Source organism: Cupressus sempervirens, chromosome 5 (assembly GCF_028749045.1).
Source record: "Cupressus sempervirens isolate cs-2001-9-10 chromosome 5, ASM2874904v1, whole genome shotgun sequence".
Classification (NCBI taxonomy): domain Eukaryota; kingdom Viridiplantae; phylum Streptophyta; class Pinopsida; order Cupressales; family Cupressaceae; genus Cupressus; species Cupressus sempervirens.
In genome coordinates this window covers 232,771,698-232,915,876 of record NC_143122.1, presented here as the reverse complement: position 1 = coordinate 232,915,876, position 144,179 = coordinate 232,771,698, and the positions used below count along the sequence as shown (strand labels likewise).

Below are 144,179 nucleotides of genomic sequence, written 5' to 3'. Positions count from 1 at the left end.
ACAAATGCCCTAGTCTAAAGCGAGCCATGTTGACAAGAGCATCATTGACTCGTCTGTGTTTCAAACCTTTCTTCCCTCAAGAAAATTTTGATTACACAAGATTAGTCAGGAACAATTTTTAAAATGAAATTTCTTTTGTTCACATTCCATAGTTAGAAGACTACTAGGCAAATTTTCCTGATAAGTTTGAAGTAAGAAAAAGGCTATGGTCAAGATTAACAATTAAGCAAATTAATATGTTTAATGTTGATCTTGACACATGCAAGTTAAAAGAGGAAGATTCAGAAGAAGTGATTGACCCCATTTATATTGACCAAATTGAATGCATACCTATTCCTGAGATTGATTGGGGAAGAAGAGAAGAAGATGATTTGTTCTCTCACACTAAAATGTGCTGGCTAGGACTAAAAATTGGATAAAATCAAAAATTGTTATTACCCCTGATCTATCTAGAAAGTCTTCAAAATGAAAAGTAAAAAGGCCTCCCAAAAGCAAAAAGCTATCACTAACCTAGGTGTTCATGGTCCCATTGTAGGTTCAGTTGAAGTTGAAGTTGAAGCAATTCCATAATCACTTCAAGTTCAAGTTCAACCAAAAATTCCTAAGTCTAAAAGGGTGACCCATTCAAGCACAAAGAAATCATCCTCAAACAAAAGCAAGAATACAATGACAGTTGATCTTGAGACTACAAAAGAATCACCTATGGCAGACAGTGTACCAAAACCCCAGAAGTCACCAGTAAATACTGATAGCCAAGAGAGTAATCTAGCCTTAGCTTAGTTCTCCCCTATAGCCAATAAGGAACCAATTACTCCCAAATGGTTGGAGACTTATGTTGAAAAGAAGCAAAGCATGGTGCCTCTTTCAATGACAATTAATGATTTGGTTAGTAAATGTTTGGGTAAAACACTTAAGGTGAAGAAAGCCAATATAGGATCAAGAATCAAATTTGACAAAAACTCATGGCACTGGTCAGTTGAAATAGCCATACCACCAGATGGAAGCTTGTGGGAATCTTTAACCCCTCAGGATTACCAAATAACAAAGGTTGACTTGGGAAAAGGAAACTGTGAAGTGGATATGGATTTCTTCGAAGCCTCTAACAAGAAAATTTCACATAGTGTGTGGAAGGACGGATAGGATAAACAAGAGATGAAAGAGACAATAAAGAACATGGCATAGTATATCAATGTCATCCTTCACCTTGAAGCAAAGCCCATCAGTGAAATGTCAGCAATTGTCGATGTCTCCTCTGTAACCAACCAACAATCCCTTGATAATCTGCAAAAGTGCAAAGTAGTTGCAAAGACAGCAAGGGAGTGGGTGTAAGGTGTCCTAGATGACACTGTGAAACACATAAGTCTCTTGGATAAGACTTCGAAAGAGATCTCCACCATCACCAAAAAGGTAGAGTTGAGAAATGAAGGGTACGAGAAAGAAAGAAGAAATTGGGAAAAGGTGGTAATATGGTTGGAAGATATCCAAGAGTTTAGACTTCAGAAATTTCAAGCCCAGTATCCTGTAGCTGGTTTAGATGAGAAAGCCTTGTATTGAATCAAGGATTGTATTGAATGGAGGAATGAAGAATTCATACAAGGAAAAATTGAAACTAAAGAAACCCTACACGAACTCAAGGTTGTACACCAGACCATTCAAGGAGACCTCAAATGGTTTGGCAAACACTTCATAGGTAAAGAGGATGACTCCATTGCCCAAGTAGAGGAAGTGATTAAACAAGTCAAAAAGAAATTCTAGGAGCTCCAAGATAAGAAGATACCAACTAAGCAAGACTTTTCAAATGTAGCCCACATTGAAGCCATGTTGATAATCAATCTAAAACACTTGGAAATGCATGACGAGAAAATAGTGGAGTTGAAGAAGGAGAAAGAAATATGGAAAAAATGACTCACTTACATTGTTCTGCCTCATCAATCCGTTATCTCTACATTTTCAACCACCTATGAAGCATGGAAAGCAGTGAGGAATGCAGTTAGCATGGATGGTGCTACTTGATTAGAATACATAGTTATAGATAGTCGCTTAATTGTTCTTTCTAGTTTTTACTTTCTTGCATTTTGGTTAACACAGTTGTGTTAACTAAACAACTATTTTACTCCTGGAAAGGTAATTTTGGCAATTATTTTGCCCCATGCCTTATATAAATGTAATAATTAGTATGGCATAGGGTTAATCTCCAACAAACTGATAAACAAAACTATTTTTGTTTTAGGTTTAATCTTAAGTTTTCAAAGATAGCATTTTAGATTTTTAGCAAACATAAATAGAACTCTATAGTTTGATTTTGCTAAAGGCTTTTGGAGGTAGATATTAATGTCAACTTCTTTGAATATGTATTTTTGAAGATATTATTTATACAAAAAACTTTTGCTTAGTTTTTCATTCATTCTAAGATTGCTTATTCAAAATTTGAGAAGCTATGAGAAGTGAATTTCATTTGATCTGCCTGCTTGTTTACTTGACTTTCAATTATGTGGATAATATTGATAGTTAAGATCAAGTGGTTCTTTAGCATTAAAATCTACTTTATATTGATGAAATAGAATAAGTTGATTCAACACTTTCAGTAGATTATGTTTTGAAAATATCTTTCCTTTGGGGTAAAAGATTGAAAAACTATTCTTTTTCAATAAAGGTAGTTGTGCTTGTTTTACTAAAAAAAACTTTTAAGTAGAGAATTCCTTAACGTTCTATAGGAATTCAATTTGTTGGTATGCATTTTTCTCCATTTTGAATATAAAATCATTTGAGAAAAATTGTTTACTAATAGATCTAATGATTATTGTGTTTAATACAATAAGTTACTAATATTTTTTATGATATTGGAATGTAGGTACATCATGAAGAGTAGCCATGCATGAAGATAAAAAGCTAAATAAGGATCAGAATGAAGAAAAATCTATTCTATTTTTGACACTACAATTTTTGACAATACTTTTATTAACACTACAATTTTTGACACTACTATTTTTGACACTACAATTTTTGGTAGTTGTGTATTGATGCAATAATGATGAAACACTTGATATATTGTAAATTGAAACTTGATGATTTAATGTAAGAAACAAAGATGATTTTACTTAATGCAATTTCTGTGGTGGGACCTAAAAAATGATGATTTTAATACATATTAACACCAAACTTGCATGTGCTAAATGCCAAAAACTTGAGAGAGGTAAAAAATAATGTTTTTACTTTTAATACTAACCCTAGTGATACCCTTGTTCCAACCGCGGAGACCATCCATCGTCTGCAGCCACCCTATACCGATGAGTCTACAAGGTGCTCTGAGTGTGTTTTGAGGTCAATCTTTTGAGGGTCGTAACTCAGAGATCATGAGGGATATCGATGAAATGTCAAATTCTATAGGAAAATGATGTCAAGGCCTAAACAACCTATCTCATTTTTGAGAGATCACATTCTGTTTGGATTCAGCACTGCGATCTTGCTCGATGCCAAAACTCACAATGTGCCTTAGTTCATAAGTGCACCACAGCATAACTTTGAAACTATTGATCTTGGCATCAAATCACCAGATCCATTAGCTCCATATGGGTGGGTGAACCTTAGTGACACCCTTGTCCCTAGTGAAGATCTTACATGGTATTCTATAGGTTTCTAAGAAACCTTGGAATTAAGTCTTATACTCAAATCAAATTATTAATGTCACCCCAAAAATAAATCTATACAAGCTCTTTAAGGGATAGTTTCAACAACTTCTACAATATGCACAAACTTCCTTTAGCACTTTATCTTTCTTGTTGCATGCAAATGGTATTGACTTTATTAAATTTTTAAACAACAATATCCTTGAGATAACTTCCTTGCAATAATCTCCTTGATTTCCTCAGCTCCAAATACTATCTTAAACAAAAATATAACTCACATCATTCCTTACTCATGGCTCAGATAGTATGACAAATATTTCAAACACATAACAAGTAGATTACTACAAATTGGAGCACTAAAGAGCCAGCTGGCCCAACCATTCTATTTATAGGCAATTATATCATAAATATATAACCATAGTTAGATATAACATTTATAAAATGTATTTCCTATTTAAATTTTTGAGATGTTTTAGTTTTGGCAATCTCTTCATCCAATTAATTAACTGGCTTATTAGTAATTCTTCTTTTTTTGTTATTATTAATGGATCTTCCTCTAATTTTTCCAAACCTACAAGAGGGATAAGGAAAGGAGACCCAATTTCTACCATTATTTTTGGTTATTATGGAGGAGACACTTGGTTATTTTATGAATACTAGAGTTGAAACTAGGAAGAGAGTGGAGCTCAAACCATCTTTGTCTAATATGGTATGCTCTCATGAATAATTTTTAAATGATGATACATTGAAGATGGGTGAGTCATCTCTCAAGGAATCTAAAGCTTTCAAAGATATCCTCTAGATCTATACTGAGGCCTTTGATAAGTTGATCAATTGGGGAAAAAAATCTTTGATATTTATCCATACTTTGGTCCCTATACAAGTGAAGATTATGAATATCTTGGGGTGTAAGATTAATAATCTCCTAAAATTATCTCTCTAACAACGAAGGGAAAGTAATAGAACACTAAATTTAATGATGATGATACTTTGGCAAGTAAAAAGCCAAAGAAAAGGTATAGTTGCCTCACTTTGTGGGTGCTTAGTTTTCATTTTTGTATTATCATTCTTCCTCTGTTTCTGAGAATGTTGCGTTCAGAGTGAGTTTGAAGAGTTCTGTCTCTGAGTCTAGTATAATGGGAGGCAAACTAAAAATAAGGGAGTCATGGAATTATAAGAAATGGATAAAATAAAAAATGGTCTACTAGAAACTAAAAAATGGTAGTATTGTCTGATATTTGAATAGGATGAAAGACTCCAAGTCAAAGATAGCATAACAATTCATCAATGGTTGGGGTTTTGGAATGATCATGATGGTTGAAAGGAAATCATAGCTGAACATTGAGGTCATGTTGAACATTATGGGGATTGAATACCAAAGGTATGCATTTTTATCATAACAAAGAAATTTTGGATGTTTCTATTAGAATATTTCTAAAAGAGGATGTCAAGAACTAGTAAAGGAATAAAGGTAAGTTTATGTTGTTTCTTTTATTAAACTTGCATTGAAAAAGGTGTTAAAAGTTATTGTCGAGTATATAATGCTTGACAGGAACTATGATAGATCCCATACCTACCATTTCATTATGCCAAATCAATTTAGGTACAAGAGGAGGGTCAACTTTCACTTTAATGCTTGACAAGCACTATAATAGATCCCATACCTACCATATCATCATTTCAAACCAATTTAGGTATAAGATGAGGGTCAACTTTCACTTTTACTTGCTTTGTTCATTAACACAGAGTATCAAAGCTTTTACGGAGAAGCCCAACAAGCCTAACTTGTATAAAGGGCTTATGCATTTGAATTTTTAGTATATGTTAAAAAATAACAAGCAATATTTAGTTTCATCTATTATGGAAATTAAAGGAAACCCTTTGAGCCTTGGTAGTAGTAATGGTAAGGGGGAATAGATAATGGCAGATCTCTAGAAGATGTTTCTCTAGAGATGACCAAAAGAAAGAAGAAAATGCTTAACTATAAGGAGATGGAAATAGAATTGATGGGGGAAATTTTTGAAGAAGAGCTTAAGGACACTTTTGTTGATCAGGGTTTGAATATTATGGAGACAATTGAGGGTGTGTGCACCAAGATAGTGTACAATTTAGTAGACACCACAAAAAAACCAAAAATGTCAATAACCCAATCAAGTTATGAATAACCTAATCGGGTTATATAAAATTTCAAAATGCCTCTAGGCTTGATTACCAAGACTTGGAAAAATATATAAAAAACAATTCCTGATTGGGTTTCTAGGATGAAAAAGCTCTTCAAAACTTGATCGGGTTTTGAAGAAATAAAAATAGGCTTCACTCTAGAAGCCATAACTTTCACATCCGAACTTTGATTGACTCCGTTCAAAATACATTGGAAAGGTATTGAAGAGACATACAACATGATGAAACTAAAATAATAGCAGAAAATCAAGATTTTATTTGTCATCCATTAGAGTCAATAATAGTCTAAAATAGGTAGTCAATATTTTCCAAACATGGAGCGAATAGGTAGGTAAGAGTATTATCATAGCTTTTATATTTCTCTCACCTCTCTCCATCTCTCACTCCCTCTATCTCTTTCTCACACACAAACTCACTCACTAACTCCTAATCTCCTTCCTACTATCTTTTAACCTCTCTCATTCTCACACCAAATCCTAACCTCTCTCTATATAACTCATAATTCTCTCTCTCTCTCTCTCTCTCTCTCTCTCTCTCTCTCTCTCTCTCTCTCTCTCTCTCACACACACACACACACACACACACACACTTTTATTCACTCTTTAACTTCTAATATTTGTCTCTCTTACAAACTCTTATCCTTTATCTAACTCATAATTCTTAAACCTCTCTCTCCAACTAACCTCAACCCCCCCTCTCTCTTTAAAATACATACACACTCATCACTAACTAAATAACCCCTAAGATCTCTCTCTCTCTCTCTCTCTCTCTCTCTCTCTCTCTCTCTCTCTCTCTCTCTCTCTCTCTCTCTCTCTCCCCTTCTAACCCCTAATCCCTAACCCCCCTCTCTCTCTCTCCCTGGTCTCTAATCCTTGAAGTGGGAACTTCATGTAGAGAGAGAGAGAGAGGGTGGTTAGGAATTAGAGGTCATAGAGAGATGGGTAATGGGTTAGAGAGAGGGGGGGAGAGGGGAAATGAAAAGAGAGAGTGAGAGAGAGATGAAGTGATGGATAGAGAGGGACATATGAGAGACAAATTTGGGGATAGGATGAAGAGAGTAAGAAATATGGAGAGAATTGGATGTGTGTGTGTGTGTGTTTGAGAGAGAGAGAGAGAAGGGGGGGGAGGGAGGGAGTGCATGCACGCGCGTTTGTGTGTGAGAGAGAGAGACGGAGGCTTAGGGATTACTCATAGAGAGAGAGAGAGAGAGAGAGAGAGAGAGAGAGAGAGAGAGAGAGAGAGAGAGAGAGAGAGAGAGAGAGAGAGAGAGAGAGAGAGAGAGAAAACACTTAAGGATAACAAGTTAGAGAGAGGGAGGGATTATGAGTCAGGTAAATAATGTGAGAGGTTAGGAGTTAGTAAGAGAGATAATATATTAGGAGTTATTTAGTTAGTGATTGAGTGTGTGTATGTGTGTTTGAGAGAGAGAGAATTAAAAATATGTTATCATTTGTGTTTACCTATTGATTATGCATTTGGAAAATACTGACCACCTATTTTATATTATGCTTAATTAAAATTGATGGTAAATAAAAATTTTATGATATAGGATTTTTTTATCTACACCATGTTGTAGATCTCTTCAATAGCTTTTCAATACATTTTGAATGGAGTCAATCAGACTATGTATGTGAAAGTTATTCCCTTTGGAGTGAAGCCTACATTTAGTTCTTCAAAACCCAATTGGGTTTTCAATAACTTGATCAGGTTTTGAATAACCCGATTCAGTTTTGGATGCACTTTTTCAGTTTCATAACCCAATCGAGTTATCTGAATCCTAGAAACTTGATTGGGTTATGGCTTGGTGATAGCATAGGGAAATGACCCAAAGGCTTGGGAGACTATTTTCCCTCCAATTTTTTTCCTTTAGACATTTTTCATCTTCTAAAATGAATTCTTGTCTTTGGCTTCATCAAATTTTCTAATGGTGAAGTGGGTATCTCTAAAATTTCCACCATAATCTTACACGTCTTCTTAGCTTTCTAACAATATAAATTTTTCTATTTATAGACAACAGTAACATGGTAAACTTTAATTACTTTTTACCAATTCCTTGACATTCCTCATAGACATATGTCTACCATTTTTTTAATAACTTTTAATATACTTTAAAATATTAAAAATAAACTATATATTATTGGACTACACTTGATTCTATACACATTTACAAAAAAAAAAAAAGTTTCTATTTTTCAATTATTTTGGTGTATGTTATGCTCAGCACATGAATAGGTACCAAAATTTTAGGATCTAGTCAATTCAATAACTCATAATATTAAAAAAAATTACTCATCCAAAAATTATTAAAAAATATACAACTTCTAGATATGACTCTTAACTATCATCCTACCAAAGAGATCTACAAATAGTGAATATAACTATGTCTTTTTTGATGCACATGAAAATAGCTATGTTATATTTTCTATAAAAGAAAATAGGAACTATTTTTCATGTGCATAGATTTTGACCCACCTAATCTTATCCATTTTTTAAAAACTCTAGTATTTTAAAAAGTAGATTCAAAATACTACAATTTATATGTTTTACACGTCTTGTCATTTTGAGTGGATAACTCTCAAACGTCACATCCAAGTTCAAGTTTACTTGATTTCAAAAAAAAAAAAAAAAAAAGGTGTTCACTGATTCCCCCCTTTTTGTACACCATCTTGGTGTATTCCCCTTGAGGAAAGGAAGAGCGAGGATTTTTATGGGTCCATTGAAAGGCTTTACAAGCCCTCTAGTACTACTCAGTCACCCTATGTCTTCTTGGTTTCTATAGAAGGAATATCCCTCCTACTAAGAAGAATGATAGGAAGAAAGACAAATTTGTTGATGAGAATGAAGAGCATATTGAAAAAGAGGCCCTCCACATAGTGGATTATGGGGAATCTATTGAGCATGTGTCTAGATTTAACCTCAAGCCTTTGCAGAGAAATTAAATAAAAGAATAGAATAGATTGAAGGTGAGGAGGGTGATGGAGGTAAGAAATAGGACAACAATGAGAGAAACTATTTCATGCTCAAAATAGTGGACCAAGATGAGGTTAACATTAAATTGTTGGAGGATAATTTGAGGGATGTTAAAGTCAACAATCCCTTTGGGGTTTTACAAACACTGAAATATATTTCTCTTTGTACTTTTTGGTTGGAGAAATAGACTTTGAACTCCTTTAAGACACTAAACCTTAAGTATAGAGTTATTCAAGCTAAAATGGAAGAGATCCAAAGTATAGTGGTGGATGGGAGTGAGAAGGTTAAGGCTGGGGATAAGGGTAATAAAGATAAAGGATTTGAGGACCTAAAGGAAAGAATTAACAAAATGGAGAATTTGGTTAATTATGTTACCAATAGTAGTCAAGGGGTAATGGAGGTGACTATGGATTGCCTAAGTAAGCTGGTGGGGAAGGTGGATCAAAATTCTAGAAAGTTATTGGTTCATGATCTAGAGGCAACTAAAGCAAATGGGGATACAACAGGTCTAGGGACATGTATCAGAATGAGTACGAGAAAGAAGAAGTTGGTCGGCTAGCCCTATTCCTAATCAAGAATCTACATTAAAGAAGCCATCCACAGAACTAAAGAGCTCAAGGAGGAGCTATTCAAGGAATTGTCATGCCTTCAGGCACACTAGTAGTTCTTATCTTTTGGTTTCTTGTGTTTTTTTTAATTTTATTAACTTGTTTCGGTTGCCTGGATGTAGACTTTTTCTTGTTGGTTTTGTATTGGGTGTACTAGTTCTTTTAGGTACTATTTTATTTTTGGATTGAATTGTTGGATCTAAGGTTTTAACTCTTGGGGTTTCAAGTCCCTTATAAAAAAACCTATTTTAATTCTTAATCAACAACATTTATTAAATGCAATTAGATGTAGACGATAGTTGTTCGTTGTGGACAGATGGGAAAAACCACACATGTATTCCATAAGTTTCTAATATCTTCTTCTTGGTTTGTGTCAACCAATTGGTTGTAGTAATTATTTATTTTGATAATATATTCATCCCCATTCTAGAAATTAAATTTTTGGGTTGAAGTTAACAATAAATCTTTACTAATTACCCAGTGACAAACACATATAGGAACCAAATTCTTACATCGAGCTAAGATTGAATTAAATCAAGTGAGTTTGATATGAAATTTGAAACAAGTTGATGATAAAATATGATTTATGGTTTACTTGGAAGATTGTCCTATAGGCTAGTCTTAGCCTCGTGGAAGTTAAAAATCATCTATCAATGTATCATTCCATAGGGGAGATGAACTCTTCTCAAATGATGCAACAAGAAATCACTATCCAACAACCTTTCCCTATGTATAGGAAGCAAGAAAACATATTGAATGGAAGGTCGATACAGCATATGCCTACTCTAAGAAACTTGGCAAAGCTAAAACTCAGTAATATCATCTTACTCGATCTATCATGAGTCCAAACTGCTCATTGTACAAACTTTATAACCTAGAGAGTGTGTAAAGCAAAACTGGAATTATAAAAAAAAAATTTAAAATGTATATAAAATTTTAATTATTATATAATTTAGTATATTAGTAAAATTTATTTAAATTTTACTTTTGATTTATTATCCATGTATTCATTGGGTTTCTTATAGATGCATGTGCTAGTTAAATCAATAAATATCTAATTATTGGAAGAGACATTCTACAATCTAAAAAGATACTAATAAAAACAACAATTGACTATCAATCAGTTTTTAAAAATTAAAAATATATTTTCAAAATTTAGATGGCCATGAATGCCTTTGAACAAAATAATTTGAAAGACATACAAAGAATTATCTCTATCCACAACATAGCATTATAAACCTAAGAAATATAGAAAAAATATACAATACTTTTCATGAAACTTGAACTTTTTTATTATTCAAAATAAATTACAACACTTTCAGTTGCATTTCTCTTTTTTTATAACCTTTAGAAACATGAAAAATAAATTTGAAAGAAAATAAAAGTTTTAAAAATATAGAAACTCCTATCTATAAAAAAAAAAACATAATTAGTTTACAAATAAACTAAGAATGTCAAAAAGCATGAAAGTTGTCATCTATAAAAACATACTAAAATGTTAAAAATCTAATTCAAAATATCTTTCTTAAAAATTGCATTGGCCTCCCGCTCTGCATCATTATATCGAAAAATATGTTGACATATGACATTATTGATCCTTTCCAACTACTTAAAACTAAAATTCTAATCAATAAATTTGACATAATGGGACACCAAAAATTAAATACCTTATAATAATTCAAAAAAATGATTTGTTATCTTAAAGGTTGTTTCCCAAAATAGTAAGAAATAAGAAGAAAATTTTTATATAAAATAATAGATAAATAGACAAGACTAGAAAAGATGTAGGGAACACGCAGGGTTGTATTGGACCGTTTGAGTTTTATATACTAAGTATGCATTGAAATATATTAATTTCCATGCAAGGTTGGCGTATATGTATATTTTAGCATACATGTTCATTTCTAGAATGATATTAATGGTAGGTTACCTGCTATGGAATTTCTTTATCATTTTAGTAGTTCTAGCTTCACATACAAAGGTCAGAAGTTTCGAAAGGTTGTTACTAGTCGAAATGACATGTTTTATATTTTACACTAGTATATGGAAAGATTAAAAATACAATCAGAAGAAATCAAACATTTGCAGACAAGGTAAAAATAAAACCAGTTTCGTTATGCTTTTTACATTAAGCATGTTTTGTTATGCCATGATCCGAAATCAAGTCCAATGAATACATGTGCCATCATATATGTGTCTCATTGCAATTGTAAACGCAGAGAAGAAATACTAACATCAGAGAATCATTTTTCTACACACTTTTTTTCGAAGGTAGTATAAAATATTTTCCAAGTTCAGGCCACGCCGCCACAGAACAGTAGCTATAGGAGAATGCATCACATGCGGATAGAATGCATACACGGCCTCCTATTTAGCTCTGACGGATGATTTGAAGGAAGGATTTAAAAATTTGAGAAAATCTGTGTCGTCGGCCTCTGCTTTGTGATTTACTATAGACAAAGGTTTTTCTTGAATTGCGGGAATGGTAGCCTCTCCCTCCAACATCCTCAATGCTTCTGCCATGCTCGGCCTCAATGCCACATTCACATGAGCACACAAAATGCCCAGCTTCACAAATCTCTCCATTGTCTTCACCTCTTTCCTCTCTCGCATTCTCCAGTCTATCACTAGATCCACTTTATTCGCTCTGAAAAGCTTCCATACCCAGTCGGTAATATGGCAGTAGCAAGTTATATCCATAGCCTTTTTGCCACTCATGATTTCCAACAGTAGAACTCCAAAGCTGTAGACATCACAGCGATCTGTGAGCAGTCCAGTCAAGCAATACTCCAGTGCCAAATACCCATGCGTGCCTGCTACTTTTGACCCAATCAGAGACTACCCTTCCCTTATGGCCAGCCCAAAATTGGCAATGCAGGGATTCATGTCATCATCCAGCAGAATATTGTCGGCCTTGATGTCTCTATGATATATCGGTGGTCGAATGCCAGAATGCAGGTAACATAACCCCTTTGCGATGCCGATTATTATCTTTTTCCTCTAATCCCACATCAGTCCTCTCCCATTTCTAATTTTCCCTGCAAAGATGTGTTGATCAAGGCTGCCATTAGCGAGGTAGTCGTAAATGAGAAATTGCTCATGGCAGCCCTGTTTGTCATCACCGACAACGTCGAAACCACGGAGAGCCAACAAATTCCGGTGGCAAAAGCTGCTCATCGTCTCCACCTCATTCCAGAAATCATTGACAGAGCACTTTTTCAGTCTCTTCACAGCAATCATCTACTCCCCTGCCCGATTAAATCGGTGCTACTAAAATTGTTCGTTGCCTCCTCCATTCGCCGCGCGTTGATTAACCGCACCGGGTGCGGGTTTTCATGCAAAGAGCACTTCATTTTCTTCACAGCAACCATCTCATGATCTTCAGCAAGTCTTCCCTTACAAACCATTCCAAAACTCTTGGTTGCGTCCTTGATTGGCAATATATCCAACCGCAATAGGCCGATGTGGATCCTCAGAAGACTTCTATGAATTCTCAGAAAATGCCTAATTTTTGCGCTGACCCACCACCAGTAACTGATTCCTACGGCGTAGAGCAAGATGATAGCCATGGCGGCGCCCACACAGCCGTATAAAACCATCTCCAAACAAACTCTCCACTTGTTGGGATGAAAGGGAAGGCCCAGGATATAGCTTGCGCCTTTTTGGCTCATGGGTCCAAATTCATTGGCTACGCCAATAGCATACAGAAGTGCGAGAGAGTTGCATTGCAGATTAGTTTCAGCTGTGGCATTTTTAATTCTCCCCACCAATCTCTTCAATACCACCTGTCTACTGTTATGGCATACGCTGCAGGCTGTGGAAACAGAGAGATCTCCTCTGCAGGCTGCGTCCATTAATGGAATTGGCCCCAGCTTCTCCATCCAGTCCCTTTTGCTTTTTATGCCGCCGCAAAGATGAGGGCTTGATACAAACTCTGATATATGAAATAGAGAGAAACCAGATTTGATGGAAGACCCATAGAGCTCATCCATTTTTGAATTTGTGTGAGGCATGCAATGGTTGAGGCATTTTCGGGGAGATAAAAAATAGATTCATCCCGGAGCAGCTGAGCAAAACCAACTCCCAACAAACTTCTCAATGTGTCACTAAACATTTCAAGGTCTTTGGAGGTTTGAATTGAATGATAGGTTGATGGGTTCCATTGAATTCTAGTAATGTAGTCGAGATTCATTGGGCATTCTGGTTCAGCATTAACCGCCAGAACTGGAACCAGTAACAGCATCACCATGAACACCTCCATTTTCAGTGATACTTTCCACAGAGAAGGTTGTTACTTGATTACAGAAGAAATCACTATCCAGTTGCTATAACTCTTATAGAACCAGTGAATAATGGGCTCAATTTATAAGGAGGGGCCAAATTATAGGTATTAATTTACAAATACACAACTAAATTATAGAGAGGAGATAAATTATAGACTTCTGTTATCCAATCCATAATCAGCTTAATTATAGGCGTCGCAGATCTAAGGTCCGCGGTGTCTAAAGATGATCTAAAACTTGTTCGCCGTTGGATTTCGGCATGCCTGTTTCGCATTTCTCGGCAGGGTCTCATTTTAGAATGTGATGTTTCCATTCTCTATTATATTTTTCCCTAAACATGAGAGGCTGCAAATGGAATGACATGTTTGTATCAAACCATAGTAGCTCTAACCTCGCCGCTAAATTTGAAATAGACTCTATTCATTTCTTGCAGCATGTGTTCCAAAAATTTAGAATCTTTATTTCTATCCAATCACTATGTCTTTTCTATCTCTCCCTCCTTACCTCTCTGCTTGTATCTCTCTCTCTTTTTTAAGCTCCCTTTCATTTTTAAGGACCAGGTTAATTTCCAAACTGTACAAAAGACAAAACAAAGTTAAACTTTTTTTTTCCCACATTCAGGAAGTAGCCTTTTTTTGTCAAATTTTTTTTTGTTTTCGACTACAAATTAGGGGAGAGGACCTAGTAGTTGTGCGCATTCCAATAGTTGTGACAGTAGTTGTTAACTTAACACCATACTTGTTGATTTAATATCTAACATTTTTGACAAGATTGTACCAATGGATGTGACTTTAAAGTTATTTTTGTTAATGATGATTACCCATAAGTGAATGAGAAGAGTCCATTTTTCCAAAAAACAACCAATAGTGTGATGCCACGTCAGCTGCACAAGTATGGGGTCTCCAATGCACTATGATTGGTCTCACTTTTTTTTTGGGCTTTTGGACACTATGACAAAAAGCATGCTGATGTGGCATCATATTTGATGATGTGGCTCTGAAACCTTAGTTATAAGCAGGGGACTTGCCAAGTAAGCTACTATCAAAAAATTAGAGTGATTTGAAATTTCCACATAAGATTTTGAGAAGTGCAAAGTTAGGGTGCACAACTATTGCTTTCTATCCCCTATCAAGATCATGAAGATCAAATGTTTTTGATTTTTTCAAAATTGTTCAAGTGTTTGTCTAGAGGATAGTCACAGCAACTTAGCTTATTTTTGCTAGCAACAGCTGCTCATTGTTTTGTGGCACAATTTGTGGAGCTTGTGGCACCATAAATCAAAATATTTGTTGCATAATTTTAAGGATGTTCTAAAAATTATTTTTAAATCATTTTTTAATCATTTTTTTTGCAAATAATTCTAAAAAGTAAAATATAGGCAAATAAAAAGAGGATGAAAAAATTGTGGTGAAGACATGTGTCATTTTTTTCAATAAGTAGTCACTTCTTATTTCCAGCCCCCCTCTTTTCTCACAGTTTATTTTCATTTGCTAAAAAATAGTCACTCCACAAAACTAGGAAAAGATTCTAAATTTTCCTTTTCTACAATTTTTATTTTGCATGGGAACACATTACTACTTAAAATTAAGCTGAAAATTGATTTAAGCGGCAGAATGAGAACATGGTGTAATTGTATCTTTTTTTCCTCCCTCCATTTCCAAATGTGTCATGTTGTTTTTCTATTTCCATTAGCATAGAGGGAGTCATTTCCATTTCAAAAATACAAATAACATTTTAATTATTAATTAATTGAATATATATATATATATGAAATAATTTCCACTATAATTGATTTAGTTGTAGTTATTATTAAAATTAAGAGAATTTTCAATAGACAATTTATGAATGTAAATATTTTCAACATATTTTTAAACATTCTTTTAATTTCTATTATATTTATGCTATAACATTTTAATGGTATATTTATCTATTATATTCAATAGAACATTGGTTGAAGTAATCTCCAAAATAATACAAATAAATTTCTTGAGGCTAAAATCTAATATGAATTTGTTATTTGTGTGCCCATCTGTTTATTATATGTTAGAACAAGGCTTCAAAATAAATAAGCTTACCTTTAAAAAAAATGCAATTGATATTAAGCTAGTGTATATCTACTTTATAGCAATTATGTACTCCCTAGTTATCTAACAATATTCTTTCAACCACTACATTTTGCACATTCACAATTTTTTCCTTTTTATTTGTAAAAAATAAGATAAGATAATAAAAATCTAACAATATTCTTTCAACCACCATATTTTGCACATTTACAAAAAAAAATTCTTTCTATCTTTAAAATATATATCATAATAATTAAAATAAGATACTAATAGAAGAGTAAAATAAAAATCTATGTATCAATGTTTCTATTAATTCTAACTAATTTCTAGAAATGTTTTAAAAATATGATAAAATATAATTCTACAATAAAATAAAAATATTACAATTATTCTACAATTTTATAATTGAATATATTTATTTTTTTAACATTTTTTCCTCTCTACCAAACAAACTATAAATAATAATTTAAAAGTTAAGTATATCTAATAATTGATTTAGTAAATATTTAACTAAAAATTAAATTATTTTTTGATTTATTTCAATCCAAATTTTAGTCAAATATATTTTAAAAAATAGTAATTAATATTTAAGAATATTTAGTGTTAAAAAATTTATTGCCTTCCAAAAAAGTGATATGTAATTGTAATTAATATTTAAGAATATTTTGTATTAAAAATTTATTGCCTTCCAAAAAAAAGGTGATATTAATTACATAATAATGTAAATTATTTGATATTGTATAATTATATAATTAATTTATACTATCTATTAATATTATATAATTATATAATTAGTTTATATTATCTATTACATTTATGATAGAAATTATATAATTGAAGTTAAATTCAATGTTTATTATCATATAAATCTATACAATATTAAATCATATTATATTTAAATTTTCTAATCTTTATTTTATATAGTTTTTAATTTCACTCATATATTATATTTAATTAATTATAACATAATTAAATATTCTAAATTTAATTATATTAAAATAAAATTTATATTACTTACATTTATGAACCTTTACGACTAATGAAAGTAAATGCATATCAATAATTGATGAACTTTTATATGTGGCTTCTATCATATTTGATATCATGCATGTTTTTGTCCTATAGAAATATTTCAATAAGATTCTAGTGAAGCTTTGGACTGTGATACCCAAAAAATCATACTTTACATTGATGGCTTATGCATATGTTGACTGGATAGATGTATTGAAGAAAGGAGGAGAGCAAGTAGAGGTATATTTTTTCCTTAAACCTAGGTTGATTTCTTGGTCAAGTAAGAAATAGAATATTGTGTCTATGTGTACTATTAAAGTTTTAAAGAAAAATTATTTTTTTTTAAATTATTATTATTAATATAAAAATTGGTAAATGGCCAAGGCCCTAATTAATTTTATTAATTTAATAAATAAGATACAATAGCTTCACTCTGTTCAAATGGGCACTGGTAGGAAAGAATGAAGAAGAAAACCTCAAGTCTAGCCCGGGACAGACATCCTATATTATTACATTTTTAAAGGCACATACCCCATTCATATATTGTCAATCAATACAAATTTAAGTTCACAACATATACAGGGACATTCCCCTAATGATCACATAAGATTTGATTACATTTTACATCGCAAATATCTTTGTCCATCTGAATAAGAATTGGAAGCCAATTTAATGTTGGCATATTCCTGCCTCAAACAATCATGCCTCCTCCTAAGCTTAGTCAAACACAAGGTTAGAAAACATAATAAATGTGAACTTTAAAAAGGTAGCCATAAAGAGATTCCATGAAGTTTGATTTCTAGTCTTCATTAATATAGTGCTCAACCTCATAAAATTGAAAAAAAACTACTTTCAAATTAAATAACCAAGAAAGGCCACCCTTTACTTAACCTATAAAGTAGAAAAGAAAACATACTAAAATAGTCACATATACTACTAGGATCTAAAACACATAAACTACAACCCGAGCAATTGAACATTATGAATAAATATGTCCCATCACATATTACCATTATCAAACAATACCATTATAATAAGAAAGTCATATCACAACTCCAAAATGATATTAATATAGTAGATAGTTGTGAAATCTAAGCAAGGAGATAAAAGAAGAGAATTACAAAATCAACCCAGACAACCCCACCATAAGCCCTAATTTCTTTCTTTACTCAAAGTCATGACTCGGCCTTATATTTCAACCATTAATACATTTAGCCAAAAGGAACTACATATAATTAACTATTTGAAAGGATACTACATCAGCTCATTTATTGGCTAGCCAATCTACTTTCTAGTTTCCTTCTCGAAAAATATGGCAGATTTGAGTATCTTCGATACAATCAAAGAGCATAAGGACTTCCTTTAATTTGGAATTCATAACCCAATTAGGAGTTACTCACTTCCTGATTGCATTAAGGATAATCTAAGAGTCACCTTCAATGATGACCTTAGACAATCCTAGACTAATACATAACTACAATCCTTTATCTAGTGCTTCTAATTCTGCTAGATTATTAGAGGTAGGAGGAATGGGTGAAGCTATCTTAGCAACCCACTTACCAATGCCATCGTTAATTATGCAACTAATACCTGCCACCCCCGGATTACCTTTTGCAACTCCATCAAAATTGAGTTTAAACCATCCAAAAGGAGGTGGTTCCCATTTGCACCTAGCTGTCGCTTCCTTGCTTTTATTCAAATATACAAGAGGTGGATTACTAAGATTAGGCCAATTCTTTTTTATAAGACCATCCCAGATAGAGAAGGATCCCTCTTCTTTAGTGGATTTCCTAAGGTGAGAGTTCAACACCTCCACAATAGATGCTTCTATTTTTAAAAGTAATCCTTCCATACTCAATTCCAAATCTTAAAAGATGTGATGATTCTTTTACTTCCATATCTCCCATACTACAATCGAAAGACAAATACTCCAAAGCTTATTATAAACATTGTGAACCATGCTAGTAGGCCAAGTTAAAAGGAAATCTTGAGAAGATTTTGGCAAAGGTGAAGACCACATAAGATGGAATTTGAGCCAGTCCCAACAGGCCTGCACATACGAACAACTATACAAGAGATGATCCACATCTTCATTATTATGCTTACATTACACACACCAAGAAGGGCCTATAATACCAAGCCTGGCTAATCTATCAGCAGTCAGAATTCTATTTTGGAGGGCAAGCCACAAAAAGAATCCTACCTTAGGGAGACAAGCCACATCTCAACATAGTTTGAGAGGCATCTCCACTAGATTCCAACTTTAAGAATGGACCAAGGCTTTATAACCATTTTTCACATTATATTTACCGTCCTTAGAGCCAAACCAAATGAGGTCATCATACCTTTTGTATTGTTTAATCTTCCTATCCAAAAAAATCTTCTCATAAGCCTTAACTGAATCAGGATCTAACCCTAACCCATCCAACAGTCACCAAATCCATTGCTTGGACCCTTCCAAAAATGTCTTAATCTTATAGTCCTTGACTTTATCACCCCATAGATATATCAACCTATTTTTGAGATTAACAGGAATGGGGGAAGAAGAGATCAAGGGACAACCATCCCAGGAGTCCTCCCAAAATAAGGCTTTATCCCCCAACCCAACATCCCAAGTCAAGAACTTACAAATTAATTTCTGACATCTAGACATAAAATTACAGCACTCTGACCCTCTTGGCATGTTTTTCATCCTGAATAGAGAAAGTGGATCATCTGGATCAAGATATTTGTTATAAAATATCTTGGCCCATTTATGATCTCTTTCATTGTATAAATGCCAAATAAGTTTTGCTCCTAACACTTCATTTTGCCATTGCAGATTCTTTATCCCTAAACCCCTGTGATCCTTAGGTTTACATAAATCATCCCATTTAATGAGAGCTAATTTTTTGTCATTTTCACAATCTTTCCAAAGAAAGTTCCTAAGTTTTGATATAAACGTTGAAAGCATATTCTTAGAAAAGGGAAGGCAAGAGAGAGGAAAAATAGGAATGGTTGATAATACTGAGCTAACTTTGGTAGTTTTGTCAACCTTTGAGAGCCACTTGTCTTTCCAACTCTCTATCCTCGTATCTAGCTTTTCAAGTGAATCCAACCAAACTTTGCTAGAATTCAACCCTTCTCAAGAGAAATACCTAAATACTTACATGGAAATTTCCCCTTATTATAACCCATAATACTACAAATATGATTTTCTATTTCAGAAGGAGTATTCAAAAAATAAATCTTTGATTTGCTATCATTCACCTTCTAACCTGAGGTGCCCATATAGGACTTAATGATATCACTAAGACCCAAAGCCTCATAAATTGTACTCTTACCAAGCAGAATTGTGCCATTTGCATATTGTTGATGAGTGATATTGGGCATATTCCTAGTAACAGTGATGCTAGTAATTTTTTGTTTTTGGTAGGCATCTGAAACTGCTCTTCCAAATGCTTCTGCCATTATGATGAAGAGGGAAGGAGATAATGGATCTCCTTGTCTAATTCCTCTTGAAATTTCAAAAAAACCTTCTGGGCGTTCCATTAATAAGAATAGAAATCTTAGGGGTAGAAATAAATTTGAAAATAAGATTTATCCATTGATGAAAAAATCCAAATGCTTCAAGAAACTTACAAAGAAAATGTCAGTCAACCATGTCATAAGCCTTTTGTATATCTAATTTCATAAACATACACGCCTCCTTATTTTTTGATGTTGAGTGGATTGTTTCTTGAATAGTAAGGATACCATCCAGAATAGATCTACATAGGACAAAACCTTATTGCTCTTCAGAAATAAGATTAGGTAGGAAACCTTTAAGCCTATTTGCTTAGAATTTTAGAGAAGATTTTATAAACTATGTTGTATAAAGAAATAGGACGATAATCTCCTGGAGTTTTCGGCCTATTCTTCTTAGGAATCAGGGTGAGAAATGAGTAATTTATTTTACCCAACAAAGCTCCTCCATTTCTATATGCTTCAATGGCTTTCCATAGATCCTTCCCCACAATATCCCAACATTTTTGAAAGAAAAAGGCCTGAAAACTATTGGGTCCAGGAGATTTCTTTGGATTCATACTGAAAACAACATATCTTACTTCATCCAAAGTGATTGGTTTATTTAACTCCTTATTATCCTTAGATGAGATTCTTTTTGGAATAAATTTAAGCATTTTCAATTGAGCCAGTCTATTAGATCCTTCATAATTATTTAATATCCCCTAAAAATGTGATACAAACGTATCTGTAATTTCTTATGGTCTATCAGTATGAACACCCAACTGATTAATGATACTCATTATTTTTTTCTTAGATCTATTATAAATGGTGGAGTTATGGAAAAAAATTGTGTTCCAGTCACCCTCATCTAGCCATTTATCTCATGATTTCTGTCTCCAAAATATTTCTTCTTTGGAGAGGATATCTTCCTGCTTAGCGAGGAGTTCTTTTTCTAATGCATAAGTTTTGTTGTTCATACCATGCTTAATAATTTCTAAGTTGATCTTTTTTAATTTGTCTTCAATTTTCGTCTTTTCTTTGAAGATATTATTAAAATTCTCTCTATTCCATCTTAGGATCTTTTCTTTTAACTATTTTAGTTTAGAAACAAAGATGAACATTTTAGAACCTTCAAATCTAGCTTGTTTCCACCAATCTCTAATATTATCAATAAAATTGGGGTCTTGAAACCACATCTTTTTGCATTTAAAATGGTTCCTAACTGGTTTTGACGGTTCACTAAGCTCAAAACAAATAGGATAATGATCACAACTTGCTATTGGCAGGATGGAGGAATGAAAATTTAAATTATAATCTTCAAAATTACCTATTATAAAAAACCTATCTAATTTTTCAGCAATATACACAAGGTCCTTCCTTCTATTGTTCCATGTGAAGATACCATTATTTATTGAAACATCTATCGTGTTATGTTTTCCACTCCAAGTTTTAAAATCTAAAGACAAGTGAGAGAGATGCTATGAACCTCCTACCTTTTCTTCTAAGTTTAAAATAGTACTAAAATCACCACCTACCAAAATGGGACTGTCATTATAATTATAGAAAATAGAGCTTAATTCATCCCAAACAATTTTCTTCCCTAAATGACTAATTGGACCATAAATATTAATTTAAAAAAAAATTAGATCTATTTTAAGACTGTACTCTGGCGCTTATCCAATTATTACTTAATTCTAAGCACTATATGTCTACCCTCCTAGGATTCCAAATTAAACCTAGACCCCCTGATGCACCTACAAACTCTAGAAAGAAAGACTCCCAAAAACCTAACATCTTATTAAGTTTTAAACCTTCAATATTATTCAATTTGGTTTCCTAAATTAATATGATTTCAGAATTAAAAGATATAAGATTTTGTTTTAATAACCTTTTTTAACTAGGGGCATTTAAACCCCTAGTGTTCCATGTGGTGATCCTCATGATGCCTTGGGAAGGCACTTCCCCTTCCCAATATTTAGCAAGTCATCTATCTTCTATTGTTCTCTGCATAGTCCATCTACCTCTCTTAGTTCCTTCAGAGATTTCCTACCTCTTTTTCTTTTTGATTTACCAAATCTAGGTGAATTGAAACCTTCTTGATTCATATGGATCCCGAGAAGTTGTGAATTTACCAGACTATGATCAGGAAATATTTTGAAGTCATTTTGTTTATCCAATTCTTCATTTTTAATTTCATTGATGATTTGACTAACTATTCTCGGCTTCTCTACATCTGCACTCTTAATCTCTTCCAAGATAATTTTTCCAACTCGCTTAGCTTCTTGGTCTTTCTCTGATATGCTACCACAATTTTGAGTCTATCTTAATAGGTTATCTCCCATCTCTATCTTTAATAAATCCCTTCTGAGATCTTCAGCTGTATAATCTTTGCCTCCTACTTTGAGGATCCTTTGGATTAAAGCCTCCTTCTGGGAATCTGTGTTGAAGCTAATATTATCAATGTTGAATACCTTAATTAGCTCCTCAGCTAACTGATCCAAATCCTAATCTTCTAGATTTAAAATTTCTACCTCTAAGTTCATATCCACATCTTTGTTTAAAAAGTTATGTAGTTCTCTTTAAATGGGTCTGTCTTCCCTTTTTCTTTATCAATCTTATCTGACTAAGTATTCTCGGAAGTAAATGGAAAGCTTGTATATGTACTCGGAGTCTACCAAAACTTTGAAGAAATTTTGATACCTTTAGCGGTTGGAGTCACGGATTTAACCTCTATAGCTTGTGTCTGTTGCTGCACTATTTGCCTCTATAACTTCAATAGACTAATGCTTTTTTCTCTATCTATTTGTGGATCAAACAGTAAGGAGTTTTCCAACTTGACTATACCACCTTTCCCTAGGGCCCCTATTACCGTATTTTGTACTATGATTGGATCTTTTATGTTAGTTTATCCCCCTCTTGAAAGGCTTAGCATATTACATGACTCTCTCCTGCATGAATCATTATGAGTCATCTGGTCCAAAATGGATGGACAAATCGCTTTAACTCCTTTTACATTGCTTGCTGTCAGATTTTGATGCATATCCACCTTTACCTCTTTATTAGTCACATTCTCCTCCCCAATTGGATTTGACTATTATGTGAGACTCAAATATTATATTGTTGTTTCTTTATGTTAAATAAAAATATTAAGTTAAATATACTGTTGTTTCTTTATGTGAGACTCAAATATTATAGATAACAAACATTGAAGTAAATTCAAATATTGTTTGATGAAACTATTTCTCTTTTATGTGACAATACCAATGTTTTTTGTCAACGCTAAAATAGGTTTTTTATAATAGACCAGAAACCCCACTTATTTTACATAAAGATATAAAATTCAAGTCGCAAAATGAAACAAAAATCTAACCAATAGACACACTCACATCCACAGCTAGCAAAACCAAGCAACAACCAGAACCAAAACAAGCAATACTAAAAAATGGACAACTTAACTAAAGCGCAAAAACAATAAGGTGGAAAAAGCTAGGATAATTCTTCCACCTTATCTTTCAATTCTTGTTGCCTTATTTTTATCTTCTCTATAACCTCTTTGATGTATTTTTGGTTAGTTTGGGTCTCATTCTTTTGCTTCTTCTTTGTGTTGGAATGGGTGAATTTGCCAAGTCTAGCCTCAACATCTTCCTTCGCAGCATCCTCAAGGTCAAGCACAACCTTCACCTCCTTATCCTAATCTATGTGGTTGAGTACCATGTTTGTACACTCGATCATAGTATCCAACAAATCCTAGAATTTGTTTAGTATATCTTTTGTCACTTTTTCCATTTTTGTGATCTTCTTGCTTATCTCTTCTATTATCTCCATATTCCCCTTCCACTCACCCACCTTCTCTTTCTACCCTTGCTCATCCATTTTCTCTGCATCTCCTCAAATTTCCCTACTAATACTCTATACTTCAAATTTAGCATTTTGAGAGAGTGCAAGTCCATTTTTCTAATCTTAGCGAATAAAGATAAATAGCTTTAGCAATTTGTAGAACACCATGGGGAGGATCAATAACCAAGTTTTTGATGTCATCCTCATTTAAATTAACATTGATCTCCTCCTCGTCCATCACTTGAAACTTAGGAATTCTCACCTTCCTCTTCTCCTTTTCCTCCCAAAAGGCTTTATCCATTTTCTCAAACTGGTTCATGCTAGGAGATAGGCATTCATTCTCTTTCCCTTCAATATCTCTCAGAGAGATATACACACCATGATCAATTGATTCTTCATAATCAACAAGCCTAATTGCTTCTCTAGGTTCTTCATCATCCTCTTTATTCTGAAGGGACAAGTTTTCTTTAAATTTAGGAGTTGAATAGGGGTACTCGACTCATCTTGAGTAACCCAAATATCTTTATTTTTGTTAGAGGATACATTATCTCATTTTGAGTAGAACACAGAAAGGGAGGAGATCTTAGGACATTGCCACCTCCAAAAAATCTTTCCACAAACTCAAAATTTTCAACTTCTTCTGAGTTATCCATTTTCATCTCCTCTTTCCCATGTCCTTTAATATCTTCTTTCTCTACTTCATATTCACTATCTTCTTCATTTTCATAGACAAGTTCAACATAATTAACCTTAGTCTTCATGATTTTGTTGGAACTAGGGGATTCCAACCCTAATTCCCCTAAAATCCTTTTACCATTCCCAATTCTTCCCCTAGCCCTAGATTTTTACCACTATGTTCTTCAAAACTAGATCAAGGATAGATTTTTTTAAATCACTATAAATCAATCTCATCAAACCCTCATGTGTTATGGGTTTGTTGGGATCAAACCTCAAAGCACTACTACTATGAGAAAAAGAACACAATAAATAGAAATGAAAACACACCCTTTTTATACCTAAAGTGGTTTAAAAGTACAAAGTAGTAGTATGGACCCTATCATATCTCCCATCAAGAAAAATATACTCCATTACAACAATAAGAACATGCCTCCAAAGTATCTTAATAGATACAATAACATTAATACCACCCTCCCCTTTAATCAACTAACCATCTGTTTCTTTGGGGAATTTCTTAATGGTCACTTCATAATACTTAAGATCTTGGAAGAAAAGCTTACCTTTTTCACTGAGCCCTATAATTTCTACCATAATTGTAACATTTATTTGCAATTTTCTCCCTTCGAGGTTGACTTCACCATTATTCCAACCTCTTAAGAAAAAATCTATGACCTCTAGTTTCACCATTTTCATCTTGTCCATATAAGGAGTGAGACCCCCTTCTACAATTTCTCCCACATTTCCTTCTCTTTCATCCATTTCTTACAACTATTAGGTTCCATTTTCCTAATTTTCTGCCATGTTTAACAAGTTGCAGAGCCAAGTTCTCAGAATAATTTATAATCAATGAAGCCTCACCAAGAAGAAATGAAACTAAAACTATGCATAAAATGTGTGATAAAATTATTATCACACCATTCCAGCTCAAACACTTCCCAAAATTATTACAATAAGAGGTCTATTATAGAATAAGAGGTCTATATAGAATAGCCAAAAGTATTTGTTGATGTTAACAACAAGAACATGGTATGTAGACTACACAAAGTTTTATATGGTTTAAAGCAAGCCCCAAGAGCATGGTATGAAAGGCTTCATAATTATCTTGTGAAGATTGGATTTGAGAAGATCGATGATAACAACAATTTGTACTTGAAGATAGAAGGAGGTAAAGGTATTTTACTAGCTAAATTTTTTGTTGATGATATCATATTTGAAGGTCAAGATGTATTATGTAAGGCATTTGTAAATGAAATGAAGAAAGAATTTTAGATGTCTATGTTTGGAGAGATCAAGTTCTTTGTTGGTTTGCAAGTATATCAGATGAAATATGGTATTTACATCACTTGGTCTAAGTATGTGAAGTAAATATTGAAAACTTTTGGATTAGAAGATTCCAAACTAGTTAGCACACCTATGGTGATAGGACACAAGTTGTCAAAGAATGATGATTCAACTGATGTGAATTAAACATTGTAGAGGTCTATGATTCAAAAATTGCAATATTTAGTACATATAAGACCTAACATTGTATTATATGTTAGAGAAAAAGGTAAATTTTATTTCATTAATTAAATTACCTTTTCTCCCTTCTTAAGATTTTGCTTTATGCACCTTTTGCATTCTCTATTTAATAATTAATAAGTAACTATTAAATAGCTTTTACCTTTTAGGTTACCTTTTGTAGCTTTTTAGGTTACCCTTTCAGGTTTCGATCTTCTTTTATAAGGATTGATCTTTCATAATAATTTACATCTTTTCTTTATTTGATAATGCAATTGCATATTTTCCTAGCAAACTTTTGCCACTTCTTGTCTTTTTCTTCTCTGTGACAAGTTTTCTACATATAGGTATTCAAGGACTTTGTGGATTTGACTTGCATATTTTCTCAAATCCTTCATTGAATCAAAGCTAGATATGTTGTAGCTTGTTCAGTATTTGGAGAAAAAGGACAATGAGGGTTTGATAGATTAGATCTAGAATTTTTTTGAGTAGTTCTTGAGAAAATAGGGGGTCACTAATTTTTAGAGTAGAATGAAGCTAAATGGACTACACAGATGGATCTAGAAGGTGTCAAAACCCCTACTTCCATATAATTTTTTTTCCATTTTGGACAACATTGATTTGGGAGGCAAAAAGATTTATCCAAAAGGCCATACAGCCTCCTACATGCACTCTAAGGTAATTTTTTTTTAATTTAAAAAAGAGCTCGTAGGCCACTGTCAAAATCTTTTCCATCACCACCAAAAGTCTTTCCACCACTGTCGACCGAGACCTGCCATTGTCACCATTGCTTTGGTTGTTTTGCCCCTATGGCCACCGCTACTCCTCTACCAACAGCTCTGCCACCCTCTAGTCCCTCTGTCTCCTTTGCCCACATGGCATCACTAACACCTGCCACGTGTTAGGTGCCACATCATCTCTTTTTGGGCCCATTTCCATGTGGATGCCATGTGGCACTACCACATGGCACTCTTTTTTTGCTATGACGACCAACAGGCCATCAATTTTAAAGTAGAAAAATGATGATGTCAGCATTGCATCATCCCTTCTACTTGCCCTTCAAATCCTCTTTTGACATGCTGTTAGTTTTTTTATCATATCTTGAGCATACGGAGGTATTCTTTTGATCTAAAAGAAGCATTGAGAAGCTGGTTGTGAGATGGAGACAATGGCACATGAATTTTTGGGTTTTGATGCAGTTTGGTTGCCTATTTGGATAGTCAAAGCTATATGTTCTTTATTTCACTTTGGGGGTCATATATTGAGTATCCCATCTCTATTTTCAAAAATGTTATATTTTTGGAAAGCTAATTTAGTACTCTTTTTATAAATCCTAGTTTGTCTTCCAAATTCTACTCCAAGCTACTCAAATATATGAAATAAGAAATCATTGAACCTGTGATACTTTATTGTGATGATACAAATTCTATAAATATATGAAAGAACCCTGTGATGCCCACAAAGACTAAGCACATTTCAATCAAGTATCATTACTTGAGAGAGTTAGTTCAAGACAAAGAAGTGAAGATGGAATATGTGAATACAAAAGAACAGATAGTTGATATCTTCACAAAAGAATTACCTAAGGATGCTTATGAGTATCTAAGAGGTAAACTAGGGGTAATACCCCTATCCAAAGCTACTTAAGAAGCATGACTAGTGCCCTACATCAACAAAGTTGAATGTTGTATCTTACAACTTGATGAAGTGGATATTACTTTAGGAGCTTCCTAAAGTAATCAAAGAGCTCGAACAGAAGATCAGTCACAACTTAGGTGATAGGGGGAGAAACTAAAATTGTTAACATCTGCATGTTGAGATGAGAATTTTTTGGCATTATTGTCAAAGAGGGGGAAATAAAGAATACCAGAAAGAGGGAGAATTACTTTAGATGGAGAAAGAAATATGAAATACCTACTTTGAGGGAAATAGTGTGTTGGTTTAAAGAATAATTTTGACAGCTGAGTGTTAATACACTTAACCATTTTTCACTATACATGTCAAGCAAAGAGTAGGTGCCAAGTAATATCAAGTGCCGAGTAACATGAGGTGCTGAGTAATAACAAGTGTCGAGTAACATGAGGTGCCAAGTAATAACAAGTGCCGAGTAACATGAGGTGTCAAGTAATAACAAGTGCCGAGTAATGACAAGTGTCGAGCAACATAAGGTGTCGAGTGTTAATAAGTGCCGAGTAGCATAAAGTGTCGAGTGATACAATTTTTTTAAGGTGTCGAGCTATCCAGGAAATAGCATGTGCCGAGTATCAATAATGCTTCAGGAGCCGAGTAACTCAAGATATCAGCATAAGAGTTTGTGATTGCACAAACTATGATGTAAACTATTTTTGTAGCCAACATAAGATAAATATCGAAAGATATAGAGATAAGAATGAATCTTTTACATTTTCTATGCAATCTGCATGCAGCCAATTGGAAAATTGGAAAGGCATTCAACCAATCAGAAAAAGGCAAGTATTGAGCGAGAAATTAAGAATCAATGTGGATCGTAGATTCATATCAAACCCTAAGTCTTCAAAGTCTTTTTAAGGAAGACGAAATTTTCATTAAAAAAAAAAGAGAGAAGTAGAGCAGTGTTAAAGGAAAAACATAATGGAATTCAATGAAAGGAGACATAGAAAATAAGAGCAGCAATTCAATAATCAGTTGATCAGAACAAAGTAAAGAAGAAAACTAGAAATTAGATCTCAGAGGATCGAAATCAGAGAAAGAGCCTGAACAAGTACCTGCATTCACAAACAAGGATTGCAAATAATCAGGTTTATAATATCTAATACTCTCTTACCAGTGTATTAGAAAGGAAATCCTATGTAGATAGGTTGGCTTAACAGCTATCTGTAGATCCTTATCAAAAGGTGAATAAATCCTTTAACGGGGTGACACTTCATGTTGAGTGTTTCAAATCCTTTAACTAGGTCACTATTGACACAGTGTAAAGCCTTTAACAGGGTAGACCATCAGAAGTGGTTGAACAATATTGGTGCAGTAATTTTTGTGGGTATCATCCCCACCCCAGTTTTACCTTCTTATTCCTGGAGGGTTTCTGGGTTACCAAATCCCAGTGTTATGTGTTGTGTATGCATGTTTTAGTTTCATATTTTCTTGATATATTTACATGCATGCAATTTACTTTCAGTTAAAAGGTTTTATTGGTTAAAGTACAATACTTCTGATTCACCCCCCCCCCCCCCCCCCCCCTCCTCATAAGTATTCTTTCCATATTTGAATATTCCAACAATTGGTATCAGAGCCTAGTTAGGTTCTCACAAGAAAAAGTCTAACAGCTTGGAGGAAAAGATCTAGAAATGGAAGCTTTCAAACTTGGAAAGATCATTGAAAATCAGGTGATAGATGTGCAACTTACTCTGCATAGCTTGGAGGAATTTAGAAACAAGTTGAGAAACTCATTAAAAAAGAGGAAGGATCTAGCCATAGCCGAAAATGAGATAATCTACAACGAGATTGATACCACAAATATATTTTCCAATGGAGATACTAAAGAGTTTGATGCAGTAATTGCAGAATCGATGGAGAAAAACAAAGTTCAAGCAGATGAGATAAGATCTCTTAGAATGGAACATGAATCACAAGCTACAATGTTATGTGAAATCACTGAACAAAAGAAAAGAGCAGTTGAAGATAAAGTCGTGATGGAAAATGACAAAAGGAATCTTGCAAATAGGCTTGAAGAAAAATGTACTAAATTGACAAGGATCTCAAACATGTAGATGGATACACTTGCCCAAATGATGAACCTTCATCATGAACTTAATGTGAAAGACATTGAGATCTCTACACTGAAGATGCAGAATGACCTAAGAAGAGAGAAGGAAATTTCAAAAAAATTCAATAAATCCAATGAAGCCATCAAGTATTTTGAGAAATTACTGAAATCCCCAAGATCAACCCATGATACATCAAGACTTGGATACAACAGCACTGAAGTTGGAGAATCATAAAAGAGTGCAGAACAAAGAAGCGACAAAGGTAAAAATGTCAAACCTACATGTCATTTCTGTGGAAAGAAAGGTCATACATCTAATGTATGTAGAAGCAAGAATTCCCATCAGCATGATAAACCTAAAAGTATGAACCATTGTCATAAGTGCAAGAAGCAAGGTCATCAAGCATATGAATGCAGAACCAAGACTATTAAGACATCAAGATTTGAGGGTCACTGTCATAATTGCAAGAAATATGGACATAGAGCTTTTGAATGTAGATCAAAGCCTATTTGGACATAAAATCAAGTAGCAAGGACATCAAATCATGAATTTTGGGATTACAACACCAGTTACAGTTGTCACTATTGTCAAGAATATGGACATACACCCCAAAATTGTAGAAGAACCCATTTCAAGGGAAACTATAAAAGATGGTTGAGTCAAACTACATGTTTCAGTTGCTTAAAAATTGGTCATGTCAATAGAAATTGCCCAACAAGTTCAAAGGCACCAAGTTCTGAGTTCAGCAATAGAAAGGCAAAGACAAATGTTGAACACATCAGAAGTGAAATGAATAAGACATGGAAGAAGAAAGATGAAAGTAGCACATCAAGTGTAGAGATCACTTCACCTAATAGGTCAAGTGATCACACTTCATCAAATTAAGCAAGCATTGGTGTGTGGGATTGATAAACTAAGGTACATCAAACATCAGTCCCAAAAGATTGAATAACTGCAAAGAAGAAATCAGCATAAGCAGAGATGCCAAGTCAAAATTGAGAGTCTTGCAAAATTTGTCAAAATTGTCTTCAGATGTCGAGTTGCTAAGAGTGATCGAGTTGATAGATGATGTCAAGTTGTGAAAGGAGCCCAGCAAAGTGAAAATACAATAAGTGTCGAATTATGTCAAAATCTTTCAAGTGTCGAGTAGACAGTTGTCAACACACTAAGCATTAATTACTCTATTTTGAAAGGTACATAATTCAATTTTTTATCATTTCCCACCATTCAAATGCGAAGCAAAGCCGAGAAGAGCAAAAAAGATCAAGGTCAACTCAGAAGCCATTTTTGAAGATTTCAACAGCGATTCAACACAAGTTTCATCGATTTGAGGTATTTTACTTAAGTGCTAAGCTACGTAGAGTTTATAAACTTGTTTAAATTGTAAACCCTAGTTTGGAAAACAATGGCATATGGGTCAGGAACCACTAAGGGTAAAGAGAGTCATGAAATACAGCTGGTCAGTAATGAAGTAAAACAACTTGAATTCAAACTCATTCCAGAAGTAGCATACAAGAATGATCTCGCAGGTGCATTATCAATTATTCCTAATAAATTTTTTATGGTCCAAGATGTTCATAAATGTTATAACTACAAAATTGGAGCCATAGGAGATTTAGAGATTTACAATGCATATGACAAGCTATGTGAGAACAAGATATTGAAAGATGAGTTCTCAATAGTAGAAAGAAAAGGATTAACCAAAACCCTAGAATTTTTTATTATTTTCAAAATTGAATGGGTACGGATAGTTTTGAGCAGAATACATGATGGAGCCTTTTGGTTAGAGTCAGGGCCAGTAAAATTCACCAAGAAAACTGTCCATAGGGTTACTAGTATTCCAACCCTAGATCGGCCAAAGACCCTGCGAAGTGACAAAAGGGAAGTAATAGAGAAAAACACAGGTGCTAAATGGAATAAAAGAGGAATGACTATTGATATAGTCACAGATCCTCTACTAGATTTTGCTGTGAGAATCATTTCACACAAATTCTATCAATCAAGCAGATTGAACAATGTGCCTTGTATAGCAGTTGATGTTGCATATAAGATAATTAAAAAGGATCATACCTATGATCTAGTAGAGCTCATGTTTCAACAAATTAATGAAAACTTGGGAGCTATAAAGAAAAGCAAGGGAGCTCAGTGCAAATTTGGATCAATTTTGGTATGCATATTTTTCTATCTGATGAAAGAATTCCCTTCAGTAGGTAAGGTAAGATGGAGTCCAGACAAAACAATTGTTGAAAAAATCAATGGATGTATTGAACATATGGGTGAAAATTTTGATGCCCAAATGACTAGTTACTTTGAGGACTTTAAACAGTCCATGAAACAAAGAATGAGGATTCCAGTCTCATTGACTGAGAAATATGAAAAAGATATTTGTTTTCTTGTAGATATTGATTATACCTATATACAAGTACTCATACCTAGAGTAAGATGGCTTAGGCCACTAGGTTATGAACTTGATATTGATCAAGCTTTTGCAGAAATAACAGCCCTTCTTGCAGAAGAAGTTGATAAGAATGCAAAAGCCTTTGGAACTTATGATGTTGTTAAATCAAGGGTGATAACAAATTTGAAGACTGCCTCAGCAATAAAGAAGAAAGAAAAGATGGTGAGACAAATCAAGAGAAAATTTGGTGTTGAAGGTGAAGGAACAGCAGAAGAGGAAGAAGAAGACATTGAAGATAAGGGAGATGAACCACAAGGTCTGACTCAAGGGTTAGGAGAAGACAAAGAGGAAAGTGCTAAGGAAGAAGAAGCCGAGGAAGCACAAGTTGAACCCAAGGTCATAAAAAGAAAGGCCACAACTCCTCCTGCTCCTCAACCCAAAGGAAAGAAAGTAGCTACTCCTGCACAAAAGAGACCAAATACAAGGGTTGCAGCACAAAAATCCCAAGAGGAGGAAAAAGAGAAGAAGAAAACTCCAAAGAATACTGCTTTCGAGTCTAAGAAGAAAAGAAAATTTGTTGCCCAGCCTGAAACAGATGAGGAGAAGGCAGAGTCAGAGGACAACAGCCAATTTCAAGTGGTAAGACACAAACCTCAGACTGTTGTTGATAAATTATGTTCAAAAATTAGGAATGATGATTTGAAAGGTTTAAAGAACCTAAATTTTTATAAACTCGCCAAAGAAGAGCAAAATAAATTAGAGGAATCTGTGTATGCTATGATGGCTGAATATAAGCACACACCTCTTGAATTAGATGAATCAATGCCTAAAGAATTGTACAAAATTGTAGAGGATAAATGGCATTTTTGTTTACAAATAGAAAGGGATATAAGGGAGTCAACATTAGCTAGATTTTTGCCTGATTTTTCTAGAGATCAAGTAGAAAATGCAGTAAAAAGGCATAACAATAGATTCACTCCCAAGCATAGAGCATTCAGCATTCTACAAAACAAAATTGAAGAGGTAGTTACAAAATCCACAAGATTGTGGAAAATAGTTTACAAGAAAATAGATGATGTGTATAATGAAGAATATAAGGTAGAGGCAAGTGCCAAGATAAAGGAAAAGAAGGCATCAGGCATCAAATAAAAAGAGAAGGAACAAGTGGAGAAGAAGGTTGAAGAAGAAAAGAAAGAAAAGGCACATACTGAGGAGAAAGAGGAAGAGAAAGATACAGCTGAGACACAAGATCAAAGTGTGCAAGACACATAGGTATCCCCTCCTAGTCCTCCTCATGCCACCATCACACCTGCAAAGATTATAAAAATCAAGGATGTTACAGACACTTCAAACCCAAACATCAATCCATTAACTGTAGAGGATTTAGAAATCCTTGACCAGTCATCACTAGTAGCAAAATTAAGTTCAAATCCTATATTGGTCAATGTTGATGAATTACAAAATCCAGAAGTTAAAACAAAGACAGTCAAGGTGAAAACACAAGTGCCACCTTTGACCATACAAACTGCTGGTATTCTATTTCTTCCACCACCACCTCCACCAATTGTAGTCTCCTATACACTTCAAATGCCGAGTACAGTAGCAGGGGAAACAAAAGAAACATCTGAAAAACCAACAAGTTCAACCCCACCTTGTGATCATCAAAAGGACACACAAGCTAAAGAAAAATATGAGACAAAGAAGAAGGAGGAGTCTACAATACAAACATTGGTTGCATTACCAAAATCTGGTACTCCAACATAGACTCTTCAGCAACCGAGCACTGATGGGCTGCAATTACAAATCAGGACACCAGGCTCAAGCTCATCAAAGGCAGATAGGAAACTTCATTATGGAGTTCCTGAACTTGATGAAGAAATAAAGATTCCATATTATGAATCCAGCACTCTCACTAAAGAGAAGATCAATGAAATTTAGATTGCAATGGACAGAAGAAGGAGACAAGAAGCACTAAGAAGAGAACACAAGCATAAGCTCACCTTGAATGAAATCAAAGACATATTCACAGAAGCTTTCTGCTTACAGTCTCCAGATGAGTCAAGACCAATTATAGAGCAACTATCTGATATAGTTGACCAGGTGACTAGTGAAGACCAGGAAACAAATGCCAAATTGCTAGAATGGTGAGAAAGAAAGTTCCAAGGAAATGTAAATAATAAAATATCTGGTGATATAGCACTATCACAAGTGGAACTGGCAAAGAAAATTGAAACAATTAAAACTGTACTAGGAAACATCTTTTCCCTGTACAACAAGTTGTGTGATTTTTCCAAATTCACACGGGACACTAGCCAAAAGATACCAAGCTTGGAGAAAAATTTGAAGATTTCTAGCATGCAACTCCCCACAAATCCAGCTCAGAGTGAGAAGCATTTTGCCCAATCACTTCACACACAAAGAGAGTTAGTTTTCTTAGCAATAGAGGATGCAACCACATGTAGTGCCTGCCCCTAGTTCACATTCTATTATCATTGTCAAATTCCTTAGGCTAATTTTATGCATTGATTAGTTTTAGAGATACTAGATTGACATTATTATGATATTATTTCATGACTTTGATTACAAATGCATCGGTTATTATTGCTTAGTTAATTTCATTCATGTGTTGTTAATGGTATTTTGATGATCCTAGTTAGTAAATGTGGTTTCTTTCATAAAAATGTTAACATGATGTCTTTAATGATGATTATGTTGTATTGATAGAGATGCATTATTATATGTACGCATTTGATCTTAGATTTGTAATTATTATACTTACCCCATACTTGCATGTGTATGGTGTGTGTGTTTATTTTATCTTTCTGTCTGACGTGTTTGATGTGGTTAGGGGAGGGAATCGTAGTCACCTGCTAGTCGGGATCTACACGATGAACCACTCCCCACCATTGTCTGTTTAGTTTAGATATATTATATACATGTACATGCTCGTCTTTTATGCAGGATGTAGGTACCGGGCATCGACTTCCCTGAATTGCCAGGATGAGCACGCCCTATTACAAATACTCAAATGGTGAGAATGGGAAGATAATGATCAGGTCCAATCCTAGCCATAAGCCTATAATACTTGTCCTGCAAGGAGGACTCGTAACAGACTGTCTACCCTTTTTAAAACCCGTGAGTATTTTTGTGTGTATGTTGTTTTGTGAGTGTTTGATGTATTTTTTATTAATTAAGTCTAATTAATAGATTAAATTAATAATTTAATTTAATGGAAAATTATTATGATATTATGAATATTTAATTATATTTAATTAATTGAGAAATTAATTAAATATAAAGAATTAAATTGAAGATAAAAGTTTTAAGAGTAAATTTAGAACATGATAATATTTATTTAATTTAATAATAATATATTTAGAGTTCATTTTTAAATAAATGCTAAATATTATTGTTATCTAAGTTAATAAATATTTATCAAGTTAAACATTCAAAAAAATATTAAAAGGAGAAAGATATTAAATTATGAATATGTTTTAAGTTCGCATGAATAAGTTTAAAATATAGAAATTAATTTAAAAGATAAAAACATGTGAACTTGAATAAAAGTATTTTAATAAAGTACGCATGAGATTAAAATTATAAATTAACTTTAAAAGCAAAGTCAAAGTGGAAAGTTAAATAAAGTAATTTAACAATTCACTTAAAGTGCATGAAGGATTAATAAAAGAATATCTTAATTAAAAAAAGAAAATTAATTGTGCATGAATGAATTAATTAAATAAGAGAGAATTAAATATTGGAGATAAAAGTTAAAGTTTATATTTAGAACGTGATTATATTTATTTAATTTAATAATAATATATTTAGAGTACATTTTTAAATAAATGCTAAATATTATTGTTATTTAAGTTAATAAATATTTTATCAATTAAGTTTCTAAAAATGAAATTAAAAGTGAAAAGATATTTAATTATCATAAAGATTATAGTTCGCATGAATTATGCATGAGTTAAAAATAAAATTAATTAAAAGATAAAAATGTGAACTTGAATAAAGATATTTTAATAATGTGCACATGAGATTTAAAAAGTTATAAATTTATTAAAGTAAAGTGGAAAGTTAAATAAAGTAATTTAACAATTCACTTAACGTGCATGAAAGGAATAATAAAATAATAATTTTAATTAAAAGGGAAATTAATTGTGCATGAATGAATTAATTAAATAAAATAATTATTATTTTAGAGTTGTGGGGACAGAAGCCCTAAAAGGTAATTAGATTCTATATTAGAGGGTTTTGGGTCATTATTGCACACACAGGTTTTTAGGGAACACACTTTTGGAAAGGGGAGCAAAGAAATCTTTGGAAGCTTGGAAGGGTTCGGATTAGCAAGGGTTTCACCAGATTGTTAGCATCAGATCAAGGTAGGGTTTGTGAACCATTGTAGAAACACTTTCAGATCTTTGTCTTCTTCGTGCTTGTTGGAAATTGCTTTCTCAAATTTTATTGAATGAATCTTGCTACCTTTCTTCTAAATCTTTTGCGATTTGATTTCTTCTGGGAATCGGGATTGAAAAAAAAAACTATTTAGAAAACCTTGTTTTACTTCTGAAAGAAATTTAGTATTAAATTGAAATTTGGGTTTTGAATTAAAATGGAATTAAGAAATTTAAATTTGGAAGGGGTTTGTTTTTGGAAATGAAAATCTTAGGATTGAAAATTCGAAGGGTTCAATTTATTTTTCCTATCAGTTCAATATCGTAAATGTTATTAAAATATGTATATATTAAAATAATATTGTTATGAAGTTCGTTGAGAAAAATATTATAAAATAAAGAATATAGAATTATAATACAATTCTTAAAATTTTCATATATAATAATTTATCTAAATTTATTAGAAGGGTTGTTCTTCTAATAAACAAAATTATTGAAATTTGACTTAGTTAAAAATAATAATAATAATAATAATAATAATAAAATAATAATAAATAAATAAATAAATAAATTTAAAAATAAAAATAAAAAATAATAAAATAATAAAATAATAATAATAATAATAAAATTTATTAAAAAAAAAAAAAATTAATTTATAAAAAAAAAAAAAAAAAAAACGAAAATTGAAGCCTTACATTAATTCAACAATATATTATCAATCAAATCCAACTGTGAGACTATGATGTTTTCTATATACTGTCTATATTTCTTTTTTGGATTTTGGTGTCGTTTAGATGTCGACCAGTCTAGGATGTACACCAGAGGTTTTGTGAGATTTCTTGGATACTATTATGTGGCTAGATGTTATGATGATTCTTGTGATTCAAATTGGAGTTTATACTTATGAGATTTGTTTTGTGAGCATTTATGTATATTTGGATTTAGTTTGATCCATCTTGTTATCAAGTTGCTTGTTAAGGAACCAAGTTTGATCTTTATGGGTGTTGTGGTATGGGACACAACTGTGTTTTTATGTGCTTAGGAGAGGTTGTCTAGGTATGTGACTTGGGAGTGGCTTGCAATAGGGGTCCGGGACCCAAAGTGGTCAGTACCAGGGTAACCTAATGCAAGTTATGTAATAAGTGATAATCTAGTAAGTAAAATTTATGGGGGGAAACACACTAAAAAGATAAGTTAGAGATATTTGATCTACCCATGCCTTGAGTGCTTGTATAGACTCAAGATGGGAATGAGATGAGTGCCTCGTCTTCTTGAGAGGGCTTTCTAGTTTCCATATGTGTGATGTTGAGGGTCCGGGGTTCATAGTAACCAGTCCAGGGTAACTCAACGCTTGAGGGTCCGGGGTCTATTAAGAGATCAGTCCAGGGTAACTCAAGCAGCCATGTGATGACACTCCCTAGTATGTAGCCTGAGTCTCCTCTGTAGATCTTGTGGACTTTGTGTATCTCTGGTGGTGTACTTATTGTATGGTGGTGTATCTATTGTTGGATGTGGTTATTTACTTTCATTAATGATGATTGGTGATTCATGGATGTTGTACTTTTGACATGTGACTTTTGACTTGAGATGATTATCTTTCGTTGACTTTATCTTATGACCTTGGTATTTGGTTTATACTTGGTTCATGTATGATGTTTGGTTATGTGGTGTCGATATTGGATTGAGTGTTCTTTCTTTGGATTATTTTATCTTCTTAAGTAGTATGTGTTATCTTTGAGGTAGTTTTGGCTATTAGGGGTACCTTGCCTAGGAATGTTTTATGTTTGATAGCCGTATGTGGATCGTTCATTATCTTCCCTGCACGGTGGGAGTGGAAGCCTGACTAGGTAACCACGAGGTCGGGAGGTAGTGCCTTCTTACCATTTGGGTCCCCCTTCACATTGCTAGTTGCAGAAGATGTACCTTTATCATTCTTATTTCTTATCTTACAGACTTCTTTTCAGATGATGTATATATGTTATCATGTATTCTGTTGTACAGTATCTATTTTCACATACCCTGCGACATGTGCAGTGGATGTTATTGATTGGATGCACTTTCATTGTATTGTTTATACTTATGCATTTGCTTATGCGATCTTGTATCGGTTATTTCTTTATGATCATGAGACATTGTACTTGGAAACTTAAACTAATTAATTTAAAATTATTAAATGTGACTCAACGTAAAGGAACCTTTGAGGAATTGAAACTATATCTGTAATTGCAAATGTGTATTTGTTGTGTATGTTCTTATTGCTTCCGCATTAATGTTATCTTGATGTTGTTTAAACTTCAAAAAAAAAAATAGTTCAGTAAACATTGTAACATGTTAGGTTTATTTCTCTTGGGTTCCCGAGCGGGGCGTTACACCACAAAAGCTAAATTGATGCAAATTCAATCTTCAATTACTCCTCATTTGGAATTACTTCACAAGGAGTAGATAAATGCAGAGACAGTCCTCAAGAAAGACCCCAATCTTTCTACATCTGATGGACTTGTACACCTAGCAGCAGAGATTGCCATCCAGCATAAGTCATTGGATGTTGCACTAGCAAACTGGGATGCAACTCTGAAGGTACTCCTTGAAGTAAATAGTACATTTTTGGCTAAGTATGGCATTTCCCTCTAGAACCTTTGACATAAGTGTCAAAAAGGGGGAGAATAAGTATGGGGGAGTGATAAGAAAAGATTAATCATGGGTGAGTTAAGTACAAGAATGAAATGATAAGTATGATAAAAGGGGGAGATAGCAAATTTTTGACAAATTTTGATTAGTCAGAATGCAGAAATAGGATAGAAATCACTGAGTGTACATACAAGATCAACTAACAAGGAGTCATAAGGTATATTGTTATTTGCTCCTAAAACTTTTGTAGCAAATAAAAAGATACATGCAATAATGACAAAGATACCAAGATCTTAGTTAAGTGTTTTTGCCACTCATGTCAAAGGGGGAGATTGTTGGTTTAAAGAATAATTTTGGCAGCAGAGTGTCAATACACTTAACCATTTTTCACTATACATGCCGAGCAAAGAGTAGGTGTCGAGTAATAACAAGTGTCGAGTAACATGAGGTGTCGAGTAATAACAAGTGTCGAGTAACATGAGGTGTTGATTAATAACAAGTGTCGAGTAATGACTAGTGTTGAGCAACATAAAGTGTCGAGTGTTAATAAGTGCCAAGTAGCATAAAGTGTCGAGTGATACAATTTTGTTAAGGTGTCGAGCTATCCAGGAAACAACATGTGTCGAGTACCAGTAATGCTTCAGGAGCCGAGTAACTCAAGGTATCAGCATAAGAGTTTGTGATTGCACAAACTATGATGTAAACCATTTTTGTAGCTGACATAAGATAAATCTCAAAAGATATAGAGATAAGAATGAATCTTTTACATTTTCTATGCAATCTGCATGCAGCCAATTGGAAAATTGGAAAGGCATGCAACCAATCAACAAAAGGCAAGTATTGAGCGGGAAATTAAGAATCAATGTGGATCGTAGATTCATATCAAACCCTAAGTCTTCGAAGTCTTTTTAAGGAAGATGAAAGTTTCATTAAAAGAAAAAAGAGAGAAGTAGAGCAGTATTAAAGGAAAAACATAATGGAATTCAATGAAAGGAGACATAGAAAATAAGAGCAGCAATTCAATAATCAGGTGATCAGAACAAAGCAAAGAAGAAAACCAAAACTCAGATCTCAGAGGATTGAAATCAGAGAAAGAGCCAAAACAAGTACCTGCATTCAGCAAACAAGGATTGCAAACAATCAGGTTTATAATATCTAATACTCTCTTACCAGTGTATTAGAAAGGAAATCCTATGTAGATAGGTTGGCTTAACAGCTATCTGTAGATCCTTATCAAAAGGTGAATAAATCCTTTAACAGGGTGACACTTCATGTTGAGTGTTTGAAATCCTTTAACCAGGTCACTATTGACACAGTGTAAAGCCTTTAATAGGGCAGGCCTCTAACAGGGCAGACCATCAGAAGTGGTTGAACAATATTGCTGTAGTAATTTTTGTGGGTATCATCCCCACCCCAGTTTTACCTTCTTATTCCTGGAGGGTTTCTAGGTTACCAAATCCCAGTGTTATGTGTTGTGTATTCATGTTTTAGTTTCATATTTTTTTGATGTATTTACATGCATGCAATTTACTTTTAGTTAAAAGGTTTTATTGGTTAAAGTACAATACTTCTGATTCAACCCCTCCCCCCCCCCCCCCCTCTCATAAGTATTCTTTCCATATTTGAATATTCCAACATAGTGTACTTGATAATTACTATTGAGGGAGAAATAAATAAAAGAAATACATCTACCTAGTGAGAGGGAGATAGTATTGAGGGAGATATAAGAATAGAGTAGACATATCAGAAAGAGGAAGTGATTAGAGAAAGTCAGAAGGAGAAACCTTGCAAGATGAAAAATGAAGGGAGTCATAAGGAAGAGTTGATTGTCTGTTGATTAGAATAGAATTTTGTAGCCTATACCAAAGATGAAAGCTACTGATAGAGGGAGAGATTTAAATACAAGGAATTATTTTCTTTTTGGCACTATTGTTGGTATTGATTTTCCATCAATGCCAAAGAGGGAGATTGTTGAGATGAGATTGTTTTGAAGTGAAGAATTTGCAATGGAACAATCATTGTTTTGTCAGTGATGTCAAACCTGCTACTTGTTGGTAAGACAACTACATAGTTGATTTGAGTGCTATCATTTGTTTGATTGATAAAGAGGATTTGATCAAATGAGATAATAAGAGCACCTAGTGGAAAGGTTGAGTAATGGTATAAAATAGGAGTACAAAGATCAGTTAAGACAGTGATGATATTGTCTATTTTTTATCTACTTAAGGCTGCAAAGGTTGGATACACTAATTAATTCTAGAAGAACAAGTAAGATGAATTGTGTCTCCCAAGCTTGACCAAGTGCATAGTAGGTGGCGAGAAAAGTTAGTACAAGCCGAGTAGAAAATTAGGTGGAGCTGAGAAAAGTGGAGATTCAATGTGTGCTAAGTGAATATAGTATAAGCCAAGTAAAGTTTAGTTAATGTCGAGCATTAGTAAACTTTACTGTTTGCTGAGTAAACTAGTGGAAGACGAGTGGAAGAATAGTATGGAAGTTGAGTAATAGCATATTGATATCAAGTACTAGTATTCATGTTAAAACATAGATTTGACAAAGCTGAGCTAACTATTTTTCTTTCTTGAATTATGTGACGCGTATGGAAGATAACTATAATGAGTTGGTGGCACAAAATTCAAGGTAAACCATTTTGTGATGAAATCAAGGTAGATTAAAGAAGAAGTTTCTAGAGGAACCAAATGGAAAAGTGGATAGATTCATTGTATCCTACCTAACCCTAAAATGGACGATTGTGATTAAGCGATAAAAGATCTCAAATCTCTATTTATAGGGAGAGCTAATCAAAAGAAAAGGTTGTCATGTGCGAGAACCTAAGGAAGACAAGTAGTCTAGGGTATTGCTTCATTCAGTGGCTGAATAGAAGAGACTGTAAATGGCATGCAAAGCAAGAAGGCTTAAGAGTATGAATTCTTGAAGTGTGAACAAGCTATCAAAGCTGAAGTGTGTGGAAGCCAAGCAAAATGGAGGACTAAAATAGAGATTTGTAATCTGCAAGTGAGTTGTAATTTTTTATCAAATCAAGCCTTACTGTTACTTTCTAATCATTGTATCAGTCTAGGGTAAATCCTTTGGATTAAAGTTGACCTAATAGTCATATGTAAATCCTTTAATCAGGTGGCATTCCAAGTGAATGATCTAAAGTCCTCTAACAAGTCTCACTCCTAACAGGGTGATTGAAATCATTTAACCAGGTCACATTTAACAATGTATATTGTAACCTTTAATAAGGTTAGCCTTTCATAAGGCATCACTTCAAAAGAGTGAGAACTAGTAGCATGTTACAGGCGGCTTTTCCCAAATTGGGTTTCCGTATAAATCCATGTGTCAAATGTGTTATTGAATCTGCTATGTTTCATAATTACATTTTTGCAAAGTTGTTTTGACCAAGGACAGTAACCTACAAAGTTTAAGTCTTGTATGATCTAATGGATGCATGCACAATAAGGTTTTATGGGTATGGTCTACTAAGCATTGAAAAGTTTTATTTGTACATCTGGACCTTGGGTAACTGATTCACCTCCACCACCCCCCACCCACACCCCCCCCCCCCCCCCCCCCCCCGCCTCTCACTTATTCTAAAGAATTCCAACAATTATGTTGCATATACATAATAATTTATAGTGCTTATTCATAATTTGAATAAATAAATCTTCATAATTTAGATATTTTAAATGTCACCACAATATTTTATATACAATTCTTTAAGATAAAATGGATACACTTCACATGTTTCATCTCTATGGTGTCTTTGTGGCAAATGTTCATTTTGTTTTCTTTATAAGGAAAATGCTTTAAACTATCATTAGATTGTATAAAAGGGTTTTTGGATGTAGCATTAAGAAAATAAGAGTAGCATTATATTAGGATTTTCAAAAGGGAAAATTAGTGTAAGGCATTAGTTTCATGAACTCATTTGATTTTGAGTTAATCTACTAAGAATTTGTAAATTTCATGTTGTAGTTTGAATCTATAGCCCTAATAAGGTCCTAGCGAAAAGGTAATAAATTTCTTGATTTGAAAATAGATCTAAATCAAGAAACAACATTTTTTTAAATATTTGATAAGTTAATGCAGGGTTTCATTTTCTCAAAACATGATAATAAAAAGGAGAAAATTGGTTGAAGAAAATAGCCAAAACAATGGATCATTTAACATTTTTTCAATTTAATAAGTGACAATATTTTTGTTGGTATTTTTTTAGTAACATGTCTTGTTCTCTTTATCATTTGTGATTTTAGATACATATTTTTCTTTAATTGTTTTTTTATCTTAATTTTTTCCTAGTCTTTATATATTTTATTGGTTTTTATTTTTAATTTTTGTGATCTTTCTCTCTTTTCTCTAATTGGTTCTCTTGTTTCTTTCTTGTCTTTTGTTTTTTATTGGTTCTCTTCTTTTTCTTTTATATTTAAAATTAAAAAATATAAATTTTTCCTTTGGTTCCATTTTTTCATTTTATTTTTTCCCCTCTTCCCTTTTTGTCCTTGACTTTTGGGCCTCATTTTCTTTTTCTTCTTTTTAACCCCTTCGCCCCTACCCTGGTCTGCAAAGTGTGATCCAAAATGTTGATGCAAAAACTCCAACACAATCACTTCTAGAAATTGTTACTAAATACCATAAATATTTTTGAAACACATCAGCTAGTATTGTCATAGCCCACTGCCCCTCTTTGTCTTGCAAAACCAAAAGTGAAGAAGGATCTAAAGTTAGGATTGATTATTGTTTGTTGGGAATTGATCCAAGGTCCTTGAATATAAGAAGTGGTTATTATTTAAATGGTTTTTAGAGAAATAAATTAGAAAATACCAATAAACCTCTTCTAACAATCAACTACTATTTTGAAGTTCAATCAAGATTAATTTGTATTCATATTTCTAGTAAAAAGGATCACTAAGTACTCTTTCTAGGTCTATCTTAGAGAGGGTCTTTTTTTTAATATTTAGCTTACATTAATATTTTTTTAAATTAAATGTTAAAATAGTTTGATATTATTATTGTGTTTAATGGTATTTCCATAAATTTCAAGAATTATATGCAAACAAGTTCAAATTTCTATTTTAGTCATAAATATTATAAAATTTTGAAATAAACATTTTCTAAGTTTATTTTTATATATTATTTGATTGTAAAAAAAAGTTTTAATGAATTTTTATAAAAATAAATAATTTTCTATTTTTAAAATATAAAATTAGGTGTTTAGTTTAATTGGTTGAAGCAATGATTTTTCATTGTCGAGATTCTTGATTTAAATCTCAAGAGGGACATTTTGGTTACATTTGTGTGGATTCTAAGTTGTGACTCTTGGTCTTCCAAATGTTATAAGCTTGTAAGTTTCATGTTATTCATAAAAAAACACAAGATTTTTAGGTATCTTGGCATTCCCTTCTCTATGGAGCCTTTTCTTAAAGATATGTGGCTTTGGGTTAAGAAAAAAATCATCAGGAAGTTAAATAAATGGCACAATAGATCTTTATCTCTAGCTAGTAGAGTTCATGTCTATCAAAAAATCCTCTCTTCTTACAATATTTATTATGCCTCTAACCGGATGTTCAATAATTACCAGATCCTTGAAATTCAAAAGGCCATCAGGACTACCACCGGTCGGGTAGGCAAAGGTAACAAGAAGCTTCATGTTGTTAAATGGGAGTGGTGTCGTATTGACAAGCTCCTTGTAGGTTTAGGGTTGAAGAACCTTAAAACTAGTGGCTTAGCTCTTGCCTCCAAATGGATCTTCCACTCCCAAGATAGGGATGATCCTTGGAAAGTTCTTGTCAGAAGTATTATTGAAGGAAGATTCCCCAAGAATGCTAAATTCTGGAAAAACTTAACTTTTGTGACTTGATTTGTGGAAATTTTCCTATTGTGATTCAAGGCTTTTTTATTTTTAAATCCATTTGGAAATCTTGGAACCATGTCAGACCTTACATCATGAATAATAACTTTTGTGATAACAAGAAGATCTATGGTGAAAGATCCATTTACTGGAATCTATAGCTAGCTGGTAAGCTCCTGGCCCTCTCCCAAGGATGCTCTACCAAGCATTGGTCTACCATTAGGATCACTCAACTTGATGATATCTTTGAAACTGACACGCTCATTATGTGGGAAGAGTTAAAGCATAGATTTAACATCCCCCTATCTCAAAAGAAGGTATATAATATGCTCATGAAAGTTTGCAAAGACATTCCTTCTCTCTGCCATGTTGACTCTAACAGATTCGGTTACCACATTTTGTTTGCCCTGCCAAATTTCAAAATTCAAATGTTACCCCACCCAACGGTCACCTCCCCAATTAGTAATATTTAAATACCCATGGGAATATTAAATACCAAGTTCCGAACCTTATAACATATGTTTTGCGGCCCGCAAGTTCTCTGTTGTCGGATCAAGGCAGATCAACGGATGGCGCATCGCGCTATGGGGAAGCTATGCGATATTTATGATGGCTACATAGCGCCTTGATGACATGTTGTGTTGGTGGGTCCACATTCAGTTAACACATCCCAGTGTTCGGCGGGTCAAAAAAGTTTCACGATGGACCAAAAAGTGTTCACGGTGGTGGGCGAGCATGTTCTAATGGCCGGAAGTCTCAAAAAGCGGTAAGGCGCCATGTCGCCAACAGAAAACCCATGATTTTTTTGTTGGTGACATAGCGCCCAAACGGAAGATCAAATCGACGGTAGGAGTGATCAAACAGTTGGGTCCCATTTGTACCTCATCTGCACAGTCAAAAAGCTCGGCACCATGGTGGCGAATCAAAGGGAGCCACATGCAAATCAGAGGACATGTCATCAGTTGGGCAGTATGGTGCTATGGGAACTTGACCTCAATTTTCTCATAGCAACATGGTGCCTAGTCAACACGTGGCCACTCCATGGGGTCAAGTCTTGGGTCTACCAGGTCAGCGCTTCAAATGGCCAACAGGGAGGTGCCAAGTGTACGTGTCAGAGAACAACATTTCACGAGCCCAGCAATTTTTAGAGGAAATGATGTGCAGAGTATGACGTGGTTCTGATTGTTAGATTGAGACTGATCTACAGTGGGCGCCATCGTGCTATGAGGAACTGCTCGGGAGATAACATTGGCGACATAGTGCCCTAGTGCCACGTGTCCTAGTGGGGCCAAATTTCCATGCAGCCAGCACAGTAAAGAGGGATAGATCTTTCGTGGCCGTCAGATCAAGACGATCGATGGCAGGCGCCATCGCGCTATGAAGAAGCTGCATGATGTATACGTTGGCGACATAGCGCCTTGATGACACGTGTCTCACTGGCCCGGTCAGGATTGACAGTTAGCTAGTAGTTAGTGTAACTATCACAGTTAGCATTAATATTTGAAGGGTGGCACTGTTAGTTCAATGAAGGTGGTCAACTGCGGGAGGACTCCCCAAGTGGCAGAATAAAGAGAGATGATTGGCCCACGTGGCCCAGCTGGCGTATAGAGTTGAGTTGACTTGTTTGATTTGCTATTTCATGAACCAGAAATGATAAAATTAGGAGTCTTCTCCATGGATTCAATTTCACAATCAATTGCCACCAACTCAGAATGAATATAGGGTATAGAAGGACCTTCCATCACTGTGCAGATCTATCTACTGTGTTAGGATCATTCATTGGCCCCGCTTCTGTCTACTCGAGGCATTTCTTCAATCGAATACCTAATTTTGTACCTCAGAACCATGCTCGAGTGTGATCTTTGATCAGATATTTTTGTATGGGAGCTTGATGGCAGTAGTTGAGCAGTTAATGCAGAGCCAATTTCCTCAGTTATGCCTGAACTATAAAGGCAAATTTTGTACATTTCTAAAGGGAGACCCTTCTCTGTTGTTCTTTGATATTGCTCTGTAATTCTCAGTGTAAAATTCCCTGTGCCTCTGAACTGTATGATTTTCTATTTTATCTCCTTCAGCCATTAATTTGTATGTGCATCCTTCTTGCCTCTCATTGGTGTATTGTTGAGATCTGTAGCTTGCATACTGTATCTATTTTTGCCTATTGGATAATATATAAGTGAGATTCCTCTTTCCTTGTGTTATTCAGTTTGGTTTCCTGATCTACATGTGGTTATTAGATCAAAACAAGTCTGTATGTGTATATCCTTAGTTTCGTTCTGGTTCAATATTGCATATATGGGCAAAAATGGGTCTGAATACTCTATTTTGGTGCATCACCTCCGTAGTTTAGGTAGGCTAGCATTGTTTTCTGCATCTCCTTCTTCCCCTTTTCCTTCCGAGAGTAGTTAGGTGCGCCATGATAGTAAGAGGAAGCCGGCCTTCTCCGAAGACTCAACCTCGCAGTTCAAATCCCATAGCTTGGAGGTTGTTTCCATGTTTCACTAGGTTGTCCTCGCACATAGGCCCTGGACAAGGGTGCAAACCTAGGTGACAATAGATTCTTAAACATTAAATGGTCAGATGGATCTATTATAACCAAGCCTAAAGCCAAAAACATATACATTGTTATTGATTATAATGATTCCATCATTAGTCATGTTAACAAAGTGTGGTATATTGATCTTGATGTCCCCTCTTGGAAGAAATACTTTGACAAACTTTGGAAAAGCATGATTGATCCTAAGATTGAATGGTTTAAATGGATGTTAATTTTGGATAGACTCCCCATTAGAAAGGACTTTTCTAAGATGCATTATTGTAATATTTGTAGAACCTTGAAAATGGGGAGACATGTTTTCTTTGATTGCAACTTTGCTAAAGAGGTCTGGCTCATGTTTGGTATCTCTATGTCTACCAAGTTTAATAATTTTGAAATTATTACTAGTCATATTGATGGGATTAAAAAGGACAATTATCTTTTTTGGAACATTCTTTCTTCTAACATTTTATGGCAGATTTGGAAATGTAGGAAAGAGGAAAGATTTCAAAACTCTCCCAGGGTTCTTACTAAGTCTTTTCGAAGTCTCACTCATTTTTAAAAAAAATTGTAGGTTCATAATACTATGAAATTTGATAAAGATAAATTCAAAAGGATGCTCAAAACTAGATACACCACCTTCTTCACGACCAAGCTCAAGGATGGTCACATTTGGAGGAGGCATATGGAGAACATGCATCTTTTCAAGCAAACCATCAAGAAGTTTAATAAAGAAATTAGGAGGACCAACAAAGACACTACTAGCAACATGAACCTCTTGCTCAATCAAATTCAAAATCAGAAGAATGTTGTCTAGATGGAAAGTAGTATGGGATGGACGGCATGTGTGGATACTCATTAGGACCTGCTTCATTAGTCATTCCTTTACTTTTATATGTTGGATTGTTGTACTCTTAAATACTCTCAGTCGGAGGCTTCGTCTCTTGTAATTTTTGAAACTCTTTGGTGATACTTTGTTTTTTATCTCCTTATATTTAATACAAAAGTTTCTCTAAATTAAAACAATCCCTATATAAAAATCCATTTTTATTCCTTCCACAAAATTTAATATGTTATTTAGAAAATAATTAATTAAGACAGGCAAAGGTTATAGTAGATATGAAGAGTTACTTCTCATGTTAATTGAAGGTTTTATATTAATCCATTTTAATTATTAAAGGTTGTTCTGAAACATCAATTGGCTCAACAATTAAAAGATATCTTTTGACAAACAAATCTATGTACATTTCCTTCTTTAAAATATTGTAAAGAGGGATTGAGAATGTGAAGAATTAAGGGGGGCAAACAGAATTTTATTTACTGAAAATCTCCATTAACAAAAGGAAAGGAAAAGTTGTAATATAGACTTATAGGTAACTTAATATATTACACAATATTATGATGAGGATACATAGAATACAACTACAAATTCTTCAGAAATATATAATCATAAGCATTTACTGGGAAAGTTATCCTGTAGATGCAATGATGTTCTCTTGAACAGGCCAAAAGGTAGTTGTCTTTCCAGTCTTAGACACGGTTTGCAGAACATCTTCAGCCTTCACGTTCCCTTTAACTGTGACCTTCTTCTCTTGCAAATCTACATCATATGTCTCCACCCCTGCATTTCAAATATATTGAATCTTTTCAGTATCATAATCTAATACTATATGTATTCAAACAAGTTAGTTATATATATGTTCCACAAGTTTTATATATATATATATATATCAAATTCTCATCAATTATGACTATTACAAAAAAAAAAATTTAATTACCAAGTGGTTAATAGGATAGGTTGTCGTTGTTTTTTCCAGTCTCACTAATGATAAAACTCATCTCTTTTACCTTATTGAATGATTTTTAGAGTTAAGATTCTTTTGGTTTTTTATGATGAAAATAATATAAAAATTATATCGTTGAAAAAATACCTATAAAGAATTCTAATGAAATGGTTCTGGTTCAATTTTTTAGAGATCATTTTATTATTAATTTTGTAAAATTATAAATCATAAATACATTCTAATAAAACTGATTCGATTCAGGCAACAATCTACAATATAATGGTAAATTGTGATCCTTTTCATCTAAGAAACTTTAGATTCAAGTCTACTTGAATCTAACAAATAATAATAATTAATCTATCATATATATAAATATATACAGAAAATAGAAAAAATCTCAGCAATTAATATCTGTAACAATGAAAAGCATATATGATTCTTCCCTTCTTCTTTCCTAAAAATCATTAATTGTCCCTTTTTCCAGTCTAATTAATAATAAAATTCTTTGTTTTAATAGAATAACTTTAAATGTTACCTGTTTTATCTAATCAAAACAACCCCACAAAAGAATTGTGCCGTTGAAAAATTACCTTCCATTTTATCAAGAACTCTCTTCACAGCTCCAACGCATCCTTGGCATGACATACCCACCTTTAGAACCACAGTCTGCATCTCAAAAACTAAAATCCATCAGTTACGACATAAATCTAACAGACCAACATAAAAGAACACCAATCTCTAATAGCCCGAATTTTGTTTATAAATTTCATATTAGCGAGAAAATAAAAGAAACATAAGAACTATGCCTGCGACATGTCAGCAATGAAGAATCTAAGAACTTTATCCCAAACCAAATCAATTCACAACAGACTGATTAACCTGCAAACCAATGTCACATATATATAGAAACCAGTGGGATTTTTTCTTTTCCACAAAGCCGGCTATAAGAAACCATTGATTTTGATAAGAAAAGACGTTTGGTAATTGATTTACATGGATGGCATTTTCAGCTCTACGTAATTCATGACGAGATATGGAGTAGTAAATAGAAATGTCGCTGCATCAAACATGAATGGACTGAATTCATTTAATATATAAACCTGAAATTGATATCTTAATTTTCAAACAAGAAGAAAAAGAAAGAATGGGCAGAAAGAGGATCTAAGATGCAAGTCTTTGCATTGGAAGCCAACAAAAAGCTAATGGGATCGATTTGTTTTTATGTGGATTAATTAATAACATAAGCAAAGTCTTACGCAATGAAAGATCCGCCTTAAATGAAAAGGTCAATGGTGTGATTCAATTTAGTCACAAACTGTATGTGGACATCTCTTTCACCCCGTGGTTCGTGGGCCATCCCACCAAATGCACTGGATGTGACTATTATGTACCTGTTTTTAATGTTTTATCCATTTTTTAATTAGAATTATAATATATAAAATATTTAACTTCTTTTTAACATTCAGATATAGGTTTCTTTGGGGCGGGTGTGGAGGAGAACAAGCGCCTCTCTCTTGTAACTTGGGAAACAATTTGCTCCCCCAAGGATTAGTGAGGTCTCAATGTCAGAGACACCCATCTTCTTAATATTGCTCTCTTAATGAAAATCAAATGGAATATTATGAACTCTAGAGTGGAATGGGCTAAAATTATGAAAGAGAAATATTTACAAAGTTGCACAGGTTCAATCCTTCTTAACATATCTCAACAGATAGGTTCTAATATATGGAACAACCTTCAAAAATTCACCCTACTCTTAACCTAAGGTTGTTTCTAGCAGATTGGGAGTGGTAATGATGTGAATTTCTAGTTGGATCCCTAGGCCAACCAACCTCCTCTAGATTTCTACTCAATATTCCTAGCATAAAAGAATGTGTTGGTTGAGCATCTGAGAAATAAGGTTAGTGATTACTGGGATTCTTCAGTTGTTCCTCTCGAATGGAAGATTAACAATAATTGGGGTGGGAATGGTCTTAAAGGGATTTTTGTTTAGCTCATTCAAACTCTCTCATCCCTCAAGTTCCATGGATTGGATCAAAAGGAGAACTTGATATGGAAGAATTCCAACTCAGGATTTTACACAGTGAAAACGGGTTTCGGTCTTCTTACGCCCTAATGGCCTCAAGAGTTTGATTGGGGAAGGATATGGTCGATGAAGGCTTTTTCCAAAATAAATAAAAATTGTTGGATGGTTTGTCATAGGAAAATCCTCATGTTGGATAACTTGCAAAAAGAGGTTTCCACTTAGTTAACAAGTACGTGTTGTGTGAACATAAAGGAGAAAATATTTCCCATGTTTTGTTCTTGTGCCCTTTTACTTGGGAGATCAAGCAACGCACTTCGACCCTGTGTAATTACCATTGGAGTTGGAATAATAACCCCAAAGAGGTGACTGATTCAGGGATTCCTCCCACCAATCATGCTTTTTACTAATGAAGTAGAGTGGCATTCTCTTCTATACGGAAGATGATCTATTTGGAAAGAAAGAAATAATTGTATCATTAGAGATCAAAGAAAAGATGTTAATTCTATGGTCCATGGCTTTATTCACAACATCAAGGAAAATATGAGGATTATTCATCCCTTAGGGCATGGTACACTTTGGGATCGTACGATTGAGATATTGCAAGAAGATGGAATCTTGTAGAATGTTTTAAAAAATAAAAAACCCCTACAATTGGGTTAAGCAAAAATATAAAATGGGCCCCCCAATCCTAGTTTGATCAAATTAAACTTCAATAGCTCATTACTTGGTAACCTAGGTCAGGAAGGAGGGGGTGGCCTGATTAGAAATTTCAGAGGGATGTTTATGGTTGTGTATACAGTCATTTTAGGTACTAAAACAGTGTATGTGCTAGAAATGCTAGCCCCTTTCCATGGTGTCAATTTGGTGATTGGAAAAGGTTTCAAGAAAGTTACTATGGAAGGGGATGCATTGAATGTGATCAACAGATTGAATAATAAAGTTTATGTGGGATGAAATGTGAAAGACGTCATAAATAAGACAAGAATCAGTTGCAATCATGAGTGAGGTGACATTCCATCACATGTATCAGGAGGTAAATAGTGTTACTAATGAGATGGTTTCCCTAGGGAAGTACACTAATCATATAAAAATATAGGAAGGCACGTAGTCTACTCCCTTAGATGCTTGTGTGGTCATCATGCGAGATATTGTCAAATCAAATAAAGATTTCAATGCATTTAATGGGAGATAATCTTGTCATTTCTTACCAATTTTGTTGGCTTTGGGGTTGGCTCATCTTCCATACTTCCTTCTATGAGCTCTATTTTTAAAAATTATAGTGGAGTGTTCTTCTTTGCAATGTTGAACATTTGATATTTTTTAGTTTGGGTGGTTTTTGGTATTTTGGTCAAGTGTTTCTTGTGAAAGATAGTTTCTAGAGGCTATGATGAGCAAGGAACTTCATCAAATTGAACCTAATAATTGTGAGAAATTCAAAAATGATTATAGGGTTTCGAATACTATAGAAAGAGGGAAATAGCATCCTATGTGAAGGGCATAAAGGGTTACAATCAAGAGATTTATCATAGGTTTGTGGTGTCATAGAAGGAGGGTAAGGTTTATATTGGTGGAGTTTCATTCATGGTGATGCCGGAAACCATTGGAGCTATGACTAGGATTAGCATGGAGGGCACTAGAATCCCCTTGAAGACCAAAGTGTATTTCAAAGAAGACTACAAGCTATTCTTGAAGCTAGTGGAAAATATCCTAAGACCTCAAAGAATTTTCAATTAAGAGAAGTTGTCCAAGGAATGAAAAGAGGTGGCCTCTACCCTTATTAAGTTTGTCAATTGTGAAGTATTAGCATCTAGATTCCCACCTCTTTCCTATCTTGAATCACTTTAGGAGAAATGTGAAGTTCTACTTCCCCTTCTAGATTTTTTCTCTAGTATGTGTGTCCATAAAGGAAGTCAACATTAAGGGTCCCCCCCCTCCATCAAATCCAAATTTATAGGTTGTATGAATTTCACTGAGCTTTGATTCCTCAATCTGGCACTTTCCCTAATCTGGTTGTGGAGCTTAGTAATCTTTTTTTTACCCTTGTGTTGTCCGCAATGACATAGTCTCAGACTCCCCAGCAGCCCCCCTGAGTGTCCTACATCTTGAGTGTTAGGGTTATTCCTGATCATAAAACTAAAGATAAAAAAGAGGAGGAGCAAGAGCAGGCAAACGATAATGTGGAAGTATTTGATGACTATGTCTCAACTTCTTCATGGGCCATAGAGTTATCCCAGAGCCCTAATTCTTTCACTCACTACTCATTTCCCAACTCCGCCCAACCTCCCTTTTTCCTCCTTTCATTAAGAATAAGTTGAGATATCCTGAGAACCTTCAAATTCCTCACTCTAGTTCTCCTACTCTTCTTCTCACAACTAATGACAATGGTGTCAACTTGGGATTCCTTGTGCTCAAATCTGATGGGTTGTCCATCTATTACAATTATCTCAAAGCAGTCATCAAATGGCTATTATACCAATTGCATATTGCAAGTAGAGAAAAATCAACAAGCTTAAAGCCCTTGCTAAGGCAGAAAAAATGTTTGAGAACTGAAAAAAAAGGAAAAAAAGATGAGGCCTTGTGGGACGTGGGGAGAGACTTCGACGAGAAACTATAAAATTGGGAGTTGTAGGAGAAGAAATTATCAAATATTTGTAGCATGGTGCCCTCAGAGGAGGAGAAAAATGAGATTAACATTGCTTTGGTATCTATGAAGTTGTTGAAAAACAAGTTGGGGGAACAAATTGAAGACCTAGATTCACAATAGAAAGTATCTCAAGCCAAGATAGATACTACCATTGGAGGGTTTCAAGGGAAGCTGGAGGAAAGGAAGCTCAAAAAAAAAAGGAGAGAGGAAGCTCATGGAAAAGATGAAGGTCTATAAGTTGTTTCCAAACAAGATGTTGGTCAATGCAAAAATCTGAAGGAAATGAGGAAGTAGTTGGGTTCTTTTGTTGTTGGTCATTATGTTGGTTAGTGTTAGTGGGTCTCGTGTTGTTGTGTTGTTGGTTTGTGTTGATTTCTGGTTTGTTTCTAGTTTGTGGTTTTTGTTTTATTCCATTATGATTCTATAAATGTTTTGTTTGTTTTAATTTTTCCTTTTTGATTTTATTCTTGTTATATTTAGTAAGGTGTCACTACTTGTGAATATTTTTCTTTTCATTTGCTAAACTTGGTGTTAAGTTTTTGTTAAGGGTTCAAGCCCTACCCCCCTTTACTTCATTGAAAAATATAGATATAAATAAATTCTCAAATTACTAGGAAAAACATCATTTTTATTAGACGAAAACATAAATTGGTTGTCCAAAGTATTTTTAAAGAAGATAAGCATATATTGGTAATGGCAAAATTTTAATATGTTGTCATTTTTTATTATTTTTGGATTTTATGTAGAGTGGTTTATAATAATTTATATATTGATAAATGATATGATTTTGTGGAAAGTTGGCCTTATTCTTTTATTCATAACCATTAGATTTCTAGTTTTCAAATTTAGATTTTTCTTATTCATGGTTATCTCTATTACAAGTTGACTTGATAAATCATGTACACAAAGACATTATTTATAAAATGAAAAGTATGTTTGTGCATTAGATTATCACATCAAGAAAAAATTACTATCATTCCTACTTCTAGGAGAGATAACTCTAAGAATATTTTAATTTGCAGTAGTAAAAGGAACCTAGTCCTACATCATTATTTTAAAGAATCTCATAGTTAAGTGTGTTATAATATTTATTCATTTCCATGACTTTAGAGTCAATCTAATTGAGTTAAGAGAAAATGAACCTTTTGATCTAATTATCTTTTCCAATGTATGTTTGCATATAGCCAGTCCTTAACAATCAATACAAAGAAATAAATTTAAGAAAAATCAAAAGAAAATGAGTAATATTACACAAATCAAATCTCTATGTCACTTGAAGTGTCTACAACTACGCTTGATTTTATCCAATTGTAACATTAGTTGAATTTAGGACCGCCACCCCAATATTGGATGGATCAAATTGAACTTTTATGGTTCATCACTTGGAAACTTGGGTTGCGCGAGAGGGGATGACCTCATTAGGAAGTCCAGAGGCATTTTGTTGATAGTGTATGCAATTAATTTGGGTACCCAGGTTGGCATATGTGGCAAAAATGTTAGTCCTTTTCCATGGTGTCAAAATTGCAATCAAAAAAGGGTACAAGAAAAGTATAGTGGAAGGCAATGCTCTCAATGTGATTATTATTTTTGTTGGTGTAAATAAGTATTTAATATTTGAATTTTACTTAATTTTTCTTAGGATAATGCATTTTTATATTAGTTGTCATGTAGACACCTAGGAATTTGCATATTCATATGAGTTGTCACGTAGACAACATAGTAGTTTGTACTCCAATTGAGCACATGTTGTATACTACATCTCTTTATAAAGATACACCTTTTTATTATTATCCTGTCATTATTGCATGTACTTTCATGCATAATGGAGGATAATCCACTCTTGGTGGACATGTTCTTAGTTGTTATACTTATCTCTTTGCATGACTCATAGTCATCTTGATTGTCTTTACATACAAGGCACTTCTATGATATATTCATCTGATTATCAATTATCATTTGATCAATATTGGATCATATCATTTTGTCTCTCTTGTGCTATCAATTGATCTTCTAGGTCTTGGTATTTTCATTATTTTCTTTAGGAAAATTATTACATGGTATTAGAGTCAAAGGAGCGTTCATTGCATAGCCATTGGAGAGAAATGTTTCTTTGTAAGTCAAGATTGGAGCTTGTTTTTGCAAATCAAATGTTGGCATTACATTGACAAGGTTAAAAAACCCATAAATTGACTCTTATTTCATCTATAGCATATATCTAAGGTGAAATCCAAAGTCATTTGAATTTTGAAGGTGCGGCAGTGGTGATTCAAAAAAAAAATTTATAGAGGTTATTTTCAAACAACAATATCTCACTCATTCAAACTCCTTTTTTCAAGAAACTTATTTTTTGGCTAGAATTCCATGATCTATACATCGGTGTAGGTTGTTTGTGATCTCTGTCCCTCTTTTTTTTAATCAAATCCTATTTTTTACAACTTTAGAGGCTTCTTTAGGCTCATAAAGACACATTTTTAGATGCAATTTTTTTTAAAGTGCATAATTTTTTGTCTAATTTCCATATCTAGTTAAAAATTTATAAGATTTTAGGTGGTGTAGCTATTTTCTAATTTTGGTTAACGTGTTCTTGAGAATTTGTAAATTTTGGTGATTGTACATGTCCAGTCCTTGATTTTACAACTTTAGAAGCTTTGTTTGGGCTCATACAAATACATTTTAGAGTACAATTTTTTCTAAAGTGCATATTTTTTAGACAGAAGACCATATTTTCTATCCTAAGATAGGTTTATTTGGATGAAAATTTCACTTTAGCATTTGGTCTGTTTTAGCCTATTGGGTGCTTGTACTTTGTAGATCCTTTACAAATCTAGTGTCCTAATTATATTGAGTGCGTTATTGCTTCATATTTTTGTAATAATACTCAGAATCAAAAGTCCACTTGGGCCAAATTGAGCAAGTGGCAATTGTATTCACACTACATATAAAATGCCAAATCACCTCTTTAGGGGGGGATTTTTCATTAATTACATTTTGGGGATGAATTGTTGATGTAATCATGATACCACATCTTGTTGCAATAAAGTTAACTAGGGATAATTATGCATCATGGGAAAAAGGCATCATCACACATTATAGATGGCTTAATATTTTTCCTAAACTTATGGTCTCGTACTTGAGCTAGAGACATATTGGAAGAGATGTGCTTGGAAGGTTAAAAATGAACATATTAGAGGTATCATTAGAAGGAGTCTTCATTCCTTTAGATATCACACAGTATATCATTTTGTCATGGATGATAATTGTTGGAAAAAAATTCTTCAATTGTATGTTGCCATTGATGTTACATAAATGTCAATATTTACCAAGCAATAAAGATCTACAATGTTAAACATGCATATTTTAGTGTTGACCGAGCAGTCAGGTAATGAAGTCATTTCAGTGTTAACCGAGTAGTCAATTAAAGAAGGATATCTTACTTGTAGTGTTAACCGAGTGGTCAAGCATCAATGGACTCACAGTATTAACCGAGCGTTCAATCTCAATATTGACCGAGTGTTAGCAGAATACAATTGTCTAATAATTAAATGATTAAGGCCAACTATTTGGATGTTTATTATTTATTTGAAAGGGTATTCAAGTTGACTTGACAAATCTTATGATATATATGAAAGGTCAAGAAGTGAGAATAAGATGTACAAGTGTGATGTAGAGGCTTGAAGAACTCCACAGATTGGACAACAAGACTCTACACCTTGTAGAACAATCCCAAGGTCTCACTATGTACCCAAGGGAATCCACTTGCTCCAAGAGGTCAAATGACTTCCAAATGGCACAAGGCCAACCACAAAGCTTCATAAGGTCCCAAAAAACCCGAAACAAATTTTTTTGACTAGTTACAAGTTCCCTTTAATCCTCTTGATTAGATGCCTCAAAATGAGTTACTAAACCCAAGCAATCTTGCCTAGTAGCCCTGTGTTTCCTGATTTTTGGACTTTTGGACTAAACATTACAAAAAAACTCAAAATTAAATCATGGATTCAGATACCCGTTTTGAATTTACACAACATATGTGAAAATGGATTACTACTCTTTTTGACCAACTATGCATAAAATTGTTGATTCCAATATTCCAATATTGCCATTAGGCCTAATTGGGCCACTTTTCAAAGGAACTACCAAAAATATTTATCCCTAGATAGTATAACTTTTAGAAGTACATATTTATACCCCAAAAAAAAGGATTATGATATTGGTTTTCAACCAACAACTTCCCATATGGTCAAACTCAAAATCCCTCACCAAATGTCTCCAAAAACTAGGGCCTTCTAGTTTTTGCCCTTCCACTCACTTCTAGAACCTCTCCTTCAGGATTCACCATGAATTAGACATATAATTTTTCTACCTCAAACAAAAACATGCCCTTCTTAAGTTGGATCTCTTGCTACTACACTCTAGCAAGCAATTTCATGAGGTTTTCTTCACTATTCTTGGTAATCACCATATCAAACCAACTCTTCTGAAACATATAATGTTAATATGATGTTCTACATGTTAAATATGCATCATTCCATGAGAAAAAACAATCACATTCATGGAATGATTCTTTCACATTGAAGAATTTATCAAAACTACTAAGAAAAATAGAGCTTTAATGAGTACAGTCAATCCAAATTGATTGAAATGGAAAAAATAATACTTCAAAGCATTAACACATGTCTTATACAACCCTAATATATCTTCCAAGCATCAAAAAAATTAATGGAATGAAATAGAGATCAAAACATGCAATGGAAAGTTATGAAATTCTGAATTTTATTGCCATTTTGAGTAGAAGTTTGTTCATTTCATCTCTAGTCCATACCATTCTCTCTTCCAAGCATTAAATAAACTTCCTATCAACTTCTTCAACCAATCTGGATTGGCTGTAAGGCTTAGTTAAGTCTAAAACATTAAAACACCATTTTCCCTCCTAAATGCTCATAACTGTTGGAATTCAAATATTTGAATTTCCAACTTACATTTAATTGCATATTAATATTAAAAACCTATTAACTACTATCCCAATTAATTTATTATTTCTTCTAGGACTTGATTGACTCCCCTAAACAACTTTAGATCCCATTTGGCACTATTGGCCACCCTTACATTGTTTTGGTCCTAAGTCCTTTGCCAGGACTTCTAGGACTTATAATATTTAAATTAAATTTTTTATTAGATATTGCCATTATTGGCCTCAATATATCCCAATTTACTTGTAGGAATTCTTTAGATCCACTACCTCCATTTGGTTCCAAGGTGGACATAGGTGTTTAGAGAGGTGCTCTTGCACCAAAGTGGAGTATGGATTAAGATGGATATGTGAGCGAAGGCAAAAGCAGAGCAGGAAAGTGTGGGAGTTAAGCTACAAAGAACATCTGATCAGTAATGATCCAAAGGTCAAGCCAGAAAAGATATATGAATCTGCAAAGATAGTTTCTTCTTAAATCAAGTCAAATTTTTGTTACCTTCTAACCATTGTAGCAGTGAAGAAATCTCTTAACAAAGTTGACTTAACAGTCATATTGTAAAACCTCTAGCAAGGTGACATTTCAAGATTTAAGTGTTTGAAGACCTCTAACTAGGCCACTCCTGATAGGGTGGTCTAAATCCTCTAGCAAGTTCATACTTAATAGCATTTATTATAACCTTTAACAGGGCTCACTTCAAAAGAGTGAAAAATATTGTAACTAGTTGCATGGTAGTTTTACCAAATTGGGTTTCCATGTTAAATCTTGGTGTCATTTGTGTTCATGTTATTTTCTTTATGCTTTAATTTTTTGTAACTAAGTTACTAAAGGTTAAAACATATTAATAATCATAAGATTTATTCGTTAACCGAGTGACATTAATATCTTAGTTATAACCTAGTTGGACAGTATTACATTATCAGTGAAAATTTTGATTTGACATCTAGGGATAGGGAATTATTTTTGTGGTAACTAATTCACCCCTCCCCTCTCAATTATTCTCTTCATTTCCAACAATTGGTATCAAAGAATTCAGTGCTTTCAGGAAACATTTCAAGGACCGAAGCTAAAGATCAGGATGTCATACAAAAGGGAGATTCCCAAACTTAACAGAGACAACTTCTCAGCATGGCATGAATTGATGAAGCTGCATTTATCAAGTATTCGAGATGTTGGTATGTTCTACTTGGAAAACAAATGAGCCACCACCTAAACCTATGATTTTGGAACAAATGAAAGAGGAAAATGATCACAATATAATGATGATTGATATAGCTTCCTCTCTCAACTATTCTAAATTTGTAAGGTTAAAGATTGTCCTACTACATTTGAAATGTAGGAAACACTGCAAAAAGTCTATGGAGGTGATAAAAATGTTTAAGGAGTTAAGGCGGAAGCAATTTTGATTGAATGAAAATGAAAGAAGGTGAGAACATTGTCCAATACAATGAAAGAATCAAAGAAAGTGTCAGTGCAATCAAAGCTGGAGGAGGGAAAATAATTGATGAAATAGTGGTCAGCAAGGTACTAAGAACTCTTCTTCCTATTTATGCAATTAAAGTTTCAGCAATTCAAGAGATGAGATGCAATCCTAAAAATAATATAACCTTGGATGCACTTGTGGGAATATTAACTACTTTTGAGTTGGATAACTTTGATAATTATGCTCCTAATCCTAGCAACTTTGAATCTGCATTCAAAGCCAAACTAACTCTTGGCAGAAAAGGATGAAACTCAAAAGGCATACAGGTTGATAGTGAAGAAGAAGATGAATTAGATGAAGACCTTGAATTCATTGATTATCAAAAGGGAAAGGGAAATTTAGTGGAAAATTTCCATTGATTTGTTTCTCATGTAAAGAGGTTGGTCATATTGATGCAAGATGTCCAAACAAAGAAGATAAAGATGAGAAAAGGAATAACAGGTTCAAAGGAAAGAAAAACTTCAAGATCTACAAGGACTACAAAGACAAAGGTAAGAAATCTTGTTACATTGCTAAAGATTTTGATAGTGATGATAATGAAGAAGTGGTTTATATTGTTGTTAAGGATGAATCTGATAATGAGGAAAATGAAAAGATGGCACTTATCTCTTATGTTAGAAAAAATGATACATGGATCATAGATAGTGGTTGTTCCCATCACATGACTGGTGACCAAATTAAGTTTGAACATTTAGAACACTATGATGGTGGAAGTGTTACATTTGGAAATAATAAACCATGTTATGTAAAGGAAAAGGAATTATAGCATTAATTGAAGGAATCAAATGTGAAAATGCCTATTGGGTTGAAGGATTACGATATAATCTACTAAGTCTGGGACAGCTGAACAATATAGGATATAAAGTAGAATTCATGAATGGAAAATCTAAACTATTGGATAGAAAATGAAACCTAGTTGGGACTAGCAATAAGAAAAAAGGTAACTTGTTTTATCTAGATCTCAATGAAAGTACATGTTTACTAGATCAAATAGAGGAAAGTTGTCTATGGCATAAAAGCATGTGTCATGTTAACTTTGATAATGTAGTTACCTTAAGAAATAACAAAAGAGTAAGACGCATACCTTATCTAAAGAAAGCTAAGATGGACATGTGCAAACAATGTCAAATTAGAAAGATGAGTAAAAAAAGTTTCAATCTTGTATGTCTTGCAATTCTGATGAAGGGTGCTCCCCTTAATACCATAAACTCATAATATAAACAAAGAAAAAAGAAAATGTGAGAAGAAAATATGGACTTATTATTGCCGCAAATGTGGAATTACAGAAGTCATAGTTACAATATGCTAACCCACATGGGCACCTTCATTACAGTAATCTCCAAGACAAGTTACAAACTATCACCCAGATTTGCTATAGACAATGCTCAGGCCTGTCTTAAATAGGCAAATTTTTGCCGCCAAAGAAGGTTCTAGATGCTCAAATTTAATACCTAGGGCTGAAAGACCCTAACAATACATATAGAGTTGACTAAAAACATCTTTAACAAATTATTTTAGAAATTTTGGGTAGCCTAACTTCAAAAGTCCATAACTCTCAAACTGTTGCTCCAATTGGCTATTATAACTACTTTTTGGAAATGCTAGCTCATGATCTATAGGCTCAAAATTATGCAAGTGCCTTTTTGTCTAGTTTTCAGACCTCATCCAGGCACTCTAAGACCTCCAATGGGGAGCTTGAATATTTTTCTCCTAAATTTTCTACCAAAAATCTGCAATAACTTCTCTGATACTTAAGCTAGAGTAATGCGATTTTTATTGTAAGCTTATAATTTTGAAATGAACCTTCATGTAGAAAATGAGAGCTGAGCTCATATGTCAAACTTACTAAAAATAGTAAGCTCCCAGAAATAGTAACCACCTTGTCTACTAGTCCTTATTAAAATAAAAAAGGTTGAAAACAAAATTATTTTTGGGTGATGCAAAATTGCTCTTACACCTAGGATGCTCCTGCATCAAATTCTCAAGAATTTTTTGAACTAGTTCATATAGATCTTTGTGGACCAATAGGTAAGACATATATTTTGTTCTATTTGTTGATGACTATTCTAGGATTATGACTATAATGTTTTGAAAAGAAAAATTTGATGCTCTTCAAAAGTTCAAATGGTATTTGGCTAGAGTTGATAAGGAAATAGGGAAGAATATGAAATGCCTAAGATCATATAGAGGAGGAGAATTCATCTCAAATGAATTCAATGAGTTATGCAATGAAAGAGATATCAAAAGACAATTATTGGCACCTAGTACACTAGAGTAGTATAGTATAGCAGAAAGAAGAAACAAATCCATCATGGAGTGTGCAAGAACACTAATGACTGAGAAGAATGTTGCACCAAAATACTAAAGAGAAGTAATCAGCACATTAGTTCATACACTTAACCGAGTTCAACAGAAGAAAGGTACAAATAAAACACTTTATGAATTATGGTATGGGTACAAGCCTAATATTTTTTATCTCAAAGCATTTGGAAGCAAATGCTATATCTTTAAAGATGTAAGGAAAGGAAAGATTGATTGAAAAGGTGATAAAGGTATATTTCTAGGTTACTCTAATAAAAGTAAGACATACAAATGTTTGAATCTTTCTATTCACAAAGTCATAGAAAGTGCACATGTGAAGATTGATGAGTTTGTAGAACGAAGTAAAGAACAAAGAAGCAAAGAGCTCGAAGACTACAAAAATTGTGTTTACTATAAGGAGGAGCCTAAGACTTTACCACAAAAAATTGAAGCCAATTAGTAGCAAAGTGAACCTAGCAAATCACTGACAGTTCAACTCGAGTCATAGGTAGTACAATTATGAGTTATCGACAGTGCAACCCAAGTTAGAGTTAGAGGAACCCAAGTTATAGCTAGATCAACCATAGGAGCCTGAGAAAAAGGAAGAAGATCATGGAGAACCAAGTGAGCCAAGTTTAGAGTCAAGAAAGAAAGATCTAGGACTTGCAGAATATGTTAGAAGACATCATGCACTAATCAAATTATTACAGGAGAGATGGCTAGAATACTAAAAAGGAATAAATTAAAAGGTACATGTTTTCTTACTTAATTTTAACCTAAATTTTTAAAAGATGCATTATAAAATGATGGTTGGATAGAGGCATTAAATGAAGAATTTGAGTAAATAGAAAAGAATAAAACTTGGTCTCTTGTACCTAGGCCTCAGGATAAGAATGTGATTGGTACAAAATGGATATTTAGAAATAAGTTGAATAAGAGAGGAGAAGTAACAAGTAACAAGACAAGGATAGTATGCAAAGGTTATGATCAAGAAGAAGGTATTGACTATGGAGAAACATTTGCTCCTATTGTAGGACTTGAAGGAGTCAAAATACTTCTAGCATATGCAACAAAAAAGGGATTCAAAGTATATCAAATTGATGTAAAAATAGCTTTTTTAAATGGAATCTTGGAAGAAGAAGTCTACATTGAACAACCTAAAGGTTTTATTGATACAAGAAAAAGAGACATGGTATGTAAACTTCACAAAGCTCTATATGGATTGAAGCAAGATCCTAGAGCATGGTATGAAAGGTTGCATGAAAATTTGGTAAGAATTGGTTTTGAAAAGAACAATGATAATAGTAATTTGTATATTAAAGAAGGACCATAGGACAACAGATTGCTTGCATAAAATATTTGTGGATGATTTCATATTTGGAGGACATGAGATGTTATTATTTGCTAAAGAAATGAGGAAAGAATTTGAAATATCTATATTTGGAGACATAAAATCCTTTTTTGGTCTTCAAGTTCATCATATGAATGATGGAATATACATTACTTGGTCAAAGTACATTAGAGAAACATTGAAAGCATTTGGAATGGAAGATTCCAAATCGATTGGAACATCTATATCTACCAGACATAAACTTTCAAAGAATGATAATTAAAAAGAGGTAAATCGAACTACCTATAGATCAATGATTGGGAAACTTCAATATGTGGTACACACTAGACCTTATTGCATTAGTAGTTGGTATAGTTGCAAGGATTTCAAAGAAAAATCATATGATGTCAATAAAAATAACTATGAGGTACTTAAAAGGGACTGAAGAATATGTATGGTTTATGGTATAAGAAAGGAGGAAATCTTGAGTTAAGAACCTTTATTGATATAGATTGGGCAGGAAGCATTAATGATAGGAAAAGCACTAGTGGAGGAGCATTCTTTCTTGGAGAGAGATTAGTATCTTGGACAACCAAGAAGCATGTATTTCTCAATCAATAGTAGAGACAGAGTATGTTGTTGCAGCAATCAATTGTTTTAACATAATATGGATCAAATAATTACTGTTAAGAATGAAGGAGGGAATCAAGGAACTAGTGGTTAGCTATTGTGATAACACAAGTGCAATCAATATATCCAAAAATTATGTGATGCACACAAAAAAAAACACATTTCAGTCAAGTATCATTTCCTAAGGGAATTGGTTCAAGACAAAGGGGTAAGATTAGAATATGTGAACACCAAGGAGCAGATATCAAATATATTTACTAAGGCTTGACATAAGGATGCATTTATGTATCTAAGAGGTAAACTAGGGGTTAGTGTTAGAAATGTAAGGGGAGTAACTAAGAGGGGAGGGTGAATTAGTTACCACAAAAGAAAATCATTGTCCCTTAGATGTCAATAAAAACTTTCACTAAACATGCAAAATTAGATAACTCAGTTAACACTAGAATATAATAGATGATCAATTAACAAAACAATCTTAAGATTCATTAAATTGTTTTATCCTTTAGTAAATTAGTTGTAGAAACATAAAGCATAAGTAAATAACATGAACACAGATGACACCAAGATTTAACGTGGAAATCCAATTTGGAAAAAACCACCTTGCAACTAGTCACTATAATTTTCACTCTTCTGAAGTGAGCCCTGTTAGAAGCCAACCTTGTTAAAGGTTACAAAAAATATTGTTAAGTATGAACCTATTAGAGGATTTAGATCACCCTGTAAGGAGTGGCCTAGTTAGAGGTATTGAAACACTTCAATCATGAAATGTCACCTTGTTGTAGGATTTACAAAATGACTATTAAGTCAACATTGTTAAGAGATTTTTTTTACTACTACAATGGTTAGAAAGCAACCACAGTTTGACCTGATTTATGAAGCAATAATCTTTGCATATCTAGATCTATGTTCTAGCTTGACCTCTAGATCCTTCCTGATCAAATGTTTCTTTGTGTTTTATCTTCCACACTTTCCTACTCTAACTTTTTCCTTCTCTCACATATCCATCTTTTTCATATTCTCCTTGATACTTTTTATCCTCAAAACTTGACCTTTCTTATATATCATAAGCTAGGAAAAGTCAACTTGAATACCCTATCAAAACATCAATAAACATCCATATAGTCGGCCTCAAATAATAAAATATTTGACAATTACATTTTCTTGTTACTCAATCAACACTAGAACTAATCACTTAGTTGACACTATGACTTCTTCATTGCCTGACCACTCAGTCAATATTGATCTCCTTTGATGTCTAACCACTTGGTCAATATTGCAAGTAGGTACCCCTTCATTAACCAACTACTCGGTTAATATTGGAAAGTCTTCATAACCTGACTACTTGGTTAATACTAAGATATACAAGGTTAATATTGCAAACTCAATATTGCTCAGTTAATACTGAGATATACAAGGTTAATACTGCAAACTCAATATTGCTCAGTTAATACTGACGTTTGTGTAAACATCAATGACAATATATAATTGAATAATTGTTTCCAACTCCCTCTTTGGCATTGATGGAAACACAACATGTCAACATAAGTCAATAAAAGTATGAGCAATTTTATAGTAACCTTAGTTTCATTTTGATTCTCATCCATACTATCTCCCTTTGAGATTTTGCTAGGATTTGTCTTTGTTGTTTTCCTTCACTTTTTTTCTATCATTTTCTCCCTCTTAGTTGTACACTTCATCATTAAGACTTTCCCTCCATCTCATTAATACTGAACTTTCACCATCTTCCATGTTACTCTTCATGTTCACACTAAAATCTCCCTCTTTGACATCAATTACCAAAGGATACAAAGATCTAAAATTACAATGTACCTTACACAAAAAAGTTACCTTTTTACCACTAGGGGACATTAAATGCATCGTACTCCATGTTCTATCATATTTAATGGGCTCGATTACCTTTAGTAGCTCAATCACCTCACACTTCCATCATTGCTCGGGTGACTTAGTAAACCTTATTCAAACTCAAGTAAGAAATCATCACACCTTTAGAATTACTTGCTCAGTTGTCACTACTAGCACTTAGTTTCTGACACACTTGATAATACTATCTAATTGCAAGATTTGTTGACTTCATTTAATGTCCTTTCGCATCATGTAATATGCATATATGGAATTCTTTCCACTTCATTATAGGAACTAATATCAGATTTATCAATGATAGTATAGTTCCTTACCTCCTTATGTGATTTAGTTAGAGGTGGAGGTTTTACCTAATCCATTGGATGAGGTGTCCCTATTTGTTGCACTTGATGTCTCATTTTCTTTTGTCTTCCCTACCCATGTCTTGTTCATATGGTCACAAATTTCATTTGCACCCACTTTTCCATAATTGCATGTTGAAACTTGGTTTCTACAATTCTTGCTTAGATGACCGACCTTGTGATAGTGATAGCATGTCATTTCAGGATTTCTCTAATTTCTAGATCTTCCTCCAAAGTATACTCTCATGAAATTTGAAGAAATGTGTCCATACTTTCCACATGTAGTACATGAATGTCATGTGTTATAATCCCAATTAATAGCATACCCTTCTTCCTCAATTTCTTGTTAGAGTTCATTTGTGATATGTAATCTTGAGACCTGTGTCCAAACTTTTTGCAAGTATAGTAGTAACCATTAAATGCATACCTCTTAGGTGATTGGCTAAACTTGGATCTACACTCAAATGGTTGATGTCCATACTTATTACAATGATAACAATAACCATTGAATTTGGGAGTAACATTTCTCTTACCATTTTTTTTCTTTTTGCATACATTTGTTGTGTGTCTAGGTTTTCCACAATGATAACATGTTGCTTTCTTTGGCTTTGGACTAGTGTACACATTTATTTTCTCTTCTTTCTGTGATGATTCACCTTTCTTGTTTGTAGAGTTCTCAGTATAGCCTAAGCCAGATGTCTCCCTTAGTCTCCTCTATTTTCTGAGTTGTTCGTCTAGTAATTTGATACTTTCTTGTGATCTATTCATTCTCTCCATCAGATCTTTCACTTACTTTAGTTCACTCTTTTTTCATTCATTTTCAATCCTCAATTCAATAATCTCTTCCATCTTCATGCAAATTTCAGGATTTGCACCAAGTATTTAGTTTGTCATATCAAAGTGATTGTGTCAATCTTGAGATGTCTTCATCTTTTGTATCCACTCCTGTAGCAATTTTTCTCTTGTCTTTTTCCATCATATGTTTATCATCCTCATCTTTTCTCTTTTATTCTATTACTTCATGCATTCATGTAGATTTCACTTCTTGTTCCCTTTTTAGTGATTTGACCTACTTGATAAGATTGTGGTTTCTCTCCGATAGATCAACTATTGCAGCATCAGATTCATCAAACATGGTTCCATCAAATAATTCTGCAATAACTTTCTCCTAGTAGGTTGACTCGTTGATTTGTTGGGAAATTTATTTTCTCCTATTCAAGGACTACTTCAAATTGTTTTTTGATTCATTGATTTGATTCATAGCCATCCTCAATTCCAACACTTGATTCTCAATAGCTCTATCTAGCCTATACTTCTCCATGATTTTGATCTTTTACTCTCATGTGGAAAAACCTTCAACAAGAGAACTAAGCTTTGATGCCAATTGTTGGAATATAGGATAGATAAGATGCTAAGATGGGTGGGTGAATCGGTACCCTCTAAATGAAAGCATACTTGGTTAACATATAGCAGTTTACTTATAAATGAAAGTAAAACAACTAATTCAACATCAACACACAAACTCATAAAATATAACACATAACAAAATCATTTGATATCGCAAAAACCCTTGGTTAGAGAGAAAAATGTGGTGGATATGGTACCCACAAATCCATCACTACTGCAGTAAGAGGTTGCCTGATTAGGGCCAAAATGTTTACTCACTTTTGATGACTTACTTGGTTAGGAGTATACAATGAGATTTGAAGGGATCTACCTTTTACAATGATTTTACAACACTCATCAAGTGTGTACTTGGTTAAGATATTTACATATAAGATGATTAAGTAAATATTTTTCAAGGATTTAGAAAACTACAATGGTGATTAGAAAGTAGCAACAAATGACCTATTGTAGAAACTTACTTTTCTTGTTAGATCCCTCTTATGCTCAATAATTATCACCTTCATGTGATCCTTAACTTCAATCTCTGAGTTTTGTTCTATATTGTTGCTTCAATTCCTTACTCAACAATATTCACTCTCTTCAAAAATAACCTCAATCATACTATCAGCAACAACAACTTCAAAGTGTTCTTAACTTCTCCTTTTATAGTATTCTTTTTCCATTTTTCAACTTGACCTAATTAGGATTTTAGAACTTTCTAGAACAATCCTCTAATTGTGATCAACGGCTATGGAATCATGTATTCCTTCCTTCCTTTTCATCTTTATCTTCGTTGGTTTGTGTTTCCTTGAAATCATCAACAATCACTTCCCATTCTTCAAGAAAATCTTATCAAATATTTACCTTGATTCATGTAAACCATTTTTCTTTCTCGTTATAGTTGTGTCCAATTAGATTATGTGCAAATTCAAACTTTGATGTCATCTCTATTTCACTCGATAAATACAATGTTCTTCCATGTTGACACATGGTGTAGACTTTGCTTGGTGTCCTATGACTTGACTCGGGTGAAGCTTCTACTCAATAGATATATGATAACTCTGTTTGAACTTGAGCTCAGGTATAACTATAGTGTTCTTCGATCTCCTCTTTCATAGCTTGGGTACTATGATGACTTGGTTACTATGCACATTTTGACACTAATTGGAAATATAATACTCTGTAGGAGTAACATAACAAACAACCTCAAAGAAAATCATATCAACACCTCCTTGATGTAAAGGATGTTAATGCAAGATTTATGCTTCTTAGGGTTTCTATTCATTTATTTCTTAAAATTGAGAAGTTTGGAGATAATGAAAATATGTAAAAGGATAAATAATAGATCTAGTCTAATATAACTAATATTATAGAAGGTAAAGATAAAGGAGAAACAATTGAGAATCTCTAGAAATCAAATGATAGGAATAAAATTTAGTCTGATTTTCCAACTATCAGAACCTTGGAATGATTTTTAATCTGAGATCTAGAATCAAAAGACTAGTAACTTCTACTTGAAATTTTACTGAAAACAATCATTTACTTGGTAATATGTCACCACTATCATCATGCACCAAATATTTGTTGCCAAAAAAACTACATGAGGTCTCTCTCTTTCTCAAGAAGGTTCCTCTGGTCCAACATCTTAATCCACAGTCTTCTAAACCAGTAGATTTGCTCTTTTTTGTGTATGTGTTTGGATACATAGGTGTCTTCCTTGGTCAACCCCATGTTTTTTATTCTTGCCTATACATATAGAGAATGTAACAAAGACTATGTATAGTTTTCATGAATTTAGAGTACTATTAAGATGCTAAGTGACAAAGTACATAAATAAAATGCTAAGATCTACCCAAGTGTGATAGAGTAAACCATAATATGAAAATTCAATCAATGATTGAAAGCATGCAAATAAACATGGACCACAATCACAAATATTTAGATTTTAAGATAAGAAGAAATCATACCCAATCCTAAATGGAATAATACAAGCTAATCATCCCTCAATGATCTCCTAGCCATCATTTTCATTCTTTTGTATCTTTATGATGTTGAAAAGATGTTTGATTGCTTGAATACTTGAAAAGGGATGTAGATGCTTGATAGAATAGTTGTTGCATCCTTGATTTTCAACTTCATTGGATCTCTTCAAATTGGAGCTTCAACCTTTCAATTTCTTTCATTGTACCAAAATGAAGTGTGGGGGATTCTTTCATACAAAATTGATAGGTAGAACTAAGTAAGATGACCATAAATATGAATCCCCCACAAATACCTCAAAATAAACCCAATTCAAATCTAGGCACAAAACCTAGAGGTTGTGTTACCACTTGTGACATATTTTTTCCTAAACAAGTCAAAAATTGGTTTATGGGTCCTAGACTAGTGAAGGATACAAGACTTAGACAAATAATTCATTACAATATCAAGACCACAAAAAGTCAAATAGAGCCTAGAACATGTAAGGAAACTTGCAATAAATAATATAATTTTTTCCACATAATCCATAATAGATCTAAAATAAATATGCAACTGAAATTCACATGCAAGAGAGTAGACAACATACCCACAAAAATGTGACACAAGATATACCCTGGGACACCCTCATTGAAAGAAAGACCCAACCTCCAAAAACATCCATCACCATGTACTATTCAGCAAAAATATTATTGCAATACAACCATGGAAGCCTTCAATGTCATAGCCACAACCAAGCAATCCATGTGAACAAGCATGAATCCACACATCCCATGTCATGCTTCCAACCTTCACAAATGCTCCCTTGGCTAACCTGTCAAGTCTTGTCCTGCTCAACTCTTTCCCTTTTTTTGTCTTCTTCTCTTGTCACTACAACTACCATTGTGGCTACTTATATAGTAGCAATTCTCACAAAACCATCAAGTGGTATTACATAAACCATGTGCTAAAACTGTGTGCTACCTAACCCATTGACCACACATTTAATATTGAAAATTTAATTCTTTTTCCCAATATTAAATAATTACATGAAATATTATCACAATGTTACAATACAACTCATCAAATATATCCCATGAGAATATTTACATGTTACACATCCATCTAGGTGTAATATTATATAATAAAATAAAATAATACAATATAACAATATTATGCAATGTGTGCAACACTCATTATCTCAACAATCTTCCACTTGTTGTATGCATTGCATAGGGTCAATCGATAGCCACATAATTGAACAAGGGAACAATCCCTCTTAGCACATCCACCATCATGGATCAAAGTACACCATGTGCTCCATCCTAGTACCCACAACAACAAAATCAAATTAACCAACATCTCAAACATAAATGATCTCACCTCCTATTATGCCACTGCCACTAAACATAAAAAGAAGCCATCCAAAGAGAAAGTCACCCAACCTATCATATTAGAAGATCATAAAATCTTGTACCAACTAAAATGCCAAGCAAAAAAACCTAATCCAAAGGTAATCACATATATCCATAGTTGTCAAAATATCCATAGTTGAAATAAGATCTACAACAAGTGCCAAACCCATCCAATTATCCATACCTCCAAAAGTATACCAAGTGAATCTTGCATCATCAACATATCCAATCTATAACCTACAATCACAAGCCTCAAGAGTAATACCTGCCACATATATACCAAGAAGCTCCAACTACAAAAGATAATGGCAAATCTATAACCAATCCACTCACATCTCATAGAATTGAATCCATGTAGTCTCAAGGACACCCACAACACATAAACCAATAACCTACAAGAACAAATCTCATAATAAATCTCCAATAGTCTCCCAAGTTCTCCACAACCACCAAAGGAAAGAGATAAAGGAATAACCATGTCATCTCTCACATGAAATACATGAGCACAAACCAGTGATCACAATCTCTAACTAATCTCAAATCCAATATAAGTAAAATTGAACATCTAGGAAGATAACCAAGACTAAAAAAAAACCATGCAAATCATAACCTATATCATGTCCTTCTACATACACCTTTAGATGTAAAATGTGAAAGTATGATCTCGTCCATAAAACACCAACCAAGAAGCCTCAACAACACCCAAACTATACCATATAACTCATCATGGATGTAAGCCTTTCACAAGAAGATCAAACTCGTAAACCATTCCTCATCCAAGGAATATGCTCGATATAAAACCATCTCCCAAACTTAACCAACATAACAACATATACAAATGAAGATAACCAATGTTAAACCATCTATCAAATTAACCCTCTAGAACTAACTCATGTACCATAGCTCAAGATCCATATCCATGAAACACAAGCATAAACATAATGCACCTCAGAGAAACAATAGGCTATACCTCTCAAGTAGAAAACCACCAAGTAGACCAAGAGTGGGTAGTAAGAAAGTTTATCAAGATATCCAAGTTTCCAACCAAGACTCATCCAACAACAATCTCCCCTCAAGTCCATATTAGGTGACTACCCCTTGGACTTCTTGCTAAAACCATCAACCATACTAACAAATACTTTTATAATCAAAGAGAAATCAGCATCATCGCCATCTCTAAGTATCCATGAGCACCTATAATCAATCAATCTGTGCCAGCTCCAAATGCAACATAGCAATATCATGAAGTATCCATCTTATGATCAATGTACTCAATACCAAGAAACTAAACCAAGATCAATGTCAAAGTTCCAACCATGGCCTCAGAAACATAAACATGACAACATGATCTAACCATCTCAACCAAAGAGATAGCATGCTTCATATGAGCATACAATAACATGTCAAAACCCTAAACACATATCAAGAGTATATCATGACATAGTAATGAAACCATCCTCACACCAAGGATAACATGTCAAATGAAAGCATAAACCACACCTTTACCAAGAACTCAAAAAGTCTTCAAAATGCAACCATCTCCACACACCATGAAGAAAACCATCTCCACATACCATGAAGAATCATCTCCACACACCATGAAAATAACCAAGAGCCCCATGAGTCTTTAAGATCTAACCATCTTCACACACTATGAAGATGACCAAGTGCACCATGCAAATGTCAAAGATGCTTCTGTAGCAATAGGATCTAAAAAAAACCTCCAACATCTACAAACACTCAATAAATATATCAATGCCAACAACTCCCACTCAACCATGGTACTGAGTCACCCATGGCATCATAACATCCATCTGCTACATGAAGATCCTCCAGGTCTATGCACACAACCAAAGTGTTGGTACCAAGTGAAACCAAGATCTCTAAACCCAAGAAGATACGAATCAAGCTAGAAACTAATCATGCATTGTCACCTCATCACTGTCACAAGCTCTCACTAAACGGTGTATCCAAGCTATCAATTACATCATGATGAAACTCTAACCATGAGAATCAACCAAGGCATCAAACCATCAAAGAACTCAAAGTGCACATCATGAGCTCCTCAAAAGAATCCAAATAACAACGATCCTCAACCAAGAAGATATACCACCATAACCAAATCAGGAATCCAAACCAATGAACATCAAGGATGTTCCTATATATGCAATCATGTCATGCCAAAATCTATGACACCATGATCACATCCATGAACCAAACATCTGACTTTCAAAATGTCTGACTCGCCAGCATAAAATAGTCAACCACAATCATCCACCATGACTGTACCTGGTAACAACATCTCATCCCTTCTACATGAAGAAAAAATAGAAAATCATGTGACTTAGGGCATAGACAACCCAAATACAAGCCACCAATTTGAATATGTATCAATAGTGAAAGATCAATGGGTAAAGACAACCCATAACCAAGCTATAAATGCAACCTGTAAGTATAGACTGCTTACAACACTGCACAACTTGTAGACCCAACAAGTCATCATACATATCCAAACCAGAAACTAATTACCATATCATCATGAGACCAATTTGAAATATGAATTGAGTATCTAATGACATCAAATCATAAATCTTCAAACATACAATGTCGTAAACTCACAATGCTACCATAGTCAATATATATCATAAATTTTTCAGATCAATATATCACCAAATAAATCATGTCAAACCTACACCAAATCTAAACCAATGTGTAGAGCTCTCCAAGAGCTTTCTATTGACTACTTGAAGTCCAAAATCTGACTCTGTATGCCCAAGTTATGCCCCAATCAGTGCTCATAATAAACAACATCTAACTTTATTGCTCTTAAAACTTGACAAAATTCAAATTCATAGAACCAAACCTACACCAAGCTATAGTGCTTTGAATTAGCTTTCCAATGCCTATAAGAAATTTGAAATTTGATATCCTAAGAGAAAGTTATGGTTGTTTTACTAAGACAATCTTTTTACCATTTTTATTGCTATTTTTTTTTGTGACAAAAATTCTGACAAGATTAAATTTGATGGTCATCACGAGCTGAAACTAAAAACTCTTTAATTTCCTCTGAACATGGCCAAACTAAGGCATATTATACATCAAAATTTATGGAAATGTCGACCCGAATTCAATGGTGAAGTTTGTTTTTATCTAGGAGGTCACTTCTGCAAGCTCCCCCTAAAACCCTCATTTAAATGAAACATTTGAAAACCCTTTTGTCTAACAATTTCACATGCCCAAAATCTACCAATATCTCATCATAACAAAAAACCCAAAACCCTCTGATCTACAATAAACTACTCATATATTTTGCCATTTCTTTTATCCTCTCATGTATTCCCATGGATTCAATCTAGGGTTACAATAACAAAACCATAGCTCTGATACCACTTGTAAGGAAACTTGCAATAAAGAATATAATTGTTTCCACATAACCCATAATAGATTTGAAATAACTATGCAACTGAAATTCACATGCAAGAGAATAGAAAACATACCCACAAAAATGTGACACAAGATATACCTTAGGAAACCCTCATTGAGGGAAAAACCCAGCCTCCAAAAGCATCTATCACCATATATTATTCAACAAAAACACCATTGCAATACAACCATGGAAGCCTTCAATTCCATAGCCACAACTAAGAAATCCATGTGAACAAGCATGAATCAACACACCCCATGTCATGCTTCCAACCTTCACAAATGCTCCTTTGGCTAGCCTATCAAGCCTTGTTCCACTCAACTCTTTCTCTTTTTTTGCCTTCTTCTTTCTGTCACTACAACTACCCTTGTAGCTGCTTATATAGTAGCAATTCCCATAAAACCACCAAGTGGTATTACATTAACCATGTGCTAAAACCATATTCTACCTAATCCATTGATCCCACATTTAATATTGGAAATTTAATTGTTTTCCCCAATATTAAATAATTACATAAAACCTTATCACAATGTTATAATACAACTCATCAAGTATATCCTATGGGAATATTTACATGTTGCATGTCTATCTAGGTGCAACATTACGTAATAAAATAAAATAACACAATATAACAATATTATGCAATGTGTGCAACACCCATTATCTCAACAGAACATGAAATAGATTATTTTATTGGAGGAAAAATAGACGAGCATACTTAGGAATAAGGATCTACCTTGATTCTAAACTTGTTTGAAGGGATTAGGGGACCCATATTCATATTTTCCTATGCATTAAATACAATTACGGAGTCCTATTATGCAATCTATAATGAGAACACACTAAGGTGGATGCTAAAAAATCCTAAAATTGTAGACCACTTAGGTGCTTACAACACTCAAAAAAATAAAGGATATTCCCTATATCAAAACCTATCTTACTTTGCAATAGTTTGATTTACATTTAAAGATATTGCTTATGCAATAGATATCACATTAAAATGATAACTATTTATTTAATCATTGAAAATTTATAAATATGTATTGGATTTATTTGTTATGGTCTTCATTACTCTACCCAAAGAATATATTTAATTAATTATTATGTCTATGGTCATATTTATAAGTTGTTTGCCTCGAACTTTTGTTTCCAAAATAACTTGTGTAGGTGATACCTCATAGATTAAGTGATATATAAATAAACTATCTTATATGGTTCCTTAATCAAAAGGTTGAATACAAAAGTAGATTAAAAGAATCAATGTGTCCTAAAAGATTAATGCAATAATTCTTATTTGGGTACTAGTAAAATATTTATTTTAAAATATGATAACCTAATCTATCACTTTTGTCAAAGATAATTACTTCTGAAAAAAGGCACATTGAAGATTGTGGGCGCTTCATTCGAAACACAGTTTTCCATCATGAAATTTCTCTCCAAAGTTTTTGTTCATGCCTATGTTAGAAAAAAAAATCTACTATTCCTCCAAAGGTGAAACCTCAAGCCATTGTCTATTCCAAAACCTCCCTTATGGATTTGTGTATGGCCCAAATGTGGTGGATAATGTGGATTTCTCCCAATGTAAGAGGTTTTTTGGAGACTTGTTAGTTTAGTAACAATTTCTTGCAACCAGTAGTCTCTCGTAACATTGACCTTTTCTATTGTGTAAAGGGGGTATTAAAATATTGTGTTGTCTTCATCTAAAGGTCATGATTTAGTGTTGATCAAGTTGTGGGTGTTAAATGTAAGGATCTCTGATAGCAATAAACTATTATAGCAGACTGTACAAATATAGATTACATTTTGCTTGTATCTCAAACTGATGGTGTTGTTTGAATGATGCAGAACTTCCAGTTTGAATTGCAGTCTATGTGATATAATCTTCAATATTGAACACCAATGGAGGATCGATGAACTTGACTTTATTGACTTAGAGGGAGAGAAATCGTTAGGACTGTATATGTCTGGTTATTGATATATTTTCCAAGAACTGCTTAGCATCATATATATATATATATATATATATATATATATATATATATAAGAATAGAGAGTCATGCCTCTACATGGGGCATAACTAGTCATTAGTTTCCACCCATAACAAATGTAATCTATTTCCTTTGTAATCGGCGGCAAAATAGATAAATACAAAGCCTCGATAATAATAGTCTTTTCGAGACAAGAACCTGATATTGATGAAGTTATTTTGTGAACAATTAAATGTGTTTATATAGGTATATATATGTATATATTTTCACTAGTAAAATAGAGTTCATATAAATCATGATTTCAAGTACTTAATATTACTTCAACTGATGTTATACATCAACACTCCCTCTTAGCAAGGGAGAAGTAATAAACTCTTTAAGAAATAACAAAATATAGAATATCAGTACACATTATCTAACTTTAACACTCTAAAATAGTGACTTTTCAAATAATTTTAATCACCATGTTATGAACACTATCATAACATATATTATGATCTCTAATTGTCCAAAACAATATCTAGAGTAATCATAATGCATTTGTTATCAATAACTTCCGGCATATCCAAAACAAAATAGTCATAATGACAAGCCTATCATTTGCAAGATCATCACCTTACAAAGATTACCTGCTGAATATATATGTCCATGAACGATTGTCACCTTTCATTACATATCTGATACAACTAAACAACCATAGCAGCATAAACACATATAAATTGAAATTTAAATTCAAGTTTTAACATTACAATTTTATCATACCAATTTTTCCTCTAAAGTATTCCAACTTCACTTTAGCAAGAGGCTTGGTAAAAACATATGTTGTTTGCTTGTTAGTACTGATGTACTCTAGTTTGATAACACCTCGATCTACCATATCTCTAATTTAATGATAAGGAATTTCAATATGCTTAGACCAATTGTGAAAAACTGGATTAGTTGAAAGTTTGATACAACTCTGATTATTGTAATGAATGATAGTGGGCTTCAGAGGCTTCTTAAACAAATCAACTATTTACTTTCGTAACCATACAACTTCTTTGTCTCCCAAGGAAGAGGTTATATATTATGCTTCAGTAGAGCCTAATGCAACTGAGGATTGTTTTCTATTGAACCAAGAAATCATCTCAGATCCAAGACTAAAGCAACATCCAAAAGTACTTTTACGTTCAGTAGAGTTGCCTGCCCAATCAGAATTTGAATATCCATGAAGATTGATTTCAACTTGATCATATTTGATTCCCATGCCAATAGTACCTCTTAGATAACTTAAGATATATTTGGTTGTCATTAGATGTATCTTCTTTGGTGTACACATGAACAGACTTAAGATGTTAGTAGCATAACATATATTAGGACAAGTATTCACCAAATACATTAAGGATCCAATGATCTGCCTATAGTGAGTAGGATCCATAGGTTCAGATTTAATCATATCATCCTTAAGCTTATGTAGGTTGACTTCCATAGGAGTAGTAGCTAGTTTACAATCCATCATTCCAAATTTTATCAAAATATCAATAGTATATTTTTTCTGATTTGGGAAAATGTAGTTCCTTAGTTGCTAGACTTCTAGTCCTAGAAAGTAGTGGAGAAGACCTAGATCTTTCATATCAAACTCTGTTGTTAGTTCTTGTTTGCACTTTCTTATAAGATGTTCTTCACCTATTATCAATTAATCATCAACATATAATGTACAAGAATAATAATGTCATCACCATCTATTTTGAAGTATAAGTTAGGATCAACTTCATTCGTAGAATACCCTCACTTTGTTAGATAGTTGTCTATCCTTTCATACCATGCTCGGGGAGTTTGTTTAAGACCATATAGTTTTTTCTTTAACTTAGACATGTGCAAATTTTTGTCATGAGTGATGACCCGTTCTGGTTGCTGAATATAAACTTCTTCTTCAATTTTACCATTTAAGAACGTTGTTTTAACATCCATTTGATGAACTTTCCATCCTGTGGATGTTGCAATAACCAAGATAGTCTTGACAAAGGTGTATCTAGCAACTGGGGTAAATGTTTCTTCATAATCGATACCTTCTTCCTATAAGAAACCGCATGCTACAAATCTGGCTTTATACTTTTCAATGTTGTCATTAGGAGCATGCTTGATTTTGTAAAGCCACTTAGAAGAAACAATTGATATGTTTTTAAGTCTAGGTACAACATCTCATACATCATTTTTTAGTATAGAATTGTATTCTTCAATCATTGCTTCTTTCCAAGGTTTACTTGACAAGGCTTCTTCAACATTTGAAGGTTTTGTTTTGATAAGTTTAGTTAGAAGTGCCACATAACATGATTGATTTCTTATTCTCTTGCTTTCTCTTATTACTTCATCAAGTTCAACATGATTTTCTTCTATCATTTTCCTAGCCCAAAGTGGCCTCTTTTTATTGTTAGCATTTTCAATATTCTTAGGATTTGAAATAGTAGGTGAAGGAGGTTCAGTATCATTCTCCCTTTCATTTTCTATTGGGTGATCTTCATCTATTTCAATGATAGGTTCTATACATAATTCATCATTGTTCTTAGAAAGATTGAAGGCAATGTATTCTTCAAGTTTAACATCTCTACTGATCTCAATTGTTCTTTAACTTGGAACATAGATCTTGTAGCCTTTGGTTGTTTCACTATATCCAATGAGTATTCCCTTCTTTCCAAATGGTTCTAGTTTTGTTCTTTTCTATTTAGGAATATGAATATAAACAAGACACCCAAATATTCTTAGGTAAGTTAGATCTAGTTTGATACCTGTAAATACTTCTTCAAGATTGATGTTTTCTTTCTAATACTGAGTGAGGACATCTATTTTGAATGCAAATTGCAGTGTTAGATGCTTTGGCCCAAAAAGAAGTATGAAGATTTTGGTCGTGCATTATTGCTCTAGATAATTAAATAATTGATCTATTTTTACGCTCTGCAACTCCATTTTGTTGAGGATTATAAGGCACAGGAAACTCCCTCTTAATCCCAATAGTAATGCGAAAATCTTTGAAAATTTTAGATATGTATTCACCTCCATTGTTTGATCTTAGAATTTTTATTTTCTGTCCTGACTGATTTTCAACTAGAGCTTTCAATTCTTTGAACTTTGATAATACTTCAATTGATTCTTTTGTTTGAGGAAGTAGATCCAAGTTCTTCTAGAATAGTCATCAATAAATTTTGCATAATAGAGGCACCCATTTAGGGAAGGTACAGATATAGGACCACACAGGTCAGTGTGAATAAGTTCAAGTATAGATTTTGATTTGTGAATGCTTTTAGGAAAGGATTGCTTGGTGTTTTGTTCCTAGGGCACATCTTGACTAGGTAAAATCTTTTTACCATTTTCCCTATTGATGACAATGCACGGAAATGAAGGTGGCCTAGTCTCCTATGCCAAATTTCAGTAGAATATGAAGTTTCATGACTTAGGGCTAAATTTTGCTAATTACAAAGTTTATATAAACTTATCTCTCTAAATCCAATAGATATAGCTTTCTTGATATTAGAGTTCTTTGGCCAAGATAGAACTCTGTCCTCTTGAAAGGTGAATCTAAATCCTTGATCAGCAAGACCAGAAATAGAGACCATATTTCTTTTTATACTAGGTATGTATAAAACATTTTTAAGTTGGATAGTAATACCTGGATTTAGTTGAATTGAGCAAGACCCAATACCTTTAATCGAATGAGTAGAATTATCTCCAATGGTTACTTCTTCTAAGGAGTATTCTGAGAAGCTTTCAAATTTGTCTCTAAAACCTATTATATGTCAAGATGCTCCACTTGAAAGGGCTAGATAGAATGCAAGGCTTTCCTTTTTTTCCTCTTCCTCTTCTTTAACTTTTGCTAGTGTTGCTTGAATTATTTTTCATTATGGACAGAAGTTGTGAGAGTGAACAGTTTTGTCACATTTGAAACATTGTACTTTTGACCTATCTCATTTCTTATAAGGTTTGTCAAATTTCTTTTTATTATGTTTGAATTTTCCTTTCTTGTTTGAATTTGCCTAAAGAGATTGAATGTTTCCCTCTTAATTTATGCTTAATTCTCTTGAAACTAATCTTGATTCTTCTTGGGTGCATTCATTTTTTAGTACTTCAATTTTAGTAAGCCCAAGTTTGGAGCTTAGACCTCGAATGAAGGTTTCCCAAGATAGTGGAAGTCCTCTTAAGGCTATCATGCTAAGTTATTTGTCATCAACTTGGCTTCCAATTGTTGCAAGTTGATCTTTTAACTCAAAGATTCTTAGAAAATAGGACGTAATTGACTCCCCGTTATTCATTTTTGTGTATAGAAGATCTTGCTTTAAAGTTGGCAGTCTACTAGTATTATTGATTTCAAAAGTTTTTTCATAGTAGAGAACATCTCAAATGCAATTTTAAGACTGGATATAGAAGGGAGAATATGATCCTTCACAGAGTCTATAATAATTTTCACAACCTTCTTGTTGTGTCTTTTCCATGTCATTTTATCTGGATCATTTTTAGGAATAGATTTGTTTGATTCTATGTACTCTTCTAATTCCATTTCTCTTAGTATTATCATGACTCAAATTTTCCATGATGAAACGTTTATTGCTCCCTCAAGTCTATCCTCTAATCTTACTTGATTAACCATTTTGAATTTGAGGACAAAATTCTAATATTGATTATCTAAGATTTTAGTTTTAATTCTTAATAATAGAATTTCCTATCAGAAAGGTTCTGATACCATGTAAATGTAAGCATCTTAGATAGTAATAAACTATTATAGCGGACAGTACAAATATATAATACCTTGCTTGTATCTCAGACTAATGGTGTTGTTTGAATGATGCAAATCTTCCACTTTGAATAGCAATTCATGTGATAGAATCTTCAATCTTGAACACCAATGGAGGATCGATGAACTTGACTTTATTAACCTACAGGGAGAGAAATTGATGGGGCTATATATATATATATATATATATATATATATATATATATATATATATATATATATATATATATATATATTATAGAATGGAGAGTCGTGTCCCCAGAGAGACATAACTCTATGTGGCCATGTAGAGTCATGCCTCTACGTGGGCATATCTAATCATTAGTTTCCACCATAACAAAATGTAATTTGTTTCCTTTGTAATCAACGGCAGAACAGATAAATACAAATGCCTGATAACAATAGTCTTTTCAAGATAAGAGCCTGATATTGATGAAGTTATTTTGTGAAAATATATATATATTCACCACTAAAATAGAGTTCATATAAATCATGATTTCAAGTACTTAATACTACTTCAACTAATGTTATACATCAACAGTGGATTTGGAGGAATGTTCTCTTTTAACAAAACCCTAGATAGTCTCCTTTAACTCTCTTAGTGAGTCATTCAATGTGTACTCTATGTTGTTGTGTCTTTACAATATTCCACTCAATTTTAGGTAGATATCATTCTTTGGAAATATTAGAATCTCTATTGGCCACTTCTTGAAGGTGGGATGAGGCTAAGACTTTTTTGGTATTTTCTACTTTCACTCTCATTTCGTCTGACATGGATATCTCCACACCACATCCAATGGATGTGGTATTCATGGTTGGGGATTGTCTTGGACTAAATTACTAGATTTTGAAGGCCTTCCCTTTTGGACTCAATGAGGGTTCTCTACTAGCCATCTGTCTACAAACTATTTTCTTATGTTGCTACTTGGCGAAAGGATTTGTATAATGATCTTCACCATCTAAGATTATGATTCTCTTTCTTGTATTTTATATCTTAGGACTCCTCACACACTAAATATGAGGATAGTGTAGGTATAGGAATGAATATTGAGAGGGGTTAATTAGTAATCACCAACCCAATAATATTTATGGGCCCAACAAACTTTACCAAACAAACTAGCCTTTTAAACTTATTTAACCCATTATCAAAACTATCAGTAAAGAAAACTTTAAACCAACACGTGACATGAAAAACATCCATAAAAGTAGAAAACTAGATATATCTTATGGAATCCTGATTAGGGTGAAAGATGCTCACAAAGTTTGTACTCTTTTGAAAAATGCTTTGTTAGGAGCCCTCTTGGTTAAGGGTTACAAAAGCACTATCATGTGCTACCTGGTTATGGGATTTCTCTAGAGACGTATTAAAGTCTTATACCCCATTATGAGTAACCTTGTAAGAGGATTTTGAACACTCTTTTGAGAATTTCACCTCATTAAAGAATTTTATGAAGACCTATTAAGGCCGCCCGATTAAAGTTTTTTTTGTTACAATGGTTAGAGAGTAGCAGATAAGCAATGACCTGTAATTTGCACACTCTCTATGAAATTAGATCCACATCAACATACCATACTTGATCTTTTGTTCTGATCTCACTCGATTATGTATCTTCCTTTGTGATATCAACCTTCTCCAACCTTCGGTTCTTCTGCCACAATACTAAATCTCTTCATTTTCCTTCCTTCAGTATAATCACTTCAATCAAAAAACAAACCTAAATCTAACGATCTAGATTAACCATAACAAATCTAATTGTTCATATTTCTTTTCTTTTGACCATGTTTTACAGTTTATGTTTAATCCTTAACTGCTAATGTGTGGACTAACTCTAGTAGATCTTTCGTGATGTAAAGTTAAGTGATGATGTGGCAATGATATAGCACTAATGGGTTATGATGAATTGACCATACATTGGTTGTTGTGATTGAATTTATTGAAGTCATGCATGTTTATTAGAAAACATGCAAAAGGCTAAATGGTCTTTGTTGAATTAATGTGCAGTTCAAATTGGTGATTAAGATGATCTAGTAAATAGGATGGATTAGGGTTTGATAATGCATTATGTTGGGTCATAGGTGCAATTCAAGTGTAAAACACTACGGTTAAGGTGTTGGCCACCCTAGAAATTAAAATTTTTATAACATTATAGTTAAGGTAGCAGCCACCCTAGAGATTGAAATGTGTATTTAGACGATAGGATGTTGTAGTTGCAAGTTTGTAGATCATGGATGGTGTGTGTGATCAAGCTAGTCATAGATTTTTTGCAAGTAGAAGTAGATGTTGAGTGGAATTGGATATGTACAAGAAATTGAGAAGTTTTATTCACAAATCACTTTCCTTGTTGAATCCTAAGAAGCTATCAAGTCTAAATCCCTTAACTCGGTCACTCTTAACAGGGTAAGTGGGATCCTAATAGCTTGAGTTAGAAATCCTCTTACGAGGTTACTTCTAATAAGGTAGGCCTTGTAACATGGCTAAAGGAAAATTCCTAAACTGGGTGACTCCTAACAGGATATTTTCTTAGGAGAGCATTATGGTGAGCTCCTAATAGCGTTAAGCATTTAACAAGGCACATTCCATAAGAGTAAAAACATTTGTGGGTATTAATTACCAACAAGGCTTTTCCCTCTAACCAAGGGTTTCCACATGAAAAATATTGGTGTATTTTATGTTACTTGTGTGGATGTTTTATAAGATATATTACTTATAGTTTCACAAATCTACATTAGAAGCATGTGGTGAATGCTTAAGTACTTAGATCTAGTTTTGGATGATCTTTAATGATAAGTTGGCAAAGCTTGTATCTGATAGATTACAGATTCATAAAAAACATAATGCAACAGAGATAATAATTTACAATCTAAAAAACATAGGTGCGCAAAGATGGGTTTACTTAGGTTCTTTGGAGACAGGTACAATATTTTAGAATAGGAGACAAGTGTACTTGGAAACACAATTTCTTTAATATATTCTGATAATCTATAGAAAACCTATAAGGGTTTGTTTTGTTCGTGGAATTGTAGAAATCGTGATTTCTACAAACTTCGATTTAGCCAAATCAAGGCTTCACAAATCTTCATTCCTATTTTTCGAATTTTACTTGAACCATTTGTTTCACTCTGAAGATGAGTGGAAAGACACATTTTTATGTGTAAGCTTGGAGTTGCAAGCAAATTCCCAAAAATAGTCCAATATATTGTTTTTACACTCCTTAAAAAGCATAACCAGGTTTTGATTTTCAATTCCTAGTTGCTAGAGGGAAGTCTGATAACTTGGTTTTGAAACAAAATTAGAAGTCTAGTATTCTAATTCCATTTTGCCAATTTTGAAACAAATGCAAATATTTTCAAATCCAAATTATGAAAAATCCAATTCCCGTCATCTTCCACCAACCAAACAGGCCCTAATATATAATGGCATTAGGTTATAAAAACAAGAACAGTGACAATGTCGAGTCAAACATTAACTTTACAGGTTAAAGTGCACAAATTGAAATGCCATACAATCATTGTATCAAAGTTTCAAATTGATTATGTTGGCATAACTGATGTAGATTTTTTTGGACATATGATATAGTGCATGTTTGGCTATCAATTGATCAGCTATTGTCTAGTCATTGATGTCAACTTGAAAGTTGTCTATTGATTGTCTATTGGAGAGCATTGTTCTAGCATGTGCAGAGTGGAAATCGGCTTAGAGGTGATTGTTGAGTAGAAGCTAAGGTGTGTGGTAGCTATGGATGACTAAGGGATGTCTCGTGATGGATTGTCTATCATCACATAAGCCAAAAACAACTTGCTCAAAGTTATGTTGGGTTTAAATGTGACAAACCAACTAGGTTGAACAGTTAATGATAGGCATTGAATGATTTGATTGGTGTATCAAATTTATAATGTTTCAGATGTTGTAATTCAAGATTTGTGATTTATGCTCAATTATGAGATCAATGTACCAATCGTGCATGATTTTGTTTACAAGAAGACATGGTGTGGAATGATACAAGTATGTTGAAAAGAAAATGCAAGAACACTTGGAACAATTTATATTTAATCCTTAATTTGTAATCTGTGGACTAACTCTGGTAGATATTTCATGATGTAAAGTTGAGTGATGATGTGGCAATGACATAGCACGAGTTATGATGAATTGATCATGTATTGGTTGGTGTGATTGAATTTTTGTAAGTCGTGCATGTTTATTATAAAAAGTGCAAAAGGCCAAAAATTCTTTGTTGCAGTAATGCATTCTAGCAAGTCTTAGGTGAAAATCAAGTGTAAAACACTATGGTCAAGGTGGTGGCCTCAATAGAAATTAAAATTTGTATACCATTATAGTTAAGACAGCAACCATCCTAGAGATTGAAATGTGTATTTAGACGACAGAATGTTGTAGTTGCAAGTTTGTGGATCGTGGATGGTGTGTGCGATCAAGCAAGTAGTTGAATTCTTGCAAGCAGAAGTAGATGTTGGGTGGAATTGGATATGTACAAGAAATTGAGAAGTTTTATTCCCAAATCACTTTCCTTGTTAAATCCTTATAAGTTCTCGAGTCTAAACCCCTTGACTTGATCACTCTTAACAAGGTGAGTGGGATCCTAACAGCTTGAGTTAGAAATCCTCCCACTAGGTTACTTCTAACAAGGTAGACCTCCTAAAATGGCTAGAGACAAATCCCTATTAAGTTACTCCTAACAAGGTATGTTCTTAATAGAGCATTATTGTAAGCTTCTAATAGGGCAAAGCTTTTAACTAGATACATTCCATAAGAAAGGAAATATTTGTGGGCATTAATTGCCATCAAGACTTTTCCCTCCAACCAAGGGTTTCCACATGAAAAATATTAGTATCTTTTTGTTTCCTCACGAGACCTAGACTCAACTAAGAATTAGTTTTCATCAAGTAAAACCGAACGATGGATAGTGACTAAAGAAGTTTGTGCAAATAGAATATGTTGCTATTGTACTTTGGAGGCAAGATGGCATTGTATCACGGAGTGTCGAGCTAAAATGCACATTCGAACCAACCACATCAAGATTTGATTTACAAAGAGGGATGCTCAAGTAAGTAACTTGTGGGAAGACGAAAAGATAACAAAAAATTCTTGACCGTTTGATCAAGGTTCAATGCAAAATTCCCAAGATCCAAAAGAGAAGACACTAAATATGTGCAGTGTTAGTGATCGGGTTGCTTTTGGCCTTTGTGCTATTCATATCGTTGGCTTCGTATGGATCCCATAGGCTAGCCTTGTGGACATTAAGAAACACATTCATTTACTCGTTCATTCAAAATAGTTATATAGAAATAACAATCCAATAAAAAAGCTGAACTGAACCTACCGTGCATGGGGATTATCTACCGTATTATTCTTTAAGAGTGCGATTTATTGGTGGAATGTTATAGAGGATGCAAACTGACTTCTTACATATTTGTAGCAGACTGGATTTGAAGTCTCCCGAGGGCGAAGCCATTTGTTTTTCAATTGTATGGGGGCTGAAAGGGGTGAATGAACCACTTAGTTACGTCACATTCTGATTAGTTCTCAGTTGTATAAGTCAACTATTTACGCAGCCTCATTCCAACTACTGATATAGACGTCTAGTTTAGTAGAGAATTGGAGTAATTTTTTACATCAAGATCAGCATAAACCTTGTTAACTCTTGTATGCAAATGCGTCAAATTTTCGTTCACTTTCAAAAAATTATTTCTGCAAATTGTGTATAATTGATCACTTCATTAGCTTCTTTCAAGAATTCACAGGAATCAACAATTGATGTTGCCACAATTGATTGTGTAGAATTGTTCACTTCATTACCTTCTTTCATATTCATACTCTAGTATGTGCAGAATTGGAAGATTGTTGCCAATAATGAATATGTGATTATGTAATTGTAGTGCATAGGGAAGCGGGATTTAATAACTTAGCAATCTTATCAAGCCACATATTACAAGTGGATTGATTGTATTTATTAGCATAACTACAATTGGTTCAATACCGTCTCTGGTGTTGTCAAACTAACTTGGATGTTCTAGTAATAGGTAACTAAAACATATGGTTATGTCAAATTTCACCAACTTGAAGGAGCCATAAATAACAAGCATGCAATGCGTGTGATGAAGAAAATTAATTTCACCGCGTGTCCAAGCACACATTACTTATTTGTGATCAAATTTATTTTAATTACTATTAAACAGCATGCTATTCATTAAACATCCCAATCACGCTCCCTAAATTGAATAGGATTCTTAAAATTTAATTGATTGTAATTTTTATTTACATTGTGTTCTTAAAATTTAATTGATTGTAATTCTAATTTACATTGTACCATTCTAATCAAAATATCCAATTACTCAGAAACCAAAGCATCTTCAAAGATTTATGATCGACTGAATCAACATACTTGCCTTGCGTATCTATCTCTGTCTAGTGACCATTTTTGCAAGCATTGGGATGTAAAACCCCCATTGGATTTCCTTACAAATTTAAATACAAAATCTAGATTTCCATTTGTGAATTTCACAGTGCCCTTAATGAAGACAGACAAAATCAGCTTGATAGATTGTAGACTTTTAACTCATCAATGAATTTTAACCATCGCTCATTTGGATTGTTAACATTGTTTTGATTGAATTGTTGAGGTTCTAATCCTGTATTCCCTTCTACTCTATCTCCAAACCTGCTTCAACTCTCCCTTTAGATTGCACAAATACCCATGAATAGACCATTCGTTCATGGGCAGGATACATTAAAATCAACCTTGCCTATCTCAAATGAAAATAAGAGTGATCATGCAGGGCATTCCCGCATGTACAGAATAGGAAAATTGTTTATAATAATCTCCTAATGATAATGAGATTAAGTAATAGTAGTGCATAGGGAAGCTAGATAAAATTAATTAGCAATCTTATCTCCTCATGCCACAATATTACAAGTGCATTATGTATATTAGCATAAAATTCTTTATCGAAAAAATTGTAATCCAATAGTTCCCCTGATTTTCTTAATGAGCAGGCTCTCCAAATGTTGAATTGTGTGCAATGCTCACTTAGATGACATAATATTCCTTACTTCTATAAGGGATGAACACGTCTGTTGATGCTTGCTTTCTTATAATTTGACTTCATGTTCGCAATAGGTTTGTGTAGCTTCTACACAACTGCATACCATGAATGGCTTCAAAATTCAAATGCATTGAAACCATCTAACAAGTCCACTTCATTTTCTTTATAGATCTTTAGCTTTTAGCTTGTAGCTTCCACCCAATTGCAAATCGTCAACAAGCTCTAATGCATTGCAACCATCTAACTGCTACAATTGGCATCAACATTTAGATGTCCCTGTTTGTCAAAACTAGCAGAAGTTAGAGTCGATGTATTTGAATCTCATTGAGACATTCTTTAGCTTTTACATAAAAATGCATAAGCAACTTCTTTTTGCTACCGCAGACATCTCGTTAATAGCAACCACCATCACCTATATTACCTTGTTTTTTCAAACAAAAGATTTCTACCAACTCATTTATAAATGCTACCTTCTTGTTTCCTTGGAAGTGTTGGCAGAATGGTCAGCACTTCCCTCCTTTTCTTTTGGCGCAACAACAACCACACTTGTAACAAGTGGTTTCAGAACTTAGTCACAGTTTTGAAACTCCTCAAGTAATGCTGAGAGAGATTGTTGGCAAATGGTGAGCGCTCCCCTCAAAATTTGTGACAAGAGATTAACCGCCACTGTGAATTCTACAAGTCTAGTGGCTGTATCAGGCGATACTTGTAAACGGAACCTAGCAATATTATAGATGAACCTTAAACCCGGAAAGTTTGCCTTCTGTTTCTTTCATGGATATAGCATGCACCAATAACTGGTATAACTATGATGGGCATGTTCATAGCTCTCTAGATGGGTAGATATGTCGCTTCGTATTGTAATTTATTAGCTAAGGGCAAAGACCAGAGATCAAAGTTGGATGTAAGGCCACAACATATAAACAAATCACACTATAAGCACAGGTGATTAACTCGTAAATACACTACAGATGACAATTTGTTCCCGAATCAGAAAAACTCGATCACATTGTGTTACAGTTAACCACCAGTCACTAGGACTTGATGGGCTCTTAGCAATATAGTATTTTCTGCTGGATAGAAGTTTGGACTCCTTTTTCCAAATAGTTGATTGTGACAAATCAACACATGGATTTAAAAGTGCCTAGACCTGATGGGTGATTCTGGCAACAATGGTGATGTAGTTTTAGAATGGGGCAAATGCAACCAATGTGAATTTGCAGATTCTTCTGAAGTAACACTCCCTCAAATTATCTAGTCTGTATAAGAAAATGTTAAGAAGCATGCTGCCACTTTTTCTCAGCAAGGACACTCTCTATTCCTTTAAGAGAATTGACATTTCTAATAGCTACAGCCCATTAGAAGCAGTCGTTGGTAAAATGGCTTAAATTTCTTGCCAGAACTCTTCTCAGAAGGGAGCTTCTTCAAAATATTTTCCTACAAGAACAGATTTTAATTTATTTTTGGTTTCCTTGGATTTTGTATTTGACATATTTTACAAAGCTTGCTTTTCTTGCCAGGAATCTTCTCAAAAAGGCAGCCTCTTTAAAATATTTGTCTACAAGAACAGATTTTATATATATATATATATATATTTGTTGGACTGTTTAATCCTATACTAACAATCCTGCCTCTGCAAGGAGCACATGGAACACTTTCTTCCGTATTACATATGCAAGTCTTGACCCTGAAGAGTTTTATCAGAGCCGTATGATTATGTTGGAATCACAGAAACTATCCGTCCTGTGTCAATCTGGTCATGCTACCCTTCCATAGTTATGGCAGTGCCTACATTTGGATGGTTGTATATAGTAATCTGCAATTGGCCACTCACAAGTGCTGTTAATAATTTGAAATTCAAAAATTTACGATTTCAGTAGATTGCACAACGGTGAAAGCATAGCCTCAAAAAATTATTACTGCTCGTAAAAAATATTTCACTAAATATTTGTGTAAAGATGCTACAGTGATTATCAGTCACAGAGCCATTAATACAGGTCCTTTGAAGGAACATTAAAACCATTCCAATATGTAGATTATCAGTTCTTAAACATGGCCAGGATACAAAGGACAGCTTGTGCATAAGACTGCCAGGTTCTTAAACTCAAGAAAGAACATGTGATGATTCAGTTGCGGAGAGGTTTGTTAACGGTCCACTTGCAAAGGACAGCAGATGCAGAGGCGGACGCGGCTTAAGGAAGCAGGAGAGGAAGAAGGAAGAACTCGCAAACACCAATGGGGAGCCTAGTTAATTTCTTCTCCAAGTTTCAGACTAGCTTGCTTAGTTTTCCTTTTTGTCATGCTTTCGAGTATCAATTCTTTATTTTGAGGAAAGAGCTTTATGCATCCTTTCTGAACTGATTTCTGATCACTCGTTTTACAAGTGGATTGTTTGTAGCAGTGGTTTAGGCAGAGACTTTATCAGACTTTAACTGTAGTAGCCATTTATCTTGCTTTTAAAAGACACTGTACTTATTCTGGATATATTCAGCATATTGTTATGTATATAATCCTGCAATTCCTCCTGCCCTCGGCCATTTATCATTAAAAAGTTAAAAAAATAAAAATTAGTGTTCAATATTCTGAATGGTTTATTGCTGTTCCATATCAATGACTTGTGAGGAAAACACAAACAATGCTGAAGCCTTTTGTCTATCCATCCAGCCCTTTGCTGTATCTCACTTGAGTGCAAGATAATGCTTCCTTCCCGACACATTGTGGCTAAATGCACTTGGAAATGTGTGTAAAAAGTTTATGGTTATTTTTACAGCCAATTACAACCACAAAAAATCGCATGAAGTCGCAATTTTTTCACTAAGAAATCACCGCACTTTTTTGAAAACTTCTGACCTGTCAACTCCAAGTTGCTAGGTTCTTTGGTCAGGGTCAGGCGTTCAACCTTTCATGTTGAGTGCCAAGGGAGCTGAACACTCTGCGGTTAAGCAGGAAAAGCGCCTAGACACTATGCCCATCTCAAGTCAGATGTGGTGGATGCAAATCGGATATGAACTTACTAAAAAATTAAAACCTAAAAAATCAAAGACAAAAACATAAAACATCATGTTTTAATACCGATAAACACCTCTAACTGTGAGAATGATATAAGAATGCCCTGCAACATGTGGTGGTTTCATGAACATTTAGATCTCTTCAACCTTAACATATACTTGTTTGATACAATCTATTTTCCTTCCCAGCTTTTTAAGCATGGATGGACCTAAAAAATGATGTCCAAGATACACATGAAAATAGTGCCTCAACCAACATTTCCTTCCCAGCTTTTTAAGCATGAATGGACCTTAAAAATGATGTCCAAGATATACATGAAAATAGTGCCTCAACCAACATACCAAACGCTCTACAATCTTTTACAACAAATTGTACAATTCTTTACATTGTCTATTATACCCTTGACAACAATTTGAGGACCCAAATCCTAAATGCACTATATAAAAAAATTAGCAAATTGTGCATTCTGCACGTGCCACTTACAATCCACGACTTTCAAAAATATTGCTCATTTAAGACACACTGCAGTCATATTAATCAATGGACAACAATCCATGCTTAAAAAATCAAGGGTATGATTCCCAAGATCTGCAAACTCCCAAGCTAACTAGACCAACCATACATTCTGAATTTTGTCTACACTGACTTCCTACCTGTCTTTGAGAAGACAGACTTCTTTAAAATGCATAAAATGAAACTTCTCCATCACCATTGTCAACATCCAATGGATTTTCAGTCATGGTTACATTACCTCCTTTGAGCTCTCCTTTGACAACATCATTTGCTCGAAGCCTATAATTCCAAGGTGCGGCTCATTTTATTCAAATATTCTACCATACAAGTACAATGATAAATTAGTTTGAGGATCATCTATTTAGTAAAATAGCTTTTGCTTTATCAATTTTGCTCTGCCATTCCAATACTTTTTTGCTAGCATCTGTAGGAATTTGAAACCAAAATATTTATCCAACAGAATATCCATTTCTGAAAAAAGTAATTAAACTGAATATTTCTGAACCTTAAGACCTCCTTACCAAACTTTGACTAACTTTAGGTTACTGATCTGCATTAAAAACGTCACAAAAACACTACTACCTTAGGTTTGCACTAGTGAACTGAAAACAAAATAATTATATTAAACCAATTTGTACGCTTCTTCAATTTCTCAAATTTGCCAAACAATGTATCACAGAACATGCACGACAAGCTGTGAACTTTCAATAATCAAAAGTTCTAACAGATTCCCGCACAAAAAAGGCAAACCCATGATTCTACCATACAAGTACAATGATAAATTAGTTTGAGGATCATCTATTTAGTAAAATAGCTTTTGCTTTATCAATTTTGCTCTGCCATTCCAATACTTTTTTGCTAGCATCTGTAGGAATTTGAAACCAAAATATTTATCCAACAGAATATCCATTTCTGAAAAAAGTAATTAAACTGAATATTTCTGAACCTTGAGACCTCCTTACCAAACTTTGACTAACTTTAGGTTACTGATCTGCATAAAAACGTCACAAAAACACTACTACCTTAGGTTTGCACTAGTGAACTGAAAACAAAATAATTATATTAAACCAATTTGTACGCTTCTTCAATTTCTCAAATTTGCCAAACAATGTATCACAGAACATGCACGACAAGCTGTGAACTTTCAATAATCAAAAGTTCTAACAGATTCCCGCACAAAAAAGGCAAACCCATGATTTAACTTTGAAAATTGCAAACATTATCCCACAAATTCAATTCTCTCTCATATGACTCCCTCCTCTAATGATACCATACTGTAACAAGAGATGCAATGCGTCATAGTTCCTGCCCAACGCATAATGGTTGTAGAAGTGTAGATGAGTGAGAATCTAAATTAACACTATGAATGCATTAATATTTGCCTACAAATGCACTTGTGATCTGATAGGATTGCTCATTTTTTGTTGTTAAATTCTCGTCCTAGAAATGCGGTTGTCATCTGATAGGATGGCTCATATTTGGTTGTTAAGTTCTCCTGCTATATTATAATATCTTTGGGCATTTAAGCCCAAGAATAAGAGGCCAAAGTCCTCAATATGGCACTATGTACTTAATATCATACTACGATCAATACATATGCTTTAGACAAATTTGCACCTTCTACATTCACAACTTAAATTATGAGCAATGAGGAAAGATATAAATACCAATATTTGAATTATAGAACTTGAAGAACTGATGAAGCATTTGGAGTATCACATTATATGCTTAAGCATAAAATGCATGCTACTAGACAACCATAGGTAGTTGGAATAACTCCCCCAACTATGTATTATTCTCATCTTGATTATCAAATGGAACTCACACTATTTTTAATCATTAGCACTGGACAAAAACTAGGATAGAGATAAATAATTGTATACAACAATAACAACATAAACATATATGCAGAGGAAAAAAGGATAGATAATACAGAGGAGGATGAGGAAGAGAGATAAAATAGTAAGATAGAGTGATACCAACATAAGTTGTGTGTGAGAGAGAAAATTAAATATAATTATTTTTCTTAATAAAATAAATAGTCAAAATAAAATCATGGTTATAATAAAGAATTAAAATTTATTATATTTTAATTAATGAAACTAAGAATTTAATTTTTATATTAAAACTCACATTTCTATAAGAAAAAATGAAATGTATTGAAATATAAAAATATTTTATAAGTAAAACTAATTGTTTAATTTTACACAATTAGAAAAGGTTTACTATTTAATGTTTTGTATTTCCAATTTTTTTCATTAAATTAAGTAATTTTTAATTATGAAATAATATCTATATAATTTAATATGTACATTTGTAAATAATGAATAGATGTAATACATATAAATTTGATGTTGATGAATCAATATGATGTAATAAATAAGAAATAAAATATAACTATTTAATTTTAATACATAGTTTATAAAAACCTAATAATAATTTATATATCTTTTAGAATTGAATTATTTCTATTTCGTGGTTATTTCTTTAGTATTTTTTTGATATAAAATATAATTATTAATTTAATATTAAAATATATATTTAAGTTTAAATATGTTTAAATTAAATGATAAATTATTTAAATAAAAAATATTAATAATAATAAATAATATAATTTAAAAATTGTAACACTTATCAATTATACATATTACAAACACTATTATAAAATATAATTTAAAAAAATATTGTTTAATTTATTTTTATAAAAGTAAAATAATAGTAATAATTTAACTACATTTATTAAAAAAGCAAAGTTTTAAAAAAAAAAAAAATTCAAATACAAAGATATAACATATTAAAATTATATTAAAAAGACATATTTATTAGTTAGTTATATATATATATATATATATATATATATATATATATATATATATATATTATTAGTTTTACATTGATGTTTATTTTTGACTATTTGATATAACTTGTTCCTAAAACTTCATGTAATGCATAAGTTCAAATTATAATTATATTTATATATATATATATATATATATATATATATGATATAACTTGTTCCTAAAACTTCATATATATATATATATATATATATATATATATATATATATATATATATATATATATATATAATTTGAACTTATGCATTACATGAAATTTTAGGAACAAGTTATATCAAATAGTCAAAAATAAACATCAATGTAAAACTAATAATAAATATATTTAAAATAAGAAATTAAAAATATTTAATAGATTGTGATAATTAATATTGATTAGACATGTTGTGTGAGGTGGAAGATAAAATGATTGAAAAAACAAAATCTTATCAACTTATCACAAATGTGAAAAAGATAAAGTTATAATTAATACATTCATTAATGCAAGATGAAGTTGTTAGAAAATATTTGTATTTTTTGTTAAAGAAAAATAATTTTCTCTCCCACCAAAAATAGTATGGACCAATAGAATGGATGAAAAATGTGATTTATAAAATAATGAAAAATTAGAAAAAGATATAAACATTTGAAATCTCATATAATCTTTTAAATTTTTAAATTTGATTGGTTAGTGTTAATGTTATATTTGAATTGACATGAATGCATAAGTATTCTTGCCTTGGCAGGAACTAAAAATTAATAGAATACATTATTATATTCTATTAAATAACAAGGTATAATTACAAAATTCATTTCCTTTTATAAAGAATGGAGGATGAAACCATAAAAAAGGATAAATATGACAATAACTCAACCAACACTAGAAGTAGAGAGCTTAAAAATAGAAAACAAACACGTCACTAATATGACTTTATTACTACTACAAACCTTATCTACTAATACTTATTTAATATTATTCTAAAACCTTGCACAAAAGCAGCAATCTGTTTAGACACCAAAGAAATACTTAAAAACAATCTGTGTACATGCTAAAGAAATATTTTGTCTATCTCACCAATTTGTTCCTATCAATCCAGATTTTATATTGTCTGACATCAAACAAAATGCATGGAAATTGTCACCTACTCCTGGAATCATCCATCTTTTCACTTTTTTCTAGGACTCAAAGCTTGATTCTCTGGAAACAAGTTTCTAAACCGAAAATTGGCCCCCTCACCCTCATCCCAGTTTCCTTCTTTCATATACTTGAGGATAGCTAATAAATGTATACCAGCCATCTCCAATTCTAAGGGTGCCAAACAGATATTGCAAAGCCTTGCGGAGGACATTTCAAAACATACACCAAGCTTGCCAAAAATCACCATCACCAATATCCCATGTTACCTATTCCCAAAAGTCGAGCAAGACTACAAAAAAAATTCCTAGCCATCACAACTGTTGCTTTTAAAAGGTGATCCAATTTTTTCATTAGGTTTTTTGAAACTTTCCATTTCCTGTAGTTTCTTATTTCAGGTTTCATTTGCATGTTCAGTTGTTGTTTGTTTCATGTTTCACATCATAAGTTTGGATTTCAAATGTTTCATGTTGAATGTGCATATTCTTGGACTACTAGATCAATACAATAAAAAACTTTATATGGAAATAGCTATTTAAGTTATACACGTGTTGTCCCCAAGTAGCTAAACCAAGACTTGCCAAATAAAAATTACCCAAGTTGCTTTTTTGTCAAGGAGTCCATCAACTTTATGAATGCCTCATCTTTCAAAAATTCTAACATGTGTGACCAACAAATGGCAAACGACACCAGGTTCAAACATGGCTACTAAATTGAATATGAAATACAAATTTACAACTGTGCTTTGATACAGAGCATGTATAGCTGCAGAAATCATGTCTACAAAGGTACAAACAAAGCATGTAGTTTGGCTTCCCGCATTGCAGAAAGATAAAACCAATTCGAGATTGCAAATAATGTTTAGTGAGTCATCAAACTTCCTTTTTAGTCTTAAGCAAGATCTATATTATTCAAGCTTCAAAATATACAATTTGTTCATCCACCCATCTATTCATTAAGGGTCTCTAGGATTTGAGCAAAATGTTAGTTTTGGCATAAGTTAACCTTACTACAATTATTATTTTCCAGACCAACAAAAACTTGCAAAATATTGATACAATGATGTATTACAACCCATTCAAAATAGTGTTCGACCAACAATCAATAAATGATGATTGGCTACAATACAGATGTACTAACAAATGACTTAATTTTCTTGTAGTGATCAAAATGTTGTTGCTGGCTTCGGGAAAAATACAATGAAAAAATCTTCCAGTAAGAAAAAATTTGGCTGAAATATTTATATGAAATTGTAACCTGAAACGTTTTGAACAAGAATAGACTCTAACTTGCATGTTCTGCAAAATCATTTGGATAAACTCCGCAAGAACACGAAAATGTTAAGTTAATGCTACCTTCGGAAAGAACCCTCGATCACATGCCAAACCCCATCCGCCCAGCAAGCCTGCTTTCTAATATCCTTCTATCAATAGCTGCATCGACAGAGCTCATCTGAAGAACAAATCACAAAATTACTGAAGCCTTCTCACAGAATTCAAATACAGTCTATGACAGTCAGTAAGACATTTATCAGGCAAGAGGCCAAAGTGAAAACATAACTATAATATGAATGAGTTAGTTCTAATCTGAACAGAAGCTGACCTGTTTCAAGTCTCACTGCCAGAATGAGCAAAAACGAAATAGAAACATTAACTCACGAACCCAGACATCCAGGTTACCTTCAGAATGCTCATGAATAAATAAAGGCATTCATCTCTTCAGTATAAAGTGTTTACCTCGATCTTCAATAATAGGGTTTCACGAAATGTAGAATAAACTTCTAAGCATTTATTTTGGCACACATCTTATTGTAAACCTCATGAAATTGGCACCAAAATTAAGATTAATCTTTTAATAGCACTTATTTTCTGAACACCAAGTACCATAAGAAATGATTTGGATACCTACTTGGAAGTTGAGAAATCTCGAGCATGAAAATTAATTGGCTTTGATGATTGGAGGTTGTTTCAAACTGGCTAATAAATTCCCAGCCAAAGTGATACAGCAAAAGTAAGAGTGGAAATTTTACAAGGTCCAAAGAAAATCAATTGTAGAATTGCATCAGCCAGAAATAAGTTATTGCTTTTAAAAAACAGCTTACAAGATCACTATTTACCCAAACATTGGGTGAGAATTTCCAGGGCTGTGAAATTAGGTTACTTATAAAATAGTAGGACAAGCGCGAATACAACGAAATAGTGTTCTTTTGATGGAAGTCAGTGACCTTTTGTAACCTTAACACATAAGACTACAAAACATCACATGCTACTTAAGATTCTAGAATATATATTACCACCTTAATATTTGTCAAAAGAATTAAGAGATTTTCGACACTTACCTGTGAGGTTTCATCATGCACCTGATATTTAGGAAGGGACATCCTTCGCTCTTCCTGTAAAAGGTTAGCGCAGTTCAGATAAGTTGAAAAGCAGCTGAGGAAAACAAAATAATGGAAGTACAAAAAGATCATTAAGCAACATAATTAAACAATGAGAAAAAGATCTATACTGACCATGGACATTGCTTCATCATCCCAAACCAAATACACTTCTTTGGTGACTCCCTGAGCTGCAGGTGGCTTATTTGATATTACTGGGGGAGGTCCAATGGATGGACCTCCAGTATTAGGCCCCAATGCATACATGTGAGAAGGGATTGCAGGTGGAGCAGGACTGCCTACATTCATTAAATATTGCTCAGTGACTGCTCACCGGAACAAAACATGATACAAACACAAGCCAGACAACCAAAAGTAAAATTTTCAAAATTTAATTCATTTTTTAAATGGCCACATATATGAAAAAAATATTGCACTAGAAAGTTAGAAACTATAAAATGCCTACTGAACAAATCTATCTTGGACCTGAAGACAAAAGCATCATGTACCCAATATTGCACAAAGTGTGGAACGAATGGCATGTAACTATTTGGAAAGAAAACACTACAAAATATTAAATACTGTTTAGACAGAATGTCAAATACGTAAATTTAAAAATAGGGCCAAAGAAAGATAGTTGAGAAAGAATGGAATCAATTTTTTATGCATAGAAGTGGTAAAAGAAAGGCATTACATCATTTGGAAATAAACTGCAAATAGTTACATGATACAGATCAAATATTCAAAGATGCAGAGTGAAAAAGAGACCCAGATAAACCATTTATGCAGGCAGAGTAGAGTTTATTACGCTCATGCTAGTTATTGCTACATATTTTCCATGTCAATTCAACTTATACCATAAGAAAATGAATTTTAAAGGACTCTTTCACTACCTCTGCTGGAGTTTTTCATTCCTCTCAGCTGAGATTGGCTTTCATGCCTCACTCTTCTTGAGCATCGGGTTCCTACTATTCTCAAATTCCTAATTGACTGCTGATAGAGATTACATCATAGACAGAAAACTTGTCAAGTTTTAAGAAACCCACCAAGGTTTTCAGCTCGGCGAGTTTTTCTCGCGCCCGTGCAGTGAAATCGGAGTTTAAATGCCCAAAAACGTCATTTTCTTATACCAGTTCGCATTTGCAGCATTGTGGAGCATTGTTCCAGCGTATAAAAGCAAAAGAAAACGTCATTTGTGAAGATCATTTCTTATTTTGGAGGAAGATTTAGTCATCTTTTCAGGTCACGGGCAGGAGGATTTATACAACATTTAAGTATAGGTTATATTTGCATAAATATTGTCAGTATGTTTGAGATAGGTTTCAGCTTCATAAGAGTTAAAATGAAAATTATATATTTTGGAAGTTTTCAAATAATTCCAGGCTTCGCCAAATTTTAAAATTCAACATACCTCAGCAGTGTTATCTCCCACAACCTGTCCTGGCTATTTGAGGTCAAGTTAAAGCTGGAAAAAAAAAATCTAATGATTCTAACTCAGTTCTCACAAATCACTCGGTTTCAATTCTATACTCCTGAGTCCTAATAGACTTAAGCTCAACCACTTCCTCACACCCAAGACAAGCATTACATTCTAGTAGGCCAAAATTGCTCAAACTCACTCTCAGTCTAATTTGCTATGATGTATTTACTTCTAGTTTTATAGAAACTATTTGCAATGATGTATTTACTTCTAATTTTGTAGAGACCAACTACAATGATGTATTTACTTCTAGTTTTATAGACTATTTACCATTTGGCTTCCTGTCATCAGCATTCTGCTTGAGAATGCAATTTTGTACCCATTTTGCCCTTATATATATCCAAACTCTACTTGTTTCTTTTGTTTTCTCATTAATTAACTCATTTAATACATCTTCTCATTAAATTTTGCCAAAAAAACATATATCTTTCCCAAGTTTTTTTTGGGGCCTTGGCGAGTTTTTGCCAAGTGAGAGTTTCCCATCTATAGATTACATGTCATCATTTTCTATCCTTGGCATCACATGACATGGCACCACATATCTTCGCTCTTGGCACCATGTGTAGTTATTCCACAAGTTTTGTTTCCGACTCAGCATCGTGTTTTGCTGGCAATTTAATTGTGGGTGATTAATTGTTCACTCATACTGTTTATTATTGGAGAGATATATTTGTGTAATTCTGATTACTCTTAGAGTTAGGTTATTTGAAGAAAAACTTAAAATTGCTAATGTTTTGCCCAGAAATTATGGTATACAGCAGTAAACAAAATAAAGAACACTAAGGCAAGTAAAAACAAAAAATTATCATGTGAAAACCCTCCAACTTGAGGCAAAAACCCCCACTACACCAAAAATATCTCTTTTATTAAATAATAGAGGTCTGAGTACAATGCTTGTAACTGAACACAAAACTCTTCACACAAAGCAATCATATATATCTCAAATTGAGACTCTCCATATCATAACCGAAAGTCTATTCAATTTTCAAGTGTGAGTCTCTTCATATTTCTGAATGTATGTCTCTTCACATGTTGCATATCTTTGCATATTTCCAAACATGTCTCTTCGCATGTCGCGTGACATATCATCTCAGGTACATATTCTCTCTCACAACTATAAAACTTCAGCAAAAATAATGGTTGTTGATCGATTGAGATTTTGTGATATTGCTATCAGGATTTAACTATGTGATTTTTCAGTCATCATGAGAATAAATGGAACACTTGGAACTCACTGGATCTAGGTGATGCTCACAGGGGTGAATGATTGAGATTTTATTCAATCATGAGCAAGAAGTTTCTCGTAGTTGTTGAAGAACTCAATAAAGGAACCATCATTCTTGTTGCTTGGGCTGTGGGGATTTTTCTCAAGATAACTACTAGTGTTATCTGATTATCTTGTATTGTGTTTATATTTGTTGCATTTGTATACTTTCAGTTCATAAATTCCACATGTTATCAAAGTGGATCTAAAGAAACAATCCAGAATCAGAAGTTTTAAGTTTAACTTGTACTATTTTCTCTACTTTCAATTATTATTTTCAGCTTGTAGCAATGTTGAACGGTGTAACAATTAAAGAAACAATCCAGAATCAGAAGTTTTAAGTTTAACTTGTACTATTTTCTCTACTTTCAATTATTATTTTCAGCTTGTAGCAATGTTGAACGGTGTAACAATTGAAGATAGATTGGATAGTTATTCTAACTTCTCTTCATGGAAGTTTAGAATTCTGATTGCTCTTGAAGAGAATGATCTTCTTAACTATGTAAATTCTAATGTAATAGAGCCTTTTGAAGAAACAAAGACATGGCAAAGAAGATCCCGATTGATTCAGTTAAGGATCATCTGATTCCTGTTATTTCTAAGTTGAGTTCAGCCCAAGAGATGTTTCAGACGTTGAAGAACCTATATGAATTCAACAACACCAACGGAGCTCTAGCCCTGATACGTCACCTTTTGCGTGTCAAAATGGCTAATGGGAATCAGTAGTTTCATACTTCAGGAAGATTACTGAATTAAAAGATCATCTTAGTGCAATTGGAGAACCATTTGCATATAAAGATTTGGTCATGCTTGCCTTGAATGAACTTCCCCACTCTTGGGAATCTTTGATTGAAAGAGTCGGTTTGAGTTATGGTCTTCCTAAATTCGATAGAGTGAGAGCTGCTTGCATTCAAGAAGAATGAAGACTTGAAGCTAGAGGCAATGCGCGTAAAAATCAACATGAAGATGATTGTGTACTTGCAGCCCACACCTCAAAAGGAAAAGGAAACAAAAGTAATTTCAAAAGGTTCAGAGAGAAGAATTTTGAGTCAGCCCCTGATTCCAAGAAAGAGGAGGATTTTTCTATGTTCCAGAGCTTCAGATGTTACAAATTCAGCCACTTTGCTCGAGATTGTACCACAAGACCCAAGCCTCAAGCAGTTACTGCAAATGTTGAAAACTCTTCTCCTCAAAGAGAGTCAAGTGAAAATATTGAAGGATTCTTATTCATTTTTGCACTCTCTCACAATGTTCCTAGAACCTACTAACAGCCATACATGTTTGGTTGATAGTGAATAATCTTATCACATTACTAATTACTGTAAGCATCTCTCTAACTTGAAGGAAAAAGATCCTCATATTCAAATTATCATTGGTGATGATACATGTTATTTAGGGAGGGTGCTAGTTCTACTACCAATTGGATTTCGGAACTCCTCTTCACTCGAGTGATGTTTTTTTTTGTTCCTAGCACTAAGAGGAATCTGATTGCTATTTTAGCACTAGAAGACAAGGGGTGTCATATTGCTTTTGCTGATGGAAAAGTTCTTGCATGGAAGAAGAACACAAACATTCAGTTAGCTCATGAGATCGGTGTTCGTCGTGACAGTCTCTACAAGCTTTCAGCACATCCTATTCAAGCATTAGCTCATGATTCTTCAAGTTTCAGTGAGTTGTGGCATAAAGGTTTGGTCGCTTAAATTTCAGAACTTTGTCTTCAATGGAGAAGGTGGTAGTTGGTCTTCGAAATCCAAATCAAAACTATGAAGGTGTTTGCAAGGAGTGTGCTTTAGGTAAGAATATAAAAAGTTCTTTTCATTCTACTAAAAGTGGAGCAAAGGAAATTCTAGAAATAATTCATTCTGATTTATATGGTCCTACGTTAGTTGCTTCCATTAGTGTTTTTAGTATTATGTTACCTTCATTGACGAAGTGTTGTCTAAATTTAAAGAGTTCATAGCACTTACTGAAAATTTATCTAATAAGAAGATTAAAGTTCTAAGGTCTAATAATGAGGGAGAATATATTTCTAGTATTTTTCATAACTTTTGTGTTGAAGCTGGGATTCAGAGGCAGTTATGTGTTCCCTATAATCCTCAACTAAATAGAGTAGCTGAAAGAAAGAACAAGACAATTATCATGGCAGCAAAGGCTATGATCCATGATCAAATTCTCCAAACATTTTTATGGGCAGAGGCTTGCAGGACAGCAGTGTACATTCAGAATCGAAGTCCTCATTAGATTCTTGGCAACATGACTCTGTAGAATCTTTTACAGGTATCAAACCAAATATTAGTCACTTTAGAATTTTTGGATGTCCTAAATACATTCATGTTCCAAAAGAGAAAAGAACAAAGTTAAAACCATCAGGAAAGCAAGGCATCTTTGTAATGGGCACCCACCGGTTATAACTTTATGAAAGACTTTGCAAGGAAGCTCTGATACCACTGTAATGGGCACCCACCGGTTATAACTTTATGAAAGACTTTGCAAGGAAGCTCTGATACCACTGTAATGGGCACCCACCGGTTATAACTTTATGAAAGTCTTTGCAAGGAAGCTCTGATACCACTGTAATGGACACCCAGGCCAAAAGATGGGATCATTACAAATCCGCCCTCCTTGAAATTGCTTGTCCTCAAGCAATTAAGTAACGTAATGAACTTCAACCTCCACCTGGATCCCAATTGAAGTAATATGTGATATCCATATGGAAGTTAAACCAACTGCAAACCCGCATCATTAGGACCAACCCCTGTAGCCTAGCATTCAAAACTTGTGTTGATGAAGTCAGAATGTCACCATAAGGCAACTCCATAGAAGATCTATGAAACGTCTTATTCCCTGTATCCATCCACATAATATATATTGGAATGGAATGCATATTATCACCATCATGCATTGAAAAAGATGTCGCTGCAGGTGAACCATATGTACTCATGCTAACTGTATCAACAATAGGTGTTGCCGCATCGAAATATATGGACATAGGAACAACATTAACTGCTGCAACAGAAAACTGAACTGAATTTGTAGTTGATGAAAACTCATAATCATTAACATGTGTGGCTTCATTAGAAAATACATCAACCACTGCATTTATACCATTGAACTCCTCATTGGATGCTTCAACTGACATAGAAGTGGCTGCTGATATGATAGTCTCCTCGCATTCTCCTAATTCCACTATTGCTACGTCATCATCCCCTGACAAGGCTTCATATGTGGTCTTTTGACTTCGCACGCATGTCTCTACTGACTCTGCCGAAATGCCCACATCACCAACATCATAGCTGGCTGGCTCTATACGTGTCTCGATCCCACCTGAGAAATCGACTACCTTTTGCTTTGGAGCAACATACAAATCATCAATGTTGATGCCCATCTGTCTAGCCATAAGCTGCAACATCATATCCATTCGCCTATTCTGCTCCTGTTGCATATGTTGCCCCTTCTCTAATGTACCCAATAACTGTCTGAACATCACATCTTGATCTGGACTAATATACATCTTTATCTAGCTATCAATATGATCTCCACAGGATGGCAGGACTTATAGCTCTGATACCACTGTAATGGGCACCCACCGGTTATAACTTTATGAAAGACTTTGCAAGGAAGCTCTGATACCACTGTAATGGGCACCCACCAGTTATAACTTTATGAAAGACTTTGCAAGGAAGCTCTGATACCACTGTAATGGACACCCAGGAATGCCCAAAAGCTGAACCAACTGCTGAAATTATATTAATTCTAAAAATGCTACAATCAAGTACAAAGAGATGTATTCCAAAGGCCAAACCCTAAGGGAATGACGTCTAGAATGTTACAACAGAGAATGAACGTCCCCTATTGCCAAAAAAGAGTGCGATTTACACATCCAAGCTATTATCAAATGTAAGTCATAATCATTCGATACAATAATTCCATGCTCAACAATGAGACTTTCAGCCCTATTTATCCTTTTCTTCATCCTTCTGGAAGGAACTAAAACATTAATTAATTGCAAGGACTAGAAGCTTCCTCCTTCCAATAATTAATGCATACCCTAAAAACTCCTCCTTGGAAATAATTAATTAAATCGAGAGGCTTTCGTCCTTCCAATAATTAATACATACCCTAGAAGCTACTCCCTTGTAATTAATAATTAAATTAATTAAATACAAAGTCAACTTTAAATTGAATGACTTTATAAGAAATTAATTTAATTTTTTCTTATCCTCCACTTAGACTTTGGAGAACGTGAAGGCCAAAAGATGGGATCATTACAAATCCGCCCTCCTTGAAATTGCTTGTCCTCAAGCAATTAAGTAACATAATGGACTCCAACCTCCACCTGGATCCCAATATGTGATATCCATATGGAAGTTAAACCAACTACAAACCCGCATCATCAGGACCAACCCCTGTAGCCTAGCATTCAAAACTTGTGCTGATGAAGTCAGAATGTCACCATAAGGCAACTCCATAGAAGATCTATGAAACGTCTTCTTCCCTTTATCCATCCACATAATATATATTGGACTGGAATGCATATTATCACCATCATGCATTGAAAAAGATGTAGTTGTAGGTGAACCATATGTACTCATGCTAACTGTATCAACAATAGGTGTTGCCGCATCGAAATATATGGACATAGGAACAACATTAACTGCTGCAACAGAAAACTGAACTGAATTTGTAGTTGATGAAAACTCATAATCATTAACACGTGTGGCTTTATTAGAAAATACATCAACCATTGCATTTATACCAATAAACTCCTCATTGGATGCTTCAACTGACATAGAAGTGGCCGCTGATATGATAGTCTCCTCGCATTCTCCTAATTCCACTATTGCTACGTCATCATCCCCTGACAAGGCTTCATATGTGGTCTCCTGACTTCGCACGCATGTCTCTACTAACTCTGCCGAAATGCCCACATCACCAACATCATAGCTGGCTGGCTCTATACGTGTCTCGATCCCATCTGAGAAATCGACTACCTTCTGCTTTGGAGCAACATACAAATCATCAATGTTGATGCCCATCTGTCTAGCCATAAGCTGCAACATCATATCCATTCGCCTATTCTGCTCCTGTTGCATATGTTGCCCCTTCTCTAATGTACCCAATAACTGTCTGAACATCACATCTTGATCTGGACTAATATACATCTTTATCTAGCTATCAATATGATCTCCACAGGATGGCAGGACTTATAGCTCTGATACCACTGTAATGGACACCCTTGGATGTCCCAAAAAACTAAACCAAATTGCTGAAAGGAATTATGTCAAACAGTTTGCATTCAACTTCTTAAAACCCCTTATAACTCCGGAAATCAAACGTTTATTTGTTTGTTGTGTTTCATACATGGAATTGGTATCATACAACATAAACAAGAAAGAAACTACAATAATATGCAAAGTGAAAATGAACTGCTGCTAATAAAATGTTATTTTCAGAATTCATAAAACCAAATACATGGCAGATTTATCAACTCACTAATTACTTCAGCAATATTGTCATAATACTCCAGCCCATGCTTACGAACTTGCTGCTACAATACTTTGTCCTCCAATCAGCCCACTACCTTCATAATACCATTCCCTTCAAGCGGCATAAGCGTCGGACAAGTAGTGAAGAAGATATGAGCAAAATATCAAATCTGCCTGTAGCCGGAAATGCAACTAAACTGCCTGATAATGAAGCCAATAAGAAAGAATTCTAAAGGCCAAACCCCAAGGGAATGACGTCTAGAATGTTACAAGAGAGGATAGACGTCCTCAAATGCCAAGAACAAAGCTGCAACTCACACACCAATTTCTTCTCATATTCAACCTTGTCTAATGAAGCTACAAATGCTTCCTTTTATTCTATTCCCACGGGTCCGCTCAACTCATATGGGCAATGTGGGATAAAGATGTGTAATATAAAACATATAAAGATGTCTCCCTTGAGTACACATCACCATAAAATAAATATTAAAGTAACACTTTAATATTTTACAATTAAATTAGACGTTACTTTAATAAAATTTCAGGCATTAAAATGTATTAGCAATCGGACTTCGAATAATGCGAGTGATAGCTCATCGGAAAGCTCTCATCGAGGAGTATCGAATCCAATCACCAAAATTGACCTGCACTGTGTCCTGTCGACTTACTAAATATAGTAAGTATGCCTGAAACTGAGTAAATCAACTTCGTTTTGGCCCAAACTGGAAATGACTAGGCCAAAACACTCCAAGATCCCATTAACCCTTCGTTAGCCCTCGGGACCATGTAGAACAAGGCTAACGCACACACACTTGGTCAACTACTAAAAGAACGTGAAGGTCAAAAGATGGGATCATTACAAATCCGCCCTCCTTGAAATTGCTTGTCCTCAAGCAATTAAGTAACATAATGGACTCCAACCTCCACCTGGATCCCAATTGAAGTAATATGTGATATCCATATGGAAGTTAAACCAACTGCAAACCCGCATCATTAGGACCAACCCCTGTAGCCTAGCATTCAAAACTTGTGTTGATGAAGTCAGAATGTCACCATAAGGCAACTCCATAGAAGATCTATGAAACGTCTTATTCCCTGTATCCATCCACATAATATATATTGGAATGGAATGCATATTATCACCATCATGCATTGAAAAAGATGTCGCTGCAGGTGAACCATATGTACTCATGCTAACTGTATCAACAATAGGTGTTGCCGCATCGAAATATATGGACATAGGAACAACATTAACTGCTGCAACAGAAAACTGAACTGAATTTGTAGTTGATGAAAACTCATAATCATTAACATGTGTGGCTTCATTAGAAAATACATCAACCACTGCATTTATACCATTGAACTCCTCATTGGATGCTTCAACTGACATAGAAGTGGCTGCTGATATGATAGTCTCCTCGCATTCTCCTAATTCCACTATTGCTACGTCATCATCCCCTAACAAGGCTTCATATGTGGTCTTTTGACTTCGCACGCATGTCTCTACTGACTCTGCCGAAATGCCCACATCACCAACATCATAGCTGGCTGGCTCTATACGTGTCTCGATCCCACCTGAGAAATCGACTACCTTCTGCTCTGGAGCAACATACAAATCATCAATGTTGATGCCCATCTGTCTAGCCATAAGCTGCAACATCATATCCATTCGCCTATTCTGCTCCTGTTGCATATGTTGCCCCTTCTCTAATGTACCCAATAACTGTCTGAACATCACATCTTGATCTGGACTAATATACATCTTTACCTAGCTATCAATATGATCTCCACAGGATGGCAGGACTTATAGCTCTGATACCACTGTAATGGGCACCCACCGGTTATAACTTTATGAAAGACTTTGCAAGGAAGCTCTGATACCACTGTAATGGGCACCCACCGGTTATAACTTTATGAAAGACTTTGCAAGGAAGCTCTGATACCACTGTAATGGACACCCAGGAATGCCCAAAAGCTGAACCAACTGCTGAAATTATATTAATTCTAAAAATGCTACAATCAAGTACAAAGAGATGTATTCCAAAGGCCAAACCCTAAGGGAATGACGTCTAGAATGTTACAACAGAGAATGAACGTTCCCTATTGCCAAAAAAGAGTGCGATTTACACATCCAAGCTATTATCAAATGTAAGTCATAATCATTCGATACAATAATTCCATGCTCAACAATGAGACTTTCAGCCCTATTTATCCTTTTCTTCATCCTTCTGGAAGGAACTAAAACATTAATTAATTGCAAGGACTAGAAGCTTCCTCCTTCCAATAATTAATGCATACCCTAAAAACTCCTCCTTGGAAATAATTAATTAAATCGAGAGGCTTTCGTCCTTCCAATAATTAATACATACCCTAGAAGCTACTCCCTTGTAATTAATAATTAAATTAATTAAATACAAAGTCAACTTTAAATTGAATGACTTTATAAGAAATTAATTTAATTTTTTCTTATCCCAATCTCAAGTTTTTTACTCTGCAATCCACTTCATTTCTATTCTGCAACTAAATCAAAATATTGGGATTGCTTCTGCAGTTAGATTTTCATGGACTCGTTTCATGATCATATTTCTGCAATAAAGGATTTTTGGGCTTTAATAAAATTTTCAACAAAAATTATTTCTAGGTTTAAATAATTTTTCCTTAGAAAGAAATTAATTACTGATAGGTTTTTTATAATTTTTTCTCCAAGAAAAATTTTGGAGGGTTTTCCCGTTTTTCCTTAAATGAAAAGTTATGTAAGCTGATTTGTGTCTCGGAATTTGTGCCAACTACTTGCTGATGTTTCTGTGTCTGGGCTTTCATGATTATTTTCTAACAAATTGTCTAGTTTTTCAATTTTTTCCTTAAAAAACTCCATGTATTTGATGTTTCTGGCTACAAGGAGGGACAATACTTGTTTCCCAACATCCAGTTGAAAGTATTTTGGTTATCTTGGTCATTTTCAAAAGTTTTATAGAATCAGGGACAGTATCCACAGCAGGCTCATTTTGCAGAGCAGTCTTCTATGCATGTGTGACTAGAAGGGGGCAGCCTTCTATTCATTGCTGAATTATTATTAGTTGTCCTTTAATGATCATCTTAGGCCTCTTTCAGTAGAAGAGTTAGTTGTTATTTTTAGCTTAAGTTGAAGCTTAGGTTAAACAGTCTGTTCTTTTTAGGACATTGTCATGTAATGGCTATATATACATTGTATATTCATGAATTAGTTAATGCAATTAGATTTCAAATCCAGCAAGGAGAAAGGATATTCAAAGGTGTCACAGCCCTAGATATCTCTGGTAGTATCAATGGTTGGGAGCTAGGTAAGGAAGGAAAAGGCATTTGGCTGCTTTGACGATGAAGCAATGTATAATGAAGCTAAGGTAAGATTGAATGCTAGAGAGGGACTTGAGATAGAAGCAGAATGTGGCATGGGAGGAAACGGAAGAAAAAGGGCGTGAGGAGAAGGTGTGGCATCTTAGGTGGAGGTGATTGAGGTGCTGGAGATTGTTGTGAAGGCTGAGGGTGCCTTGGGACAACATTTGCTTTTGGGGGCATTGGCATCCTATCCAAATCTATGCAAGCAATCCACATAGACTTCAATATTTTCTTTGGAACTTTAACTGAGTACATTTAAGTGGAAAAAATTCTAGAACAGAAGACATTCAATTTTTTTCCTAAAAAAATTACCAAATTTAATGAAATCCCATCGACCTTTTCTGGTACCATGTTATGGTAAACTGATGTAGTTTTTTGTTGAATTAAGGAGAGGAGATGAAAGCTCCTTATGTAGATGTAAAAAGACAATGTTTCTAAAAATGTCGGAAAATAAATTTCTGGAAAAAAAACCAGAAGACTCATTTTTTTCTTAAGAAATTTGCCAAATTTTATGAAATCCCATCGACTTGCTCTGATACCATGTTATGGTAAATCCATGTTGTTGCTATTGTCAACCATGAGCTGAAGACAAAAATAGAAACTACCCAATAAACTAAAGAACTAAGATAACCCTTAAAGAAACATTATAACCATGGTTACCAGGAGACCCGTCTCCCCCCTAAAAGTGGCGTCTCGGAGACCGAGACGCGTCTCGGAGACTTTTCGCGTCTCCGGAGACCTCAAAAAAGGTTGGAGACTTTGTGACGAAGTCTCCTGAAGTCTCCCCGTCTCCTAATCCAAAAAGTGAAGTCTCCCCGAAGTCTCCTGATAAAATATAAATGTAAAATATAATATTAAATAATTTTATATATTTTAGCCCTCATTTAAATGTTTTTAATGCAAAAATCTAAGGTACTATATGAATTCCGTAACAACTGCTTGGTGATGTACGTCACCTACTGGAACACGATACAAGTCTAAGACAACATATTGGAAGCTGTACAGGATTGCAGTAAAGATCCCAAATCACATAAATTTATGCGGCTGAGGAATTAGGGTGCAAAAACTGTTGTTAGTGCATTAGAAGATAGTATTACGTATGTTACAGAAATCTGATATGCAAATGCTTGATAATAGTATTATTCCTCATGAAAACCAAGCATCTATTTGCTGATAAAGACTCAACGATAACAGTGATAGACTAGAGGATTTATGTATGTTAACATGAATGTATTTGGTCCCATATTTCTGTTTTTTCAAGAGGATATCATGTTTCAGTTTGATGTATAAGTCATATTTGTTATTCGTACCTGTTTATCTGCTGTTGGCAATATCCTAGTACCAATATAGGAATCTTTGTTAGTTGAATCTGTGTAACTGGAAAAAAAACACTATTACAAAATGATTTACTCCCTTTTAAACTAAGCAATCCTAACTCTTAGTTAGAAAATAGAAATCCTAAGTGTGTCTCTATGCATGCATCGATGTTGAATAATTCAATAATTTTCACAAATTTTTTGTAGCAATGCCAATTTGTCAGGTTTTAAAATCTATTTCAGTAATGTGCTTCTGTCTCTGACCGCTTATTATTATTATAATCTTTGACAGTTTGACTCTATGAATCTATTTTAATTTTTAATGTGACAACACTAGTATTATTAATTTATTATTTACTTTAGTCTTTTAGTCTTACGGTATTACTATTTTGAAAATTTGAAATTTTGTATTTACTTTTAGTATTAGACTCTTTGAGTTTAAACTATTAAAAATTTATTTTAAACAAAAAAAAAAAAAAAAAAATTGCCGTCTCCAAGTACCCCCGTCTCCTATTTGAAAAATTGCCGTACCGGTACCAGTACCAGTACCGGAGACCTCAAAGTCTCCCCGTCTCCCGGTGACCTTGATTATAACATTATAATATAAGGCACATATGACCTATCCTTCAACTTCTTTTAATTCTACTAATATTGAATTTTGTACCATCTTTCTTTGATTTTGAGAACCTGGTCATAGTTTGATGTGTTCTTAATTATGTCTTCTTCAATGTCATGTTGATGAATACATGTCATCCCTTTTGTTCTGCCATGGATAAACAATTTTCCATCATCTTGCCTGAATTTAGCAGAAGCTGAATTATGTTTCCTCGACTGGCCATCTATGAGATCCAAGGGCCTCCTTATTACATATATTGAAATCTGATACCATGATCTGAGAAGGCAAAAATTGCCCTTTTTCTGTGGATACCTCCAATATTTGATTTTTCTGGCTCCCATAGCTGATATAATACTTGCAAAAATGCAACTGTCTGAAATTGTGCTAAGCAAAATTCACAGGAGAACCAAAAACCCTAATGACAGTACAGTCCTTATAATAGAACCATGACACCTAATTGTGTTCAAATCTTCAATTCAGGTGCAAGGTATTTTGGCCTCAAAAAACACCTCACTTTTTCCGACAACACCCATTCTACAGGCAATCCCAACAAAAACAGAAGCTTCTTAACAAAATAATTTTTAAAAATAACACAATTAGAATGAGGACAGTTCTTGTCCTATATGTAAGTCCATTCTTGAATAGTATGGGCATTTTTTCCAGCCATAGGTGTGACCCTGTGTCGCATTGAAAATCTTCAGACCATTTAACAGCAATATATGCATCAAAACAGAATATTATCTGAAATGAATAGTATAATTTTCCCCTTTGAATGCTTTCAATACCAAAACCAGCTTTTCTGCAAGCACTGATGCATAATTAAAAGGCCTCATCTGATCTCTACACTGAATATCAACGCATAATACAAGCATCCATTTTGGGATAGACATTTGGTAATCTACACCAAAAAACTGCCAAGTGCATAGTAAGTGTCCTTGAAATAGCCTGCAAAAAGACTATATGGAGGTTGGTCCATTGGAATCAGAAATCTCTCATCGCCTATCCAAATGAAAGGCCTAAAAGCAGGAAGCTTGCTTCTACATAGGCTTTTGTAATTGTTGAACTCGCTTTGCCAATTCATTTTTCATCTAAAGCATAAGTCGCAATCATTCTCACCCTAAATATCAAAGCCTAGTTTCGTGACACTTGGGCAACAATGGGTCCATGTAAAGTGTGGACATTTAAATTTTACTATACTAAGTGAGGTTTTCCCTTTGCAAAAAAATTTGAAAAGTAAATGTATTCCTTCTAAATTGCGACATCGATAGTTGAACCTAAGTAAAACTTTGAACCAGTAATAACGAATGTAAATGGTTAACCCTAATCAAGGAATGAATCCATCTAAAATATATGGTGCTAAGAATGAAATTAAATGGTGATAACTATGTAGTTAGTAGGCAGGGATCAATCAGTGTTTGAGTGACATGGTCGAATAGACCACCATCTAAATCAACTCAAGATCCCTACAATGTATTTGGGAGACCTAAGATTCCTCTTTTTCCTCAGAGACCCTGGTACAGCCGCATTATGTCAGTAATGTAAATTTTGTAAGTAATTGGAGTTATTTCCTTATTTATCTATTTTCAGATTTTGATATTTTGATGTTCTTTCCTTTCTGCCAACAGTATGATGTGGGGCTATTTAGCCAACTGTATTATTGATGATTCTTTCTACCTCTTAGTTATGTCTTTATTTCTTGATTAAAATTTTACTATTGTGGCCACTCTTTACTTCTTTTTATTTCTAACTTTTGCGTTGGATGTTTCATCTTTGGTGTTGAATTTAAATTTTTTCGAAGCACTTTCTTTTGAATTTTTATTGGCAAAGTGACATATGATGAGCCTACCAAAGGGATTCCTGACAATCACGTGGATTCACAACTTTAGGGTATGGGGTTATTAGTGAGAATATTCGTGCCCCACCCTCTCCCAGGACTTTGAGATTAGGACTAGTGATATCCATTGGATGTTATGAGTAATGAAATTGCACCCCAACATGAATTTGGTTAAGATTACGGGTTAACCAAAAGGACTTCTAGATGGAAAGGTGCATGTGTAGTGATGGACTCGTTGAGTATCCTATCGAGAATCAGTATGTCATGGAAACTCTAATGGAAAAGTGATTAACCCTTCATAAAGGGACAAGTTGCTTAATATGAAACCTCATTTGAGGGAGTCTCGTACAACTGTTACTCTATGAGTGGGTACGTGGAATTCAAAATACCTTATTTTGTTGTTATTATTAGAGACTTTATAAGTATTTTATAGAGATTAGAATGTTGTTTATATATGACCGATATGTTTTAAGGAATAATTGACGTTGGAAAATGTAACCACATCAGAGTTTTGAATTGAACTTCTCTTTTAACAATGGTAATCAGGCAAATAGGTTATCATCCCTATGAATGTATGTGAACTTATTTATCATTCTTTTAATAAGAGTAAATCTCGGAATAAGTTTAGACAAGGTCTAGCATAGCATGAACATTTTAGTTGTGTGACTTCCAGGAGGAAGTCAAAGGCTAGTAAGGGAGGATGCAAGGTCCCTCCTTGCATGTACTTATTAAATATAAATTTCCTTGTTAAATTTTTTGTAGGCGATTAGAATGGATATGAAGTAATGTTTTATGTTGTGGATGTCCCAATGAAATTAAGAGTAGTTGATACATCCATGTTTTAATACTTAGTGATTCGAGAACTACCACATTATCTCGACTGTTTAAACATTAAAATTTCACTAACAATGATACGAGGCATTTTCACCTGATGATAAGGGTGTTGATTTTGGTACCTCAATGATTAGGTTTTGTGCTTTCAGACAGTCTAGTATTCCTTAATTTGTGATGTTTATGATGTTAGGTATATGCATGCTTAACGATGATTATTCGAGTATTTTAATCAAAATTAATTAATAAGTTATGTTATTTTTTATTATGTAGTTACTGATGATTAAATGTGAGTAGAAATGAATTAAACAGTTAATTATATGAAAGATTCATGTTTTGATTTATGTAACTATCTAAATGGATTTTGAATATATGTATGTGATTTTCTTGAGATACCGATGTGTGCAATGAGTGTGCAGGATATTTTAGTCGGGAAGTCTAACAGAGAAACGAAACTGAACCCTATGTACCATTTGTGGAAACCTCGTTATATGTATTTTATTTGTATCATGAAATGTATGAATGTATCATTCTGTATCAGAAAATGTTAACATTTCGTAACAGTGTTTTATAGTGTTGTTTGACACTCGTGAATTGTATATGCATCCCAGCATGTTAGTTAGGGTTAACTATGTAACCTATATGCCTAAGTCGGACTAAGTTAGTGCCCTTTTCGCTAATCTATTTTTAATCGACTTTAGTTACCCCTAATCCGGATTAGTGCTTAATCTACTTTTTGGAATTGTTAGATAGTCCTAAAAATTCCTAACATTTGTTTGGTCCCAAATAAATTCCTAAGGCCTTAAAGGGTTGGGGGCATTTTCCACCCCCCTAGCCCCTTTTGTTGACTTTTATGGTCACTCAAAAACTCCATATTTGCTTTAGTGCGAAAATTGAATGATTTCACCATGGGTTGAATGACTTTAACTCCACCTTGAGGTTAGCCTTAGGTTTAGTTGAGTTAGAAGCCTCTAGAACTTTAGGCAAGTGGGAGGCAGTTATTGCCCTTTTTAGGTGGCTAAGTTTTGATCTTATTTAGAGGCCTTTTTGTGAAGTTTTGGTTATTCACCCAACCTCTAGTTTTAGAGGGATTTTCAGAATTTGAAGGAGAAGGAGAGGAAATCTAGCTCTTCTCAAACTTGTTCATTGCCATAACCTATTTTCTTGAAGGTAGGAATACTTTACCTCATTTTGGTTTTATGTAGTGCTTCATGTTTCAATTTTATAACTTATGTATGTTTGTATGTGTGTTGAGTTCAAGGTTTAAGAGTTTTAGATTAATGGACAAGGTTTACATGCATAAACCTACGCAAAGACAATGGTATAGATCAAAGGTAAAATTTGATACTCCCAATATAGATTGACCCACAGTGAACCGAAGCACCGAAGAATACCCAAGCTATAATCAAATCATACTCATACCCAAACACTATCGATACCAAGTCCAAGCTTTATCAATAGTTGTGGCAAAATACTATAAAACATAAAAAGCAACAACCTAAAAACATCCCCTTTCTAAAAAGATTTTCCCCACTTTTGAAATAAAAAACAATAATGTTAAATATAAAATATGCTAAAATTTATGGTGTGGAACAAAATTTTGTGGTCAAACAATTTGCATGGCATGGCACAAAAAATTGCAATTTAGATGAGCTCATTTAAAGCATCTTCAAGAATTTGTGGCAAGACGATTTGCAAGAATTAGAAAGATGGAAGGATTGCTGAATAAAAACCCTAGATGTAAACAAATAATTTCATAGGATTTAGCAATATGACAAAATGAGATGCAGAAATAACAAAAAATGAGAAATTAACTTGTTCTCTAATATCGAGATCAAGCAATGAAATGGACTATAAAAGGAAATAGAGAAAAAGAAAATTATTCATTAAAATGAGATGCAAATTACATGGTTAGCAAACAAAATGAGATGAAGAAATAACAAGAAATTGAGAGAATAATTGTGTTATATCCATATCAAACTATGAAATGGACTATGAAATGAAATTAAAAAATACCTTATTCATTAAAAAGTGATGCAAATTGACCCATTAATGCTTAGTTAGGCTGATCCAACAAAGCGGGTTGTTTTGAAAGAGTAGATGCAACCTAGACCTAGGTGGACGAAAGTGAATTTCAATGGGCATTTATAGGGATCCTTTGTCTTTTGGGAGCTAGATTTGTCACTAGAGATTAGAATGGAAATCTATTGGCGGTTGGTGTAAAACATTTGTGTGATGGGACAATTAATTAGGTAGAAGCTCAAGCCACTCTCAATGCAATATTAATGGCTAAAAAATTATATGTTTCCCGTTTACACTCAAAATAGGGTTTTAATTGTTAATGCACTCATAAAAGGGGATATTAGTGACTAGAAATTAAATAGATATATTAGAAAGATTACCTCTATACTTGGCATGTTCGCAAATTTTAAAATTTCCAATGCAAAACAAAGTGGGAATTATGTTGCAGACACATTCAAGTTGCGTATATCATCAATGGTTAATGTAGGAGATGAGTTGTTCAATGACTTTCGTGGCATTGGTGGTGTGGAGTTGGATTTGGCATACAATGGCAAAGATCATTGCCATCACGAAATGATGTATAAAACTTGCTTGTGCAAGCCATGGGTTTTATTCTCCAATTTGTAGGGTTCAAACATATTTCAATTTCATGAGGTTCGGCAAAGATAGGTGAAGGAGTAGCATGAATTATAGAGGCCAACTTTATACTTGGTTCTCTCAAACAACACTAGTATTTCCACAAGAAGATCATGGAGAAATGTTTGAAGAGTGTTTTCAAGATAGACGAGCCTACTTTCTGTCCAATAGTGGACCTCATTCTAAGTGAGGAGATTATAAAGATGGAAAGCAGGTATCCCTCCAACATTGACATAACCTGTGCATTTCTTGTTTGGGTTTTAGAATTGGGGTTAAAGGAAGACGAGCACCCTATTATGAAAAGAGCGTGTGATGTTGGGATGGTATGGTCAACTAACCATTATCTTGGTGATGGTTTGAGCAGCATGTGAGTCTTTCGGTGCCCAATGGCAATTGGCATGCAATGGACAATGTTGGGCCCCCGTTGCAACCGTTTTTGGTATGGATTGTGTTTAGTAACAAGGATTGACAAGACGAAGCCTAAATAGGGTGCGAGTCGTTGAAGGAATCTTGAAAGCTATAGAATTGGAGCATGCAAAGGATAATATGGAGAGGGGCAAGGCCAAAGGCAAAAAAGTCAAATTAGGTCCTGAAGATTCATAGTACAATATTCCTATAGGTAAGGCAAGGAAAAAATAAATGTTTTTTGCATGAAATTTGTTTTTTGTATGGGTTACCAAGGTAGGGTTGTTGTTTGAATGCTACTAGTTGTGATATTGCTATCAAGATTTAACTATATAGGTTTTGAGTCAAACTCATTGACCTCTGTTTCATGAGTATTGATTCACATATGAATCCATCACTCATGAGAATAAATAGAACACTTATCACTTATTGGATCTAGGTGATGCTCACAGAGTTGAAGCACTAGGAGTTCCCGAGACACCCATCCCAGTACTGCTCCAGCTCGAGCGCCCTTAACTATGGAGTTTCCTCCATGGTTAAGCCCACTCTGCTTGCGACCCCATTTGCAAAACCTTCACCAAGTGTTGTGCCTTATGAACCATTCATTAGAAAGCCCCTTAAGCTCATCAAGTGACAAGTAGGAGATATTTCCGCAGCAATGATGTTGAAAACTAGTTGTTTATGTAGGGGGTGTTTAGAAGGTCAGTGATGTTAGGCTATGCCTACGTAATGTTGCAAGCTTTTTTGTTGATTCATGTCAAACTTTTTGTTTTATGGCATGGAAATTGGCGGTAGAGATGAACATTTGTATGATTTGGTGGAATCTAGTCCTTGATTTTGTAGTATGGATGGTCATACATTACTATGACATACTTGATATCTAGCTTCAATTACTATTAGTGAAAATCTTAATACAACAAATCAAATTAAATGAGCCACAAATTATATTTTTAGCAAAAACATATGACCATTTAGTTCACCTCTAAGTTGACTATTTAGATTCTATAACAAAATAAATATTTGTAATTGTAATATAAAGTAATATTACAATTACCTAGGATTACGTCATAATAGAATCATGATGTCTCTTCTACATTGACTTTATTGACAAAATTTGTAGATAGTATAATCCCTACATGCCTCGAATAGAATTCTTTTATGATTGTCTAGAAACTTAACTATTTTATAATGTACTTGATATTAAAATCAAGAGGACAGCACTTGTTCATTGTCAATGTGTTAAAACATAGTGCTCTTTCAATTTCATCATGCACAAGAACAGCATGTGTAAACTTCATTATATGTGGATACAACCTTACAATGATTGTCGAAAGAATAAATTCTAGTTTCTAAATGCATTTTTTTACACTCGTAGACCATTTTCACAATAGTCGACCCACTAGCATGAGCTCTCCATATGTTTGCAGCCAAGATTTGTAATCCCTGCTCACTAGTACCTTCCCAAAAACGTGAAGTCAATGCGCATCTCCAAAGGAACTTAAGCAAGCGAATATAAAGAATGCTTGCCCAAATGACAAGTGTCCTACACGAAAGCGTTTATTTCAAATCCAAGCATAAGGCCCATTATTCTTCATCTTCAGGGCTATGTAAGAAACAAAGGACCGCTATCAATCCCATATGAGTGGAAGGTCAAAAAAACAATGTGACCAACATGTCCCCCTCTCATCAGTTAAATTGAAAATGCTTGCATTTGTCGTCTTTGACAATTCATGTTGGATATCAAAACATACACCCCATCCAAACCTGGAGGGGTGAAGGTCTTATTTAATCCTCAAATGTTTGTAAAAATAGAGAGATAAGCACATATATGTTTTTGTATCTACAGGCATTACACTAGTTCATCAATTGTTAATTCTATTGCAATACAAAGGACCCTTCTTTCATCGCTTATTGTTTATGTATGCATTTGTGGTCTCTAATCGATCGCTGCACTACTATCCTTTCAATGTTTAATCTTAATAAGGTTCTGAAATTTTGCATTGATCCTCCTTATGCCTGGCCCAATTTGCACACGCTAGCCTTTAAATCCTTTGTACACATGGGATTGTAACTGGCCATGTAGGTTCTAAGGTCTTCCATTCTACCTTTGTTTAAGTTATGGAATATGCCACATGAGGTCTATATCCTTGAACAGTGAGCAGTGAGCTAATCAAGCATGAATACTCATAATGGACCTTTGGTGCGGTTGGTTCTATTCTAGACAAAGCCACTGCATGCACACATTGTATCTCTCACTTGCGCTAGTTTCACGCACATAGGCATCCCCTCCCCCTTGTTTAGATTCTTGCATTAGCATCATGTTTACCTTTAAGGGAAGGCTCCCCAGAGCTGAAGGATCCAAAGTTTGCTAAGGTTTTGCTATGGATTTGCAAAATGTTGAGCAAACCTTGGTGCATTACCTTGTAGCTTAGATTTGTTTTTGTTTTGTTCCTTTACCCTTTTCTCAATCTAAGGAACAAATAGCTTGCTTCTAAAATCTCATAGGTCACTTTACATAATGCAACAAGTACCACACCCAACTGCTCTTATTTAGGCGCCGCTTTGGGATTAACAATGATTAATCTTTTAATGTATGTAAGTTCAAAAAAATTTACAATTTTGTTGCAACCAATTAATAAGTTTGTCGTGACCACTCTTGGAAGGAGACATGGGATTAGAATCTATATATTTGCCCTATTATTTGCAACCCAAAACACCCTACTCTACGGCTGATGTGAATAAAGTGCAGTCCTCTTCAATGGTGTGATAACCAAAACTATTAGAAAGCAAAACACATAAAATAAGAAACCACCAGAAAAAGCCAGAGAAATTTCAAAAGACAATATCAAACGAAAAGAGATTTAAGACAAGGAATAGATTGAAACTTCTTTTATTCTAATGAAATAATATTACCAATGGGCCCATCATTCCTTTTGATGTCAATGGCATGTCATTTTTTCCCTATTACACAAATACACCATTCAAACCAGTCGGCTACAACACTATTTTGTGTTCAACAAATTCAAAAAGACTGTCTCTAAAGCTTATGGTAGGATTTGGAAGACATTTACATATTAAAGTACTTATGAATAGTGTTGTGAGGTTTTCACACCATTGCCCCAAAAATTTTGGGGACCCCATTTTTTGGGCAAGCCTTGGCAATTTTCATAGATTTTTGGAATTTTTCGGTTGCCTTAGCAAATTTTTTTGGAATGGTCCAGAGGTTTTCGATTTGAAAATTTTACACCTTGGACGCCTTCGAGCCAAGAGGGATTTGATGTGACTGGTTTTTTTCACCCGGTGTTAACTTGATTTTCCAAAGCGTGTAATTTTATCCTTAGCCCAAACAAAATTCAAAAATAACATTTTTTCGACGGTTAAAACGAATACCTAGCAGGGTAAAATTGCAAATTTTGGACTTAGATGGATTTGTGAAATTTTGAAATAATTGTATAAGCTTGAACATTTTCAAAATGAAATTTTTTGATTTAGTCATTTTGGAGAATCTTGAATTTTTTTTGGTGGAAAAGGGAAATTTTGATAGTGAAATTGGAATTAGTGTTTGAATTTTGAGTGCTAGAAAAAGGATTTATTTTGTTAAAAGAAAAAATTATAATTGCATTGCAAAACTAAAAGTGGACTGAATTGCAAAATTTTATTAAATTGGTTGAAATTTAGCCTAGAGGATTTTAGAAATGTTGAAGGAAATTGGTAAATTGAAATTGAAAATCAATTTTTGCTTGCTAAATTCAATTTTAATGATATTTTAATAGCCAAAACATTATTAAATGAAAATTTTGACATCTCCTAGGCTTACCTTATTTTATTTTGCAATTTTTGATCAAAACTAGCAATTAAATGGGCTAATTTCAATATGGGCTAAGTAATTTTAACATGGCATTTAAATCTGGGCCATTAATAAAGGACCTAATTTAATTTTGCTTTCCTCCAAGCAAGTCGGCCCACTTGGAGAGGCAAGAAAGTTTGGTATAAGAGGGGCTTCCCCCCCTCTTATTTCCTCATTCCTTCTATCTCCTCCTCCTTGGGTGAGCGATTTTCTTCTAAAGGCAATTTCCAGCATGGGCGATTTCTTCTTGGAGCAGATTTTCTCCTTTTTTGGCGGCATTTTCTTCTCCTTGCTTGGGCAAATTTCTGCCCTAGGGTGATTTTTGGAACAATTCTGATTTTCTCCAGCTAGGACAATTTTGTTAAGGCAATTTTTTCCATTTTCTTGGTAGCGAGTTTCAGAATTGGGTGATTTTATTTGGTGAAGAGGCTATATGGTCCAAGGTCTGATTTTTTTTGGGCAAATGTGGGCGATTTCAAGGAAGTCAAAATTCTGACTTTTGCTAGGGCATCATTATTTGCAAGGATGAAATTCTCGAAATCTGATCCGAATTTGAAGAGGGCCCGATTATTGGTAAAGGCAAATTTAAGGTAAAATTCTACTCATTTTTAGAGGTGAAGATTGGTTTAAAGGCGGATTCTATTCCTTGTTCTTACTTGGTTCGTTTCCCTTATTTTCTTCTTGCACTCATCATCCACCACTTCACCATTCCATTGATAGGTTGAAGTTGGGAGATATAAGTGTAAATTTCATGATAAGACACTTGGAGAGGCAGAAATAAGCTAGACCACCCTAGGTTTGAAGTTGAGAGATATAAGTGTAGTCCATCCTAAGGTAACAAAGAGGCATAAATAAGTGGTAGTCCCACCCCTAGGAAAGAAGGTTGGAGATTGATAAGTGTAAAGATAAGAGTTGAAGAGGCAAAAATAAGCTCTATTCCATCAATAGAAAGAAGGTTGGAGATTGATGAGTGTCATCCATATCATTTAGAACAAAGGGGCAGAAATAAGTGTTTAGGATGGTAGATGTCAATGCAAGCAAGAACCCAAAGGGAACGAGTACCAAAAAAGACAAAGAAGACATGATGCCTAAGACCACCTTCTTCTCAAAAGTGAGGCAAATAAGTGATACCAATATCGACACGATGAACATGATACAATTAAAGGCTAAATTGAAAGACGGACAATCCCCCACGGCAAAGAAGATCTACAAGAGTGGAATTGTTCACACGACAACTTTCCCTCCTACCTTGCCTTGTCTAGAATTGGTAATGGAGTGTGCATTCCGGTTTAATATTGTTAGTAAGTCCATCATTTTCAATAAAGGGAAGAGAGTGTTACGGACAAATGGTCGAAGAAGCATTTAATATTCCCCAGTATAAAATTACGATAGTGGTAATGATGGATCAGGCGGCTAAGTTATTTCAAGATAATCAGAAGGCTTATTTCATTCCTCTAAAGCAAAATTGGTTACACGAAGGCAAGAAGGGAGTTATCAAGTCGTCAAGGCTCACCAAGTCAGATTTCAAATCAGAGTACGGCGATCTCATTGTGCTTCTCAGCCAAATCATGGGTGTGGCTCAAGGTATGCAATTTGAGAACTAAATTTTTTTTTATTGATGAAATTGAAAATAGAAAGAGAAGATTTGATTCGGCTAGGATTATAAGTGAAAATTTAGAGTTGCAACTTAGGACAGTGCAAAATTAAAAGCAATTCTATATGGGATCTTATCTTTTCTATCTGATTGCGAGACTATATGAAAATCTTGGACTTAAGGCCTTAGGAGTGATTGGCAATGGGTCAGGACAATGTTTGATGCATGAGTGTTATCTACGGCTTCATTTGCACAACACCAAAGATTATTAGATGTTTTATGACACCTTTGCCATGAAGACAATAAGGATACTACAAGGGACATCTACTAAGAGGCTCTCAATGGAAGCGAAAGCAAAAGTTAAGAAGTATGGGAGTTGGTTCATCCAATTTCCACAATTTACATATATTAGAGTAGCACGGAGTACAGTTTGTCCCAAGAGACTTCCAAGGTACCCACCCAACAAGGTAGTTTTAATGGAGTTGGCTAGGCAACTTGAGCATTATGACAAAATGATGAAACTTGAAGGTGAGACAGGGATTACCTTCTCATTTGGAATAGGCAATGACACTTGCCCTAGTCCTATCACCTTGCAGCTACGGAGAAAGAGTTAGAATGGTATCATCTAGGATGGTATAGAGCAAGACAAGGATTCGATCCTAATGGTGTTATTAAGGCATCTCACGAAAACACATTCAAACATATTCCTACTATAGAAGATTTTTGGGTCAATGCACGAGATGACTTTCATGTAAGAAAGCTAGCTTTCACAAGATTGTCAATAGGCATGATGAGGGCAATCAGATGGAGAGGCCTTGATATTCCCGATCAACTGGAAGATGATGAAAATGTGCTAAGAGGAGATTATGATACAGTGGATGGAACGAAGTTGAGTCCATTAGATTGAGATGATGATCAGGATCTTTCCTCAGACACAGTTACAAGGACAGTTGATCTACACACCGAGTCGTGGTACAATGAGAAGTTAAGGTAATTACAAAGTCGAAAGGTACGCCTTATGAGAAGATGAAACCCAAGGAAAAAGCTCTAGCGGAGCCAGTCGAACAAAAAGGTGAGGTCAGTAGCCAGTAACAAAGAGCAATTAAGACCAAGAAAAGAAGTTTGGAGGTTGAGAAAAGTAAAGAACAGCAAGAACCTCCAACAAAGAGACAAAATGCAACACCGTCAAGGGAGAGCATAATTGAGGATAGAAGCCAAGAGGATAATACAAGTGGAGAAGGGGCCGCGATAGAGGTGAGCTCTGATTCAGAATCAAGTGGTTGCACTGACAGTACCAAGTACTCTCCTCTCTTGGACAACCAACATGGAGATGATGTGACAGTCACTAGTGAAGAAGAAGATAGGCCAACTGATATTGAGGAAATAAGCCAAGCGCCCGAGGCCGTTGGTGATGCTTTGCTAGTCGAACTGAATCCAGATTTGGGGAGATGCACTGCACTACTATGGTTAAGGTAAATGCTTATGCCAAGAGGCGAGGGGGCGACTGCCCAAATACTTGAAGATATCCAAGGGTTAGTGGAAAAGGGTGATAGCGAGAAACAGAAACAAATTGCAAAAATGGTGGCAAAGTAATTAGGAGCGACAATGATAGTCACCGAAAAGTTCAGATTGCTATACCAAAGGTTAGCAAGGCAATGGATGAGATTGTAGCTCAAGAGTATGAGATACTTGAGCATAACTTGGGAAGAATCATAGATGACACGAAATGTGAGATCCAAGAACGCATGGTTTCAATTAGAGAAAGGTTGAAGAAGGCAAACGAAAGGATTGTAAAGTTGGAGGCCGAAAACAGGTATTGGAGAGATTCCCAGCCTATCCAACAGTTGCACCAAGCAGGCCCTTCCTCAAGACAGTGGGAGCAACACAAAAGATATATCAGCCCAATTGCACAAAGTCAAGGATTGGATACATGATACAATTCAAGATAGGCGAAATTTCTTGCCTTCCTTTGTCTCAACATTCAGGTCATTAGTGGCTATTAGAGATAAATTCAAAACATTTGAAGGTGAGTGGAAGGATTTCCTTCCAATCAAGGACTTAGCCATTCCCAGGCTAAAGGCATTTATCGAGCTACCAGAGAAATATTTGGAAAGGGCCAAGTTGGTAGATGAAGGAGGAATGAGTACGGTGGAGTCTTGGTGTGTTGCCTTGTCTATCAGATTGAGGATACTTAAAGAGATACAGAATGAGATTGCACAACACAGCCCATGCGTTGACACTTCCATTTCAACCATGTTGAGAGATGTTGGGGCTGCACTTGATTTTGAAGATATCAAAGAGGAGGATGTCAATGAGACAGAGTCTGGATCAAGATTGGATGAGTTAGGGAAGGTTGCCATCCAGAAGAAACATTTGGGCACCCTTGCCTCCCTCAATGCCTTTATCGGAAATGCGAAAAAATCTGAGAAGGATCATGAGAAGACACTGCAAGCAGCAAGCAACATGATGAATTCAAATGAGCTCAAGATGAAGCTTACACTTTGCCCTCCCATGAAGGAAGTCAACGACATGCTAGCCAAGTTCATTGCCTTGGCAAAAAAGATGAAAGAATAAGGTAGAATTATATTAGAAGATCATTTGATGTAAGCCAAAGTGGCAATTTCTCCTTTCTATTGGATAGGATAGGTGTCTGATTCTGATTGGCTACCATTCTGGTCCTTTCTCATTGGTTGCCACTTTTCTTTTTTTTCATTGGTTAATTGATGAGATGATGTCTTCTCATTGACCGATGGGGTGGCAACCCTAATTAGGGTTTCTGGGATTCGATCTGGATCGTTGATTTTGCCTCTTAATCTCTACCACTGGTTGTAATTTTGGCCTCTATATAAGGCCATTTGCTCTCATTTGTACAGGGTTGAAGAAAATTGTGGCTAAGATAATACCAAATTGCTTCTCTTTATCATTGTGGTGACTTGCATGGTGATTAAGAACACTTGGTGTTATTGCATGGTTTCTACTTCCAATATTTAGAGTGAAATTTCATTGAAGTTGTTAAAGTAGATTTTATTTCAAGAAAGTAGTTAAGAGTAAGAATAGGTGGATAGTTGTATGGTGATATTAGTGGACGTTTGATAGGGATCTATACACTAGGCCACTAGCATCCTAGCAACTGCTTAGGAAGCCTTGTGTGGTAATCTAGTCTTGTTCCCTTGAATCATTGCATTTATGGAGGTAGAGCTGCTGGTAAGCTTTCATCAGATTCGATCCCCGTCCATTTGCTAATCTTTCCATTCATAGAAGTAGAGGTAAAGTAGCAAGTAGTGTGGTAGTTGGAGTTCATTCTTCGAAAGTTAGAAAGGAGAAGCATCATTGGCAGACACACCCCATCATCATCACTATCGACATCATTTGGCGCTCATATATTTTACAAAGCCAGATTCATCACCATCACACCAAAAGTCCAAGTTATCCTTGAATGAACAATGTAAGGCCGCCTACGTGCTTAACCAGCAAATCAGATTAATATAACTGAGTTAGTATCCACAGGTGTAAAGAAATATTGGAGTTTTTCTCATGTCTTCATGAGTATTTACTTTTCAAGAGAGGGATTGAGTTTTTGATATTCCATGCTGAGTATTCAATCACTATATCTTATGTAGTGGTACGAAACTGACATCAACAAATAGGTGCAAAGGGCTTCAAACTGATATCACTTTTCACAGCAAAGATGATTGTGCACTTTGTAAGAATGTATTTGTTGACCCAGTGCATCCATGCTACCCTTGGGTATTTTAGTGTCTTTTCCTTTTCTTTCTCTCCTGTGTACTATCTTTTATTTTCAGTAATATTATAGATACAGTTTTCAGTGGTTTATTTACATTTCTGAGAGATTTTGGATCTTACAGCATTGCAATTATATATTTCTATTCTCTTCAGATAAAAAATTACGGTATAATTTTCCTTCTGAAACAAACTGATAGGTTTCAACTTTCAGCATATTGGCAGGCAAGGGATTTGGAAACATAATAGAAACAAAGCAAATCAAACATTTTTAACTAATGTATCAAACTGATAGGTTTCAACTTTCAGCATATTGGCAGGCAAGGGATTCGGAAACATAATAGAAACAAAGCAAATCAAACATTCCTACAAACATGCATTATGATCTAAATAATCTAATAACAAATAAATCCATAGAACCAGCAACAATGTTAAAATTCAAACATGACAGTGCAAACACAAACAAACATAATTAAACACATGGGGGAGTCATGAATCAATAGGAGAATATCAAACCTTGAAAAGCAGGTACATTCAAAGGTTTGTTTGTTAGATTTGATAGTAGAGTGGTATCAACCACATAGCTTGTCTCCCTTGAAACACTCAAGTCGATTGTTGGCCTTTGTGGCAAATTATGTTGGTGTGGAACAGAAAGGCTAGAAGGAACCTGCGAATGAGGACCATTTATAGGAAATAACGATTGAGAAATCTGTGAATAAGGTGATGATACAGGATTAGGTGAATAAAGTGACTGCATTGGAGATGGAGAAGATGTTCCTGAAACAGGAGGTTGCCTGTTCTGAATAGGGAATAGTGGTTGTGATGGTAACTGAGGTACTCTCTGATGTACAGGAGCCTGAGAAGATGTTGCAACAGAGTTGGAAAATGCAGGGTACACATTTTGAATTGGAAACAACGGTTGAGGTGGTTGGGGAGCTTGAGGTGGTCTTATAGGCATCAATGGGGGTTGCCCAGGAATAGTCGGTGGAATTGAGGACCAGGGCTGTGAGGAAGTTGATGGAGCAGGCCACAGTTGAGGACGCACTGGAACAGATGGTGGGGGAGCATACCTGCATCCAGCCAAAATTAAATGTAGTTATTTATGGTGCACATTGATTCTCACAGGGCAACATGTACATGTGATAAACTGAATTGTTAAACAATTATAGACCATAAACATTTGCTCTTTCATGTCCCAAAATAAATTGCTTATTAAAATGAAGTATTAAAAAAGAAAACAAAAAAAGGTAGATCTCCTAACTTGTTCTTTAATGTATCCTCAATAGACATTGATAATTTGGCCTTTGCGAGTTTTGACAGAATTATAAAATTCTGCAACCTCTTTATGGGCTTTTCGCTTTTTCCATCTAGCAATTGCATTAAGAAATTTGATGAATAGACCAAAGAGACCATACCATACGCACAATGAGGTCAGTCAAAAGCCAAGGCATAGAATCATACCATTTAACCACGATAATCAAGAAACCACAAACAGATTCTAAGATTCAAAAACCATCAGAATAAAACTACAGATTGTGCACTGTGATAGTGCAACACTCTATTAAAGGTAGTGTTCTAGGGGATGTTCTATTTTGGCTCCATACTACCACTCAAGGATGTTCAAAGACGTAAAAATGATAGGAGGAGGATCGACCCATTGATTTCTTCTATTAAGCCTTGATTGATAAAACGAAAAAATCCTTCAAGTTGTATTTTACCAAATTGGGGAATTGTCAATATTCCTTTATTTTCTTCTAATCGCATTGAATGTTTGCTATCCTATATTTCTATAGTCAATTTTATATTTCGATATTGTATTCCCCATTAATCTAGATGAATAAATTCGACAAAAAATTGACATGTTTTGTTCACTATATCAAAAAAACAAAAAAAGAAAAAAAGGAAGCTATTTTCTTTTATTATTAAACAAATGATATATGATGTAAATATTTCTATAGTTGTAGATTCTCTAGTTATTGACAGACAAAAGTGGATTTAGTATACTTAATCGGGTACTCTAAATTCCTATTCTATACTAAAGGCAGGAACTTCAATTCCTAACCGATATTAATAGGTTATAGGTTCCATTTTAATAAGATAATTGAAAACCAATCCCTCTTTTTCCTATTGGAAAAGTCTAAATCCCCTATTAGACCTGGGGACTATAAATTGGTTATATGGCATATCCGAGTGATAAACAAGAATACGTGAAATACCTTAGATATCATCTCCGATAAATAAAGCAAAATAGAGTTTTACCTTAGGATAAACTAGATATGGGGATGGCGACATAGCCAAGTGGTAAGGCAGGGGACTGCAAATCCTCGATCCCCAGTTCAAATCTGGGTGTCGCCTTGGTAGTCTAAACAAATACAAAAGTCTCTATTTGTATCCAAGTCTCTATTGATAATTTGGCCTTTGCGAGTTTTGACAGAATTATAAAATTCTGCAACCTCTTTATGGGCTTTTCGCTTTTTCCATCTAGCAATTGCATTAAGAAATTTGATGAATAGACCAAAGAGACCATACCATACGCACAATGAGGTCAGTCAAAAGCCAAGGCATAGAATCATACCATTTAACCACGATAATCAAGAAACCACAAACAGATTCTAAGATTCAAAAACCATCAGAAAAAACTACAGATTGTGCACTGTGATAGTGCAACACTCTATTAAAGGTAGTGTTCTAGGGGATGTTCTATTTTGGCTCCATACTACCACTCAAGGATGCTCAAAGACGTCAAAGACATAAAAATGATAGGAGGAGGATCGACCCATTGGAAAAGGTCTGCAAGGAGGCAAGGCCTAAATCGGACATGGAAGGATCAGGACTTTAAGTGTGTCAGACGAGCCATTGCAATGGGTTTGCAGAGAGGCAAGGCCTCAATTGGACATGAGAGTGTCAGAATTTTAAGTGTGTCAGAGCAAACAATTTTGCCACCACCTGGAAGCCCCCTGGATGGATCAGGCAAGGGGACAATCTGTCCTTTGGAAGTAGGCGAGGGTATGTTGCCAGGAAACCCTTCAGGAGTGACTTTAAGCCTGTCAGAGCAAACAATTTTGTCGCTGCCTGGAAGCCCCCTGCATGGGTCAGGCAAGGGGACAATCTGTTTTTTGGCAGGAGGCCATGGAATGTTTCCAGGAAACTCTTTGGAGTGAGAGTGTGTGTGATGGGAGATATCCAACATTGCAACAGTCAAGCAATTGCTACGATTGTCTGCTGAAGAAATGTGGTGCAGATTGGAGCAAAGTAGAAAAGAAGGTGCAGCGACCAAAGGAAACTCCACCTACAGCAGGGCAAGTGGGAACCACAACCAAGAAGAGCACATCCAAGGTATGTTTTGTATCAGACCAGACCCCCATGAGTCAATTAGTTTAAACAACACTAATTGGAGCAATATTACATCTTGGTTGAAAGAGAAGAGTTCACTCATGAAATGGATAGGATAATAGCCAGCTTTATCTAGAATAAGAAAGTGGTGTGAACTTTGAAGAGTCATGGCCTTTTAAAGTGGACCTAAAAACCCTACCAAATGCCTTTTATTTGGTTATTTGTAAGGCTGGGCAAGCAAAACAAAGGGTCCTGGATAATGGACCACATATGACAGGTAGTATACGTCAAAAAATTATACATATACCTTTACCCATCCCCTAGTAACTATGTTCAAAAATTAAAATAATCACCTAGTACATTTTGTTTACACAATAGTTACAGCCTACAAGAAACCACCTAAATAAACTTTTTTAAGTTAAGCATGAAGAAAGAACTTACAGAGAAGGCACAGCAGAATACGTCGGTTGTGTTGGCAAGCTTATTCCTGTTGGTCCCAACCCTATTCCTCCAAAGCCAGAGGGAGGAACTTCAACCTTAGCCACCTTCGAAGGTTTTTCATCATCTGCTTCATCAAAAGTCCAAATGTATATATCAGATGAGACTAATTTGATGTACTGCAACAGTAGTGTGTAGTTAGCATTACCATGCTCTTCATCGTGAGCAGCCAATATTTCAGGAGGAATTCCCTCCATGCCAAAAATATCAATCTCTGTTGATTCTCTATCAGGTTTTGCATTTGGTACCCTGAACCATCAAATTCAAAATGAATAATATTAAGAAAGCTTAACCAAAGCCAGTTGCATATTATAAGCAATTTACAAAACAAATAAAACAAAAAGAACTCAAAGAAAAGAGCATCCCCCTCCACTGATTACTTGCAACAATTATTTTGAAACATTCTAAAAGAGTTTGTGGCGTAGACTGTTTGAAACTTTGTCTGTGACATTAAATATTTTGGATTGAACTTTAAGCTTTGCAGAAGCATTGTTGGAATGCCTTGTTTGCAGACTCGGACTCAGAGAGTGCTCGGCAATCCCAAAATTTTCAACTTGGAGAAAACTTGACAAAGATTTGGGTACTTAAAGAGAACTAAAAATTAAAATCTTTTAAGACACATTTTATTTGTAAAATTCAATTACAAAATGTATTAAATAAAAAATTGACATCTTGAAAGAGAAAATGCATGGTTTTATAACAAAAACATGTGAAAAACACATTTTAACCAGCATTTTACCTGCATTGAGAATTTAACCCATGGTTTTTGGTGCCTATAAAATTGTGAGAAACTTGTGAGTACTCTCCTAGAAAAATAATAGAGTACTCGGCAACCAGGGAGAACTCAGAGAGTTTGCAAACTATGGTTGGAAGCCTCAGAATGGTGCTTGCCTGGATATTACTCTTTTGAATAAAATTTTTGATCTAAAAGTTGACTTCCTCAATATCCCAAAATAAGTCTAACATTAAAAAAAACAAAACATTTCAAATATCAACAGACTGCAAACATATAATACAATGTGCCATAGTAGTATTCCAATAACACAGCATATGCACAGTAAAGCTAAAGTGTAAAAGGAAACCAGTTTCTCGGGCTTTATATGAGGAAAAATAGCAAGTCAAAAATGCCAAAATATTCGTCAAAATACAGTAAAAAAATTAAAAATGTAACCCTTGCCAAATATGGTGTGGAGATAGAGACAAAAACATAAGTGAAGAATTTGTTTGACATTGCCAATTCCTCTGTGATTCTCGATCAAGTTATAATACCCAGTATGTGAATGAAAAAAAGAGATAAGGATGCAATATCCAGGGTTTAGACACAACAGGTGCTACTTTTTGAAAACTCAGGAAAAGCACGAGTTCTTCACGCATTATTGAATAACCAAAAGTTTTTTACTAGGTTTCTTCAAAACACTGCTGAATTTTCCCAAAAATCCTGGGCTCGTGCAAAAAGTGGCACACCCCAGCCACAGACTGCAGTCAACTGCAATTTTTACAGGATAGTGCAACCATGTCATGTACACATACTAATCAGAACTGCATACATGATCCACAAAAGTTACATATGGCATACTTATTCAATAGCTAAATATATACAACCTCAAAAAAATTTAAAATCTCGTTTCAAAAATTAAAATTATTGTAATGGTAAGGTACTTATACTAAATTGCATTTCAATTTGTTAATATCACTTTAATAGTTTTAACTTCACTTCCATAGCTCAGAAGTCCTAAAGTTTAGATCTTGTAGAATGACATGTTCATTACTTTAAATTAATGTATCAAGCAGTTAAAATAGGCAGAAGAAACCTTAGCAAACATTGCAAAATTAAAGCCAGAATTATTTGCAGATCAAAACTACAAAGCTTCAAGTTCTTTGTGCATTAATCTAATTCCTTAAGGGTCAGTTTGGTTCGTGGAAGATGACAGGAATTGGCTTTTTCAAAACCCGGATTTGAAAATTTGTGCATTTGTTTCAAAATTTGCAAAATGGAATTAGCATACGCGACTTCCGATTTTGCCTCAAAACTAGGTTTTCCAACTTCCTACTAGCAAGCAGGAATTGAAAATCAAAACCTGGTTTTGTTTTTTAAGGAGTGTAAAAACAATAGATTGGACTACTTTTTGAAATTTGCCTTCAACTCCAAGCTTATGCACTTCACACGCATCTTCTGAGTGAAACAAACAGTTTCAGTAAAATCCCAAAAATTGGAATGAAGATATGCAAAACCTTGATTTGGCTAAACCAAGGTTTGTAGAAATCCGAGTTTTTTAAATTCCATGAACCAAATGGACCCTAAAGTCAATTTCACTTCCACAAAGGATGAAAAAAACATGTATTACTAAGCCATGGAACCAGTTCAAGGTTTGCGCAGAACTAAAAAAAGCATGTGTTGTTAACCATGCAACCAGCTTCAAGGTTTGCAGAGATTTTTTTTAGAAAAAAAAGCATGTGTTATTAAGCATTCAACCAGCATCAAGGTTTGTACAGAATAAAATCAGAAATCAGGTCCAGAAAATATGCAATAGATAATAGTGCCATAGATTTCGTCTGTTTTCAAAAATTCTTGTGTCCGACATCATTAAAATTTAAGCATTTAGTATCTCATTGCAAATGTATGCCCAGAGTCTTGTGTGAATCAAGGAGTTTTCAACATAGTTATTTTGGGAGTTATTTTAAGAGGTCCTATAAAACATTTTCCCAGTTCAGGCTACACAACAGCAGCTATATGGGAATACATTCCTTGTGTATATACACAAACTGCTTATGAACAACTATTAACTGGATATTTGCAAACAGCCTGCTTAAGCCAATGTTTACTGGATATATTGCATTCAAGCTACAACATAGTAGATGCTTAAATATCTAGAGGTAAGAATATGTCCATTGTGAACAAAAGAACAACAATCAAATATCAAAATGGGGGCTATCCAAAACGTCCACCTGGAAAAGGATCAAAATAAAAATGAACACTGCTAGAATTTCAATTAAGCTATCACCTAATGTAAGAAAAGATAAAAGACAAAATTGCGTCCACTGTAATCCTCAAATCATATTGCATTAGAAAAGCTACTGCATTTAGTCTCTAGGATAAGCATCTATTTCATTTTACATATAAGGTTCAAGCATTTCTATGGCACTAGAATGAGGTTAATCTTTGCATAGGATAATATAGAGAAAATGCCACTATGATGATGCACATTCAAATCCTGTGAAGATATGCTTCCCACAAAATCTATGATCAAAACTCTCAGCATCAAAGAAACTGACAGGCAAAAGATTCATTAAATTTAATTCCCTAAATACTCCCTTTTCAGGATGCACACACTCTACAGTCTACACAAAGAGAGAATATAATTAATAAAAGTGTTCCTTTCAAGGCTTGTTCAAAATAAAACAAAATATGAACTTATTAAATCAGAACATTTGTGTGATTGTATCAAAGCCTAAAAATCTTTCCACAAATTCCCCCAACTCAATACTGTATATTTACATGCAAAATATAAAGATAAAACTCAAATAAAGTACATTTTATGAACACAAATCATGATAGCATGAGAGATTCAAAATAAACTGGCTTTGTTTTGTTTACATCTATATTGTGGACCACACTTCAAGATCCATCATTAGGATTCAGGGTGATAATTACATAACTTCCATAGTTTTTCCAGAAGCTCTTTCCTCATTCTGATGGACGTAGGAATTACACTACAGAGAATAACTAAAATGCAGAAATTATTAAACCAGAAATTAAAATAGGAAAACATTTTGCGTCCATCTAGATTCAATATCATAAACTCTTAATAAACCCTCGCATCCCATACCCCGGTCTTATTAACCCAGTTTCCATACATTGTAAGAATCCAAAACATAGCTGAAATAAGATCGCAGTACCCACTCAAAAATGAAGCGAGAGATCAACCCAATGGAATTGGGCAAAACCATGCCACTAACGTTTTATAAAGCGTCGTATTCAATGTCATGGATTTACTTGCGTGTGGTCTATAAAATACCAAGTAATTCGATAGTACTTTTACAAGTTGATGTCTCAACTGTAAGTTCTCTACAAACCCCTAAATTCTCTAAAAAGCATTAGGTTAACCGGATTGCAGACATTTTATACAAAGAAACATATTACTTAAAGATGACTGAAAACAAAATTTTATCTCCAATTCTCAGGTCCTAGAGGCCCGAATAAGAAAATATAATTAAAGGATCGAGAAATTTACTTGGTGACTGTTTCCTTGTGGACTTGGAGGACATGAATGGACATGCCTCCTGCTGTTGATAATTTCTTGTGACAAACATGGCACTTGAAATGCTTGGCTTTCTGATGCTGTACCAATATTTTTTCGTCATCAAATTCACGCTCGCAGTAGTAACACCACACCTTGGGAGCCTTCTTCTTCTTCTTCCCCATTGCCCTAGTGATAACTTCGGGACAATAGGTTTTGTAAATAGAATAAATTGAAGTCTAAAAGCTGTGGTGTTTGGATGGTTGTTTCCACAATTTAACAACAATAAGACAGGTAAATGGATTCAGAGAGCGAAAGACGAAATGATGGGAAGATCCGTCCCAAAAGTGGCCGCCTGCTGTGAATGTATTAATGTATTAAGGATCTTTCTATTTTAGTATTGTGTAGCTTTTAATAGGTTGGGGAGAGAGGGCTCTCACACTGGTCGATCTCCTTCCTCCGTCCGAAGAAGCGAGAGTACTATAACCCTAATCAAAAGGTTTTAAAACAGATTTATTTTTAGAAACAAAAATTAAAAAATATGTCAAAATTCCTTTTAATCAAAAAGCATTTTTTATGGTTTGAAGATTTCAAAGGTGGAGGGGAGCTAAAGTCTCTTGTTTTAGTTTTAAAATTATGTATTTTAATAATTATTAAAGTCTATTTGTTTATGTCAAAGGGAGGATACTATTGCATGCATTCTATCCATTTTTCAATTAAATTGGTCAATTAGATGATAAATTTAATAAGCTAAATAGAATTTTAAATGTTTACATCTTTTCTTTATTATTCAAGATTTTATAATTCTTTTTTTTCACTAATTCTATTGGCCTATCTTAACATTGGTAGGGATAAAAATCATTTTTTCAAGAGAAATACAAAATATATGTCATGTCGTGACATTAATGACACATGTCATTAATGACACTTTATGTCATCCATTAATGGAAAATTTATCTTTTTACAATTATTATGTGTTATTTATGTTTTCTCACAACATATGAAAAGATGGCATTTCATTAAATTATAGAAACGTTATATAAAAAACCTTTGCACTTGTGAGTTTTCAAAGGTATATTTTGTGGCACATTCAGCCGTGAATGTGACCAATCGTTGAGAAAAGAAATATCACAAAATATCTGACTCTCATATTCTATAGTAGAATTTTTTGTTAAATCTTGGGGAAATGTGACTAGGGTATATTGTTATATTTATAAATATATGGATGGAAGTTTTTGCCATGTCTATAAGGTAAAAAATGGCATTGATATAATCGCTGAAGGAGAAGGCCTACCAAAAAGTTGTCATCCTGGAGGTTATCTCAGGGAAGGAGAACAAAATAAAAATGTAAGGCAATAAAGAGTTCCTCATCTATGCCGAAAAACATTTTTGTTTCCTATTTTGTTCCCGCAATCTCTGTCATGTCCAATTTTTCTCATCGAAATCGTTGATACCATGACAATCTATGAAAAGCCTTGAGAGTTAATAGTAGATATTGGATCATGTTCAGTCACGATAATAATCAGAAATATTAGGCAAGCATTCATACTAATCGAAAAGTTTTATCAGACTAAAACAAGTCATCTTTGCATATTGATAAACCCATGTGAGGCACAACAATTGATAGTGATTGACCAACAATAGCATATCCCCATTTCACAAGGATATCAAACAAGCAATCTAGTTGATTAAGTGAATCATTCGCACAATTATATAGTGCATCATCATATTATTTTTGATAATTGAAAGGAGATCGATTGCAAAACTCATACAATTATATCTAAAACAATAAAATAAATCCCATAACATTGAGTCAACAAGACTTATGTATTGAAAAAAATGGCTCTGTGATCTCGATATGCAAAAAATGTGATCAAGGTTGATGTGAATTTTGTGACTCGTCTCGAAGTAAATGCTCAAGGCAGAGGGTTGAGGCATGTGAAACAAGTGGCGCATTTCATCAACACCAAATATGAGAAAGTTATCTATTGAGCTAATCCACATTAGGCCTATTTTAATATGCTTAATAATATGCTAAATGATAGATCTGCTACTATAACAAGGGTTTTCAGAATCCCGATTGGGAAAAATGATCCAATAGATCCCAGCATCACCCCCCAACATCATCTCAAACCATAATAAAGAGACAAATCCTTCCAGCAACAAATTAAAAGAAAATACAAAAGATGGATGCACAAGGGTGGAGAGAAAGAGGAATACTATAAAGAACCGTATATATCCAAACTTTCAGTTTAAGCATGCGAAGGGAATGAATCATTTCAAGTCAAAACCCTTGAACGGGAACACAAACTCAAATATTTATATCCCTCTGCATAGGCAAGTAGCACACCTACCCTCAAACCAAATGTAGGATTAATCTAACTCGTGGCCAAAACCTTACTCCCAGCCACTCATACAACAATTTTCTTGAAAAATCTAATGCAAAGAATTAAATATATGGGATGCAAGACACTAAGACAACCAAGATGGAAAACATCTATAGGGGTACGTACCCCTCTTAGGCATCAAAATATCAACATGAATAATATCTTAATAATCAATAATAAGAATAGTGAAAATTGGTGGAAGGAGTGCCAAGATCTAGGAATTTTTGCCTATTGGAATGGTCCATAATCTAAAAACTCCAATCTGATAAAATGGTTGAAGGACTTGTGTGGGGAGCAAATAAGTATATCTTTTGCATCCAGACATTTGTTATATATTCATTGTAAAAATAAAAACATTAGAGATTATTTTCTTTCAGTTTCACATTGATATTACAAAGGTTTTTCTATGAAATTTGTTAAATGGGAACCAAATTTTAGTGAATCTTTGGTTGGGAAGCATCGAGCACCAATTTGGATTGTTTTAAAATCTTTACCACCAAAGCTTATCCATATTCAAATCTTAAAGCACATTGGATCACCTAGAGGTGAACTCGTGAGAATTGAAGCTAATTACACAAACTCAAATAACATTAAATTCCTAGTAAAATTGGTCTTAGGGTAGAAAGAATTTAAGCCAATAAAATCCATAACAAATGGATCAATTTATGATATCAATTACACAATAGATGAAGGATACATCAAAGAAATCTTTAAAATGGATCATAACAAGACATAAACTTTAAGTACATTAAAATAAATTCTCCTCTCAAGGAAATCTTCCTAATGATTTCCATTAGTAATAAAACATTAATAAGCGTGAACATACTGACAGACGTGGATCATCTAAATTTAGAATTAATGGGAATGTTAGGAAAGGGTGATATATGCACATTGAAGTCTTGTAGAACAAGTAAGATTCACACCATAGAAGAGAAATAGAAGAAGAGAAATATTAGATGAAGGAATGGGCTATAAGAATGCAACCCAAAATCATGATCAACAAGTGATTAGAGAACAACCAGATAGTAGAGATGACCAACCAATAGAGAATGGTACAAATACAATGGAAATTATCAAAATTAAGGAGGATATCACTAGATTACAACAATGTGAATATTGTATACATGGAAATATGTTTATAGAGGATATCAAAAGAAATTTGATCACCTATAATAGGCTAACTCATGATCTTATGTTAACTCAAAATGACATTAGTGATCAACTAATCTTATGGAAGCAAGCTCATAAGGGCCACCTTCAGGATTCTAATCATCCCAAGGCATCAGAAAATAGACAAGAGCATAACAACGGGATGGCAAGTGAAATTTATAGGCTATCAGATCCTGTGATATATCATAGATCAATTTTTTTAAATGGAGATATAAATCAAGCATTTATCTCAAAGAATAGAATAATTGAGGTATTAGAAATTAATCAAGATACAATAGATACTCAGGAAACAATTACTCACCCAACAATAGAAACTCTAATAGAAACCATGCATAGGATTGAATTACAATGTAGCATAGCTGGAATAGAAAGGAAAATTGTCAAAAAAATAAGATAAAAACACTAGAAAATATTACACAATTATCAATAAGATGGAACTTGCTAGAAATTCAAAAGAGGATACAACAATAGAGCATCCTATAGTAAACATATCACAGGAAAAGGATGTCTTACGAGATACAATAACAGAACCAAAAATAAAGACTAATGAAATGGAAGACAATGTTTCAATTTACATCCAACAAAGGTGTGGTTTAGAAAATGAAAGAGAACAAGAAGAAATAGACAAGATGGAAATGGCTAAAGGAAAACAAAATTGATATGTAGTGCCTCTCATGTTTGCATTATGTACCTTGTTATATGTTAGATTCAAGAGATACTTTGATACTCATGTTGGATGATACTCGAGATGACCCAAGGTCAAATACTATATTTTTATTGCCAGTATCATAGATGTTAGATGCTATGTTGTTCAATTTGATCATGTTTGCATGATGATGCTTATTGATGTGACATTATGCTTTATGATGATATTTGGTTATTTTGTATTCGAACATATACTTTGTTTATTATTATATGATGAACTTATTAGATTCTAGATACTTTGATTTGATGCTACAATTATTTACTTCATTCTTGCTTTGGGATGTTTTATGATGCAGTGAGTGATTTAAATAGATTATTTTAATGTGATTAAATAAATGGTTATTAATGTGATTTAATGCATTTATCACTTTGGCTATATTATTATATGCAATTGCACTTGATCATGTTGTGGTGTGCAAGATTTATATCCCCAACAGTGGCACATGGAGTTAGTGATTCGATTGTTCTTACCTAGCCCATGTCGTCCCTGTATGGTTGACGTATCCTAATTAATTGATTAATTAAACCCTCTGGTGATTTAATAAATCTAGACTCGTTTGCATTATGTGATTATACCCATGAGTGTGTCTATGCATTTAGAGGTTTGTATTTTTTGCAAAATTTATTAAGGAATATTGTGATTTAACAGTTTTTGGGAATTTTATATTTGATTTAATTATTTATATTTCCAACAGCTCTACCGTAGTTGAACTCCATTTAATTGGAATTACTCGATTTTGTCTGGGTTGAGAAAGGGTTGTTTTAGTGGGCCAAATAATTTCCTAATAATTTAATTCACTTTTAAAAGTGAATATATATCCCAAAAGGGAGTTATTTCCTCACTTCTCACTTGTGAAATAGGCATTTGCAGAGCAAATTCAAAAATTGTCTCTAAAGGATTTTTTTTTTAATTCATTTTAGGAGCTATGGGTGTGGGATCATTGTGAGGTTGAGCTTGTTGGGTCCAACCCGGGGAGACCTTTGTTTGCCGAGACTTTCAGCAATGGCCACAGAGCAATTATTTTATCACGTGTGTTCCTGTTTTAGCCCTTTTGGCTACGAGGTAGGGCTCTTTATTTTATTGCTTTGGCTCTCTATTGGAGTTATTTTTTCTGGTAGTAAACTATTTGGAGGCTAAGAACTATTGTTCCCCTCCGTTTCTGCATGCTAGCTCTACCTGGTTGGATGGGTACGAGCGTTTGTAGCTTTTTGGACTCGGGGGTTGGGGTTTCATGTCGTTATGCTAGTCATTTTTGCATACGGACTCCAAACCCAAATTTTATTTGATATTTGTGAGTTTTGTACCCAATGATATAATGAGTTTTAATTTTGAGGTTTTTGGGCATTCTTGGTTTTTACCTAGATTTGTGTATCACCCAACTTTCTCAGGTTTCCTTAGCAGTATAATTGGTCGTGGATTCAAATTATTCATAGGGATATCTATTTGACCCTAGATGTATTTTATTGCATTGGGATGTGTGTTTAATCCATACTCCTAACTATGTGCTTGATTGAGTGATTTGATTCTTGATATTTTACTTGTTTCTCGTCTAGCCCTTGTTATTTATGATCATCATGCAATTGGTGTGACCACACATGAGTGCATGAGTGTGCACTTATCAGGTTCTTGCGAGACCCGAGCTCTTGATGGCTTGTCAGTTGAGTTATGTTCATTAGGGTTGGGTTGGGAAATTGCATTGCCTATAGGCACTCATCGTGTGATGAGCATGGGTATGTAGGGTAGACAAGTGGAGGGGCTTCTCTCATATACCGAACTATTCTAATAAGGTATACGTGAGAATGTTTCTAAGTGATAACTAAATAAATTCATTGGTAATTAACTAAGATAAAAAAATATATTACATACCTGTGGGTCTCATCTGAAGGTATGTGCTTGTCAATTTATCCGAGGGCCAATTGTCTGCACAACTCATCCAGGGACACAACACGTTGGACTCCCAAGGGAGTCCCAAGGGGAAAGGTTTCATGCAATGTTTAGCTTGGGAGTCCTAAGTAATCTACTCTCCACTAGATTCCCTACATAGTAAACCCATAGAGTGTCTAACCAAAACCTATTGTATTGCATTATCTCATGATCTTGGTTTCAATCCTCTATATTGTTTGGCGTGAGTGTTAGCTATGGATGACTGTATTGTGTGTGTGAGGTCGGATCACTATCTCCATCAATATGGTGGGAGTGAGCCTATGGGTTCCACGTGGTTGGGAGGTGTAGCTACCTTTACCATTGCTAGGGATCAACAAACAGATTTAGCCTTCCTCCATGTTCAGTTTTAGAGCTAGATGCTTACATGGTTCTTTGTATCTTTCAGAGTATGTTTTCATATGATTTATGTTATTTCAATTCATAGAGATAGCTGATTTATACACATGTATGTCCACTGCAATGTTTCTTTTTGCATGATTACATTAGATGCTTAGATTATATGTTATGGTTGAGATATTGGAATTATGCGATCTTCCTTATGCTTCGAGCGTTTACTCCTTGACTCTTGTGGATCTGGTACTCCCCAATGTGGAGGTTCTAACTCTTTCCTCTTTTAAATTGCTCGCCAGGTTATTTCTTTGTAAACCTAAGCAACATAAGTTCAAAAGTATCGTACGCCTTAGAGAGAAATATCATGCGATACTGGAAAGTATCGCACAGTAGTAGTAAGTTCTATCATGTGACATTGGTAAAGTATCACACAATACTAGTAAGTTATATCATATGATATTGGAAAGTATCACATGGTAGTTATAAGAAGTATCGTGTGATATTGGAAAAGTATCGCCCAGTAATATTGTATAGCGTCGTACGATACTGGAAAAATATCACCTAAATTCTATGCAAAAACCTGCTCAAGCAAACGACAGGTATCCCTAAGCTTGTTAGTTGAGATTTAAAGGGCATTTTGGATACCCTCTTAGGTTGCACAACTTCCTAGGTCTCGAGAGGTCAAAGATTAATGGTTTCTTATTTTTATAAACTTTCATAGTTGGTTTTGGACACGTTGGTAAGTAGTGACACTTGGAGATTCGTTGGATGTCTAGATTGCTTCGTTAAGTCTTCCGTTGCAATTTTTTGATCGATTTCATGTTGATGTTGTTTGCTTCCATGTTTGTTACTTTATGAAAAGAAATTGGCTTTTATTTATCCTTGTTCTAAGGATCTCTGGGTGGGGCATTACATGATACACTGATAAAGAAAAGATTTGAGAGAAAGTGTAGTTCCAAACTAGATCAGAGAAAGAAAGAAATTGAAATCTCATAACTAACTCCTCACAAAAAGGAAAAGATCTAATAGATATAATCAAAGACTTGTCTAAAATAGAGAAGGTAAGAGGAGAAGGAATAAGATACAAAAAATAAAAAAAAATAAAACAACCTAGGGTGATAGATCACGAGACAAGTGTAGAAGATATCAACCCATTGGTAGAAAATGTAGAAGTAGAGAATGCAAGAAAAGAAACTTAGGAAATAGAAAGACAACTAGATTATGAGGATACTAATCTAATTAAGGAAACATAAAAAAAGAATCAAAACTATATAAGTTATGGAAAACACCAATAGGAGGTAGACATTCTTTTGAAGAAGAAAATATGCACGACAACTAGCTAGATTAGAAGGGCAAAAAGAGAAAAAGTTTACTTCTAATCTTGAAAAGAATGAAATTAGAACAAAAGATTTTCAAAATCAATTGATAGAATCTAAGAAAACAACATTAAACATGGGTAGTATAATGAATCAAATTGGTTCCTCTATTCCTTTGGATAAAGTTGACTTAGATGAAGAAGACATCCTTGAAGATTTCAACACTAAAGTAGAAGAAGAAGAATAAAGTGAAGAAGCGACGAGAGAAATAAGATGGTTAATTGAAAGAATATTGGAATTGAATAAGGAAGACTTCGAAGACGAGGACTTGGAGGATAATAAAGAAAAATACAATTTAGTAGATACCAAGGGAAATAGTAAATCAATATCAGATAAAAACACAAACTTAGGCATTTAGTCATAATAGGGGAAGATAAAAAATCATATATTATAACAATAAAAGAGTATAATAGTGTAAAACAAAAGGAAATGGAATCTATTCTAGCTTCCCAAGGAAAATTTGAGAAAAGAAAATGGGAGTGCAGATATATTCCTATTGAGGTAGAGACATTCTTATGGGAATCTGAATTAATAAATCAAGAAGAGATTCTAGACAAATAGGGTTTAGATAATCTAGGTACGAATGAAGCAAGAAAAGTCCAAAAATGGGAAGAGTTTGAGATTTGGGAATTAGAAGAATTTCAACAAGATATAGATAAAATAAATGGTGTAAACAACCAAATTAAAGAAAATGCTAGGCAAAGAAATGAA

At 34.0% G+C, this 144,179-nt stretch overlaps 3 protein-coding genes and 1 non-coding gene across 13 annotated transcripts; 1 reads left to right on the top strand and 3 right to left on the bottom strand.

The window, feature by feature from the left end:
* Positions 1–11,752: 11,752 nt before the first annotated feature.
* LOC149555303 (putative receptor-like protein kinase At1g11050) lies at positions 11,753–12,625 on the bottom strand. The gene is made up of 3 exons (XM_089829314.1): positions 12,396–12,625; positions 12,228–12,308; positions 11,753–12,128 (listed from the first exon to the last, which is right to left on the bottom strand). Exons 1-3 carry the CDS (start codon positions 12,623–12,625, stop codon positions 11,753–11,755), a joined length of 687 nt encoding a protein of 228 aa, XP_089685440.1.
* Positions 12,626–49,089: 36,464 nt separating this feature from the next.
* LOC149555302 (copper transport protein CCH-like) lies at positions 49,090–50,305 on the bottom strand. The gene is made up of 2 exons (XM_089833613.1): positions 50,172–50,305; positions 49,090–49,418 (listed from the first exon to the last, which is right to left on the bottom strand). The coding sequence occupies exons 1-2, from the start codon at positions 50,251–50,253 to the stop codon at positions 49,267–49,269; spliced, it is 234 nt and encodes a 77-aa protein (XP_089689739.1). The 5' UTR covers positions 50,254–50,305; the 3' UTR covers positions 49,090–49,266.
* A 38,364-nt stretch (positions 50,306–88,669) lies between these two features.
* SUF4 (zinc finger (C2H2 type) family protein) lies at positions 88,670–136,030 on the bottom strand. 10 transcript variants are annotated; one of them, XR_016364476.1, is made up of 10 exons: positions 135,550–136,030; positions 131,466–131,566; positions 131,261–131,384; positions 128,003–128,556; positions 99,175–99,338; positions 99,001–99,054; positions 98,571–98,638; positions 98,265–98,341; positions 98,018–98,114; positions 92,519–93,010 (listed from the first exon to the last, which is right to left on the bottom strand). XR_016364476.1 is itself a non-coding variant. In XM_089829425.1 (8 exons), exons 1-7 carry the CDS (start codon positions 135,738–135,740, stop codon positions 98,037–98,039), a joined length of 1,266 nt encoding a protein of 421 aa, XP_089685551.1. In that variant the 5' UTR covers positions 135,741–136,030; the 3' UTR covers positions 88,670–89,447; positions 98,018–98,036. The 10 variants fall into 10 exon arrangements, 7 of the variants coding, with proteins under 7 accessions (XP_089685551.1, XP_089685553.1, XP_089685552.1 ...); XR_016364474.1 differs by lacking the exons at positions 92,519–93,010; positions 98,571–98,638 and adding an exon at positions 89,329–89,447; XR_016364475.1 differs by lacking the exon at positions 92,519–93,010 and having other exon boundaries at positions 97,704–98,114.
* TRNAC-GCA (transfer RNA cysteine (anticodon GCA)) lies at positions 129,771–129,841 on the top strand. The gene has a single exon. It is a non-coding gene; the product is annotated as a tRNA-Cys (tRNA).
* Positions 136,031–144,179: the final 8,149 nt, after the last annotated feature.

Excerpts from the sequence above, each read along its gene's own strand:
- LOC149555303 (XM_089829314.1), bottom strand. The coding sequence starts at position 12,625 with ATGATTGCTGTGAAGAGACTGAAAAAGTGCTCTGTCAATGATTTCTGG. Across the intron at positions 12,309-12,395 it reads AGAAATGGGAGAGGACTGAT|AGACATCAAGGCCGACAATA; the intron begins GTGGGATTAGAG and ends GATATATCATAG. Across the intron at positions 12,129-12,227 it reads GGGCTGGCCATAAGGGAAGG|CTTTGGAGTTCTACTGTTGG; the intron begins GTAGTCTCTGAT and ends TGATGTCTACAG.
- LOC149555302 (XM_089833613.1), bottom strand. The coding sequence starts at position 50,253 with ATGCAGACTGTGGTTCTAAAGGTGGGTATGTCATGCCAAGGATGCGTT. Across the intron at positions 49,419-50,171 it reads AGTTCTTGATAAAATGGAAG|GGGTGGAGACATATGATGTA; the intron begins GTAATTTTTCAA and ends TTTGAAATGCAG.
- SUF4 (XM_089829425.1), bottom strand. The coding sequence starts at position 135,740 with ATGGGGAAGAAGAAGAAGAAGGCTCCCAAGGTGTGGTGTTACTACTGC. Across the intron at positions 99,055-99,174 it reads ATGATGAAGCAATGTCCATG|GAAGAGCGAAGGATGTCCCT; the intron begins GTCAGTATAGAT and ends AACCTTTTACAG. Across the intron at positions 98,115-99,000 it reads TGCATGATGAAACCTCACAG|ATGAGCTCTGTCGATGCAGC; the intron begins GTAAGTGTCGAA and ends TTTGTTCTTCAG.